Source organism: Neomonachus schauinslandi, chromosome 9 (genome assembly GCF_002201575.2).
Source record: "Neomonachus schauinslandi chromosome 9, ASM220157v2, whole genome shotgun sequence".
NCBI classification, from domain to species: domain Eukaryota; kingdom Metazoa; phylum Chordata; class Mammalia; order Carnivora; family Phocidae; genus Neomonachus; species Neomonachus schauinslandi.
In genome coordinates, this window is record NC_058411.1 from 72,487,433 (window position 1) to 72,608,732 (window position 121,300).

The 121,300-nt window shown below is 43.3% G+C and overlaps 4 protein-coding genes and 1 pseudogene across 9 annotated transcripts; 4 read left to right on the forward strand and 1 right to left on the reverse strand.

Annotated features, from left to right (window-relative positions):
* The first annotated feature begins 6,165 nt into the window (after nucleotides 1–6,165).
* Nucleotides 6,166–19,369, forward strand: LOC110585510 (annotated as a pseudogene). Its single transcript, XR_002480627.1, has 2 exons — nucleotides 6,166–6,475; nucleotides 18,541–19,369. The product of XR_002480627.1 is annotated as a bax inhibitor 1-like (transcript).
* Nucleotides 19,370–30,362: 10,993 nt separating this feature from the next.
* On the forward strand, nucleotides 30,363–45,713 carry SALL2 (spalt like transcription factor 2). 4 transcript variants are annotated; one of them, XM_021695540.1, is made up of 4 exons: nucleotides 30,580–30,652; nucleotides 41,068–41,382; nucleotides 41,788–43,918; nucleotides 44,549–45,713. In XM_021695540.1, the coding sequence occupies exons 1-4, from the start codon at nucleotides 30,580–30,582 to the stop codon at nucleotides 44,787–44,789; spliced, it is 2,760 nt and encodes a 919-aa protein (XP_021551215.1). In that variant the 3' UTR covers nucleotides 44,790–45,713. The 4 variants fall into 4 exon arrangements, with proteins under 4 accessions (XP_021551214.1, XP_021551215.1, XP_021551216.1 ...); XM_021695541.1 differs by lacking the exon at nucleotides 30,580–30,652 and adding an exon at nucleotides 40,610–40,676; XM_021695539.1 differs by lacking the exon at nucleotides 44,549–45,713 and having other exon boundaries at nucleotides 30,363–30,652; nucleotides 41,068–44,048.
* Nucleotides 45,714–53,436: 7,723 nt separating this feature from the next.
* On the forward strand, nucleotides 53,437–66,717 carry METTL3 (methyltransferase 3, N6-adenosine-methyltransferase complex catalytic subunit). Its single transcript, XM_021695789.2, has 11 exons — nucleotides 53,437–53,854; nucleotides 59,972–60,189; nucleotides 60,284–60,688; nucleotides 62,047–62,222; nucleotides 62,827–63,043; nucleotides 63,270–63,457; nucleotides 63,833–63,871; nucleotides 64,055–64,163; nucleotides 64,283–64,348; nucleotides 64,496–64,608; nucleotides 65,241–66,717. The coding sequence occupies exons 1-11, from the start codon at nucleotides 53,755–53,757 to the stop codon at nucleotides 65,350–65,352; spliced, it is 1,743 nt and encodes a 580-aa protein (XP_021551464.1). The 5' UTR covers nucleotides 53,437–53,754; the 3' UTR covers nucleotides 65,353–66,717.
* On the reverse strand, nucleotides 65,994–80,225 carry TOX4 (TOX high mobility group box family member 4). The gene is made up of 9 exons (XM_044918334.1): nucleotides 80,164–80,225; nucleotides 79,884–79,952; nucleotides 73,196–73,438; nucleotides 72,065–72,325; nucleotides 71,483–71,713; nucleotides 69,781–69,861; nucleotides 68,702–69,445; nucleotides 67,433–67,596; nucleotides 65,994–66,737 (listed from the first exon to the last, which is right to left on the reverse strand). Exons 1-9 carry the CDS (start codon nucleotides 80,167–80,169, stop codon nucleotides 66,677–66,679), a joined length of 1,860 nt encoding a protein of 619 aa, XP_044774269.1. The 5' UTR covers nucleotides 80,170–80,225; the 3' UTR covers nucleotides 65,994–66,676.
* Nucleotides 80,226–80,500: 275 nt separating this feature from the next.
* Nucleotides 80,501–98,353, forward strand: RAB2B (RAB2B, member RAS oncogene family). 2 transcript variants are annotated; one of them, XM_021695324.1, is made up of 8 exons: nucleotides 80,501–80,610; nucleotides 80,837–80,908; nucleotides 83,285–83,352; nucleotides 91,018–91,100; nucleotides 91,513–91,605; nucleotides 95,102–95,213; nucleotides 95,796–95,864; nucleotides 96,727–98,353. In XM_021695324.1, exons 1-8 carry the CDS (start codon nucleotides 80,565–80,567, stop codon nucleotides 96,832–96,834), a joined length of 651 nt encoding a protein of 216 aa, XP_021550999.1. In that variant the 5' UTR covers nucleotides 80,501–80,564; the 3' UTR covers nucleotides 96,835–98,353. The 2 variants fall into 2 exon arrangements, with proteins under 2 accessions (XP_021550999.1, XP_044773746.1); XM_044917811.1 differs by lacking the exon at nucleotides 80,837–80,908 and having other exon boundaries at nucleotides 80,520–80,610.
* The last annotated feature ends 22,947 nt before the right edge of the window (nucleotides 98,354–121,300 follow it).

A 121,300-nucleotide genomic window follows, 5' to 3' on the forward strand; every position in this document is an offset into this window, starting at 1 on the left:
TCTCCTGCTCCCAGTTTAGTAAACACTTTGATTTTAAAATTTTGGGTCTCCCTTCAGCTCTGAGAAATTTTATTTTATTTTATTATATCCTTGATAATTTGCTCCTCTCTATTTTCTTTATTCTCCTTAGAACACCTATTAATGAAATGTTGGACTGCTAAGAGTCATCCTATCTTTTTCACTATTTGTCATCTGTGACTTTTTATTCTGTCTCCTGAGCAATTTGCTTGAGTTTATCGGCCCCTTCCAATAAAATTTTCATTTCACCAATCACATGTTCATTTTTAAAAACTATTTCTTGGGGCGCCGGGGTAGCTCAGTCGGTTAAGCGTCTGCCTTCGGCTCAGGTCATGATCCCAGGGTCCTGGGATCGAGTCCCACATCAGGCTCCCTGCTCATCGGGAAGTCTGCTTCTCCCTCGCCCTTTGCCACTGCCCCCTGCTCATGCGCCTGCTCTCTCTCTCTTTCTGTCTCTTACTCACTCTCTCTCTCAAATAAATAAATAAAATCCTAAAATAAACAAAACAAAACTATTTCTTATTAGGGGCGCCTGGGTGGCTCAGTTGGTTAAGCACTGGCCTCATGGTTTCAGCTCAGGTCATGATCTTCTAGTGGTGGAATCAAGCCCCACCTTGGGCTCCACACTCAGCAAGGGGTCTGCTAGAGATTCTCTCCTTCTCCCTTTCTCTCTGCCCCTCCCCCGGCTCACACATGCTCTCTGTCTCTCTCTCTCAAAATGAATAAATAAAATCTTAAAAAAAAAGAACTATTATTCTCTGATTATTCTGTATCATCTCATACTGTCCTTGTTTTATGCATTTGTCTCTCTAAATGTATTAATTAAAGTTAAGTTGCCAGTTATTTTTCATTCTCTTCTGTTTATAGAATCTCTATTTCCTTCAGGGTCATTTTTTTCTTTTTCTTTTTTTTTTAAGATTTTATTTTTATTTATTTGAGAGAGAGAGAGAGCACAAGTGGTGGGGAGGTCAGAAGGAAAGGGAGAGGCAGACTCCCCGCTGAGCAGGGAGCCCGACCTGGGGCTCGATTCCAGGACCCTGGGATCATGACCTGAGTTGAAGGCAGACGCTTAACGACTGAGCCACCCAGGCACCCACAGGGTCATTTTTTTCTTTTTCTTTTTTTTTTAAGATTTTATTTTTATTTATTTGACAGAGAGAGAGCACAAGTGGTAGAGAGGTCAGAAGGAAAGGGAGAAGCAGACTCCCCGCTGAGCAGGAAGCCCGACCTGGGGCTCGATTCTAGGACCCTGGGATCATGACCTGAGCTGAAGGCAGACGCTTAACCAACTGAACCACCCAGGCGCCCACAGGGTCATTTTTTTCTATTTGATTTTTCTCTCTCTTTTTTCTTTTTCTTTTTTTTTTTAAAGACCTTATTTATCTATTTAAGGGAGAGAGTGAGAGAGAGCACGAGAGTGGGGTGAGGGGCAGAGGGAGAAGCAGACTCCCTGCCAAGCAGGGAGCCCAATGCGGGACTCAATCCCAGGACTCTGGGACCATGAACAAAGGCAGGCGTCCAACCTATTGAGCCACCTAGGCGCCCTCTCGTTTTTTTCTTAAGATTTTTTTTATTATTTATTTGTCAGAGAGAGAGAGAGAAAGTACAAGCAGGGGCAGGCAGAGGGGGAAGCAGGCTCCCAGCTCAGCAAGGAGTCCAAAGCAGGACTCAATCCCAGAACCCTGGGATCATGACCCAAGCAGAAAGCAGACGCTTAACCCACTGAGCCACCCAGGCGACCAATTATTCTTCCTCTGCATAACTTATTTGCCCTTCTTTACCCCTGCCAACCTTCCTTTGTTCCACACTCATGAACATATCCACCCTCTGATTTTATTTTATTTTACTCTTCTCAATGTCCCTCACATTTGTGCATATTAAATTACAAAAGTAGTACATGCTTGTGGGTGTCTGGCTGTCTCAGTCTATAAAGCATGTGACTCTTGATCTCAGGGTTGTGAGTTCAATCCCCACATTAAGTATAGAGCTAACTTAAAAATAAAATCTTAAAAAAAAAAGAAAAAGTAGTACATGCTCTTTGTAACACATTTAAAAACACAAAAGAGGTTTTTTTAAGTAAATTAATCCCCCTCTCCCCTGAGGTAACTATGGTAAAGACTGGTTGCAGCCTTTATGTTTACAGAAATGTATAGAAATACCAATAAGCATGTATAGACTTTTCTCCTTTTCAAATCTGGAATCAGACTAGCCACATTATTTTACAATTTCTTTTCCTCTTCTCCACATTACAATATATAATCTACACTCCTTCAGGTCAGTATATATAGATCCAACCCATTCTTTCTGAATAGCTGCACAATATTCTTCAGAATGGGTTTCTGTAATTTATTTAATCATTCATCTTTGGTGGATATTTAGATTGTTTTGAGTTTTGCCACTAAATACAAAGCTGAAATAAATATCCAAATGCATGTACCTTCAGATATTAGTACTTTTTAAATAAATAGATTTTAGAAGTTTGAATTTTTTAAAGATTTTTTTTTATTTATTTATTTGAGAGAGAGAGAATGAGAGACAGAGAGCATGAGAGGCAGGAGGGTCAGAGGGAGAAGCAGACTCCCTGCTGAGCAGGGAGCCCGATGCGGGACTTGATCCCGGGACTCCAGGATCATGACCTGAGCCGAAGGCAGTCGCTTAACCAACTGAGCCACCCAGGCGCCCAGAAGTTTGAATTTTTAATATCAAAAGGGACACATAGCTTTTATTTTCTTACAAATAAAATAAAATTGGACTCGACCAATAAATAAAATCTTTAAAAAAAAGATTTTATTTATTGGGGGAAAAAAGATTTTATTTATTTGAGAGAGAGAGCACGCACAAGTGGGGGGAGGGGCAGAGGGAGAGAGAATCTCAAGCGGACTCCCTGCTGAGCACAGAGCCCAATGCAGGGCTTGATCCCAGGACCCTGAGATCATGACCTGAGCTGAAGTCAGACGCTTAACTGACTGAGCCCCCAGGCACCCCCACATGTGTTTTTAAGGAGAGCTATTACATTCATTCCCTAAAGTAACTCTTGTCAAAGTAGCTTGCACAGAACACTCATATAACCATCATTAATACATATGGGTTTTGGGGGAGGCTGGGGGGGACAGGTAACTGAAATATAGTTCATATATAATGTTGTGTAAATTTTAGGTGTACAACATATTGATTTGATATATTTATATATTATATGATTGCCATTGCAGTAATAATTAGCCCCTCTATAATGTCACATAATTATCATTTATCTTTAGTGGTTAGAATAATTAAGATCTAGTCTCTTAGCAAGTTTTTACTATTATTTTTTTTTAAGATTTTATTTATTTATTTGACAGAGAGAGACACAGCGAGAGAGGGAACACAAGCAGGGGGAGTGGGAGAGGGAGAAGCAGGCTTCCCGCGGAGCAGGGAGCCCGAGGCGGGGCTCGATCCCAGGACCCTGGGATCATGACCTGAGCCGAAGGCAGACGCTTAATGACTGAGCCACCCAGGCGTCCCAGCAAGTTTTTATTATTATAATACAATATTATTATAATACAATAATACAATACTTTTAATATTAGAAGATATTAAGGTGTTACTGCCCCTCAAAGTTGTAACAATTCATGCTCCTAATTCATTGTGTTGAATAAATACAATATAATAATATATTGTATATACCAACGATATATAATATATAATGTGTGTGTTTGTGTGTATATGAATAAATGCCCATTCTCACCTATACTAGATCATATCAACTAATTTTTGCCAGTCTGTTGGGCAGCTCATTTTGTTTTAATTTCTCTGACTAATAGAGAAATTGAGTATCCTTTATTATATTTACTTACCATTCAGAATTCTTTTTCTATCATTTGTTTATATCATGTGCCTATTTTTCTATTGAGTTGTTGACTTTTTCCTATCAATTCATAAGAGATCTTTGTATATTAAAAAGTCATCTCTTCGTATGAGTACAAATATTTTCTTCCAAATGTACCATTTGTTCATGTTTATTCTGTCTTCTTTTCATTCCAAAATTTTTATTTTTGTGCAGTAATGTTTTTCTTTATGGATTCTGGGCTTCTCTGTAAGCTTATCCCAACCCCAAGATTTTCTAGTGTCCTAAATTTTCTTCTAACATTTTTATAGTTTTTTTGTTTTTTTATCTTTATTTCATCTGAAATTTATTTTTGCATATAGTGTGCAATAAGAATCTAGATTTATTTTTCCTCTTATAGAAAAGCAATTGCGGGGCGCCTGGGTGGCTCGGTTGGTTGGGCGACTGCCTTCGGCTCAGGTCATGATCCTGGAGTCCCAGGATCGAGTCCCGCATCGGGCTCCCTGCTCGGCAGGGAGTCTGCTTCTCCCTCTGACCCTCCTCCCTCTCATGCTCTCTGTCTCTCATTCTCTCTCTCTCAAATAAATAAATAAAATCTCTAAAAAAAAAAAAAAAGAAAAGCAATTGCTACTTAAAGGACAAAAGAAAGTGAGCCAAACAGCAAAGACTCTGCCCTCCTTAGGCTGAAATTTAAAAATGAACTCATGGGGGTGCTCCTGCCTGGCTCAGTAGGTGTAGTGTGCAACTCTTGAGCTCAGGGTCATGAGTTTGAGCCCCACATTGGATGTAGAGATTATTTAAAAAATAAATAAATGAATGAATAATAAAAAAAAAATGAACTCATGGGACCTAAATTTTTCCTTGCCAATTTCCTTGTGAGAACTCTAGTAACCAAAAGACCACACAATGTAGAAATGATAGGATAAACATTTTGAATGTTACACTGAGGTAGAAAGGAATTGATTCTAAAAGCTGAAAGCTCTTTAGAGGAGATAAAATACAGGGCAAACATCTTCCGTCCTCACTCACCTTTCCTGCCCCTTCCACAGTATAGTCGCCCCCATGTAGAACACGTTTCTGGCATGCTGAGGATGTTCAGTAGATGTGTTGGGTATTTTTCCTCATCCCTTTGGACCAGAGTTTAAGTATCTCAGTAGAATGGAACAACTTAGAGAATCTGTACTTTGTAAGCTTTATGCTAATTATATCCTCTGGGTTAATTTTCCTGTTCTGTTAGTAACCAGTTTGGTCTTTTCAACACTTCTTTGCATCTTCTGCTCAGCCACAAGACAGGTCTTCAAAGCAGCACAGCTTAGAGGGGCTGTGGCAGCAGGAGAGGTGTCTGAGAAGGGACCGTGCCACTTGGAGTGGGTCCATGTCGTTCCCATCTCCTGACAGAGAGACTCCTACCCACCGCTGTTTTTGACAGCTTTGGGATTTGTTTCTATAAAGGAAGGTTTCCCCAGCATCCCCTCTCTGTTACTGCCCCCTGTCCCTGCCCTCAGATGAGAAGGTTGCAGCAACCCAAACACTCAGAGCCATTCACGGTCAGTGCCCTTGAGAGTTTTATTAAAGCAGCAGGTGGGGGCGCCTGGGTGGCTCAGTCGGTTAAGCGTCTGCCTTCAGCTCAGGTCATGATCCCAGGATCCTGGGATCGAGCCCCGCATCGAGCTCCCTGCTCTGTGGGAAGCCTGCTTCTCCCTCTGCCTGCCGCACCCCTGCTTGTGTTCTCTCACTCTTTCTCTCACTCTCTCTCAAATAAATAAATAAAATCTTAAAAAAAAAAAAAAAAAGAAGAAGCAGGTGGGAAAATGGGCTCATGGGCTCAGCAGATCCTTGGGGTATAACTGCCTACACCAGGCTCACAAACCTCCCTCTGACCTTCTCTTCCGACCTAGGGAGTGAGATCTTAAGGAGAAAAGGGGCCAAACCTCAGGAAAGTATTTCGCATCAACACGCTGTCTCCAGGCAGGACAAGGCAAATTAAGACAAGCACCAATGGTCCCAAAGGGGGCTCATGACAAGCCCAGCTCCCCTCTACCCCTAACAGATATCCACAGGACAGATGGTGAAAGTAGGGGTCAGGGGCTAGGACCTAGGGAACAGTGAGGCACTCCAGGCTCTGCAGGAGGATCCAACCCAGCCAGGACTGAGTGGGAATGGGGGGAGGGGCGTGGAGCAGCACAAGCCCACACCCTTGCTGAGAGGGTACAGAGACTATTCTTCCAAGCAAATTGGCTGTTTCCCCACACAGACCATGCTCACATCCCTCCAGAAGGTAATGCCAAGGTAGTGATGGTGCGGGGGCAAACCTCTGGCTAGAGATGGCATTGAGTGGCTTAGAAGATGCTGAACGGGCACCTGTAAAAGTCAGGCTTCCTCTCACATCTCACAGTCGGGCCCTCGCAGAGGTGCCTTGTGATGGGGAACACACACTCTTACAGCTCTTCTCAGCAGGCAGCCCTGGAGCCTTCATCATTGCAACATTTGTACTTGGCAGTGAGCTTGGCTTTGAGCCTGTCAGCATGCTGACGAAGGAAGCTGTGGGCCTCAGAGAAGCCCGGCTGGTCCATCAGGAGAAGCAAGAGGAGTATCCATGTCAGAAGCACATTTTCTTTGAGAAAAAGGGAACAGGTAGCAAAAAAGAGAAACCTGTCTCCTAGCCCAGAACACCAAATCTCGTGCACTCAAAGCCTCCCCCACCCCCCCACAGCTTTACAGATGCTCTCTACTTGTCTCTGAGAACACTCCCCTGCACTCATCCCAGAAAATCATTTTAGGTGATCCTCCTTCCAATGTTCATCTTCTTTCTCTTCTCTCCGGGTCTTCCTTCCTTCATTTCCTCCTATCCCACTGCTAGGCCCAGGGCATTCTTTTTTTTTTTTTCCTTAATTATTTATTTAAATTCAATTTTGTTAATGTATACTGTATTATTAGTTTCAGGAGTAGAATTTAGTGATTCATCAGTTGCATGTAACACCCAGTGCTCATTACATCACGTGTCCTCCTTAATGCCCATCATCCAGTTACCCCAACCCCCCACCCACCTCCCCTCCAGCAATCCTCAGTTTGTTCCCTAGAGTTCAGCATCTCTTATGGTTTACCTCCCTCTCTATTTTCATCTTATTTTATTTTTCCTTCCCTTCCCCTATGTTCATTTGTTTTGTTTCTTAAATTCCACATATAAGTGAAATCATATAGTATTTCTCTTTCTCTGACTGACTTATTTCACTTAGCCTAATACCCTCTAGTTCCTTCTAGGACATTCTTAATCATCCTTCTTAAGGGGCACCTGGGTGGCTCAGTCAGTTAAGCTTCTGCCTTCAGCTTGGGTCATGATCCCAGGGTCCTGGGATTGAGCCCCACATCAGGCTCCATGCTCAGCAGAGTCTGCTTCTCCTTCTCCCCCTCCTCCTTCCCCCGGCTCGTGCTCTCTCTCTCTCACACACACACAAGCTCTCTCTCTCAAATAAATAAAAAAAATCTTTTTAAAAAAATCATCCTTCTTAACACTATACTTATTAAAGAAATTGGGGTAGAGGGATCTGTTGCTCAAAGAGGTGGGCACCTCCCACTCCCTTATGGTCTTTTATAAGAGAGCAAAATTGAACCCCAAGTGATATTTGGTTCTCCCTCAAGCAGTAAACTAATTTATAGAGTATTTTATAGTGATGCTTTTAAAAGTTTAATATGCATATAAATATCTGGGGATCTTGTTAAAATGCAGATTGTGGTTCCATATATTTGGAATGGGACCTGAAATTTTCATTTCTAACAAGCTTCTGGGTAACTTTGATGCTGTTGGTCCATAGACCAAACTTCAAATAACAAGGCTCTAGAGTTTACAAAGACCTCCCATTTATACAAGGTCATTACCCTCTCTGTGAGGTAAGGCAGTTATTTTAGTAACCCCGTTTTTAATAACTGACTTTTCAAACAGGTTAAATGAATTGCCCACAGTCATACAACATCGTGGAGCTGAACACAAACCTTAGAACTTTTGGAGCCAAGGAAAAGTCTCTGCTCAGGTTCAATTTAGTTTAATCTACTGGCCCCTATATTAGCCACAAATACGAAGCCCTTCCATTGGAAACCTACTTCATGTCTGTACAAAAGGAAAGCTTCACCAACCTCCCCTTTCTCTTGTGTTTAGTCTGCCTTACTTGTAAGAGCCTCACTTGACCCCTCCCACACTCCTATTTTCCCACTCTTCTCTCTGGAGCCAACAAATGGTCACCACAGCTGCCTCTCCCCCTCCAGTGAAACACACCACATACCCAGTCTCCACCCTATGTATGCTCCTTTACCCAGCTGTGGGCTGACCCTCCTGAAGAGTTAGGTCCTGGCGATTCTGTGCCCGGAGAGGTTTTGGAGCCTCTCTCCTCTTAGGCTGTGTTGTTACAGCACCTAGCTGTAGGGGGTTGGGGCTGGACGGGATGGGGCTGAGTAACTTGGGTACTGACCCATCACTTTCTGATGCTGCAAGATGCTGAGACTGGCCTGACATCCAAAGCAGACGTCTTTCTATGCTCCATTTAATGAAACTAAACATCAAGAGCAGAATATTCCTGCTGAATCACTATATTGTACACCTGAAACTAATGTAACACTGTATGTTAACTATCCTGGAATTAAAATTAAAACTTAATAATAAAAAAAAGAACAGATGTTTCCTGTGGATAGAAGGCCTCACACAGTCTGAAATGTGAAGAGAAGCAAAGGGAAAGAGGCTGGATGCTGGACCTCCAAAGCCACTTTGTCTCCACTCCCTGGACCTCTCTTTGCCAAAAGGTATAAAGAGAAGGGGTCCCTGTTCCCTCCACGGAAGAGCTAGGCAGCTCTGAAGGACACATTACAACTACAACAGCAAAAACCCCTCCACCAGTTTGGAGTCAGCACGAGCAACAAGACAACTTCCACTGCCTATGCTCTCTCCCAGACTCCAATCCCCCTAAGTAGCCTTGAGCTTCTCTGACCAGAGGGCCTAGTAATCAAAGGTTCTAGGGAAAATACTGTCCATAGTTTTCCAGAAAAGAGAGAACAGCAAGAAAGAAGTGAGGAGGGCCTGAGGGGCCTGTAAAGCAAAAGGGCAGGGCCTGAGCTCTGAAGGAAGAAACAGGAGGCTAGTGATGTTGGCAACTACCCTAATAGCCTCCTGGCTATTATGACTTAAGATACTGACACTCAGAGACCTCTCTTCCCTCCATCCATGGCTTTCTTTTCTGAATGTTTGCCCTGGAACCACACTCTAGAACTCTTTGCCTGACTTGGGCAACCTATGTCGTTCTCCTGGGGTGGGCCCCTGTCTTTGTTTCTCTGCTTGTTGACTATTAGCAGCCTGACCTCTAGCTCTTCTGGGCCTCCTCCTTCCATGTTCCAGAACTTCTCACGTGATACAGGGCCCACCTGATCTACCACAGGCCAATGGGCAGGGACCATTATTCCCAGACTATGGTATAGAACACTGAAGTAAAGACCTATTTACCTAGGGGTGGCTGGCTGGCTCAGTCGGTGGAGCATGCAACCCTTGATCTCAGGGTTGTGAGTTCAAACCCCACACTGGGTGTTGAGATTACTTAAAAATAAAATCTTAAAAAAAAAAAGAAAAGAGGGGCGCCTGGGTGGCTCAGTTGGTTAAGCGACTGCCTTCGGCTCAGGTCATGATCCTGGAGTCCCTGGATCGAGTCCCGCATCGGGCTCCCAGCTCGGCAGGGAGTCTGCTTCTCCCTCTGACCCTCCCCTCTCTCATGTGCTCTCTCTCATTCTCTCTCTCTCAAATAAATAAATAAAATCTTTTAAAAAAAGAAAAGAAAAGAAAAGCTATTTACCTAGAAATAAAAAGTATGTGGGGTGGTAAAGGAAAGTCAAGGCTTGAAATATACAGAATTGTGGGGCGCCTGGGTGGCTCAGTCGTTAAGCATCTGCCTTTGGCTCAGGTCATGATTCCAGGGTCCTGGGATCGAACCCCGCATCGGGCTCCCTGCTCTGTGGGAAGCCTGCTTCTCCTTCTCCCACTCCCCCTGCTTGTTGTGTTCCCTCTCTCACTGTGTCTCTCTCTGTCAAATAAATAAATAAAATCTTTTAAAAGAAATTTAAAAAAAGAAATATACAGAATTGTGTCATATAATTAAGTAATTTGCCTATTCTAGGTACCTCATGTAAGTGGAATCCTATAATTTGTCCTGAGTATTTTCCACTTAGCATAATGTCTTTAGGCTTCATCCACATTGTAGCATGTATCAGAATTCCATTCCTTTTTAAGGATTTTTAAGGTTGTATAATATTCCTTTGTGTGGTTATGCCACATTTTGTTTATCCCTTCACTGGTTGATGATGACTTCGTCTGTCTCCACTCTCTGGCTGTCATTAATAATGTTGCTCTCTCCTTAAAGGCCCTATCTCCCAAATACAGATATTGGGGTTAGGGCTTCAATGTATGAATTTGGATAGGACCCACCTCAGCCCACAACAGGCCTGTTTACCCAGATCCAGGTGGAGCCTGGTGAGTAGCCACAGCTCCTCTCTTCAGAGAGTACCTCAGAGTCTTGATCGCTGACCCCTTTCCCTTAGGCTCCAAGGCCACCCCCCTTATGTTTATGAAGTTTTTCTTCAGGCAGATGACTGTGCAATCACATAATTTAAGTCTGTTTCCTTAGTCACAGACACATGCCAGCCTGCCTCCCCTTGTTACGCCCACGTTCCATGATATATTTATCTTTTCCAAGTCTCTTCAGGCACATATTTCCAGTCTATATGGATCCACAGTTTATACTGTATTTAATTGTGTCCATAATATGAACATTTGACTAGGTTAAAATTAACCTAGCCCTTAAAAAATTTTTTTAAGATTTTATTTTTTTAAAGATTTTTTTATTTATTCATTAGAGAGAGAGCAGGAGCAGAGGGGAGGGTCAGAAGGAGAGGGAGAAGCAGGCTTCCCACTGAGCAGGGAGCCTGATACAGGACTCGATCCCAGGACTCTGGGGTCATGACCTGAGCCGAAGGCAGATGCTTAACCGACTGAACCACCCAGGTGCCCCTAGAGATTTAATTTTAAATAATCTCTACACCCAATGTGGAACTCAAATTTACAATCCCAAGATCAAGAGTCACATGCCCCAACCTAACACTTTAAAAGACAAGTGTAGGGGACTACGTAAGAGCAGATTGGGTTCTAGGACTGCTAAGATTCAAATCCCAGTTCTGCCACTGGCCACCTGTGTGACTTTAGGCAAGTTACTTAATCTCTCAGTGCCTCGGTTTACTCATTGGAAAAAATGGATGTAGATAATAACTTCTTCATAAGCAGGGCCAGGTCTAGGGTGGAGCAAGAGAAGCAGCTAGGGCACAAATGTGCACGTGTGTGACCCTGAGTCAGTGCCTCAGATGGCTCTCTTGCCTCACCCCTAGTCCCAGCCTGGCTCATAAGCTTGTTGTAAAATGTTAAATGAGCAAAAACACTTAGAATAGTGCTTGGCATAGAGTAAGGGATATAGGGGTGCCTGGGTGGCTCAGTTGGTTAAGCAACTGCCTTCGGCTCAGGTCATGATCCCAGGGTCCTGGGATCGAGCCCCCACATCTGGCTCCCTGCTCAGCGGGAAGCCTGCTTCTCCCTCTCCCACTCCCCCTGCTTGTGTTCCCTGTCTCGCTGTGTCTCTCTGTGTCAAAAAATAAAATATTAAAAAAAAAAAAAAGAAAGAAAGAAAAGAAAAGACTTCAGGGGTGCCTGGCTGGCTCAGTCAGTAGAGCATGTGCTCTTGATCGCAGGGTCATGAGTTCAAGCCCCACCTTGGGTGTGGAGCCTACTTAAAAAATATGTGGTCAGGGCTCCTGGGTGGCTCAGTCGGTTAAGCGTCTGCCTTCGGCTCAGGTCATGATCCCAGAGTCCTGGGATCAAGCCCCCCATCGGGCTCCCTGATCAGCGGGAGGCCTGCTTCTCCCTCTCCCACTCCCCCTGCTTGTGTTCCCTCTCTCGCTGTCTCTCTCTGTCAAATAAATAAATAAAATCTTAAAAAAAAAAATGAGGCCTTGGGGCACCTGGGTGGTTCAGATGGTTGAGCATCTGCCTTCGGCTCAGGTCATGATCTCCAGATCCTGGGATCGAGCCGTATGTCGGGCTGTCAGCTCAGTGAGGAGTCTGCTTCTCCCTCTCCCTCTGCCTCTGCCTCTCCCCCTGTTTGGGCTTTCTCTGTCTCTCTTTCTCTCTCTCTCAAATAAATAAATAGATCTTTAAAAAAATTTTTTTTAATTTAAAAAATTTATTAAAAATCTTTAAAAATAAAAATATAGTCCTTTAAAAATATAAAAAAATTTAAAAATATGCGGTCTGTTTTCCCTCCATTATATAAAAATACTCGTGCTGAGGAAAAAAGGTATTGAGCTTCTTCTTACTATAGCACTGTGCTAAATGCTATGAACAGTGCAAAACAAATGCAATGTGGTCTCTATGCCTGAGGAACTCCCAATGCAGTCCAAGAAACAGGTATGGGCTCCATCTTTTTTTTTTATTAACATATAATGTATTATTTGTTTCAGGGGTACAGGTCTGTGATTCGTCAGTCTTACACAATTCACAGCACTCACCATACTCACCATAGTGGGCTCCACCTTTGATAAAAGGTAAACAATAGGGGCACCTGGGTGGCTCAGTTGGTTAAGTGTTTGCCTTTGGCTCAGGATCCTGGGATCAAGCCCCACATCAGGCTTTCTGCACAGCAGGGAGTCTGTTTCTCTCTCTCTCTCTCTGCCCCTACCCACTGCTTCTGCTCTGGCTCTTTCTCTCCCTCTCTCTTAAACAAATAAAATCTTTAAAAAAAAAAGGGGGGGGTAAACTATAATAAATGGTATAATCCAGGTATAACAACATGCTGTGCCAATACAGAGAAAGGAGAGGTCAGTGGTGACTTGCCTGCAAGTAGAAAGTCTAATGGGCAAAGTGTTAATTGAGAACGTACAGTGTGTTCAACACTGTGCCCAGATAAGTGGCATTGTAGAAGGTGCAGAGAAGTCTTGACCTCCCCTCTGACTGGAATGACTAGTTAGACAAAACTAATACACATTGTAAAAAGCAGCAGAAAATGTTCCATGTTAGGGGCGCCTGGGTGGCTCAGTCAGTTACGGCGTCTGCCTTCAGCTCAGGTCATGATCCCAGGGTCCTGGGATCGAGCCCCACATCGGGCTCCCTGCTCAGTGGGGAGTCTACTTCTCCCTCTCCCGCTTCCCCTGCTTGTGTTCCCTCTCTCATTGTCTCTCTCTCTGTGTCAAATGAATAAATAAAATCTTAAAAAAACAAAACAAAACAACCCTTGTATTTAAAAAAAACGAAAAAAAAATGTTCCATGTTAGATTATGGCCAGAACACTAAAGGTACTGCAGCTTCCCACAGAGGCTGGAGGAGTCAGGGAGGGACATGAGGAGGGAGAGTTGGGAGGGAATGTGGGACCCAGGAGGAGCCTGGCCAAATTGCTGCAGAGGGAGGAACAGGCTGGGGGAGATAAGGCTATTTGGTAAGAATGAGGCATCAGGAATGAGTGAATACTACTATTGTAGTAGCAATTTGAGAGCCACTAAGATATGTGGGACAGAGGAGGGACGTGATGCAAGTGACATTTAAGATACAGTTTGTAGGATGGAAGAGGGAACCAAGGTGGTGGTGAAGGGTAATCAGAAAGTGAATAAATGGGGGTAAGTGGGTTAAAGGTGATTCTCCAGAGTCAAGTGCTAAAGATCTGGACCAGGGAGTGCCTGTGGAAATCAAAGGAATATTTCTTTTTTTTTTTTTTTTTAAGATTTTGTTTATTTACTTGAGAGAGAGAGCATAGAGGGAGAGGGAGAAGCAGACCCCCACTGAGCAGGGAGCCAGATGCGGGGCTCGACCCCAGGATGCAGGGATCATGACCCCAGCACGCAGGGATCATGACCCCAGCCAAAGGCAGATGCTTAACTGACTGAGCACCCAGGCACCCTTGTTTTTGTTTTTAAGAAAGAAAGCGAAAGTAAAGCCTGATTAATTAATAGAACAGGAGCGCCTTCTACAGGGGAGGTAAGGTTGGAGGGCAGAACTACTTTATGGAAGAAGATAATTAGGTGTGGCTTAGATCTGCTGATACATGGGTGGGAATCGCAAACCACTCTTTCAGACCAATCCCACACCCTTCCCCTCAGAGAGACTCTGAATCAAGACTTTTGTCCAGCCTGGCACCCACTGTGACTAAGAGTCAGATACTAAAGTTACAAGGTGTTTCTACAATGCCACCGCGCCCTCCCAGAAGAGTAAGAAGGCGTCATACATTTCTTGAGTCAGGATAAGGCCCAGAGCTTTGCTGAAAGGGAAATAGTGTCTCCAGCTAGACCCCAAGACCTGACCTTTATTGCCCACTGGCCTGTACTCACTGGCCTGTGTCCCACAGTTTTCCTTAAGCTCTGCTTTTCCAGCTTATCTCTTAACTCAGGCAAATGGAAACAGGAACCACGCCTCAAGTGATAACAGCTACCCTGGCAAGTCCTCCAAACTGTCCAGACCACCCAGACCAGTTTGAGCGTAACACCCAAAACTCGTGCCTATGCAGATGGACAATGGAGTGACCTCTAAGATGATCTACAACTACCTTTAGCTCATTATAATACTAAAATCTCCACCCCGTAGGAGCACAAGCCTCATTTACATAATATACAACATATGTACCGGAATGTTTCCTTAAGGGTCATGCCTGGCCTTATGCCCTCCTCTACATATGATGTCAGGGCATCCTTATCTAAATATTCACCCTAACTCTAAATAAAAGGATCCTGTTCACCCTTGCTCTGGGTGTCACTGCTTTGGAAGTTATTCCTGGTGATCTCCTTATTTGCTGCAAATAGTTTACTTGGTGTGACAACTCCACCTGGTGTATCTATGACACACCAAGGAGCAAACTCACCTGGGTTCGGTTACAATAGTATATTTTCAGTATAGATTCAGATTGTGTTGATTCAATTAATTAATAATGATTAATAAATAACCCTGAGAGATGTGTTTACTTAATAGATCAAGGTGGAGGAACCAGCAAGCCCACAGCTCTCACTGGTGAAAAACTGGATTTAAAGACTTTAGAAGGTTGGGGTACCGGGCTGGCTCAGTCGGTGGAGCATGTGGCTCTTGATCTCAGGGTTGTAAGTTTGAGCCCCACGTTGGGTGTAGAGATTACTTAAAATCTTTATAATAAAAAATAATTTTAAAAAATAAATAATTTTTAAAAACTCCAGAAGCTAGAGCCTCACTCAGTCCACTGGCAGGTCAGGAATGGAGGGGAGGACCCATGAAGATCCAAGTCTTGAGGTACTTTTCTTTGCCCAGTGAAAGGAAAAATGCAGGCTACCTAGATGTTCAATTTTTATCCCTCCACCATCATAATTTCTTTCTGAAATTGTCCTAATTTTCCAGTTAAGAACATCACAGTTCTTCTGGCATAATCATCTTGGGAAGGCTGAGGGAATCAAGAAGCAGGAGGAAAGCGATGGATCTGCCCATCCCTGTGTCCTTGCATCTCCTGAAGAGAAAGGGTGACAGCCTACTGGGAAACGAGGGTGCGGGGTATCACTAGTGGCCGCAGGAAGAATCACTGCTCTGGAAGGACCAGAGAGGATGCATCAAAGAGACAGTAGAATAAACCTCTGATTTCTTTGTGTAAGCTGTCAAAGGCTACCCTCTAGAAGGCAAAGGAAAGCAAGAGAAGAGCACCTTTCAACTCCGGGATTATGCTGAATTTGTGGTGGCAAGACATTCCAATAGGAAGTATCTACTATGGAGTCCGGAGACGAGAGACTAGACCCCATATACATATTTGGACTGGATGCAAAAACAACAACAACAACAAAAAAACCACCCTGAGTCATCACCATAAAGATGATATTTAATTATTTTTAAAATATATGTAAGAAGGAGTAAGTACAAAATGCATCACAGCTAAACACCTTCCTAGGAGTGGCGCCTGCGCGTTCGATCTTTGCAGCCTCTTGCTGTTGCAGCTACTTACTAGCCTGCATTGCAGGCTGTCCCTCATTACACTCTTCTTGGTGGTAATTTGGCACTTCTACCACCAGGTGGAGATGTCCCACCGCTTTTCACTTACTATCGGCGCGAAGAGAGGCTCTTAAGAAATTGGGGTGCGGGGGAGGGGTCAGGTTCTTTCGTTCCACTCGTTATACAAATAAGCACTTGCCTTCATGCCCAAGAGCGAAAAGAATTTGGAGGGTGAGCATAAAAGGTCAGGCAGTGGCTGCCTCTTCCTCTCTTTTTGTTTTCTCAGTCCTTTGGTTTCCATGGGGATCTGTGTTTGAGCAGCAACTCAGAATCCATTGACTGCCCCTCAAGGCTTGGGGCTGCGCCCAGAGACACGCTGTGAAGAACAGCAGGAGTTGGTACCGGTGGAAAGAAAGAGAAGATTCATTTGGTAAATTTGGACAGCAAAAGCTGAGGACAGGTAGAGGAGCAGTGATGAGGTGGGCCATAGATGAGGTGCACAGAGGAATGTGAAAGGCAGACAATTGTTTCAATTCAAATAAAATTTCGGGACATTAATATCTTTTCAAAACCTCTTCAATCAAGTGTCCTTTGTCTTCTCACCAATAGATTATCTCAGGACACACTCCCAGCCCTGGATATTACCAGGTCCTTTCCCGCCTCTATCCAAAAACATGTCTGCAGTCATGTGTCAGAACCTGCCTGGGGTTCTCCTGAGTCTGGTTCCCAAAGCTCTGGAGCTCTGGAGCAAGAGAGGAGAACTCTGGGAAAGACCATACACAGTATTCCCCAGGCAGGGCATAGCGCCTGGTGCAGAGTAAGCTCTCAGGAATATATTTGTTGAACAGGTGACTAAATAAATGAGCAATAAAAATAAGATGACCTTAACTAATCTTTCTTAGTTCTAGCTGGAAAGAAGACAAATTAAGGAGAAGAAAAATATATTGTCTTTTCTCTCATCAAAATCGTGACGATGTAAATGTCTTCATTCACGGATCGATTCATTCAAAGATTGATCGGGGTGTTTTGTTGTTGTTCTGCTTACATCACAGGTTTTTCACATTTGCATTACTAATAGTCCTTTCTAAGAGTATTTGCATTTCCGTCAGTTTGGGCCAATATTCAGTATCCATTCACAGAGAGCAGTCAATATACATATGAACAGCCTTCTACCTAGAGATTGAATCAAGTCTTCCCTTCTTATCTGGGACCCACCAGCCCCTACCCTTCCTCCTCACTTTCTCTCCCATTACCCTGTTTAATTACCACTTTCTGTAATTATCTAATTTATTTGCTTTCATTTCTATTGTTTATCACCTCCCACAGGGACCAAGAAGCTCCTTGCTGCCTTCCTCACAGAGACTTCTACTTCAGATTTAAAGTCTAAATGTTCAAGTCTTATCTTTTTTTGAAAACTCCCAATTGAATTCTTCCTGATCCTGCTTTAATCTACTCACCCTCCCACTCTCCAATTGGAAGTGACCTTTCCTTCTTCCGAAAGTGTACACGTTTGATCTGCAACTCCCATAGCACTCACCACTTGCTACCTCTACAGGACAGCATAATATTAGCCACCAGATGTACTGAGTTTGAAAGATAGGCCAGGTACTGGGACAGATGCTTTAACTGAGTTTTGTTAGATCTCCACCCCAATCTTATGAAGTAGATACAATTAACCTCATTTTTATATGAGGATCCTGAGGCTCAGAGAAGTCAACTAACCTGCCCAAAGTCATACAGTTGATAGGTGGTGAAGACAATTTAAACCCAAAAAGGCACACAGAATCCACATAGTCTTTGGAGCACAAACTTTGTTATAAGATAAATGTGTTAGAGCCTCAGTTCCATAATTCACAACTGCATGACCCTCAGCAAATGACTAACACTTCTGAACCTCAATTTCCTAACTGGTAAAATGGGGATAACTATGTCTACCTCACAAGATTACTGTTAGAGAGAATCCAAGGTAGAGAGTCCATTTAGCCTTGTCACAAAGAAGTGGCCCATGAAGAGACTATTAACATTCCATGCTTACCTGTTTCATCTCCTAGGCCAAGTTAACACTCCCTCAAGAAGGATATGTTTTTATTTTCTTTGCATTTGGAACCTCTAGCACAGTGCTTTGGATACAGTAACTAACCACAGACATTTGTTTAATGGACGGATAGATGGAGGAAGAGACAGAGGGAGGGAGGAATGGAGGAATGGATAATTTGTTGCCTGTGGACAATCAGTCCAAGTCAAGTCTCCCTTCTTCCTATGGAACTTTATGCAGGCTTCTACAAAATCTTCTCATGTTTCTTATATCTTTTTTTTTTTAAGATTTTATTTATTTATTTGACAGAGAGAGACACAGCGAGAGAGGGAACACAAGCAGGGGGAGTGGGAGAGGGAGAAGCAGGCTCCCCGCAGAGCAGGGAACCCGATGCGGGACTCGATCCCAGGACCCTGGGATCATGACCTGAGCTGAAGGCAGTCGCTTAACCAACTGAGCCACCCAGGCGCCCTTCTTATATCTTTTTGTTTAACATTGCCCCTCTTCTCAAGGAGAGGCAGGGTCCGTGTCTTACTTACCTTTCTAACCCCAGCACCTTAGGTCTCTTGTACCTCTCTTAATATGGTTGTGAGTAGAAGCACATCCGGTGTTAGAAGAGCTGTGTAGGTTCCTGGGAGGCCGAGCGGAGACTGTGTCCCACAGACTCTGGCATCGTGAACATATTTGGTCGGAAGATCAACTTGATGCACTCTTATAATTTTCCCACATAACCCCCTCGACACAGCAGCACCTGAAGAAGGTCTATGCCAGTTTCGCCCTCTGTATGTTTGTGGCGGCCGTGGGGGCCTATGTCCACGTGGTCACTCATTGCCTTCAGGCTGGCCTGCTCTCTGCCTTGGGCTCCCTGGGGTTGATGATTTGGCTGATGACAACACCTCAGAGCCATGAACCTGAGCAAAAAAGACTGGGACTTCTTGCTGGATTTGCTTTCCTTACAGGAGTTGGCCTAGGCCCTGCTCTGGAGCTGTGCGTTGCCATCAACCCCAACATTCTTCCCCCCGCCTTCATGGGCACAGCAATGATCTGCACCTGCTTCACCCTGAGCGCCCTGTATGCCAGGCGCCGGAGCTACCTCTTTCTGGGAGGTGTCTTGACGTCAGCCACGAGCCTGATGCTCTTGTCTTCCCTGGGGAACCTTTTCTTTGGCTCCATTTGGCTTTTCCAGGCAAACCTGTATGTGGGGCTGGTGGTCATGTGTGGCTTTGTCCTTTTTGATACTCAACTCATTATTGAAAAGGCTGAAAATGGAGATAAGGATTATATCTGGCACTGCGTTGACCTCTTCTTAGATTTCATTACTCTCTTCAGAAAGCTCATGATGATCCTGGCTATGAATGAGAAGGACAAGAAGAAAGAGAAGAAGTGAAATGACCATGCAGCCTTTCCCATTTTGACCTCTCTCCCTCCACCCCTCATTTCCTCTTCGCACACATTGCAGGTGGTGTGTTCTGTGATAATGAAAAGCATCAGAAAAAAATATATATATATGGTTGTGAGTATGATTCCATGTTGAGAAAAGTGTATTTTTTTATTCTACTTGCCCTTTAAATGCAGGCCCAGTGAGTGAATATGAAATGCATTTGGTAAATATTTGTAGAGAGTATAATTAATTGAAAGACCTAGCCTGGTCCTATGGCAAAAAGGAAGGAAAGGATTTCTCTGGTCTGGGCTTGTATTTATTTATTTTTTTTTTAAGATTTTATTTATTTATTTGACAGAGAGACCGCAAAAGAGGGAACACAAGCAGGGGGAGTGGGAGAGGGAGAGGCAGGCTTCCCACTGAGCAGGGAGCCCCGCAGGGAGCCCGATGTGGGCCTTGATCCCAGGACCCTGGGATCATGACCTAAGCCAAAGGCAGAAGCTTAACAACTGAGCCACCCAGGTGCCCCCTGGGCTTGGATTTAAATCCTGGGGTGATTCTGCCATCTGGAGATGCAGAATCATAAACCTGTAAGCTGCTTTGGTTTTTGACTGGACTTACTCCTGGAGGTCACAGAGATCAGCAGGTCTGAGGGCTTTTGATGGACTTTAATATTTTAAATTAACATATTAATTCAATTATAACTACATTAAGGTCTACAAAAGAAAGGGAGAAACAACAGTGTAAAGATTGCAATCATTCAAACTCTGGCAATCCATTCAATGAGCCCAAAGTGAGCCTCAGGTATCTTGTCCCTTTCTAATATAAGCATGAGTATGATCCTATATTAAAAATGCATATTTAAAAAGAAGAAACATGGGGCGCCTGGGTGGCTCAGTCCTTGGGCAGTTGCCTTTGGCTCAAGTCATGATCACAGGGTTCCTGTATCGAGCACCATGTCAGGCTCCCTGCTCAGTGAAAAGTCTGCTTCTCCTTCTTCCTCTGCCTCTCCCCCTGGCTCATGCTCTCTCTTTCAATCTCTCTCCCTCTCTCTGTGTCAAATAAGTAAATAAAATCTTAAAAAAAGAAGAAGAAGAAGAAAAAACAGTGGGGGCACCCAGGTGGCTCAGTCCAGTTGGGTGTCCAAATCTTGATTATTTCCGCTCAGGTCATGATCTCAGGGTCCTGGGATCCAGCCCCAGGTTGGGCTCTGAACTCCATGGGGAGTCAGCTGAAGATTCCCTCTCTCCCTTCCCTTCTCTGCCCCCACCCCCACCGTGCATGCTCCTGGTGCACGCTCTCTCTCTCTCAAATAAATAAATAAATCTTTTTTAAAAAAATGCAGGGACGCCTGGCTGGCTCAGTCAGTAGAGTATGCAACTCTTGATCTCGGGGTTGTGAGTTTGAGCTCCACGTTGGGCGTAGAGATTACTTAATAGATAGGTAGATAAGTAAATAGATAAATAAAAATAATTTTTAAGTGCATATTTTTTATTCTACCCACCCCCTAAATGCAGGCCACCTACATCATTTGATATTCAGCCAGAGAAACCATCATCTTTCAAACCAGTCTCTGGTGTATTCTTCCTTGGGGATTTTTCAGCTTTGACTCTAATGTGACCTTTGTCCTAAGTGATGGCTTTGGAAACAAACTCCCATTGATTTTTTTTATTGCAAAGCCGTATGTAGAAATTGTTGACACAGACACGGTTTGTTGATTGATGAAGATATTCACATATAAAACACAGAGGTTAAGGGTGCCTGGGTGGCTCAGTCGTTAAGCGTCTGCCTTCGGCTCAGGTCATGGCCCCAGGGTCCTGGGATCGAGCCCTGGATCGGGCTCCCTGCTCAGCAGGAAGCCTGCTTCTCCCTCTCCCGCTCCCCCTGCTTGTGTTCCCTCTCTCGCTGTGTCTCTCTCTGTCAAATAAATAAATAAATCTTAAAAAAAAAAAAAAACCAACAACACAGAGGTTAAAGCTAGGTGATAAAATCATCTGGCCTAACGTCACCATTGCAGATGAGGAAACTGAGGTCTAGGGAGGTAAAGACATTTTCTCAAGGTGCTTTAACTAGGAAGTAGAAGAATCTGACTAGAACCCATGGCAACGATTACTCCACTAAAAGTGCAAGTGTGTGTCATGTTAGCTTATTTTTTTGTGAAGTAGTTTTTCAATATAAGTTCCTGGAGGATAGAAAGGACACGAGGGTATGTTCACATACAGCATGCCCAACTAGCATAGAGCGGATAACCACTGGGCATCATAGAATGCTCGAACTATAATTTCATGGAGGGGCACCTGGTCACTCAGTAGAGCATGCAACTCTTGATCTCAGGGCTGCAGGTTTGAGCCCCACGTTGGGTGCAGAGATTACTTAAAAATAAAATCCTTAAAAAAATTCATATGTGTGCTTTGTATTGTGAAATTTGTACTATATATTTTAACTGCTTTTATTTTTTTAAAGATTTTATTTATTTGTGTCTTTTAAAGATTTTATTTATTTATTTGAGAAAGAGACACAGAGAGAATGTGTGAGCATGAGCAGGGGGAGGAGCAGAGGAAGAGGGAGAAGCAGACCCCCCACTGAGCAGGGAGCCCCACATGGGGCTGGATCCTGGGACTCTAGGATCATGACCTGAGCTGAAGGCAGCCACTTAATCGAATAAGCCACTCAGGCACCCCTAACTGCTTTTATTTTATTTTATTTTAAAGATTGTATTTATTTATTCGACAGAGAGAGACAAGGTGAGAGAGGGAACACAAGCAGGGGGAGTGGGAGAGGGAGAAGCAAGCTCCCCGCTGAGCAGGGAGCCTGATGCGGGACTCGATCCCAAGACCCTGGGATCATGACCCGAGCCGAAGGCAAATGCTTAATGACTGAGCTACCCAGGGGACCCTAACTGCTCTTATTTTAAATGGATCTTAAATTTAAAAGGGATTTCATAGTACCATAATGATAATGACACTTGTTTGTTTGTTTTCTAAGATTTTTAATTATGTAATGTGAGTTATTTCCTAAGGCTATTTTCAGGTATCTTGATAGGGGGAGAGGTATGTTCCTTCTTGCATTTCAAGACAAAAAGTCAATACCTGAATTTCAAGCTGACTGAATAAAGATGGACAGCTTGGAAATGGTGTGTGTGTGGAAGGATGGCGAGGTTTATAGTGCAAAGGGCGGGGAGCAGATGATGGAAGAAATAACCCCTTGAGTAACAGGCCTATTTCTCCCAGTTTCCCGCTTTACCCTCTTTTTTTTTTTTAAAGATTTTTTTTTAATTTATTTATTTGAGAGAGAGAGAATGAGAGACAGAGAGCAGGAGAGGGAGGAGGGTCAGAGGGAGAAGCAGACTCCCCGCCGAGCAGGGAGCCCGATGCGGGACTCGATCCCGGGACTCCAGGATCATGACCTGAGCCGAAAGCAGTCGCCCAACCAACTGAGCCACCCAGGCGCCCCCTTTTTTTTTTTTTAAGATTTATTTATTTGGGGCACCTGGGTGGCTCAGTCATTAAGCCTCTGCCTTCAGCTCAGGTCATGATTTCAGGGTCCTGGGATCGAGCCCCGAGTCGGGCTCCCTGCTCCGCGGGAAGCCTGCTTCCCCCTCTCCCACTCCCCTGCTTGTGTTCCTGCTCTCGCTGTCTCTCTCTCTAATAAATAAATAAAATATTTTTAAAATTTTTATTTATTTATTTTAGATAGAGCGACGGGGGGGAGGGGCAGAGTGAAAGCGAGAGAAAGAATCTCAAGCAGACTCCTGCTGAGCACAGAGCCTGACCTCAGGCTTGATCTCAGGACCGGGAGATCATGACTGAGCCAAAACCAAGAGTCCAGTGCTCAACCTACAGAGCCACCCAGGCGCCCCTATAATGCACTTTAGAATGGACAAAAAATATGGGCGCCTGGGTGGCTCAGTCAGTTAAGCGGCTGCCTTCGGCTCAGGTCATGATCTCAGGGTCCTGGGATCAAGCCCCACGTCCTCAGGGGGGAGTCTGCTTCTCCCTCTCCCTCTCCCTCTCCCTCTGCCGCTCCCCCCTGCACTCTCTCTGTCAAATAAATATAAAATCTAAATAACTAAATAAATAGTATGGACACAAAATAATGAGTCAAACAGCATATGATTATTAAATAACATAAGTACTATATTGCTATCCATTCTCATAGATGCTCGGTTGTAGGGCGGCACGGAATTCTCTACAACATACACCATAGCCCTTACAATGCATCTTTAACCTCCATATTAAAGGTAAGCCAGTTGCCATTCACCTCAAATCCCCAAGTCCAGTAAAGTCAATATTCACAGCAATCCTTCCAATTCTTTTTTTTTTTTAAGATGCTATTTATTTATTTGACAGAGAGAGCACAAGCAGGGAGAGCAACAGGTAGACGGAGAGGGAGAAGCAGGCTTCCCGCTGAGCAGGGAGCCCGATGTGGGGCTCGATCCCAGGACCCTGGGATCATGACCTGAGCTGAAGGCAGCCGCTTAACCAGCTGAGCCACCCAGGCGTCCCCTCCTTTTTTTTTATTTTTATTTTTTTTAAGTAGGCTTCACACCCAACATGGGGCTTGAACTCATGGCCCTGAGATCAAGCGTCACATGCTCTGCCGACTGAGTCAGGCAGGTGTCCCAATCCTTCCAACTCTTAATTTATCTCTCTGTTAACTCATTTGCTATCCTATTCCAGCCCCTATGGACTTGGCAGGCTGTCTGTGGAATCTTCAGCTCCTCCTAGTTATCCTCAAGGATTCTGGCTTTGATTTGGCTGGTCAGCAATCCTTACTTTGAACTATCTTCTATAGTAAACTTACTCTAATCAACTCCGTGGGAACCATGTGTCCTGGCTTATTTTGAGGCCATGAGAGTAGTTCCATGACAGATGAGGAGACACATCAGAAAATCCTCAAGAATCCTGGCATAAATTGCCCCAATTATAAATAAGAAATAAAACAGTGGTGTAATCTAGAAATGGAAATAACGTAAAAAATAACAAAGAGATATCACCAAATAATTTAAGTCCAATTACAAAACCGCTGCATAACAATAAACTGAATAGTCTTTGTTTTATTTACTAGGTACTTAGCACATAGTAGGTGCTTTAAAAATACTTGTTGACTGTCAATAAATAAACTCTACCAAGGGCAGATTTAAAGGATTTGTACTTAAGATATATTACAAATCAATTAGACATCATCAAAAATTTTCTCAGTACTTAAATTAGTCACTGAAGGATCCCTTCCCTGGGAATAGCCTACAAAGCGGGGAAGGATTATTATCTGACTGAAATAACGTAAAGTATGAAGTTATCAGAATGGAATTAGGTCCTAAAATTACCCAAGTCCCCACAAGAAAGAAAAAGTACATAATTTCTAAAGAGGATGGAGAAATTAAAATCTATCTTTTAAACATTTCACTTGTGCTTGGCTTCCCATACATTCTTGCCTCTTTTCTTCTCCGGCTCCCTGGCACTGTGGAAAGGGCACTTCCTTGAGCTAAGATCTGGTCTGGGGAACCTCTTGAAAAGTCACTTAACCTCCCTTGGTCTTAGTTTCCTTATCTGAAAAGTGAAAGATTTGGAGATGATCCCTCTGGCCCCTGGAATTCCAGCCCCCAAAGTCCTTGCTAGTCTACTTGTTGCTCTTCTTCAAGGTTCTTCCTGAAGGTTCTGACCATGTTTCTATCATAGGTGGTCAGTTAGCTCTATTGTCTGATGTACTTCAATCCCTGCTGCCTATTCCTCCAAACACTTGCCTCTACAACTTAACTCTTTCTTTCCCATCACTCTGATTTCTTTTCCTTTTTAGTGGCCTGGGATGATAATATATTTTTTTTGCCTTTCTCATCATGCTTCCCTCTCACCGTACTGTTTTTACCAGACCTCCACCCTTTGTTGATTTTCTTTCAAATGACCAACCTGAGGATCTCCAGAACTTTAGAAAATTGTTCCTATAATTTCTCCCTGGAAAACACAGGCACTCACATGTTCTTCCCTGCCCCCACCCCAGCCTTCTTCCACAGTTAGAGGCTCATGGCCCTTCCCCCACAACCTCCCTTTTCTGTTCCACTACCTTGGACTCTTCACAAACTCCATTTCTCCTCTATTTAACATGGGTAACATGGAGAAATGAAGGAGAGCAAAAAGAATAAATTCTATCCTTCCTCTTACGAATGTTTAAATTCCTGCCATCCATTGCAGAATGAACTCTGAAAAGGAACACCAGACAAGCCTCAGTCTGAATGACCCTCCTTGATCTTCACTCCCTCCCTTTGCCCCTAAAACACCATGGCAACTGCCACCTGAAAGAGGCCAGGCGGAAATCATCTAATAAGACCAGAGACTGTTTGCCGATGCTTTCTTATTTAGCCAATTTTTGCAAAGGGTGTTTTTCCCTTACTCTTTATTGCCTTACTCCCTGAATGCTAGCAAGACAAAGAACATGTGGTAGTATATGGAGTTTCGGGAACTATAATTTGTTGTAGATATTTACTTGTAGGTCTTGAAATTTTGTTTAGAAGTTAGACGTTTAAGTCATCCCCCAGGTTTGCAGCCAGAAAGTGAAATCTGTAACAGAGGCAGAGATCAGTGTCATTGTGAGCAAAACACAGGCAATGCCAATCAGGCATTGCTGGAGGAAATTTCAACCTGCCATTTATCAGCTAATTATGAACTAAGCCTCAGTTTTCTCATTTGTAAATGGCGTGTTCTGCATGTCTAAGATGATAATTATATAATGTTTCTTTATAAAGTGCTTCTACGGGTTGCGGTGCCTGGGTGGTGTGGTCGGGTAAGAGTCAGACTCTTGGTTTCAGCTCAGGTTGTTATCTCAGGGTCATGGGATCAACTGCGCTGCGCGCCCTCCCCTCCAGCTCCGCACTCAGTGGGAAGTCGGCTTGGGCTTCTCTCTACCTCTCCCTCTACCCCTCCTCACATGCTCTCACACACACATTCTCTCTCTCTCAAATAAATAATTTTTAAAGTTATTTTAAGGGTTAAATGAGATTATGTATTCAAAGGGTGTGGCACACAGAATGCATTTAAACTATGATTATTGTTATCAAGAGAAATGTTACGTGCCTTTCAGGGCACCTGGGTGGCTCAGTTGGTTAAGTGTCCGACTCTTGATTTCAGCTCAGGTCTTGATCTCAGGGTCATGAGTTCAAGCCCTGAAAAATAAAAAAATAATAAAAATAGGGGTACCTGGGTGGCACAGTCGGTTAAGTGTCTGACTCTTGGTTTCTACTCACGTTGTGATTGAGGGTTTGTAAGATTGAGCCCCACATCCAGCTCTACACTGAGCACAGAGTCTGCTTAAGATTCTCTCCCTCTCCCTCTGCCGCTCCCCTCCTCTAAAATGAATAAATAAATAAATCTTTTAAAAAATAAAGAAAAAAGAATGTTACGTTCCTTACTAGATTCCGAGTTTAGTTCTCTTGCAATTAAAATCAAATTCCTCATAGGATTCTAATTCTTTGGAAGATAGAGGATCTGCCTCTACAACACCTGCTCTTCTACAAACTAGAAAAAAGGAGGAATGCTTAGAGCAGTGTATAGAAGAGGCCTTGAATAAAATGCCAAAAGTTTGCTAGGCCCCCCACATGACTATAGTTTTTAGGACAAAAGCCACTATGAGTTTAGAAACGCTTTTGACTTAAAAGTATATTAATCCCAACAACATCAACAAACATTTGGCCAGCAGGAGTATACACTTTTGAGACATGTTATATATTCTGGCCACAGGCTGGGCTCCCGTCATGAGTAACATGGAGTCCCGGCAACACCGCAGTTCCCTAGGAATCTAGAGCCCCTGGTTTAGAAACCACCAGTCAAGCACAAATGTCTAAAGCTTGACTCTGCAAAAGAACCATTTAAGAGTTTATTAAAAATCTTAGGCCCCACCCCCCAGAGATTTGGATTGAGTAAATCAGGGATAGAGACCAGGAATATGAATTTTCCATAACTCCCCAAGTGATGACAGTGAGTCCAGTGGAGCGTGTGCTGCTCTAGGAATTAGCATTCCTGACTGGCTCCTCCTCTCTCTTCTGAGGATCTCATTCCAATCACCTTTTCTTTGTTCCTCACAGTTCAGGGCTTCTTCCCCCCATACCCTCACCCCCCCTTACAAGAGAAGGATTTATTTGCTTCTAAAACTAGGACTTCTTTAACTGGAGTGTTGTGCTGACATCACAAAACAATGTGTAGGAAAATCTCTGAGAGTCAAACAGAATGACTAACTTTCTTTAAAGAGCAACAACATATCTTTGCTTTTTGAGGACTTAATTTTGACACTAAAAATACCTTTACATCCATTTTAACTAATTCAGAGGCAACCTGTGTTCACAAATGAAGGATACAGAGATTATACTCAAGTGGTCTGGCTTGAAAATCGGCTCTGTGATGTAAACACCTCAATAGTACTTTAAGCTATTCCTAAAGAGAGAAAAAAATTATTAGGCTAATAGCCAACAGAAAAGCCAACATAGAAAATGTTGATAAAATTAGAAAATAGCATAAGAAGGAACCACAAAGCTAGAGGAAAGAGCCCATCTTCACCACCAGCTCGCCCCAACCAGAATATTCCCCCAGAGCCTCCCAGGCTCCTACACATTGGAAGGAACTGAGGGTAGGGTGCCAGGATAAGTCCCTTTTCCTATCCTTTATTATCTTCAGTGCCCTCAAGTGCCTCTTCAATTCCTTGGGAACCTAAGCGCTCAGTTTACAAGGTCAAAAGATCATGGAACATTTTCCAAAAATTAAATCATCAATTGAAGAATGAAAAGTGTAGTTTTAATATTCTCTTCTGCTATTAAGTCAGTCACTCTCTCTCTCTTTCTCTCTCTCATTTCTCTCTCCTCCTTTCATTTTCTCGCTCTTTCTCTCCCTCTCTCTCTCCTTCCCCTCCCCTCTCCACTTCACCACACACAGAAACCCCTTTTCAAAGGGGCTTTTTTCCAACTCAGTGAAGTAAAGTCTTTGCCCCTTTGTGGGGAAGGCTCATTAACATTCCCACAGCAGCATCTCTTCAAGGATTTTACTTTTGTAACTCTGTGGGGAGGTCAAGAGGCCACAGTGGAGAGGTAAAAGGAAAAAATGGTAAATGGGGGAGGGCGGAAGAAAGGAGAGGAGGGGAAAGAGCCCTTCCTTTCACAATAAGGCCAGCAAGAAGAAGGGAGGGAGAAAAAATAGGAAAAGACAAGACAGACAAGACCCAGGAAGGACATGAATTTTGGACTCCCAAATCTGCCCTCGGACATCAGAGACTCCTGAGAAAAGCAGAAAGCTATATTCTTTCTCTTGTTTCTTTTCCTCAAAAAGGAAGTAAATGATGGAAACACTGGGCTGAGAGAGACAGGACCCAGTCTATTCCACTGAGAAATTAGAAGCTTCCCTGGCTTCAGTGTTCTCATTTCCCCACAACAGCGTGGTGATAACTGCGCCTGTCTGGCACAGAGAAGTTAACAGGATGAATCAGACAATGTCAGCAAGAGTTCCAAGGGTGGAACACGAGGGAGCCACCCAGGGTCCTGACCCCGAAGGATGGGGAAAATAATGGAGATTCAGTGAACTCCAAAGCAAAGATCAGAGTGCTTCCCAAACCCCTTCAGATGTGGGTACCTGCCTTGTTTCTCACCAGCAACCCTCTGACCATCTGTTGTCTCTCTCTCCCTTTCTTAATATTGTCACACCAGCCTGGATCCGGGTCAGGGAAGAAACCAAGGGAACTTCCAGTTTGCACCGAACGCTGTGAGTGAACTTTGTTTTATTCTTCGCCGAAGACGCAGCCATCAGATATTTACAGGCCTGAGCTCCAAAAAGGAAAAGAATTTCCACTTTCCTAACTGATGGTGTCTCAGATGCTCTCTCATCTCAGCCAGGAGAGTAAAAGGTAAATAAGTCCAGGAGAAGAGGACTCGTGCATCATAGTGAGGAGATAGGGCACATCTGGTTATTCTACGCCCAGGAGCGCAGTATGGCCAGAAGTTAAAGAACAATAAATGAATCACCCTTAATGTGCAGGCTGAGCAGGAGAGAACTGGTTTGTGGCCAAATGATGTATTTTAGAGATGGAGACATTTTTAAAGGTCAAATATGATATCCACAAGGAAATTATTTCCACAAAATCCCTGACATTTGTTTTCAGCCTCTGCGAGAACTTACCACAGAGAGCTCACCCATTCACCCGAGAGACCATGACACTGTTAGAAAGTTCCTTCATATTGAGCTGGAAGTGCCTCCTTGTAGCTTCCAGTCTGAAGTCCCACAGAATCATCTACATCATCTTCCCAGAGCTGGCATACCTTCAGCCCCAGGAGCTGGACAGGAGCAGGAGAAACAGAAAAGCCAGGAACTCTGTTGCTATTTTAACTGGGATTCCTTAAGATCAATCACTTTTTTTTTCTTCATGCTAGGAGCCTGGTGGCATACTGTACCTTTAATAATATAGAGGGGAAAAAATGTTAGCCTGCTGTCAGATGGACCTGTCTGTATTACATCAGAGCTGTGCAACCTTGGATAGGTTACTTAACCTCACTGATCCTTTTGCTTACCTATAAAGAGAATCATCTATAAATAGGAGCAGTCAAACCTGCTGTGCTAATCTTAGAGTTGTAATGCTCAAAATATGTCACGTACATGAAAATATCCTATATGTTATGAAGAGCTCTTTATATATTAAGTTTTACTGTAATGACTGTCCATCTTCATCTTTTTGGCAGCCTTTCATATCCCCATTTTCGACTGGCGGTAGCTGACTTCTTGGCCTTATAATCAGGATATACGGGAAAGTTCTTATTTCAGCTTTATACCCCAGACACAGTCGCATCATCAAACAAGGTGGCATAGAATCGTGAGAGAACCAAAAAGCACTGTGAGGACCTTGGATGAAGAGTTAGAGAGATAAGCAGGGACATTTTCTGAACAGACAGCACAGGGAGAGGCCGGAGCCCTGGCAGTGAGGAGAGGGTTAAATCCTTCCCCTCTGCAGTACAAAAGAAAAGAGTGTGCGGAAAGATTAGGATTTTTGCTTTTACAATGGGAGCTGCAGAAGCGTAGGGAAGAAGCTGAAGAAAAAAAAGGGGGCGTCTCCCCTTTAAAGACTTGCAGAGATTGAGAGAGAAAGAGAGAGAGAGAGTCAGTCAGGGACAGAGAATCGGAGAGAGCGCGGGCCAGTCTGTCTGTCTGTCTCTGGGAAGGGAGAACGTCTCTGCTTCACAGTGATTAGCACTGGGGGAGAGGCATCCGTTGGCTTCAGACCCAAGGAGAGACCAGACCAGGTCACCCCGGTTAGGACTCAGTGAGCTTTGCCCCTCCCTACCCCACCTCCACCCGGGAATGTCTCGGCGAAAGCAGCGGAAACCCCAACAGTTAATCTCGGACTGCGAAGGTCCCAGCGCGTCTGAGAACGGTGGGTGCCTGGGGAGGGGTGCGGGAGCCCTGAGTCCCAGCCCGTGTGGGTCAGGCCAGGGCAAGGGAGGGCACCCGGGCCACGGGTGAAGCCAGGGGAGGGCTTGGTCACTGGGGGTGTGAAGGAATTGGAGGCAGGGAGCAAGTAGTAAGGCGTTGACCGGTGCTGGGGAGAAGCCCCCGCTTGGCTTTTCGCAGGATTGATTCTGTTTGTGTTCTCCTTGTTTTTCTCCGAATGAAATGGAGTTTTCAAACTGGCTCTGTCTCCCCACGCACGAGTTTTCTCCCCGGGCCCCCCTTTGCGAACTGGTCTTTGTGCCGTTGCTAAGTAACCTCCTCAGACCTGGGGGCCGGCTCTTAGGGGTGGGATTCCCCCCCTTTTCTTTCCGGAGAGTTGGGTTGCAGGAGGATGAATTGGATAAACGTGAAGGTTGCCCTGAGGGAGAAGAGAAAAAAGTTTCTCATTGTTGGGCTGAGCGGAGAACAGATCAGAGCTCCCAGAGGGAGAGAGCTAATGTCGGTCAGATGCAGCCTGGTTTGGGGTGCGGAGCCATGTCACCTGGGGTAGAGACCGGAGGGCTTAGGTTTGTGCTTCAAGGGAGGCCAAGCTAAAAAAACAAACAAACAAACACAAAAAACAAGTATGAGTCAACATACTTGGACCTGGTTTTTTTTTTTAAGATTTTATTTATTTATTTATTTATTTGAGAGAGAGCACATGAGCGGGGGGAGGGTCAGAGGGAGAAGCAGACTCCCCGCCGAGCAGGGAGCCCGATGCGGGACTCGATCCCGGGACTCCAGGATCATGACCTGAGCCGAAGGCAGTCGCTTAACCGACTGAGCCACCCAGGCGCCCCCTTGCATCTGTTTTTAAAGTAACAGATTTTCTGGGGCCCCTGGCTGGCTCAGTCTAAAGAGCATGCAACGCTTGCTCTTGAGGTCGTGAGTTTGAGTCCCGCATTGAGTGTAGCAATTACTTAAAAAGAATTAAATAAACTTAAAAAAAAAATAAAGGAACAGGTTTTCTCTATGAAGGGGGGAGGGTATTTCCTGTGTTCTTAGAGCAGTCCAGGACGTACGTGGTGGATAGTGGAGCAACGAGGGTATTGAAAAGTGACATTGCCCAAAGTCTCAGAAACAGTGAGAGGCACTGTCAGGACCCAAACCTAGGATTCCTGAGGCTCAGGGCTGGTGGTGCCCACTCTGCTACATTAGGGTTTTTCAAACTTGCTTGATTGTAGATTCAGGCTAGAGTCTGGGAATCTCTACCTTTGCAAGGGATCAGGTAGTTCTAGGATCAGGCAAGTTTTGGACATACTGCTATGGCTATATACATTCATGCCGTGAAAGTCTGGAAGTCCTGCCTCAGGGATAAGCTATTTAGCAAACAGTTGATCCACCTGACAGTGTAGTGTAGTACTAGGAACAAGGGTTCTGAAGCCAGACTTCCAGCATTCAAATCCTGGTTCCACCACTTGGTTAGCTGCGCAACCTTGGTTTACTTTGCCTCTCTGTGCTGTTTCCTCATCTGTAAAACACTAGCTACCTCCTTAGGTTATTGTGAAAATCGGAGTGAGTTAATAATATGTGTAAAGCACTTGGAAAAATAAATAGCATAAATAAGTGTGGTATGGTAGTCCCTAACAGAAATAAGTACTTAAGACGTGTGAGTATTGTTATTACATATGAGGACATTGGCACTTCCTGCAAGGGCTGAAATATGTCCAAAGCTCAGGAACCTCTTGGCGAACTTTAGTATTTCTCTAGGAGACGTGTGCTATGGAAAGCTCTAGCTAGGATACTGTATTTGTAGTGACTAAAATGAAGTTATGGATTCAACTTACCTTTCCACCTGTCGTAAAAAAAAAAAAAAAAATGACCTGAGATTAAATCAGTGCTCCATGTGCTAAGGAACAGCCTTAACAGACATATTGTGTTTTGGATAGAACACATTCTCCTCAAGTCACTGCCTTGCTGGGATCCCACTGTGCCCATATTTAGAGGTTCATGGTGGTGGCATCCTTCCCTCCTGGGATACATTCGCCCTCCTTAATGCTGCTGCAGGCCGGATGTTTCCTCCTCAGGCTCTACAGGAGACTTCCCGTTGCCTCACAGTCCTGCTCCCCTGCTGGCTGGATTGTGGAACAATGCCGAAACACCCCCTGCCTCCAACCGCCCCCCCCAAAAACAACCTCTCCTCTCCTCTTCTCTCCCCACACCTCCCAAGTCTGCTCACCCACAGCCCACACCACTGCTGATGAAGAGCCTGTGAGGGAGTCAAAAGAAACTTTTCACCACTACCCTGAGTGGATTCTCAAGCCCCTTGAGCTGTAGCTCCCACTTGGGGCGGCGAACACTCCGGGGCATGGGGATGCTGCTACAGAGTTGTCCCCGTAGAAACAGTGCAGGCTCTAATCCAATGGCGGCAACACATTTGAGCTGGAATTTTGCCTTTGAGCCATAAAAGTCAGAAACATAAATGAGAGGAGCAAGAAGGCAGCAGTAACCTCTTAAGGTCTGCTTTAAGAAAGCTGAAGGATTTCCTGATCAGAATTCTCCTGAGAGAATTATGAGAGAAAGATCCTGGGCTACTTGCATGACCCGGAGTGTCACTGGGTCACATCTGGAGATGAGGTGGCTGTCTCTGATCAAATCTAAAATTCCTTCCTGCTCTTACAAGATAGATAGATTTTCTACTCCCTCCTTTTCCATTGGTAGAGTTCTTATTTGCTTACGTGAGTTCTTATTTGCTTATTTGCTTACGTGATCTTCAGACCCCTGACTTTTCTTTCTACCCCAGAAGACATTTTCTTGTTCTGCATGTGCCCAAATTAGGTGGTGGTGGTGGGGGGGACTCTATGTTCATCCTCTGGTGTCCCTGTGAAACTATCCCTCAGGAATATCAGCAGACATTTATTTAGCAGGTGAGGGTGTCTCCAAGCTTTTCAGGAGCCCTTGCCTTCTTTTAAGCAATGTTTACCATATGTGACAAGCAAATGCTGAGCCTTTATTGCACATTTATAAGCCTCATCTCTGCGGTGACCTAAGATGTCGCCAAGAAACAGTCTGAAAAGACCTGTTTTCTAGCCCTGTTTTTGTTCAGCTTCCCTGACCAGAACACCAAAAACCTAACAGAATAGTTATTGCACATAAGTGATGAGAAGGAAATAGTCTATTTACTTAAAAACTCTGGAGAGAAAAAAAATTTTCTCTCCCCCTACAGAGTCTAGAAATCTGGATTAGAGAACATAAGGGATGTGACTAGGGAAAATGTAAACTCGTACATCTGGGAAATAAAGGAAACGATCAGAAACCCAGATATTTAGTGAGAAGGAGAAATCAGGACAACAGCCAAACAGATCTAGAGGGAGAAATGGAAGCTGGCAGACATCAAGAGCAGCAAAAGGAGAAGGAAGGCAAAAAGAGAGTTTTGAGGGTTCTGTTCGTCTTCATATCTGGAAGTAGAGAACATAATCCCTCAGGGTATGGAGCCCAAGCTTTTCAGCCCTTAGTAACCCTGGGTCAAAAAGAAAACATCTCTGTGTAGATAGAAAGTAACTCAGCTGGGGTGCTATATAGAGCACTGGATCAGGAAGCAGAAAAGCTGGGTTTTATTTTTATTTATTTATTTATTTTTATTTTTTTTTAAAGATTTTATTTATTTATTTGAGAGAGAGAGAATGAGAGAGAGCACATGAGAGGGGGGAGGGTCAGAGGGAGAAGCAGACTCCCTGCCGAGCAGGGAGCCCGATGCGGGACTCGATCCCGGGACTCCAGGATCATGACCTGAGCCAAAGGCAGTCACTTAACCAACTGAGCCACCCAGGCGCCCTATTTATTTATTTTTAAAGATTTTATTTATTTGACATGGAGAGACACAGCAAGAGAGGGAACACAAGCAGGGGGAGGGGGAGAGGGAGAAGCAGGCTTCCCGTGGAGCAAGGAGCCTGATGCGGGGCTCGATCCCAGGACCCCGGGATCATGACCTGAGCTGAAGGCAGACGCTTAAGGACTGAGCCACCCAGGTGCCCCGAAAACCTGGTTTTTAATCCAGCTTGGACTTTGAAGCTAGGTGACCTTGGGTGGGGCCATTCTTCTTCCAGGGCTTCAGTGTTTGGCCTTTATTTTTTTTATTTTTATTTTTATTTATTTATTTATTTTTAAAGATTTTATTCATTCATTTGACAGGGAGAGAGAGAGAGAGAGCACAAGCAGAGGGAGAGGGAGCAGGCTCCCCGCTGAGTAGAGAACCCAATGTGGGGCTAGATTCCAGGACCCCAGGATCACAACCTGAGCCACCCAGGTGCCCCTATTTTTTTATTTTTAAAAGATTTTATTTATTGGGGCGCCTGGGTAGCTCAGTCGTTAAGAGTCTGCCTTCAGCTCAGGTCATGATCCCAGCGTCCTAGGATCCAACCCTGCATCGGGCTCCCTGCTCAGTGGGGAGCCTGCTTCTCCCTCTCCCACTCCCCTGCTTGTGTTCCCTCTCTCGCTGTGTCTCTCCCTGTCAAATAAATAAATAAAATCTTAAAAAAAAAGATTTTATTTATTTATTTATTTGAGAGAGCGAGCATGAGCAGGGTGAGGGGCAGAGGGAGAAGAAGAAGCAGACTCCCCACTGAACAGGGAGCCTGAGGCGGGGCTCAGTCCCAGGACCCCGAGATCATGACCTGAGCTCAAGTCAGACACTTAATCGACTGAGCCCCCCAGGTGCCCCAGCATTTGGCCTTTAAATAATACACTCCTCGGTAATATTTGTGGAGCATTTACTATCTGTCAGGTACTATGCTAGGCCCTGTATGCATTTCCTCTTGTTTATTCCTCCCAACTCCACTATTATTACCTCCATTAAAATTTTTTTTAAGATTTTATTTATTGGGGTGCCTGAGTGGCTCAGTCGTTGGGTGTCTGCCTTAGGCTCAGGTCATGATCTCAGGGTCCTGGGATCGAGCCCTGCATCGGGCTCCCTGCTCGGCGGGGAAGCCTGCCTCTCCCTCTCCCACTCCCCCTGCTTGTGTTCCTGCTCTCGCTATCTCTCTCTCTCTGTCAAATAAATAAATAAAATCTTTAAAAAAAGACTTTATTTATTTGTCAGAGAAAGCGAGCGCAAGAGCGCACAAGCAGGGGGAGCAGCAGAAGGAGAGGGAGAAGCAGACTCCCCGCTGAGCAAAGAGCCCAATGTGGGCCTAGATCCCAGAACCCTGGGACCATGACCTGAGCCGAAGGCAGATGCTTAACCGACTGAGTCACCCAGGCATCCCCCCATTTACTACACATTTTTGAATGTGTAGTAAAACATACATAACAAAATTTACCATTTTAACCATCTGTAAGCATATAACTCAGTGACATTCAGTATATTCACAGTGTTATGTAACCATTACCAATATCCATCTCTAGAACTCTTTCATCCTGCAAAACTGCAACCCTATACCCGTTAAACAATAACTCCCCATCCCCCTCTCTCTGCAGTGCCTAGCAATCACCATTCTATTTTCTGTCACTATGAAGTTACCAATTCTAGATACCTCATGTAAAGGAATCATACACTTTGTCCTTTTGTGTCTGGCTTGTTGCACTTAGCATGTTTTCAAGGTTCCTCCATGTTGTAGCCTGTCTAAGAATTTCATTCCCTTTTGAAGCTATACCCTCATTTTAAAGAGAAACCCAAGCCTTAGAGAAATAGAGAAACTTTCCCAAGATCACAAAGATTAGAAAGTGCTGGGAGGAGAACTCGGGCCTGTTTGCTTCAGAGCTGGTAATCTTAATCACTTTGCTCAGAGGGTCAGATCTCAGTCCCTTCCAGCAGCAAAAGCGTATGCATTCCTGGCTAAATGCTGAGTCTTTCAATGTCAGAAAAATGTCTCTTTAAAAACCTTTTCGGTGTTTGATCTAAGATATTCCTGTTCTGGAAACAAATATATTTTTCTCACTTAGCACCCCATGTAAATATACCTCAGCACGCCTGTTTGCCTACAATGTTGCATAGGCCATGGGTGCATTACTAGGTGTGGGTAGCAAAGGAGTGAGTATGTGTATGTATTTAGGAGAGAGGCATGATGCAGAGAACATGGGACATTTCCCCCTTAGAAGTAGTCTATAGCAACAGTAGCAGCAGTTACAGAATCGACTCATAATTATGGAAACTATTAGTGGACCAACACTAACAGTAAGTTTAAGCAGGTGCTTACATAGTGTGCTTTGTTTCTTCAATAGCTGGACGATGCTCGAACTCTGCGTGGAACAAACCTTTATCTTAAAATTAGAAGCATGGCTCAAGATGCACGTATTCTGGGAAAGGCAATACAGTCGCTTAAATTCACAGTCAGGTCTAAATCATATCAAATTCTGGCAGACAGTCTGTCCTTTGCTGTCCTGCCCACCGCTCCCTTGCGGTGTATTCAATAAACTTCTATCTCCTTTCAAAAAAAAAATTCTGTCCATGGAAGCTGGACACAAGAGAGCTAACCTGTGGCTGCGGGCAGAGGAGAGAGGGAGCCTGACAGGAAGATCTGGCATTGAGCAGCTGGTTTCGCCACTGTCTAAATTTTGGCCAGGTTGAGGGCAGGTAAGATGTGAGCAGCAGGATAGAAGAGCAGTTGCCCGAAAGCTACTGTGGTTCTCATCCTTGGCTGGACATTGGGATCACCTGAGGAATTTTATAAACATACTGATACCTGGATGCCACCCTCAGGGATTCTAAATTCATTGATCTAGGGTGTGGCCTGGATATCGGGGTTTTTAAAGGCTCTACTGGTAATTTTTTAAAAGATTTTATTTATTTATTTGACAGAGAGAGACACAGCGAGAGAGGGAACACAAGCAGCGGGAGTGGGAGAGGGAGAAGCAGACTCCCCGCTGAGCAGGGAGCCCAACGGGACGCCGGGGTGGCTCAGTCGGTTAAGTGTCTGCCTTCATCTCAGGTCATGATCTTGGGGTCCTGGGATCGAGTCCTGCCAGTAATTTTGATGGGCAGCACAGTTTGAGAACCACTTGTTCAACTACTATCCTGCTGTGCACTCCCTACCCATTTTTCTCTTTGTTCTCCCTAGCCACACGCTCCCAAGCCTAGAGCAGCAGTTTAGAGAGCTACCTGGTTTCCTTTTTCCTTGTCATTTCCGCTCTTTATAAATTTAAACAAGCATGTCCAGGTCTTAGTCTCCACGTCCATCCCAGACTTTGTGTGTGACCCAGGATAGCTTACCTCACCTTATCTGCTATCTAGGGACACCGTTACCAGCTTAGTTTATTCCTGTGTTTATGACTTCATTCCTGTCTGCCTAAGAATCCTGCCCCCCTTTTCAGGAGAGGCAGTGAGTGCAAAGTGCTGAGAAAGAGAGGGTTCCTCTTACAGGTGGCTGTTGATCCGTCACCTTTCAGCAGGGGCTAAATTTACCTTAAAGAAGAGTGCAGATCGAATTACACATCAGAAAGCAAGTTTCATTAAAGAGCAAGAAAGGGGACAGTGTTTCCCAGGAGAAGATGAAAAGAAAAGGATTTCTTTTCTTGTCGGAAGAGTTGACAAAACAGCAACTTGATATCAAATGTTCAATGCTAATTAACAAATGCTCAGTAGAAAGCCTCCATCTCATTCCCTCTCCCTTGCTGAGGCCAGAGAGCAAATGGCAGGTGGGAGCTACACAGGGCTCTTTCTCTAGCATTAGAGAAGCCTTACAATGTTGATGTGCTTGAGAAAGCACTGGACAGCAGTCGAAATTCCAAATGTTTGCCTCACTGAATTACAGTGTGAACTTGAAAAAGTCACTTCATGTCTCCAAGCTTCAATTTCCGTATGTGTAAAAATAAACAATACCACACTAACCCGTCACCTTCCATAATTGAAATAGATTCCCCTCTCCCTCACCGTAAGGGTCAGGCCTGAAAGCACGGAGCTCATCTGTTTCAGAGCCATCCTTTATAACGTTACGATCCTCATGATTATTTGAAGTTTCTAAATATAATTCAGTAAAATGTTCTCATTTTAAAAAGATGGCAAGGGGCGCCTGGGTGGCTCAGTCATTAAGCGTCTGCCTTCAGCTCAGGTCATGATCCCGGGGTCCTGGGATCGAGCCCCGCATCGTGCTCCCTGCTCTGTGGGGAGTCTGCTTCTCCCTCTCCCACTCCCCCTGCTTGTGTTCCCTCTCTCGCTGTTTCTCTCTCTGTCAGAAAATAAATAAAATCTTTAAAAGAAAAAGAAAGATGGCAAAATTTGCATTCAAAAGTGAAGTGGATGTTGCCAGTATTAGGTAGTTTTATCTCCATCCAAAAAAGGCTCCTTAATGTTGGCATATGCCAATGATATTAACCAACGTCTTACCTCAGAAATTAATAAGCAGGTTAATAAGCAACATGAAACACTGATCTAATTTTAGTATACACATATTTTAGGTTATTTTGACTGTTTTGCCATTGACAATGTCAATTCTCTAATCCATAATATTTAAAGTCCCGTATGTTCATATTAACATGATTTGTCAAGTTTTTCAAGTTTTTGTCACCACAGTATTTCTCTGAGAAAGATAACATAGCTACAATATTACCACTTTACAAAAAGGAAAATGGTTGCATGATTGACCACTGTCAGGCAAGGACAGAACTGGGATTAGCACAAGGTGGGTTTACTGATGCCCAAGCGAACCACAAAACTAAGTGACTGGGGGTCAATTCCTGTAAGTAAGATAAACTCCTTCAGGAAGTGGAAAACCTATGAAGACACATTTCAAGGTAGAAAGGGACTGCAGGGTATCTGGTCTAAGAGACATCTCACCCCTACTTATCTTCTCTGAAGGGGAGGTGGCCTCTGTGGCGGTGAGCTGGTGTTAAGTCATTTCTAGGCATTCAAACCAGATTGGGGCTGAAAGGGCTTTTGGCACTGAGAGGCTGTCTGGTAGCTCCCACTGCATTTTTCCCATTGTTTCAGGAATTCCCCTCCCCCCAGGTTAGAGCTAGGTGGGCCTCTAGGCCCCTGCAGGCCGGCATCTCCCCAACCTCCACAGTCCTTAATAGTGACAGTGTGCAGTGTTGTTGCAAGAGAAGGGCAATGGAGGAAGAAGACGGGCAGGGAAGAGAGTACTAAAGAGGAGATGGCTCCTTGAATAAGCACGAGCTCCATAAATCAGGTGTGGGCCGGGTGATCTGGGGGGTAACTTGCATTCGGCTATTCTGCGGGAGGAGGGGCGGGGAGTAAAGGGGCTCAGTGTTCCGTAGAGAGGGGTCCTGAAAAGACTTCCTTGGAAATTCTACCTTGCAGCCTCCCACCCTGAGAAACGTCTTTTGTGGAGAGGGATGGGGGTAGGGTGGGAATAAAGGTGAGGAAGACTAGACAAAACTTGGGGTATTTGGGGGTGCGTGTTTTGATGAGGGATGAATGTTCCGGGCTCCCTCAGACTTCTGAGATCAGACCATCCTCTCTGGAGTCCACGTTTTCCAGGCTCAGTAGATCTTTTATCCAAAGAAAAATAAGAGAAGCCTCTCGCTTTGCTCTATTGAGCAGGGCTGTGTTTCCCACTGTGTCCCCATGAGCCTGAGGGGGGTGGGGGCAGGTCTGGGCAAAGACATCTGGAGAAGGGGGGAGCTGGCAGAGTGCAAGGGAAGGTGGACCCCCACCACGCCCCACAAGCACCTGTCACTGAGCCTCCGGGAACCTGCTAGGCTCTGGGCTCCGGCCCCACACACCCACCTCCCACTCCCCGCTCCCGCCCGGCTCCCGAGCAGCTCCTCCCCCATCTCCCCTCTCCCAGCTTTCTCGCTCCAGCTCCTCCCCTCCTCCGTGCCTCCCCGCTCCCCTCCCCCTCCTCCGCGGCTCCCTGCCCCCGCCGCCGCTGCCGCCGATCTCCATCTCCGCAGTCTGGGCCGCTGGGCGCAGAGGCTGCCGCAGCCCCAGCGGCCACCGCCGCCTCCCCCAATCCCGCTACCTATTGTCTCCCACTCTACCCGGCCCTCCACCTCCCCCACAACCATGGCGCACGAAACCGGGAGGAGCTCTCGTCTCGGGGGGCCCTGCGGGGAGCCGGCGGAGCTTGGAGGTGCGGTAGGGCCCTGCCCCGGCAGGGGTGGGGGCGGAGGGGACGCGCGCGGGGTAAGGGACTTTCGGCGGACGGGATGAAATGCACGATTCTCTGCCTAGGACCCCCTCCTCACGCCTGTTCCTTGCGCCCGCGGTGGCCCGGGGTTGGGGGGGGTGGGGGACGGACTAGGGAAGGCAGAAGCTTGAGCTTGCCTGCCCCTCCCCACCCCCCTACCCTGGGGTGTTTCGCGTCCGGGCCGGTCAAGACTGAGCTCTATGCTTCTGCGTGGCCTGATGGTGAGCTCATCTCCCCGCCCCCCACAAGCGGTTACTGGGCTCGTTGTTAATTAGAGCCTTCGCAGGCCCATCCCAACCGCACCACCCACGCTCTCTCCTTGTCTTCTCCCTAGGTGATGCTAGCGAGGAGGACCACCCCCAAGTCTGTGCCAAGTGCTGCGCACAATTCACTGACCCAACTGAATTCCTCGCCCACCAGAATGCATGTTCTACTGACCCCCCTGTAATGGTGATAATTGGGGGCCAGGAGAACCCCCACAACTCTTCGACCTCTTCTGAATCCCGGGCGGAGGGCCAAAATAGTTCCCAGGTCATGGAGGCAGAGCACAGCAACCCCCCGGATTCTGGGTCTTCAGTGCCCACAGATCCCTCCTGGGGCCCAGAGCGGAGAGTAGAGGAGTCTGCGGGGCACTTTCTGGTCGCTGCCACAGGTACAGCAGCTGGGGGAGGCGGGGGCCTGATCTTGGCGAGTCCCAAGCTGGGCGCAACCCCATTACCTCCAGAATCTACCCCTGCACCGCCCCCTCCTCCTCCTCCACCCCCGCCCCCAGGGGTAGGCAGCGGCCACTTGAACATCCCTCTGATCTTGGAAGAGCTCCGGGTGTTGCAGCAGCGCCAGATCCACCAGATGCAGATGACTGAGCAAATCTGCCGCCAGGTGCTGCTGCTTGGCTCCTTAGGCCAGACAGTGGGCACCCCTGCCAGTCCCTCAGAGTTACCTGGGATGGGGACTGCCTCCTCCACCAAGCCCCTGCTTCCCCTCTTCAGCCCCATCAAGCCGGTCCAAACCAGCAAGACGCTGGCACCTTCCTCCTCCTCTTCTTCATCCTCCTCGGGGGCAGAAACGCCCAAGCAGGCTTTCTTTCATCTTTACCATCCACTGGGGTCACAGCACCCTTTCTCTGCCGGAGGGGTTGGGCGAAGCCACAAACCCACCCCTGCCCCCTCCCCAGCCCTGCCTGGCAGCACAGATCAGCTGATGGCCTCACCTCATCTGGCATTCCCAGGCACCACGGGACTATTGGCAGCACAGTGTCTTGGGGCAGCTCGAGGCCTTGAGGCCACTGCCTCCCCAGGGCTCCTGAAGCCAAAGAATGGAAGTGGTGAGCTAGGCTACGGGGAAGTGATGGGTCCCTTGGAGAAGCCCGGTGGACGGCACAAGTGCCGCTTCTGTGCCAAAGTATTTGGCAGTGACAGTGCCCTGCAGATCCACCTGCGTTCCCACACGGGTGAGAGGCCCTATAAGTGTAACGTCTGTGGCAACCGCTTTACCACCCGCGGCAACCTCAAAGTGCATTTTCACCGGCATCGCGAGAAGTACCCGCACGTGCAGATGAACCCTCACCCGGTGCCCGAGCACCTAGACTACGTCATCACCAGCAGCGGCCTGCCCTATGGTATGTCCGTGCCGCCAGAAAAGGCCGAGGAGGAGGTGGCCGTGCCGGGTGGAGGTGTGGAACGCAAGCCTCTGGTGGCCTCCACCGCAGCACTCAGCGCCACCGAGAGCCTCACGCTGCTGTCCACCGGCGCGGGCGCAGCCGCGGCTCCTGCGCTGCCTGCTTTCAACAAGTTTGTGCTCATGAAGGCAGTAGAGCCAAAGAGTAAAGCTGATGAAAATACCCCTCCGGGGAGTGAGGGCTCAGCCATCACTGGGGTGGCAGAAGGTGGCACAGCAGCCCGAATGCAGCTGAGTAAGCTGGTGACTTCGCTCCCCAGCTGGGCGCTGCTTACCAACCACTTTAAGTCCACAGGGAGCTTCCCCTTCCCCTACGTGCTGGAGCCCCTGGGGGCCTCACCCTCCGAGACCTCGAAGCTGCAGCAACTGGTAGAAAAGATTGACCGGCAAGGAGCTGTGGCAGTGGCCTCTAGCGCCTCGGGAGCCCCCACCACCTCGGCGCCCGCCACCTCGTCCGCCGCCTCGTCGGGACCTAACCAGTGTGTCATCTGCCTCCGGGTGCTGAGCTGTCCTCGCGCGCTGCGCCTGCACTATGGGCAACACGGAGGTGAGCGGCCCTTCAAATGCAAAGTGTGTGGCCGAGCTTTCTCCACCCGGGGCAACCTGCGTGCACATTTTGTGGGCCACAAGGCCAGCCCAGCCGCCCGGGCCCAGAACTCGTGCCCCATCTGCCAGAAGAAGTTCACCAACGCTGTCACTCTGCAGCAGCACGTTCGGATGCACCTGGGGGGCCAGATCCCCAACGGTGGTACCACGCTCTCCGAAGGCGGGGGAGCTGCCCCGGAAAATGGCGCTGAGCAGCCCACAGTCTCAGGCCCGGGGAGCTTCCCCCAGCAGCCGTCCCAGCAGCCGTCCCCGGAAGAGGAGTTGTCTGAAGAGGAGGAGGAGGACGAGGAAGAGGAGGAAGATGTGACTGATGAAGATTCCCTGGCAGGGAGAGGCTCAGAGAGTGGAGGCGAGAAGGCAATATCCGTGCGAGGTGACTCAGAAGAGGCTTCGGGGGCGGAGGAGGAAGTGGGGACCGTGGGGACCGTGGCGATGGCGGCGGTGGCAGGAGCCACCGCTGGGAAGGAGATGGAAAGCAATGAGAAAGTGATTCAACAGCCTTCCCTGCCGCCCCCGCCGCCGCCGCCTCCACCGCCGGCTGACAGCCTGGATCAAACACAGCCCATGGAGCAGGGAGGCGGTGATGTCGCCGGAGGCATGGAAGCGGGGGCCAGAGTGGAGAGGAGCTCGAGCCCAACGGCAGCACTCAGCCGGGAAGGGGAAGGCAGCGGCAGCGCCTCGGTGGAGCTGAGCATGCAGGAGGCCATGAGAAAGGAGCCGGGCGAGAGCAGTAGCAGAAAGGCCTGCGAGGTGTGTGGTCAGAGCTTTGCCACGCAGGCAGCCCTGGAGGAGCATCAGAAGACCCACCCCAAGGAGGGGCCGCTCTTCACTTGTGTTTTCTGCAAGCAGAGCTTTCTCGAGCGGGCTATCCTCAAGAAGCATATGCTGCTGGCTCACCACCAGGTACAACCCTTTGCCCCCCACGGCCCTCAGAATATTGCTGCTCTTTCCTTGGTCCCAGGCTGCTCACCTTCCATCACTTCCCCGGGGCTCTCCCCCTTTCCCCGAAAAGATGACCCCACGATCCCATGAGCCTGTTTTTCTGTACCTGCTGCCCCTTGACCCAGGGAGCAGAAACCGAGAGCTCTGTAGAAGGACCTCTAAGATGTATGAGCCCTTATTTGTCTTTTTCTCTGAGTCCTTCTGTGATACCTCCCTAGTGGCTTTTTTCTAGTCCCCGAGCTTGGAAATAGTTGTGCTCACAGGGGGATGGCCCCCTGATGAATTTTTCTTCCCTCTTCACTCGTTGTACCTGAGGAAAATAGATTCTCTACAGCTTTCACCTTCCCAAGGGGAACCCTCTCTAGCTTCCCTGGGGTGACCCTTCTCCCCTCTCCTTTCTTCCTCTCCCTTTCCCTTTGGCAGGTGCACCTGAGCACCCACATTTGGAATTGCAGCCCAGCCCGAAGGGGCCGGCAGCTGTCTCTGGAGGGCCCAGTGCCACTCCTCTCTGGTGACCAGGTCAACCTGCAGGACTTCCTATCCCAGGACATTCCTGTCCAACTGGTGAGGGTAGGTCCCCTGTCTTTCTGGAACCAGTACACAGCTTTCCTGTCAAGTGACCTGCCCACCAAGCCCCGGAGTTCCGGCTCCGCCTCCACTACCACTTTAGGCCTGGCGCCATCAGTGCTGTTTGGCCCGGGAATTGTGGCTGGGAACGTGCCTCCAGCAATGGGATCCAGAGAGGCCAAGGAGAAGAGAGCCCCCCTCTTCCTATTTCGGTCTCCTGCATCCAGGGCAGTGCCTAAGAAGCCCACCATAGAAGAAAAGTAGCAAACTGTATATTCCTTCTTTTCCCTGCTCCAGAAGGTGCCAGCAGTGAAGACACAACAATATCTGTATCTGGCGGCCCGGCTCTACGGGGTAGGGGGAAATGAAGGGCGTATAGGACATTCTTCCCGGTACATTCCCGTTCAGGCGAAGGTGTTGGCTGGTCAATATGCCAAGACACCTCCAGCTTCTCCTATTCCTTCATCATGGCCTCTCAAAGTTAGGAAACAAGCAGATGTCTTGCCAACAGGTCTCCCGTGGGATATTTTGGGAACTGCGAAGTTCATATCTTTAAGAAGCATTATTGGTGAGGGGGGGTTGAAAGAGTAATGATGGAGAGTTGAAAAGTGTTGCTAAAGCATAGGGCTTGCTGGGAACCTATGAGATTAAGAAAAGGGCATGGTGTGAGGGAGGGGACCTCCAATTCTTGACTGGATGGGTCTCATGAATGTTCTTTTGGACTATTAGTGACTTGCTGTGCAGCACTGCACCACAGGTCATAGGGGATTTCCTAGCACTAGTGTGCTTCTAGTTTTAGATAACTCCCTCCTTTATTCCCTGGCCCCTTGGATTTTCCTTGTCTTCCTTTCTCAAGGCCTATTTCCTACCCCATTTTGCCTGTCTATGGACCAGGGCTTATGTCTTTGCCACTGTCTGGGTCTTAGAGTCCCAGACTTTGGGAGACGAGCTCTAGGTGGTGTCCTCCCTGCCTCCGTCTTGTAATGAGATGTAGTATTTACTCTTAACATAGGATCATTTGGAACAGGAGTTCTGAGGAGGAGAGAGTGAGAGTTCTGCTACTGACTGACTTGAATGATGGTTTCTCCTCCAAAGGTATATAGGCTCCAGAGCTTCCTAACATAGTAAAATGGGAAGAGCAGACAAGGGACATACTAGTGTCTTTCCCTTTTCATTAAAAGTGTTTTAACCAAATATTTGTGTGTTTTTCTTTATTTCGTGATTAAATAGCCAGCTGGGGTGTGATATGGGCATTCCCTAACATTGAGATTCCCTTCCCACCTACATCTCCTGCCAAAGCTGAACATATGGTGTTGAAATATTTAATTTATTCAGCCTTGTTCTAAAACAACCTCCAGTGAATGTGATTTCCCTGTGGAAATGGAGTTTATGTTCTCAAAAAGTAAAGGATTTGTCCATTGTGTGCATTCATTGTCTAGATTTTTTTCTTTGCCTAGAACTTTCCACCACCAGGCTTTTGTGGCGTCTTTTTTTGTTTGTTTTGTTTGGAGGTTGGAAGCTGTTTCTTTGTCTTTCCTGAACCCCAGGCTAGCCTACCTGATCTGCAGAACCAAGATGAATTAATCTTTATGATCCTTGAGATCTGATGTTATAAACAGGAAAAAAAAGTAATTCAACACTAATAATTTCTACCAGCAGGATAATTTAAAGGAAGATTCTTAGCAGAGGAAGTACGTGTGGAGTGGGGGTGTGAAATGAAACATAGACATTTTTTACCTTGTCTCTCCACGACTTGGTGAGGTTTAGATTTGACTCTAAGACCTTGTTTTTTTAGAGAACAGTCCCCAGAATTTTTTTATAATATCACTGAATCTTAGTGCTACATGGATGGGGCTGGTAAAATGGTTTGCCCAAAGTCACTCAGCCAATTAGTGGTGGATTAAGGAACCCAGTGATCAGGGACAGTGCTTGTTTCCTGCTACACCATTTAAGATTCCTGATGTGAGACTGGCTGGAAGACCGAAAGGAGGAGGTGAGTAAACCTATTCTTGGCTCAATCCAAAGTAAAGAACCAACGTTTGATTCTAGTTGCCCCCACTAGGGCAGTACAGGTCCCCTTTAAAAGGTCCTGGTGAATAGGAATACAGGGGAATCTTGTGAAGTCAACTGGGGAAGAAACAGCTTCTGCCTCTTTAATTCCTAGCAAAGCTTTGTAAATCTTTTTCTCCTTTCAGCCTACGGAAGGAGGTAGGTCACCAATCCTATTCCATTTACCTCCCTTACCCCCACTGGACATGGATAATGCCATTTAACTAATTAAAGTAGACTTGCCCTCTCTTTATATGCCAGTTCCCATTATGGTAACAGCTATTGGTAAGGCTTTGACTCATGGATACTTCTTTGGGCAGGTCCGCACTGCGCCTGACTCCCCACACCCCTTCTTCATTGCTCTACTTTATTTTCCCTTCTGTCTCCTTTTTATTCTTTTTATTCTCCTGTCCTGCTTTTTCTTCTTTGTTGACCTCTCTTATCTGACAGCTTTAATTTTTTTTTCTTTTCTCTCATCACCTTTATTCTGTCTCTTAGAGCCTTTAGTTTCTTCCGTCTATAGCCCCTCCAATCCTCACCCTCAGCCTCCCATTTCTCACTCTCAATCACTTTTCATTTGATCATCTTTTCAGAAGGTGAATTAACTCTAACTTGCTGGAACAAGAATGTAAATAAATGTGGCTTGCAAAACATACATATAGTGGATCCAGTTCAAACTGGATGGATGCAAAGCATCACTATTATAAGGCAGATTTGCTCATTCATTCAGTTAATTTCTGAGGATTTATTTTGTTTCAGAGACCAAGTGTTGGGCGGGTCCAAAAGTAAGTAAGACACTTCTGCCCCTATGGGAGCTCAGTCTAGGATGAAGAAAAATATAAACATTTTTATATGGTGGTGGTAGTAAATAGTATGATAGATGCAAACAATGGCCTGCAGGTTCCCAGAGAGGGAAATAACTCATAATGCAAAGATGGAGAAGGGGGAGAGGGTGTACAATTCTCTTGAATTCAGTTTTCATAATAACCACTCAAATATATTAATAATCCATTCAACAACCTCAGGACCAATGCAGTTATCATTTAAGAACCTATGTAAGATATGCCAAGTCCCCTTTGGCAGATACAGAGGTGTGCTGCTTTAGAGGTTCCCCTTTAAGGAAGAACTGGCTACCCAGCTCCAAGAAGCCTGATACACTGACATCCTTCAACCGCTCCACTCTTCAGCCTCTGGCCAAAGACTGAGCAAGATGGTGAGTGGTACAGGAGCTTAGGCATTTCCATGAAACATGGCACTCTAATGACCGTTTTTACTCGAATTCCCCATTGGACTGGCAGAGATGGTCAGGTCTGCCTCATAGTCTGACAGTTCTTCCTGCCCCAAACTGCTTTTACCCCCTTTTCCTTTTATAGGTGTTACTCCCCATTACAACTTTTGGAATCCTAATTCTGCCTTCCCATCTGCTTCTCGGAGTTTTCAACCTGTATTACTCGCGAAAAAGGCCTAGATTCTATTGGCACATTTTCATCTTTCACAAACTCCTACTCCTGAGGCTCTGGTTACCATTACTGGAACTTGTTAGTAAATCAAGGAGTGTGTGTCTCCTGACCCGCAAGACAGACTTCACTAGTATTACTCTCAATTAGACCCAACTTTGACTTTTCTTTTCCTTGTTTTTTTCTAATGTTTAACTTTTTTTTTTTTTTTAAGATTTTCTTTATTTATCTGACAGAGACACAGCGAGAGAGGGAACACAAGCAGGGGGAGTGGGAGAGGGAGAAGCAGCTTCCTGCGGAGCAGAGAACCGGATGCGGGGCTTGGTCCCAGGACCCTGGGATCATGACCTGAGCCAAAGGCAGACGCTTAACGACTGAGCCACCCAGGTGCCCCAGTTTAACTTTTTTTTTTAAGATTTATTTATTTAGGGGTGCCTGGGTGGCTCAGTTGTTAAGCATCTGCCTTTGGCTCAAGTCATGATCTCAGGGTCCTGGGATCAAGCCCCACATTGGGCTCCCTGCTCGGCGGGAAGCCTGCTTCTCCCTCTCCCATTCCCCCTGCTTGTGTTCCTGCTCTTGCTATCTCTCTCTCTGTCAAATAAATAAATCAAATCTTTTTTTAAAAAGGTTTATTTATTTATTTGAGAAAGAGAGCATGAGCAGGGGGGAAGGGCAGAGGGCGAGGGAAACAAGCAGACTACTCGCTGATCAGAGAGCCTGACTCTGGCTCGATCCCAGGACTCTGAGATCATGACCTGAGCCAAAATTAAGTGCCAGATGCCCAACTGACTGAGCCACCCAGGCACCTCGAACTTTTATTTTTTTGAGTTTTTTTTAAACTAATCTCTACATCCAACGTGGGGCTCGAACTCATATCCCTGAGATCAAGAGTCGCATGTTCTTCTGACTGAGCCAGCCAGGCGCCCCTCTAATGCTTAATTTAATAACAGATTGACTAACCCCAGTGGACATTTTGCTTTTGATCGTATAATAAAAATTGGGTAAGAAAAAAACTTAAAGGGGCGCCTGGGTGGCTCAGTCATTAAGCGTCTGCCTTCGGCTCGGGTCATGATCCCAGCATCCCAGGATCGAGCCCTGCATCGGGCTCTCTGCTCCGCGGGAAGCCTGCTTCTCCCTCTCCCTCTCCCCCTCCCCCTGCTTGTGTTCCTGCTCTCGCTATCTCTCTGTCAAATAAATAAAATCTTTAAAAAAAAAGAAAAAGAAAAAAAGGAAAAAACCATTTGACTAAAGAACAAGTAAGAAGTACAGTAGTATTTGGTCAGTATTGTGGATGTTTCAGTAATCCATTTGTTATGCAACAAACCATCCCAATACTTAGTATCTTAAACAATAATTATATAATTGCCTATGATTCCATGAATTGTCTAGGCAGGCCTCAGATAGGATGTCTTGTCTATGTTCCGTGTAGTGAGGGTTGAGCTCACTTGGGCAACTCTGATTTGGGCTGGAGGATCCAAGATGGCTTCATTCACTTTTGGCCCTTCAGCTGAGTGGCTGGAATGTTGGGGCCTCTTTCTTTATTGTCTTTTCATCCTGAGGGCCCCTTTCCCTTTCAAGTCTTTCAATCTCTAGGATATCTCTTTCTCTCTCTCAGGGTAAATGGGCTCTCATGATGGCCCAGGTCTCCAAGAAGGTAAAAGCAGTGCAAGCTGCAAGGCTCTTAAGGCCTAGACTCTGAAACTCAAAGAATATCACTTCTGCCACATTCTGTTGGCCGAACTAGTCAAAATGCCTGCTCAGATCCAAGAGGAGAGAAAATAAGCTTTACCTCTTAAAAGGAAGAGTGGCAAAGTCACCCTGCATAAAGGCATATGGGATGGGAAGCATTGTGACTAACTCTAGAAACAGTCTACCACAGCAGATATGAAGAAAAGTTAAGAAATGTAGTGCATGCAGCACTCATCTGCTCACAACTAGGCTTGCACTATGTCTTGACTAGAAGAGGTCTGGCTAAGGTTCCTTTCCCTATGCACTGCTCAGGATTGTATGCAGACTGGCTAAGAGTGGGCAGAAAACTGGTCATGAGGAGTCTAGAAAGAATCCCCCTAGGGCGCCTGGGTGGCTCAGTCGTTAAGCGTCTGCCTTTGACTCAGGTCAGGATCCCAGGGTCCTGGAATCAAGTCCCGCATCGGGCTCCCTGCTCCACGGGAAGCCTGCTTCTCCCTCTCCCACTCCCCCTGCTTGTGTTCCGTCTCTTGCTGTCTCTCTCTGTCAAATAAATAAATAAAATCTTTAAAAAAAAAAAAAAGAATCCCCCTATAAGCAGAGCATGCTGAGTGGCCCTCCTGTGCTCCTAAAATTTGCCTGATTTACTAATGTAATAATTTACCCAAAGTGAATGTGAAAGCAAAGACTTCTGGAAGCTGCCCTTGATTTGGCTGACTTTCAGGAATATCTGTGCTACTTCTTTGGCTTCTTCTGTAGGTAAGGGGAGGCAATACAGGCCTTAGATATCTTGAATTCTACCAGAGACTGAATCTCTTCCACTAGAAAATCCTTCCTTTCCTAGACAAAAATGCTTATATTGTTTAGGAGTTAACCTATGGAATTCCATCTTCAAGATGAATCAACTCCTTTCTTCTACAAGGCTATGTCCAATACTCTTTTCTCCCCCGAGACTATTTAACTTAACTGCTATATGATTTCTATATATTTTATTTCTATATGTTAAGGATCTTGAAAGAAAGTGATCTTGTAACAAGTGAGGGATTCAGATTTGTGAACAATGAACGCTTAACAATTTTTTTAAAATGGATTTTAGGTTTTTGGATTTTTTTTAAAAAGTATTTTATTTATTTATTTGAGAGAGAGCACAGAGGGAGAGTGAGAGGGAGAAGCAGACTCCCCACTGGGTAGGGAGCCCAATGTGGGCCGAATCCCAGGACCTTGAGACCACGACCCGAGCCGAAGGCAGACGCGTAACTGAGCCACCCAGGCGCCCCTTAACAATTCTACAATATAGGTGTGCCTGGGTGGCTCAGTCAGTTAAGTGTGTGCCTTCAGCTCAGGTCATGATCCCAGGGTCCTGGGATTGAGCCCCAGGTTGGGCTCCCTGCTTAGCGGGAAGCCTGCTTCTTTCCCTCCCTCTGCTTATGCTCTCTCTCTGTCTCTCTCTCTGTCAGATAAAAAAAAAAAATCTGTAATATAGCATTAATGGTATTATCTTACTTCAGGAATGATACATGTGTCTAAACATAGGGCCACACAGGATACATCCCAAACGAAAGTACAAAAGCATCCCTTGTCCACTTTCTTGGCAGTTGCTAGACCCAGGTCTTTAAAGGAAGCCAAAACCCTTAGGTAGAGCAGTCCCCTTCAGTAGTCTTCCATGATCTCATATCAGCCAACTTTTCCAAGAGTATTTCAGCTGAGGAAGATAGCATTTTCCTTTGAATTAAGTACAGTCCTGAGAATTAAATGTCCAGAGATACTCATGTGAGCCCATATACATTTCTGTGTCCTCTGCTCGAAGGCTCACATATAAAGTCATGCATCTCAAACAAACAAACAAACAAACAAACACACAAAGTTACACGTCTCAAAAGATGGTGTAAATTGCCTAGTAAGTATATTAAATTGAGAAAAAAGGTTGGAAATGAATATTTTGATCACTACTAAATCTTTGCTGAATAAATGGATGAAACTGCTACATTCCAATACACATACATCTTTCTTCTCAATAGCTCCCACTTCTCATATTCACCCATTCCTTTCCATTACTATCCATAACCAGCTTCTGAGTTAATTAAAGGCCCTATCACCAAACACGGCTGAAATAAGCTACTAACTGGGGTACTTTGCAGGCTCCACTGGTAGAGCGTGTGACCCTTTAATAGTTTTTTTTTTTTTTAAGATTTTATTTATTTATTTGACAGAGAGAGAGATCACAAGTAGGCAGGCAAGCAGGCAGAGGGAGAGGGAGAAGCAGGCTCCCCGCTGAGCATGGATCCCCATGCAGGAAGGCGGAAGCTCTATCCCAGGACACTGGGATCATGACCTGAGCCACCCAGGCACCCCAAGGGGTTTTGGGTTCAAGCCCCACCTTGGGCATAGAGCCTACTTTAAAAAAAAAAGGCTACTATTTTCCCTGTCTCTAAACTCTCCTTCCTCCCCATCTCAATCCAACTAGAACACTAGATTAATCTTTAAAGAGCTGCCTATTCACAAACCCTAAAGTGTTCCCTGCTGTATTCTGAATAAATTGTAACTTCTTTACTAAGGTAACATGTACCGTTTTCCATCCGGCCTCACATATGGAAACATAAATTACCTCCTAAATTCTCTAATGTAATTCTCTTTGTTCTAGCAAACCAATCTGGATTGGCAGGATATACAACATGATTTCCTAACTCTAGATCTTTTCTTTTTATCATGTCCTCAGCCTGGAATTTTCTCCTATAGCTTCATCTGTTGAAGCCATAGCTGTCATTTCAATCCTGAACCTTTTTTATTTTAAGTAAGCTTGATCCCTTGATCCCAGGACCCGGCTGGGGAGGCAGATGCTCAACCGACTGAGTCTCCCAGGTGTCCCCAAATAAAATCTTAACAACAACAAAAAAGATATCTGCACCATCAGTCCTCCTCTTTTTCTTTTTTAAATAAATGTGGTTTTTAAAAAAAATTGAGAGAGGGGCAGATGGCGGAGAGTGGGGGGAGGCAGAGAGAGAGGGGAGGGGAGAAGCAGACACCCTGTTGAACAGGGACCCAGCCATGTGGCTAGACACCAGGACCCTGGCATCATGACCTGAACCTAAGGCAGATGCTTAACCAATTGAGCTACCCAGAAGCCCCAGTCCTCCTTCTCTTTCAAAGGAGGGCACCTCCAGGCACACACCTATAGACTGTAAACCAATGTAATAGCTGTATCTTTTTTTTTTTTTTTAAGATTTTATTTATTTGACACAGAGAGAGACAGCGAGAGAAGGAACACAAGCAGGGGGAGCGGGAGAGGGAGAAGCAGGCTTCCCGCAGAGCAGGGATCCCCACGCAGGGCTGGATCCCAGTGCCCTGGGATCACGACCTGAGCTGAAGGCAGAAACTTAACGACTGAGCCACCCAGGCGCCGCCTAATAGCTGTATCTTTATAAATGAATGCATAAAAACATAAAACGGCAACACCCACAGCAGAAAAGGTATGTTAGTATCTAACTGTCAAAAGGAATTAGTTGTCCTTCATTTTAAAAATCTGTACCACTGGGGCACCTGACTGGCTCAGTCAGTGGAGCACACAACTCTTGATCTCCATGTGGTGAGTTCAAGCCCCATATGGGGTGTAGAGATTACTTAAAAATAAAATCTTTAAAAAATAAATAAAAATCTGTACTACACTTGCTGCTCTATTAGTGCTGTCTTAACACCTTGGGTCAACTCCTTACATCAACAAGGCCGCGTGCACCTCTTTAAGCAACATGGCTGTTCTGCCAGGCACTAATATGGAAACCACAGCTTCACGGCGCCCGGAAGAACGGGGGAGCTCCTATTAAAAATATTTCCGCCATCCTGCCAACACCTAAGGTGGCTCTCATTTGAGCTTCAAAGCGAGCGGGAAACGGAAAATGACTTCCCGGCTAGCGCATTACCCGGAACTCTTTCCAGTTAGCCTGGGGGTGTCCGCGGGAGAATTGGAGATTTCCTGCGGCTGGGGCTGGGAGGTGCTAGTCCACCGCGCCTGATTCGAGACGTGTCCCGGCTGAGAGACTAGGATGTCGGACACGTGGAGTTCTATCCAGGCCCACAAAAAGCAGCTGGACTCGCTGCGAGAGAGGCTGCAGCGGAGGCGGAAGCAGGACTCGGGGCACTTGGGTGAGGCGCGGGGCTGTCCGGGCCGAGGTTTAGCCAGGGAGGGCGGGAGGGAACCCTGGAGAAAAAGAGCTTCCAAGCCAGCACCCTTTCCCAAGCGGCCATTTCTTTAATACCTGGTACATCAGTACTCTCCTCTTCACCCTCAGCACACAGACGTTTCGTCCTCCTGTGCGTAGTCGCAGTTCCGTTCCACCCCGGGCCTTGGTTCACTCCTCCAGTTCACTTTCTTGGGACAGAAGCCTGGTCCCCACCACCCCCCCCCCCCCCCCCCCCCTTTGCAGACCCCCCTTTAGTCGCCGGGACGTTTCCCTTCTTGGGCCCCCCGCCCCCCCCCCCCTTGAAACCTTTAAGCCCCCCCCCCTTTTTTTTTTTGCTCCTATGGCGCTTTGTTCTTCCGTTATAGCGACTGCTTTGTAGAGGTCGTTTCTTTGCCACTGTAGCCACCATGAGAACACGGACCGAAACTTTATATCCACAGTGACCAGCTCAGGGACCCTCACAGAGTTGCTAAATGAGTAGAAGAAATGGTATTGTCTTAGCCATCTGCGTCCCAACCAGAAACCTGAAAATATTTGTTTTATGTTTTTAAACTTTTTCTCCCCTCCCGTTGCCCCCTGTGTCACAAAACTTGAAGGAACCTCAAATGATTGTCCAATTTTATCTACCCCTATCCCCAGCACAAGCCCTGGGTTATTTAAGGCAAATCAGTTACAAAGATCTACAAGGATAGTGAATCCATACCATCCTTGTGGTAGTTTGTTCCAATGTTTATTAGTATACTAGAGTCCATCTCTAAATCTTGTCTTGGTACATATCAGGTCCATGTGCTCATGTTCTGGCCCCTGGAACCCAGAAGATGTTCTGTCAGGACTTTGACACCATAATAAACAAACATCTGTTAAGTATTTACAGTATGCCTAACAAAAAATGGACAAAGATAAGTAACATATTGTCTCTGCTCTCAGGGAGTTTAAAATTTAGGGGGGATAAAGGATTGATGCTTATAAAAAAAATTCAGATGCTTATAAAAAATCCAGAACTATGATATGATATATGTAAAATGCTGAATGAATGAATCCAAAATAAGTATAGACAGGGAAGGGAAAAGTAACAAGAGTTGGCTTTATTTGCAAAGGCAACATGAGTTAGTTAGCACTTGTGATTTGATCTTGATGGCTACATAGGACTTAGATAATTAAAGAGAAGTTAAGAGGGCAGGGCAAGTAGAGGAAGAAGAAGTACAAGTCCTATGATCGGAGTTCAATTAGTAGTCGATTTTAAGTTCCATTTCACTTTTCCATGGTAATAACCACACTTTGGTATTAACCAAACTTCGTCCCATGTGCAAACCTAACTATTAGAGTGTCGATACTTCAGTTTCTTGCTAAGCGTGTTTAATAATTTTGACAACAAGATTGTATTCTCCCTTGAATGTAAATATTCTTTTTTTCCCTTTTTTTGGATATAAATATCTCTTGACTTAATCTCTTGACCCACTTAATATATGGTTAAGATTCCTAGTACATCTGCCTAAAGAATATGGTTAAGACTTACATAAAAATATTTTTAAGGTTGTGCTTAAACATGTATTGTCTTCTGGCCCAGAGCTTTGGCTCGCCCATCTGGTACTGTGGGAGTAGATAGAGATAAAACACAAAATAAACCAGCCTATCACTCTTCTTTCTTTGAATTATTTTGGTTATTCCAAAGAACCTATTTCTTTGAGCATTAGGATTCTTAGGAAAACATGAGACATACTCTATTAGTTTATTAATCAAGTTTCCATGTAAGAATAACCAAAGGCTTGCTAATAATTTAGATCATTCCATTCTTTTCTCACAGGAAATAAAAATTTTCTTACTACCTCTTGGTTTTTATAGCATTACTGAAATCTGATACTTAATTGTTTACTACAAAGCTCAGTGAGAAAAGACAAGGATATTAAGTGAACTAAAATGTATCCATATCGTTAATGAATGCAAATACCATGGACAAAGAATCATTGGGAGACTTTCCTTAGTTTGGCATTTTTAAAGTACATTTTTTTTTTTCCAGTAGGTTTATGGCCTTCATGGTAGTGATGGTTTCATGGTGTGTAACCTTATTTCCAAACTCATCAAGTTATATCTGTTAAGTATATTCAGCTTTTTACATGTCAGTCATACCTTAAAGTGGTTTGTTTGTTTGTTTATTTAATTAATTAATATATTTTCCCTTAAGGTGGTTTAAAAAAAAAAAAAGGTGTAGTAGGTATTATCTATAGGGAGCATAGGCCTTTTAAAATTTTTATTTAGATATTTTTTATTATTACTTTTTTAGGTCTTTATTTTTTTAAAGATGTATTTAGAGAGAGAGGGCCTGCCAACGAGTGGGGGGAGAGGCAAAAGGAGAGAATCTTCTAGCAGACTCCCCGCTGAGCACGTGGCCTGATATGGGGCTTGATCTGATGACCCATGAGATCATGACCTGAGCCAAAACCAAGGGTTGGATGCTTAATCTACTGAGCCACCCTGGTGCCATAGCCGTTTTTTAATAAACAAAATAAAGCTCATATTAATGGCAGCAGGATATGTAAGGTACCTGGCACAAAGTTTGAACATGAATTAAGGTTCCCTCCCCCTTAATGGATTATATATTATATATATTATAACGGATAATTTATGGCTTACCTAAAATATTAAAAATTTCAGAGCTGCATAACAAAGGACCTGTATCCTGGGTATTGACTTAAAACTTACCCACATCTTCCTTTAGCCCCATTTTCTGTTAACAGTGTCTTTGGTTTAGTAGCTAATATGATTTACTCCCTTTGGCATACTGTAGGAGTTAAAGATATATAATGAGTTATATCAGTATATAATGTATAAAACAAATAAATATATGTATAATGAGTTATATCAGTGTATAATAATGAGCTACATCAGTATATAATATAGAGAACAATTTGTGGGGGGCGCCTGGGCGGCTCAGTTGTTAGGCGTCTGCCTTCGGCTTAGGTCATGATCCCAGGGTTCTGGGATCGAGCCCCACATCGGGCTCCCTGCTCAGCTGGAAGGCTCCTTCTCCCTCTCCCTCTGCAGCTCCCCCTGCTTGTGCTCGCTCTCTCTGTCAAATAAATAAATTAAAAAAAAAACAAAACAATTTGTGGGTGTAATGCCTGAAATCCTAATTTTAAAGATTTTATTTATTTATTTGAGAGAGAGAGAGCATGTGCGCAGGTGCATGAGAGCATGAGCGGGGAGGGGCAGATGGAGAGGGAGAAGCACTCCCTGCTGAGCAGGGAGACTGAGGTGGGGCTCCATCCCAGGACCCTGAGATCATGACCTGAGCCGACGGCAGATGCTTAACTGACTGAGCCACCCAGGCCCCCCCTGAAATCCTGAAATCCTAATCTTTTTTTTTTTTTTTTAAGATTTCATTTATTTATTTGTCAGAGAAAGAGAGCACTTGCACGCACACAAGCGGGGGGGAGCACAAGCAGGGGGAGACGCAGGCAGAGGGAGAAGCAGGCTTCCCACCGAGCAAGGAGCCTGATGCAGGACTCAATCTCAGGACCCTGGGATCATGACCAGAGCCAAAGGTAGGCACTTAACCGACTGAGCCACCCAGGCATCCCTGAAATCCTAATTTTATTTTATTTTTTTAAAAGATATTTATTTATTTGAGAGAGAGAGACAGGGATAGCGACAGATATAGCACAAGCAGGAGAGGGAGAAGCAGGGTCTCCACTGAGCAGGGAGCTCAACGTGGGGCTTGATCCCAGGATCCTGAGATCATGGCCTGATCCGAAGGCAGGCTCTTAACCAACTGAGCCACCAGGCGCCCTTGAAATCCTAATTTTAGAATACCTTGTTTCTTCTGCCTTAAAAATGATACTTATTGATTGTGCTTCAGTTGCTTAATGAAAGAAGTTTTTGGTTACTTCAAAATATTTTAAAACTTGACTGATTAAAAAAAAAAGTTCAGAGTTTTATCTCAGTGTAAATTGTAATTGGGGTATTTTAGCTCAAGTTTATTAGACTCCTAGAATCTCTGAGTTGCAAGGACTTCAGTAGTCATCATTCAATCCTGTTCAGTGCAGAAATTTTGCCTGTAGTCTTCCAAGTAAGCTAAATAATAACTGTCACTTATATTTCTTACATATTTTTAGCTTGGGTCCGTTGCTCTTGAATTCTTTTTCGTCCCGACGTTGAAAGTGCTTCAGGGATCTCCATGTATACAGTACCTCTTTGCCAAACAAAACAAGGAACTTGTATGAGTTCATCTGGCAAATGTTCTACTCTAAGATTCAGCAGAACATAAAGGAATCATAAGCAAAGTGAACAAAGTTCTGTCAGTTATTTTTTTTTTAAAGATTTTATTTATTTACTTGACAGAGAGAGCGAGAGAGGGAACACAAGCAGGGGGAGGGGGAGAGGGAGAAGCAGGCTTCCCACTGAGCAGGGAGCCCGATGCGGGGCTCGATCCCAGGACCTGGGATCATGACCTGAGCTGAAGGCAGACGCTTAACGACTGAGCCGCCCAGGCACCCCAGTTCTGTCAGTTATTTAACATTTCCAGCTAGTATGGTATTGTGGAGTCTGTTTTCCAAATAGGGTGTAACTTATTTTCATAAAATGTAACTGTTCCAGCAAGGTGTTTGATATAGTTCAGCTCCGTTTTCCTTGGAATTTGTGAGTCAAATTTTACTAAAGTCAATTCCATTAGAGTAAAAATGTTTAAGTAACCAAAATATTTCTAAATGTAAACTAATGACCTACTCATATCTTAAAATATTTAACAGAATTCTGATACAAGTCCTGAGTTAAATATTTCTTTTTTTTTTTTTTTTAAGATTTATTTATTTATTTATTTATTTGACACAGAGAGAGAAACAGGGAGAGAGGGAACACAAGCAGGGGGAGTGGGAGAGGGAGAAGCAGGCTTCCCGCTGAGCAGAAGCCCTATTCGGGGCTCGATCCCAGGACCCTGGGATCATGACCTGAGCCGAAGGCAGACGCTTAACGACTGAGCCACCCAGGCGCCCCTGTATTTTATCTTTTTAAGATTTTATTTATTTGTGAGAGAGAGAGCGAGAGCGAGCACAAGTGGGGGGAGGAGCAGAGGAAGAAGCAGACTCCCCACTAAGCAGGGAGCCAGACGAGGGGCTCAGTCCCAGGACCCTGGGACCATGACCCAAGCCGAAGGCAGACGCTTAACTGACTGAGCTACCCAGGTGCCCTTCTGCAGAATTTTATAAAATTTTTGTGTTTTGAGTGTTAGAGGTCACATTCTAGGGACACCTGGCTGGCTCAGGCAATAGAGCGCACAACTCTTGATCTTGGGCTTGTAAGTTTGAGCCCTATGTTGGGTGTAGAGATTACTTAAAAACAAAATCTTTAAAAATAAAGGAAAAGGTCCTATTCTAATCCTCAATACTGTCATTTTACATATCCTCTGATGTCCAGTGGCCTTGATTCTTTAAAATTCAAACTCCATTCCTCAGAAGAGCTGATCACAGCTTAGGTTGTTGAAAATATCTCTGGCTTTAAAATTTGGGTTGATTATTATTTAAAAGATTTTTTTAAAGGTTTATTTATTTATTAGAGAGAGAGCACGTATGTGCAAGCAAGCTGGGGGAGGGGCAGAGGGAGAGAGAAACTCTTTAGCAGATTCCCCGCTGAGCTCAGAGCCCACCATGGGGCTCAAACTCAGGATCTTGAGATCATGACCTGAGGTGAAATGAAGAGTTGGGATGCTTAACCACCCAGGCGCCCCTAAATTTGGGTTATTTCGGTTGTCATTTAGAGTGACTGAAGGGAGGTGGTACGGACATTTAAATCTACCATGCTGCTAATTTCCTTTGAACCACAGCAGGGACTGGAATTAGGAAAATACCTCTTACTCAGTAGAGAAAAGGTAAGTGGTTCCCAGAAAATCCAGGATTATCTTGGCAAAGCAGTGAATGCTTGAGTATGATTGAGGAAAGGTGATCTAGTGCTAAATTTGGTCAGAGAATTCTCTGCATGAAATGAAAGTACATGCTGTGAATGTTGGAGAATTTGACTCCTGAGGAGTGTCTAGACAGACCTACAGTGGTTGCCCTTTATCATTTTCTTCACTTTTCTTCACTCCTAGATCTACGAAATCCAGAGGCAGCACTGTCTCCCACCTTCCGCAGTGACAGCCCAGTGCCTACTGCACCCACTTCTGGTGGCCCTAAGCCCAGCACAGCTTCAGCAGTTCCTGAACTAGCTACAGACCCCGAGTTAGAGAAGAAATTGTTACACCACCTCTCTGATCTGGCCTTAACATTGCCCACTGATGCTGTGTCCATCCGTCTTGCCATCTCCACGGTAATGATCTGATAAGACAGGGTTGGGATATACCACTTCTTCGCTTCAGTTCATGGTCAGTGTCTTATTGCCTTTCCCTCCCCTCCTTCCCTAGCCAGATGCCCCTGCCACTCAAGATGGGGTAGAAAGCCTCCTACAGAAGTTTGCAGCTCAGGAGTTGATTGAGGTAAAACGAGGTCTCTTACAAGATGACGCACATCCCACTCTTGTGACTTATGCTGATCATTCCAAGCTCTCTGCTATGATGGGTGCTGTGGCAGAAAAGAAGGGCCCTGGGGAGGTAACAGGGACTATCACAGGGCAGAAGCGGCGTGCAGAGCAGGACTCAACCACAGTAGCTGCCTTTGCTAGCTCTTTGGCCTCTGGCCTGGCCTCTACAGCATCAGAAGCAGCCAAGGAGCCAACCAAGAAATCAAGGAAACATGCTGCCTCAGATGTTGATCTGGAGATAGAGAGCCTTCTGAACCAACAGTCTACTAAGGAACAACAGAGTAAGAAGGTAGGGGTAGATGGAAATGCTTTCACACATATACTTTGTTTCTTTGTTTTTTTTTAAGATTTTATTTTTTTAATATTTTTTATTTTTTTTTATTTTTAGATTTTATTTATTTGACAGAGAGACACAGCGAGAGAGGGAACACAAGCAGAGGGAGTGGGAGAGGGAGAAGCAAGCTTCCCGCTGAGCAGGGGAGCCCGACGCGGGGCTCGATCCTAGGACCCTGGGATCATGACCTGAGCTGAAGGCAGACGCTTAACGACTGAGCCACCCAGGCGCCCCTTACAGATTTTATTTTTAATAATCTCTACACCCATTGTGGGGCTCAGACTTACAACCCCAAGATCAAGAGTTGAATGCTCTACCAACTGAGCCAACCCGGCACTCCTCACATACACACTTTGAATTACAGCTTTGGTTGGGAGGGATTTACCCCTAGGGCAAGGAGCAGTTCTTAGGGTTGAGGGTTTAGAATAGTGGTTGTCAACTGGGGATTATTTCTCCCCACTTCCTTCCCCCAGAGAACATTTAGCAGTGTCTGAAGACATTGTGGTTGTCGCAACACAGGGTCGTGCTACAGGCATCTACTGGGTAGAGGCAAGCGATACTGTTAAGCATCCTACAATCATAGTAGGATAATCCCCACACGACAAAGAATTACTTCCCCCAAATGTCAGTAATGCCAATGTTGAGAAACTCCGATTTTGAGAATGTCTGTCATTGGAAGAATCATCAGGTAAAAGGAAGAGGAACCCAAATATAGGAATAGAGGGAGATGAATGGAGATGAATACTGGAAGGTAGTTACCATGGACCATTAATTAGGGAAACTGATAATTAACCAATGTGAATTGGCAGTTAACTGTGGTTCTGAATATAAATAATGGACTCACATGAATTCTTACCTATTTGCTACTTCTAGATGTGTAAATATGAACAAGTTAAATTTAACTTCTCTTGAGCCTTAGTCTTCTCATCTCTAAAGTGAGGATAACCAGAGTACCCTCCCTTACAGAACTGTTGCATAGACTCAGCTAAACAGTAAAGTGCTTAGTTCTTACTGTGTCTTGGTTATGTAAATATAAGTGGTTTTGGTGGGAAGGATTGCTTTCCTGGGGAGGGGAGGTTAACTTAATGCTCAGCAGTAGGAACCAGGCTTCTTATATTTTAATTCCATCCCAAATGCAGATCTGTAAGAGAGGACTGAACCCATGATAAATCTCCTAGAACTCCCAATTTTCCCGTATTAGGTTAGCTCATTCACCTCTTACAACAGGACATTGTCAAGTAGAATTTAGGGAGGTGGTTTAGGGCTCATTTTATCTGCAAACCCTTTTAAGTCTAAGGCTTCTTTTGTCACAGGTCAGTCAGGAGATCCTAGAGCTATTAAATACAACAACAGCCAAGGAACAGTCCATTGTTGAAAAGTTTCGCTCACGAGGTCGGGCCCAAGTACAAGAGTTCTGTGACTATGGAACCAAGGAGGAGTGTATGAAAGCCAGTGATGCTGACCGGCCCTGCCGCAAGCTGCACTTCAGGTGTCTTGGGAGGGAGAGAGGTGGGGTGGGGCTCCCAGACGCACTCATTCCTTTTCAGCACATTTCTTCTAGTCACTGGGGTTCTGTCTTTGATCCTGTCATTAAATGGTTTTAATGATTTGTCTTAGACCTCCAGATTCTGAAGGTGTACTTTCAGAAGTAGTGTTCTGTGGGAGAGAATACAGACTGCACTCCCAAACAGATGTGAGATTTTTTTAAATAATGTCCCTTTCTTCTTGCATTAGCAAGGCATCTCTGTCTCTGAGGCCCAGTAAAAGTTAAAGTTCTCTGGAAGGATGATCTTAGGAGAAGTAGGAACTTGGGCTCTAAGGCCAGTGTTTTATTCAGCTCTAACCAGCAAGCCCTTTTTCCTGTCCTAAGAAAGTTGTCTTTGCTCAGAGAGGAATTAAATTCTTCTTTAGTGTGAATTATGGATTTCCATGTTACCTGCTTCCTTTCTCTGAAAACTCTTGGAGGAAGCTTTAAAGATAAAATTAGGAGAGGGTAATAAAAGACAAAATTTTGAAACAGTTTGGAACTTGAACTATAGGATCTGACTCTGGAACACCATCTTGATTCTCATTCTCCCTTTTTATTTTCCCAGACGAATCATCAATAAACACACTGATGAGTCATTAGGTGACTGCTCTTTCCTTAACACATGTTTCCACATGGATACCTGCAAATATGTTCACTATGAAATTGATGCTTGCATGGATTCTGAGGCTCCTGGGAGCAAAGACCATACACCTAGCCAGGAGCTTGCTCTTACACAGAGTGTTGGAGGTGACTCCAGTGCAGATCGACTCTTCCCTCCTCAGGTACCTGTCCGCTCAGAAAACTTATTTCAGCTTAGAAACTTATATCTGAGTAGGGCAGCCATACATATAGGAAAGCAGGCATAATCAGCAATCTATCTTACGGATTGGGAATGGTGTGGGATATACATATTTATAATGGAATAGGAAAATCAAATGGAAAAGAGGGACTGGGGCCATGAATCTGAGAGTGAAGGAAGGGAAGATGACCAAATACCACCTCATGCAGTGGATCTGTTGTGATATCCGCTACCTGGACGTCAGTATCTTGGGCAAGTTTGCAGTTGTGATGGCTGACCCACCCTGGGATATTCACATGGAGCTGCCCTATGGGACCCTGACAGATGATGAGATGCGCAGGCTCAACATACCAGTACTGCAGGATGATGGCTTTCTCTTCCTCTGGGTCACAGGCAGGTAATGCAGTTCAAAGATATGTAGGTATGGGCAGATATAGTACAGAGTGAGTACTGGGTGGGAATAAAATCCTGGGTTTTCCTAGCCCTGCTATTAATTGTATGACTATGTCAGCCTTTTTTGCTACTGAGACCTACTGCCTGTATATAACACAAATGATACTTGAATTCTATTTAACTTTACATCTGTTCCTTATGAAAGGTAAGGCCATTGAGAATAGATACTGTTTTATGTTTTCATTCTTAGATCCATCCTGTTGCCCTAACGGTGTCTTGCATGTAAATGTTCACTGAATGTCTACTGAAAACATTTCGGTATCTTGAAGGGATAAAAAATACAGACGTGAAAGCAGCTGTTTAACCCTTTTCTTTTTAGGGCCATGGAGTTGGGCAGAGAATGTCTGAACCTCTGGGGGTAAGTAGTGATCATTGTGTTGCTTTCTACTGAAGGAAATAGAAATGTAATTGCTGTAGTTGAGATGTGTTCTCTTCTCCCAGAGTATTCCCTGTGAGTCCTTTCCTCTGTAGAGTAGATGGTACTACCCCTAAACTGTGAAAGCCGGATTAAAGCTCTAGTTCTCTTTTTTATGTCCCACAGTTATGAACGGGTAGATGAAATTATCTGGGTGAAGACAAATCAACTGCAGCGCATCATTCGGACAGGCCGTACAGGTCACTGGTTGAACCACGGGAAGGAACACTGCTTGGTGAGCAACACTGGGGCCCAGTTCAATAGGTGGAGCAGAAAGAGGAATTGTTGGACTTATTGAGAAAAAGTTCAAATGCTGGGGGTTCCATAAGGTAATCTGTTCTCTGTGGTGAGCAGGTTGGTGTCAAAGGAAATCCCCAAGGCTTCAACCAGGGTCTGGATTGCGATGTGATCGTAGCTGAGGTATGTGCTTCCCCAGGCATCCAAACCTTCCACATTATTCAAGTCAGGTGTGTTCCAGGTTCTCTCATTTGATCATAAATATAAATGGAAAGGGCTAGACTTCCAATCTTTGGTAACTTAAAAGTAACTAGAGCCTTGCTTTCCTAGGTTCGTTCTACCAGTCATAAACCAGATGAAATCTATGGCATGATTGAGAGACTATCCCCTGGCACTCGCAAGATTGAGTTATTTGGACGACCACACAATGTGCAGCCCAACTGGTAAGGCGAACATAGTAGCCCTCCTGTTTATGGTCAAGGATGGCTGTTAGTAGAGCTTTACCTCATATTTCAGTAGTTTAAAAATGGGCTTCAGAGGATTCAGAAGCCACCCAAGCTTGTATTTAAACTGTTTTATGGGGCTTTGCAACATTCACTGGAGACCCAACAGGTTTTAAGACCCAAATCACTGCTCTCTAAAGGGTATCTACTAAAGATTTTCCTCAGTTATTCTATGGGATGTATTGAAATCTGCCCCCTGGTGGTTAAGAATCCATTTACTGTCAACAGTTTCAGTATCTTTCATACTGTTAGAGCTTTGGAAGACATGTTGCTAGCATTTTTTTATCTAAAGAATACTCATTGGCAGCAACTTTGTGAAGTACGCCTGGTTAGCTCTCTGTTATTAACCCTTAAGTAATACAGAGCCAGCCTGTTTTAACACCAAAATCTACCCAATTCCTAACCAGTCATACTACCAAATACTATTCTAATATTAAGGTCTTCTTAAAAGAATTGGCATGAATATTAGATGAGATGATAGGCAGCCTTAATAAAAGGTAAGCATCTTTTAACAATATTAAGCCTTTTAATTCCAGGATTTTTGGTTTGCCCCTTCTTTATCTTTACTTCAGGATCACCCTTGGAAACCAACTGGATGGGATCCACCTACTAGACCCAGATGTGGTTGCCCGGTTCAAGCAAAGGTATCCAGATGGTATCATCTCTAAACCTAAAAATCTGTAGAAGCACTTCCTTACAGAGCTAAGCACCTACAGCCATGGCTCTGTAGGCTGCACCTGAAGAGTAATATTTGTACAATAGTTTTTCTTCCTTATTTAAATAAAAGTTTGTATTGTAGTTGGGATTTCAAGGTCAAAATCTGGCTCTGCCACTTAACATTGTGTGATCTCGTGCACCTTATCTCTCAGTAGGATTTCTTACATGTAAGCTGGGAATATGCTACCTACCTCACTGGGTTGTTGTAAGGTTCAAACTAAATGAGTGCATGGAAAGCATTAAAATGTTGATTATAATATATAGGATCAAAGTGATTAGCAGTTAGTACTACATGAATGTCGTAATCAAGAAGGGGGTTCTCTGGGACAGCTATTTTTCAAGGTAAGATTTGATTTCACTTAAGGTTATCATCATTAGGGCTAACATGCTCTAAATATTTGTTTACCCTTTCACAACTATGTGGCTTTGCTTGTCTTTTTTTTTTTTTTTTAGCTTATTTGCAAGAAAAATGAGATAAGCACATCTTAGATTAAATTTAAATGAATCCCTAGGGTGTACAGAGAATTAGCCTATATATTATGTAAGTGAAAACACCTCTAGCCTATCTTTTAAAAGATATTTCATCAAACACAAGTGAACACAACTTCTTTAGACTTTGGTAAAACCTCTTATATTAAGGATATAGACTTCTGCCTTTTACACTCATAAACTGTGGTAAGTGCAAGAGGGAGGATCAAGGATTACAGAAATAACATTATTTGTAAAGAGAAATAAATAAGAAACTCCCAGGTGATAGTATTTTCCCTACAGCCCAGGGTGCCTGCTCTGTTGAAAACTTTTGTTCTCCAAGCAATGTATAGGTGTGACAGCAATCGTTCCTGTTTAAGAGATAACCTTTAATGCAACTTTTTATCCCCTTTAAAATGGATGCACACAGTGTTTTAGCCTAGGCTCAAAGCTGAGTATTCTCCCATCATTTTAATAATTGTTTAGGCATGTCCTATGACAATTATACCGAGTTTCCTCAAACAACCCCCCACCATCACCACCCCTATGTTCTGCTTGTTCATATTCCCTTTACCCTTCTCTGCTATTATCACTGGTATCTCTGCTTGTACTTGAAAGTAAAAAGCAATTCCAGATTACAGCCAACTCAATGGCCTTGCTCCATAGTATGGCCCCTGATGAAGAGACAGAAAAGGGGAGAAGCACAAAGGACCATCATGGGTTGAGATCAGGCACTACCAGAAGCCCAACTTGTTTTTTAAAAAGAGGCTCTTAGACATGTTCCCAGCAGATAAGTCTTGACTGGCTTGGAGAACAGGAAGGACTACTTCACAAACACCACAGTGTTTGAATTTCTAGAGGCCACCCAGGCCAAGAAGACATCCCTAAGAGAGAAGAGATACACATAAACTTAGAATTACAGCCTAGATACAGCCTTTTTGAACTCTGTCTTAAATAGCTTCATTAAGATGAAACGATATCACCCAATATGAATCTAAGGGCAGTGGGCCTTATTTAAGTTTAGACAATCCTGATTTGCTGAAGCAGATCTGACTTAGGAAAATACCAATACTTTCATAGATAGAGGTAAATCCCAGGAAAACTGGGGAGATGGGCAAAATCTTCAGAACTTCTCTCGCCCCTACCACCCACCCCTTCTGCCACACTTAGCACCTTCTTCTTATGCTACTTACCACTTAGCATAATGGTCCACCTCAAATTCTAATTCCCTGAGTAGCTGGATTTGCAGTAAGGAGAGAAGCTAAGCTAATATCCATAGTCACTAACAGCTTAAGGTGTTACAATTTTTTAAAAGACCATATGTAACTGAATGTTAAAGAGCACATGTAACTGAATATAATGTAACCAAAAAGCAAAAACTGCTAATTATATCATCTTTGTCTACGTGGGAAATGTAAGCTCTTTTTAAGCAGGGGAAGCTTTTCTAGTAGCCTCTATATAATCAGACATACATATAGCAATCTAGTCTACCTAAGGTCAGGTGATGCTCAGGGTTACCCGTTTTCCAACAGTTAACTTCGCAATATCTGAATTATAAGAAGGGAAACTATAAGCTCACCTGCAGTGCTTCACCACACATTCATTGCTGCAGTACTCATTGTCCCAGTCCTTACTCACAACAGGAGGGTTCTCACAACCGGATCTCACACATCGAGGCTGGGGTGAGAGTGTCACGGGAGACCCACTCACCAATTCAACATCCATTTGAGAAGGAGACTCAACCTATGAGAGGAAGAGAGTACAAAAGATTAATTAGATTGCTACTTACTTAACTAGCCAGCTAGTCAAACTAACTCTGGGAACCAATGGAGCTGCCCCCATATGGGGGCAGAGTCCTAAAAGAGTTCTTGGTCTCCCCCTCTATACGCAGCTTGAGACTGACATGAAGATTCTTCCAATTGGCGGAATGCTGGCTACTCCTCTTTAATTTTAATTGTATCTATCACTGACTTTATTCCATACTTGACTACTACTCCTCTGGAAATCTCAAAAGTACAGTGTGAGTAGAGTGGTTTATGCCATTAGAAAAAGGGAAAGACCTCGGAGATTCATAGTTTCCTGCTGATGGGGGGTTATTTTTCTTTAAATGATTGCTTCAGTAATTGTGGACCTGGAGTCTCAAAACATTTTTTTTTTTAAGATTTTATTAATTTGACAGAAAGGCACACAGCGAGAGAGAGAACACAAGCAGGGGGAATGGGAGAGGGAGAAGCAGGCTCCCCGCTGAGCAGGGAGCCCAACGCGGGGCTCCATCCCAGGACACTGGGATCACAACCTGAGCCGAAGGCAGATGCTTAACGACTGAGCCACCCAGGCACCCCAAAACCTATTTTATTTTAAATGACTGTTAGTGATGTACAAATTTATTAAAACTATGGTAATTGGCATCTATTTATGTCTCTTTGGAAAGACTCAATAATATGAACCAATTTTTTTCAAGCTATCCATCCCCCACTTAAAACACATCAAGCCAAGCAGCAGAGATGTAGGAGATGGAAGAACTTGTATCTCCAAAGTTTAGGATCCTTGGATAGATACCTCTGAAAAATAACTCCACGCTTACTTAGGCTTTATCCTCTCTCGCAGAACTGCAGTATGACTTTTGCTTAGTTAAGGGGTGGTCTGGGACAGAACACCCTCCTAAATGTTTCTTACCAAGAACAATACAGATTATCATGGGTAGGACAAGTCACAGTTGCAGGGAACTCCTACAGGAACTCCTGGTTGCCAGACATTAAATGCCAGCAGCAACCTCCACTTTTACTGGGTCAACCAAAATAATTCTACCTTTCCACTGGTCTGGAGAAAGACTTGAAAACAGGCTCACCTCAGGAACTACATCTGTGATCATCTCACAGATGGTCTCAGGAGAGGTTTCCTCCACTGTGTGGGCCTCGGGGCTGTTGTTCACAGGCCGCTCAGGACTACTTTCCACAGCTGGTGGGACTAAGGGTGTCTGCATTTTCAGAGTGGGTGGAGGCACAATCTTGATCTGCAGAGGAGGTGGCTGTTGCTGTAAATTGATTCGAACTTTCTGAGGTGGAGGCTGTTGCATGGCCTGCAGTGGGGGAGGCTGCTGCAGAATGGTCACTTGCTGCTGAGTGGGGGGCTGAGGCATCTGTTGCAGTGGAGGGGGTTGTAGTCGGGGTGGAGGCAGTTGCATAGAAGCAGCAGCTGCTGCCGCTGCCTGCAACACTGAGCGAGTGACAATTTGGGCTTGTTGACTGGGCTGGATAGTGGCTGTACTGGTTTGGCCTAGTTGGATCCCCCGGGAGGTCACCACTGTGGCTGGGATAACAGTAACCATCCCTCCTTGAGACATAGTAATAGAAGAGGGCAACATCTGTTTGGTAATAATCAACTTGGTGATATTGGGCTGACCCCCAGCCCCAGAAGATGCCTGGTTTGCCACATAGGAGGAAAGAGTGGAGTTAACAACAATGGAAGGGGACAGGGCAGGGGGCTCTGTTGAGGCTGGTGCTGGAGATGCTGGGTCAACAGTAGCCATAGGAGGTGGAGAAGGAGTCTGTGACGGTGGCACTGGATCCAATTCTACTGTTTCCACAGTGGCCTAAAAGACCCAAAAAAAGGAAAGAAAGAAAGTCATTGGGAAATTTACTCTCTTCCCCAGAACATATTCACTCTAATCATCTCCCAAGAAAAGATACATCACAGAGTGGAAGAAAGAAAGAAAAGAGCTGTGAGAGTAAATAATGGAGATAAACTCAGAAAGACAGACTGTGGCAAGGTTTATGATGGAAACAATAGGAAACCTGTTATATACTTTTAAGCTTTTAATACAACATAGTATTAACAGGTCCTACAGGTTTTTGGTGGTATTTACTTCTTTTAACTGCTAATAAACAGCTCCAAAAATCTTCTTATTGCTTTAAGTAACCCTCTTACCTGACACTCTTGATTGTCTTTATATGCAGCCAGAGCCTTCAGATACTCTTTCTTGGCAGCTTCAGTTTTCCTCTTATACACCTACAGGAAAGGCAGAGACTGTTTAAAGTCCCCATACTCCTAGAAAAAACTAATAATTCTATATTATTTATCAACGAATGACAATTCATCTCAGTTAAATATTGACAACTCTTTTTAGTGAATATACTTCTGGCTAGTAATCAAGATAGCCTCCATGGCAGACTTTCCAGTGACCATGCATCTGAAAGTCAGCCAATCAGCAAGTCCTGCCAGGACAACTACACTTCTATAGCTAACACCATGCCCACTTTCATAACAAAAAGAAAAAAGAAAAAATCCAGATCCAAACATTGTGTAAGATTAATAGTCTGCTTAGCCTGGGATTGTGTCTAATGGGTATATTCTCCCTTAAGGAATCTGGCAAGTTATTTGCAATGATGGCCACGAGAATTCCTCCCATCTTGCATACTTTTTCTTCCATTGAGGGCTGAAGCCTATTTCCCCTTCCTTTGAATCTGGGATAGTTCTATGAATTGCTTTGACCATAAGAAGGTGCCTTCCTTCGAATCTGGGATAGCTCTATGAATTGCTTTGACCATGCAATTCTGCCTGAAGTGACAGAGAGACCTTGCTCTAAGTCAGCCATACTGTAAGGAAGCCAGTCTAGACTTTTGAAGGATGAGAGGCCATGTGTGGGAATCTAAGCCAAGTAGCACCAAATGTCAGACATGAGAGCAAGGTCACCTTGGCCAGCCATACCAGCTATCATTTGACAAACCACAAGAATGAGCCCAGGCAAAAACATCAGAAAAACCATCTAACCAATTCATATTATCATGAGAAATAATAAACTGCCACTATTTAAAGCTATTAAATTTGTGGTTTGTTGAGCAGCAATAGATAACTGCTATAAGTTATAAGTTTCAGCTTTTTGTTTCAAATATTAAGTAGCAGACTCACTTTGACAGAAGACCTGGGGAGTCTAGGGCAATGATAATTATAGCCATCTTCAGTATTAATTGTATTGTATATTTACATAGTATCATAATTTTCATTTATTTATTTACTTTTTGAGAGCAAGGGAGAGAGGAGTGGGGGAGGACTGGGGGGGAGAGGGGGAGAGAGAGAGAGAGAGAGAGAGAATGAATCTTAAGCAGGCTCCACAACCCAGTGTGGGGCCCACCGTGGGACTCAATCTCACGATCCTGAGATCATGACCTGAGATGAAACCAAGATTTGGATGCTTAGCCAACTGAGCCATCCAGGTGCCCCTATTTTTTAAATCCATATTAAATTTAGAGAGATTAACTATAGTTTTCAAGTTTATACTAGGCCAATGAAAAAACCATAAACTAAACTCTAAATTCAAACTTAAGGCTAGTGGATTTTAGAGATGCTATTTACCAAGGAATGGCCTAATTTTACAGATGGAAAAAAAAACGGGGTTTAAATTAGATTCAGTGTTTTTACAAACATTATTAATAGTTTTTGATGTACATTCTGGATTCAGTGGATGGCTGTAACTTTAAGACAAAGTATGATCTGTGAATGTGCTGTTAACAAAGAGTTGATATTAAATAAGAACAACTTAAAAAGTTAAAAGAAAACTTAGTTTTTTATCCCCTTACTTAAAAATTTCTAGGACATTCACTACCCACTACTCCCTCCATGTTTTGTTCACCTGTTTTTGCTCCTCTCCAAGACTATCCCACATGGAGGCCACAATTTTTGAAACTTCTCCAAAAGTGGCATTGGGATTCTGTCCCTTAATGGCAGCCTGTGTATCACGAAAGAATAAAGCATATGCTGAAACTGGCTTCTGAGGTTCATTAGGATCTTTCTTTTTTCTCTTCTTTGGGGCCTTCTGCTTTTTTCCTGCTTCCACCACAACTGTCTTCTGGCTGGGAAGTTGCTGCAGGGGAGAAAAGAGAGAATTACAAAAGGGAAGAAGGAAGTATCGTGTCTGGAGAACTGTAAGAAAAGGACTTTAATATGGGGGAACTAACTAGGCACATGGATGGAATTTTCAGAAATGCTAAAAAGAGGCAATAGGATTAAGACATTAGTAAAGTAGGTGAGGACCAATTAGAATGGGGATTGGGAAAAGCATTATAAACTGTAGATTGAGAGGCAGGACCCCATACCCAGAAAAGAGCAGAGGAGATGGCAGGGCAGGAGCAAATAATACTGAGTAGGCTCTGTATGCCAGGAGTTTTATCCCAGAATATCATGGCAGATTTGATTTTGGCAGGGAATGCCTCACCCTCCGGAAATCCTCAACACCATCCTCATGAAGTGAACTAGTAGGTGAAGGGGTGGTTGAAAGACGATCCTCAGGTGACTGGGCAGGTGGCAGGATGGTGCCACCCCCTAAGCTCAAACCAAGTTGAGAACTCAGTTCTGACTGATCAATGGTGGTCAACTGGCTATGCCCCATCAAGCCAGATGTCATGTCTGTCATTGGTACATCAATTGTAACAGGTGGGTTGGCACTATACTGAGTTCCTATAGAATGGTCCAAGTCCTGAGAGAAGCAGAAGGACTAATTAAACACTAAATATAAAAAAACACCACTCTTTCCCCCCACTGAATTCAGGACAGTTTATAACCCTTGCTTACCCAGATTGTATCATCATTTAAAGACTAAACATCAAATAATTTATCTATATTAAGCTTTTTAATAAAGTACAGAAATTATTAAAGTCACTTCTTTGTACTCAAAAGCCTGTTCCAAAATAATGAAAAATAACCAGAGAAGTCTTAATTTTGGACAAGTTAGTTTAAAAAACAAATAAATTATTCAGTAATCTGGAGGTAGTGATGACACATAGGGTAAAGAAAAACTTCCTGTACTCTCCTACAATAATGGTTTTTAAAGTTGCAACATACAGGCAATCAAGAGTAAATAAGGCCAATGTTAGAGATGTTTGGCATCAAATATACTGTGAAGATGTGCTACTGAAGAAATGTGCTGAAGTCCAATACACCAATTTATAACAAAGTAATCCACAATACATTGGTTCAGACTGGTTTTGAATAAATCTCTCAACGTGCCAGCTGTCACACTCACATTTTTTTTTTTCACACTCACATTTTAATCCTAGGATGTGATGGCAATTATAGATGGGGAAAAAAACACACACCCCCATCCCAATCATTTTCATATCCGGGTGAACGCTGTACATTTTATAATTTTAAATCATTTTTCAAGTAAAATTAATTCAAATGATAAATTTCCTTCAGGGGAAATTAAGTCTTTGTTGGTGAGCCTTTAAACACAGAATGAGAACCAAGTAATACCCAAGTGTAGTAGGGAAGAGAGAGTCACTTTTATCTTCCATACCACTACCAAGCCCATGAGCTTGGGTAAGCTTGATAATGTCTTGCCCCTTACCATGGTCAAGCCCCCACTCAGGAGCCCCCCGCCCTGCTCCATCAAGCCATGGGTCATGCCCACAGGCATGTCCAATGTCTGGACCCCATATTGGGCTGAAAAGCTGCCATCCTGAGAGGAGGAGGGGTCTGCCAGGTCATCAAAGTGGCCAACCACATCTGAGACAGCCAGTGAGGGATCAGAATCCAAGGAGATAGGTGGGATTTCAAATTCCTCATCTCCCAAGCTTGGTGTATGGAATGTCTGTAGGGGGAAAAAGGGAAAAAAAGTTAGTGGGAAGAGGAGGAACCGCATACTGCTAAGTGAAGAACATGGCTGGGCACTGGAGTTTCTTAGTGTACCTCTTTTCAGCCTGGATCCTGTTTTTGTTATCAATTTCTTAGGACCTATTTAATTTTACAAACAAACCTCTGCTCTCCCAAATACCCTTGGTCATATGGCATATACGAGGCTGCCAAAATCAATCACAGTTTTCAGTTTTTTATCTTTGCCATCTGTTATCCTATCATGCTTATTGTTCTCATGAGTGCTCAGCTATTAGTAAGGATCCAGTCTTTATAAAATTGTTTTGCCTACGATGCTTAAAAACTCTCAAAAGATTCTAATAGACACCAGTTATTTTGCAATTATACACCTGAACTATCAGACCACAGAAATTCATTTTCAACCAGACAATTATACTTTTGACTACTGTTTTTAGGTTCCTTTGAAGCAAATCCTAAAAGGTACTGTCACGGAACGATACCTCTTCTAAAATATCTACACTTAAGAGTTCCATCTTAGTAATCACGATGTTAACAACAAGTAAGATTTATTTTTGGAAAACCCAACGATGTCAAAATAAGGTTAATATACTGAGGAGAAAAACCTTCATAAGAGCTACAGCCAAAAGGCAAACTGGTTCTCTAACATTCCTAGTCTTGCTCTGACAGAGCCTTTTCTGTAAGAGAGGAAGCAGAAGATTACTCCAGCTAGCTATAAAACCCAATTCCTTCCTCTGAATTCAACTACAGTAATAGACTCTTTCTATACTGAATGGGTCCACCATTCGTAGAGCTAACAGACCAATGTCTGAACTAAGATACATTAAATGCTATGGTTCCTTTTTGACAGTAAAAAACTAAAATGGCGACATCTGCAGTAAGAGCATTATAAATACTTGCAAGAGACTCTGGTGTCAGAGAGGTCTGGGTTCAAGTTCCAGCTCTGCCACTTACTAAAGGACTCTGAAGGGGTTTTCCTCATCTATAAAATGAGAGTTGTAACAGTACTCTCCGTATATTGTTATTTTGTTTAATAACTATTAATCATTGCTATTAATGATAACATTAATATCCTAATTATTATTAACTTGCAACCTGCTAATCAGTTATAGATAATTGGAATTTAGAAACTTTAAATTCAATCAACCTATCACATGGCATAGTAAATATCAACTGACTCAGATCAAATTCCATAGGTACCCACACTTTTTCCTCATGATTAAACAATACATTCTTTAAGAGTTCCTCAAGGTTATTACTGGCCCAGAAAGGGTTTCACTAATATCACCATTTTTTATTTTATTTTTTAAGTTTTATTTATGTAATCTCTACACCCAACGTGGGGCTTGAACTCACAACCCTGAGGTCAACAGTCACTTGCTCTTCTGACTGAGCCAGCCAAGTGCCCCACCATTTTTTTTTTTTTTTAATGAAGACATTGCTAAAAAGGAATTTCCAGCTAGTAGAAACTAGGGAGAACAAAAATATGTCTGTGAAATGCCTAATCTCTCTGAATCACACTGGCAAACTGAAAAAAGTTTCCTACAAGACAAACAAGATATATATATAGCTTCATTTCTACATTTTCCTTCTCTAAAATCCTTACTATTTTACTTAACATGGTAAAAATTTGGTAGTTGTCTGAGATGAAACATGAGAGTTGTACAAGTAACATAGGAGCAAGCAGTTCTTGATGGGAAAAACTAAAAATCTCCGCAACAGCTGAACTCTTCTCAGTACACAGCTCATGATTCTTGCGTGAAAGTTAGGAACTTCAGGTCCATGACTCTCTCTGAAATTTCAGTTTAGGTTCATGTGAGATTTTTCAAGAAGAGAGTACAAAGATTTCTACCAAATTTTCATGTGAACAAAGTTATGGGGATGGGAAAAAGGATCGGGGAAACATTTACTGTACTAGATTAATAGTTGTATGATAGTAGTTTTCAATTTTTACAAGAAACGGAATGTTTTGAAAAGCAAAAAATGCCTATCTTTTTTTGGCTTTCAAAAGTCAACTCTGCAAAGATATGAAAATGATACTATTTGTTAAAGAGAACAAAAAAAAAAAGTAAAAATTCATATCCCAAACAAGAGACCAGTGTTCCGCAAAGGACTACCCCACATAAACCATCTGGAGTGCTCTCAAGAACTACACTAAAAAACCAGACATGCAGAGATTCCATTGTATCGAATTAACAAGGCATTCTTTCTATGCACCACCCCCTGGAATGTGGAACAAGCTTTGTTATTCAGTATCCATAGCTTTAATGTTGTTTTTTGGGGGGTTTTGTTTTGCTTATTTGCTTGTTTCTTCCCTAAGTAAAAGAAGTAAAAAAAATAGCAATGATCAAGAATACAGAGGGTAAACTATAGACTAGAATAAACACAAGAGATTCACTCTAAAGCTCTTTTACTACCATAAATGATCTATAACATTATGGGGAAAAGCCAATAATGAATATCTAGTTATTTTATTTTTTTTAAAGATTTTATTTATTTGACAGAGAGAGACATAGCGAGAGAGGGAACACAAGCAGGGGGAGTGGGAGAGGGAGAAGCAGGCTTCCCACCAAGCAGGGAGCCCGATGCGGGGCTCGACCCCAGGATCCCGGGATCATGACCTGAGCGGAAGGCAGACGCTTAACAACTAAGCCACCAGGTGCCCCTCTAGTTATTTTATTTTAGTGGATCTACTATATAACTAGATCATACTCTACCACATATAAAACAAAGATAAAACTGTAGCAAATATTCAGGTAAAAATAAGTGATTTTGACCCAGGAGGAGAAAACAGGAACATGATATAGCTACCCTCTCATTCAGCCTTCTTTTCCTTCTCTGTTAAATTCGTGGGCCTTTTTGAGGGAGGAAACAATTTGGGAATTACAGTTTATAAACAAGGATGCTCAGCTATTTAGAGAACCAAAAAAAAAAAAAATTATTTCCCTCTTTTCCTATTTCCCCATGCTAAAACATACAATCCAGTATTTCTTTAAATACTTTGTATAGGGGCGCCTGAGTGGCTCAGCCGGTTAAGCGGTTAAGCATCTGCCTTCGGCGCAGGTCATGATCCCAGGGTCCTGGGATCAAGCCCCGCATCGGGCTCCCTGCTCGGCGGAAAGCCTGCTTCTCCCTCTCCCACTCCCCCTGCTTGTGTTCCCTCTCTCGCTGTGTCTCTCTCTGTCAAATAAATAAATAAAATCTTTAAAAAAAAAATACTTTGTGTAGATTACTCATTTTAAAGAAATTTATTTTAATCCAACACCTGTTTACTCATAGTACACTGGTACAATGGGTCATTAAGATAATTCACTGTTCTTAAAAAAATGCTGTAGTAGTGAAAATTTTAACTATTCAGCCTGAAATAATTAACCGGTTCTAATATTGTAAGTACTTTTCCTAATTAAAAATAGGAATCTTTATATTATTTTCCAAACGTGCTCAAAGCACAGTATCATTGTGTAAGAGCCAACGAGAATGAGGAAAACAGATTAAACTCCCTTCAGATAGAACTTTCCTGTCTCAAGCAATGCTATAACACATCCTAAGCCTTCCTCTCTGGATACTTACTTACTCCTTAGAAATTTTTAGTATTCTTATTTAGGTATAACTTAAGTATACAAATTTAAAGTACATAGCTCAAGGAATTTTTACATTATGGAAACATCCAATTAGCCATCACCCAGATCAAAGATACGGAACATTTCTATCACTGTAAAAGATTTTGTCATACTCCTTCCTAGTCAATACTCTCTCCTTTTCCTAACAGGTACCACTATTCTGATTTCTATTACCATAGTTTCACATTGTCTATTCCTTATACTCATTTAAAAAAAAGTGAACTTATATAGTGTCTACTCTTTTATGTCAGGCTTTTTACTCAACAATATATTTTCGAGATCACCCAAGGTACATTTATTAGTAGTTGATGTCCTTTTTTATTGCTGTGTAGTATCCCTTTTTACTAGTACCAGTTTATAGACATTTGAGTTGTATCCAAGTGCTTAGCTATTATGAGGAAAGTTGCTGTGAACATATATGTTTTTGGTGAATACATGGACTCATTTCTCTCATGTATACATCAAGGAGTAGAAATTCTGGGTCACAGGGTGGGTATATGTTCATTTTTAGCAGATACTGCCCGTTTTCCAAAGTGACTGAATCAATTTACACTTTAATCCACAATGATTAAGAGTTATCTACTTCCTTGCAAAATCTTTTGTCAGTGTTTTTAATTTTAACCACTCTAGTGGGTATACAGTCATGCTCGTTATAGTTTTAACTGGCATTCCCCTGATGGGTGATGATGACACTCTTTCATATGCCTAATGGCAATCTGGATACCCTCTTTTGTGAAGTGTGTGTTCAAATCTTTTGCCTGTTTTTAAAGATTTTTTATTTATTTATTTGACAGAGAGAGACACAGCGAGAGAGAGGGAACACAAGCAGGGGGAGTGGGAGAGGGAGAAGCAGGCTTCCCGCTGAGCAGGGAGCCCAATGCAGGGCTCGATTCCGGGACCCTGGGATCATGACCTGAGCTGAAGGCAGACGCCCAACAACTGAGCCACCCAGGTGCCCCTTTTGCCCGTTTTTAAATTGGATTCTTTTACTCTACATTAAGTATTTGATATATCCTGAATATGTGTAAGGTATGTATATTAAAATATCTTCTTCCAGTCTGTGGTGTACCTATTTAATTTCTTAATGATGTCTTTTGATGGAAAGAGATTCCTAATTTCAGTGAAGTCCAATTTTTCAATTTTTTTTTTATGGTTAGTATTTTTTGGATATCTATCTTTTTTCATGCAAGAAAACTCTAAATATCACTCTTTTTCTAAAAGAAAAACTTAATATCACCTTTACCTAGTTCTAAGTTATATTGGGGGTGGTTCACAATAAGACCAGGTACAACAAAAACCAAAAAACAAATAAAAAAAAAAAAAAAAAAAAAAGGGGGGGGGGGGAAGGAAGGGTGAAGTTGTAATGAGAAGAACTGTTAGCAACGACAAAGACCTAAGCTAAAGGAAGACACTGAAATTTAATTGTGAGCTTCTTGGCAAAATAGTTGTGTTGTTAAATTTCTTAAAGTCATAAAAACAGAAAAAGGATAGACTCAAACCTGGAAAGTTTCTTGATGAGGCCAGTGTGAAATTTACCACACTCTAAGTTTAAATCTGATTCAGAAGAAATTGGCAATGATGCATGTTCATGTGGGTAAGGCCAATGTGAGATTTACAACACTCCAAATAATGAAATTAAACCATGGAGATATCATTCAGAAAAAAACGGCAATGAGACTGGAAAGCATCAAAGAGATTTAGTTTTATATCATTTCTAAATTTGTCCTTCATTTGAGCTACACTTTCCCCTCCTTAAGAGAATAACAATAACCAATAATGGCAATAAAGAAATCAAACTAGCAACTGTCCCTTTTCAATCTAATTCTCATCCATAGAAATATTAAGGTTTAATTCAGGAAAAGCCTACTCAACAGCAACTGAGAATTCTTAGGACAAAAAAACAAAAAAACAAAAAAAAACAACAAAAACTGATGCAAGTGGTTCTCATCACTTTTGGGGGGGAAAAAAGTACTAAAATTCTCAAAAACAAAACAAAACCCAAATCCTAGAAAGCTCAAGACTAATCAAAGACAGGGAAATTTACTTTTTCTATTCCAAATCTTACTATTTTGCCCTGTCTAAACAAGTGATACGTATCTGTATCATGACAGTATTTTAAGCAAAACTTTTTCACAGATACTAAAGCACCTCATCATAATCATTACTTCTACTTCACAACATCATAAAAAACTATTATTACAGCCATTTGACAGCTACGGAATCTGTGACATATAAAGGTGAAGTAACCTGCCCAAACTCTGAGTCACTGGCAAACAGAAACACATGTACTCAACTCCATGTTTTCTGACAACTATTTCCTTTCATTTTGTCACTGGCGAAACAAGCTTGTAGGTAAACATAACTACTTTTTTTTTTTTTTTTTTGAGTAGAGGTTTAAGAGAAACAAAGACCCTACAACAGAGATAGTTCCAAGAATGAACACATGTTCACAGTTAACCCCTTAAGTAGACTCCTCCCTTACCCCAATTTCTTCCCGCTGTGATCCCCCTAATTGTACTTATTTCTCCCCAATGAAAGGAAACAATTCCACCCTGTCTTCCAATCCAGAATCACTCTGAAATGGGTTAGCTCTTTTCAAAGTCTTGCTTTTCTGATGACAGCAGCTTCCCGGGCCTTCCCCATAGTCTTCATAGGCTCGGGAAGCAGCTGCCACTGTTCTCTGAACACCAATCTCGGCCCCTGGTTCCCAGCCCCCGGGCCCCGGCGTCCGCGCTCTCCTCCCCACCGCCCTACCCCACCGCTGCCTCAGGCCCTCCCCCCACAGCGTCGGCAGCTCGTGCTCACCTCAGCCCCTGACAGGAAGGGGTGCGAGGGCCCTGTGATCGTCAGGTAATTGTCATTTCCTCCGGGAAACTGGAAACCAAAAGAAAGCGGCGGGGATAAGTTAGGGGGAGTAGAGAGTTAGCATGAAGCGACGGATTCTGTCCCCGACATTCTGACAACACTCCCAAACCCGGCTTTCTTCTCCCCTCCCGTCAGCCGCCTTTCCGCCCGGCTTCCCGCCTCTGCTTCGACTCGGTCGGCCGCGCTCTCTCTCCAGCCTTCTTAACGCTCAGGTTCCTACCTCCATCTTCACACAACGGCTACCACCGTCTCAGTTCCCTCATCGCTCCCACCGCCCCCACCGGACTCGAACTGCCGTCACTTCCGCAAGGACGCGCGTCGCTCTCCGCTGATTGGATGGAGAGCCGTGGGGCTGTTGCCGGGATGGCCGAGGGGACGGAAAGGGTAGCTACCGCCCCCTGTGGCTTGGTGGGATAATGGCAAATAGAAGTATTGGAAGCGTTCCTGGAGGTGCTGTCAGGGTATTACAGTCGCTCCGATCGAGAGAGGATTTCAGGGGAGAGCAATAGAGACGTGATCTGGGCTAGAGGGGCCAGAGATTGGTAGATTGTGCGGCTAGAGAGGCCGGAGGTAAGTGGCTGTGGAAGTCGGGCGGACCCGGAATCCAGAGGAAACGGGACCATGACTTATGCTTATCTCTTCAAGTACATCATCATCGGGGACACAGGTAACCTGCGGGCGACTGCCCTCACGGCTGGGGTGGGGATCCGAAGTTCACAAATCGGGGCGTGGGGCGGGGCTCATTTAGTGGGCTGGGCGATTAAGTGAAGAGCGGGCGGGGGCGGGGCGGCCGGGGGCGGGGCTCGGGGCTCCCCTTCCCCAGCCCTGGACGCCCGGACTCGAGATTGTTCTTGGGCCGCGTGACTCCTAGAATGTGCGTCTTCCTCTTTTAGGTGTGGGGAAGTCATGTCTCCTCCTACAGTTTACGGACAAGCGGTTCCAGCCTGTCCACGACCTCACAATAGGTAAGTCCATCTGCCTGTCCCAGAAGAGGTAACGAAACCTGACTAGCTGAAATGGAAAGTTAGCAGGCTTCGGTATTCGAAGTAAAAAGTTACCTTTTTCTATTTTTAAGCTAGTCCAAAGTTATGGTAAATAAAGAGTGACTAACCAAATGCTGATAAATGGGGAGTGGTGTAAAGGGGAGTAAATCATTGAAAGGCAACTTCAGAGATGGGCGTGAGATATGGGTTCATTGCCGTGTTGTTTTTTTTTTTTTTCCTAAATATAATTTGTGTGTTTATGGAAAATTCCACGAAAGCTTAACTGCTTTATTAAAAAACTCACCTTGTTTTGTGGTAAGTTAGTGCAAACGTCACGTATGTTTTTCAAAGTGATCACTAACATGCAGATTTTTGTGTGTGTTGGAGAGGAAGAAGTAAATTTGAAGAGCCCTCACAGACTTAGAAGGTAGATGAAACAGATGACCTTTAAAGAAAAGAGTGTAGTAGAATAACAAAATCACACTTGTGATCATGGAAGGCATAAACATTTGCTGCACATTTGTGTTAAGGTGGGAGCCTTCTGGACTTTAACAACCCCTTCCCCATAATCTCCATAACCCCACTCTAAATGAATAATGTATATGAAACTAGCCTTCTTGCCATGCAGGTGCAGTTTCTGGGTAAAATCCCTAACTCCCATCCTTACCGTTATGGCTACTTTCAGATCCCACCTTATTGAAATCTGAAGCTACTTCTCCCAAACACCTTATTCAGAGCCAAATAACTAATGGGGTTAGAAAAAGATTTAGAGGATAACATCTAGAGGAAAATATCTTTGTAAGTTAATATGAAGTGAGCACAGTGTAATAGGTGCTAATGATACATAGTGCCTAACCAGGCAGACACTGTGCCTGTCCTTAAGTAATTTATAGTCTTCCAATGTAGGAGGTGGGGCTGGATCAGATACTAAGTAAATTCCTATGGTAAAAGGGGAGGAGAGGCTGCGACCTCTATCTGAAAAGGCTGAAAATGGAATGAACAGGAGTTAGCCAGGCACAGGGGTTGTAGAGATGGAAAAGTGGTCAGGGCAAGAGGGAATAATATTTGCAAATGCTCAGGAATGTCAGATCAGACTACCTTTGGAAAACAAAGTAATTTAATATGGCTGGAGCATGAAATTTCAAGTGAAGAGTGGCAAGAAAATAAAGCTAGAGAATAAATTAGGGACCAAATTCTAAAACAGCTGAAGGTAATGAGCAAATGACAAATTTTAAAGTGGAGGAATGAATTGATCAAGTTTTTGCCAGAGTCCCGTATAGGCTCTGTTTCTTTTTGAATTCAGACTTATATACCAAGATAAGACAGTTGGATAGAAAATATGTGCCAAATATAAGGATCTCTGAGTGCATAACTGCGGGAAGTTGCATAAAAGACAAATTTTATTTTTTAATTCGCTACTGAAATTCCATTTCTATTGTCCAGAAAGGGGGGGGGAAAAATCTAGTGACTTTTTTTCAGTAGCTATCACTTTTACAGCTACAGTGATAGCTGTAAAAGAATGTACTGTAAAAGAATTTTTTACATCGTATTAACTGCAGCATCTTAGAGTTGAGAGAGAGAGTCCTGATAATATTGTGTGGGGGGCCACCTATCAGCCCTTTAGCAGAAGCTAAATTAGTGCTCTTTCTTACTTGGAAATCAGAATTCCTCTAGTAAAATATATAAACATAGAGCATAGGACAAATTGACTTATGATCAAGTATTTTCAGTTTGAGCGACCTTCAATTTTAAGTTTTGTCCTAACATTACTTGAAAGAGGATGAATGCCAGGTAAACCAAAACCTTTATTCAGACTGTCAGTTTCCATACTCCTATGAGGAAGGCTATTTTCTGATGAACTGTGGGAATTAGTTAGAGATCTGAAATGTATCATTCTTGGGAACCTATTTCTTAGGCTCTTTTCTCAAACAAAAAATTATGGAGTTGCAAAAAAATACTGGATTAGAGAGTGACTTTGAGAAAATGTTAGGAAATATTTCAAAATTTTTAGATTTTTTTTTTAGAAAGTTACAAATTAAACATTAATTACCTAATGAAATTTAAGTGTTAACATTACTAAAAATTCATTCACCTTTTCTACTTCTTACTTTCATCTCCATATCTGCTTTTTGGTTACATTGCTGGGGTCATTATCACCTAGATTACAATTTTTTAATTCTAGAAGGAAAATGAAAGTTTAAGAAACACAAAATTAATTGTAGCAAATAGCAGTAATGGGCTTAGTGGTACTGAGTGCAGACAGAGAAGGAGTCAGTTGGCACATTGGGGAAAAACAGACCTCTCAACATGGGTGATGTTCATGAGAATCACATCCTTTCTTTTGCTCTTCACTGACAGGTGTGGAGTTTGGGGCCCGTATGGTCAACATTGATGGAAAACAAATCAAACTGCAAATCTGGGATACGGTGAGAGAGAACAGGATAACTTAGTCCCTGACCAAGATCCAAACAGAACAGTAAAGGCTGATGCGGGGGCAAGGGGCCATGAGGGTGGGGCTGATGGTGAAGATGAGAGTAGAGGAAGAGTTTTCACTTTCATCTGTTACAGTTAAAATTCTGAATGCCGTGTCTTTGTATTTTTATTTTAAATTACCCAAGTAATGTATGAATTTGTCCTAGTAAAAATAAAAGCAAACGATATAAGTGTATAGAGTAAAATGTGAATGTCCCCTTTCACACACATCAATCTCTTCCTTCCATTCCTGGTTTCTGCCTAATCAGTGTGAATGTTTCAGCACTTATACTTTCAGATTTCTTTGTGTTCAGATACATACTCATGTACAAATATATGGTAGTGGTTTTGTTCTTGTTAGTTTTACATGCATAGAATCATGGCCGAGTAGACCTAGCTATGTTAATTAGTTTTTTTGTTTAATAATTTCTATGTTTTGGATACTTCTGTGTTGATACATATATCTCTACCTCATTCCTTTTAACAACTATATAAACTCATAAAAAGTCTGTACCATCATTTGTTTAACTGTACTCCCAGTGACGGAAATTCAGGTTTCCAGTTTTCACCTTTGCAAATTTTCACTGAATGTCCTTGATTACTACATCTTTATGCAAATAGTTTGAGAATTTCTGTGGAATGCCTGCCCAGAAATGGAAATTCTGGGTCAGAGGTTATGCGTGTTTTAAAATTTGACAAATGTAGTACTGCTAAAATTTAGCTTGACTTAGTATAATTTTGTTTTATCCCCATAAACTGATTTTACGTGTATTATCTCATTTGATTTGTATCTTTCTTTTCTCTAAGGAAAATAATATCTCTATCTTTATTTAAAGTTAAAGGAAGAAAGCACAAAGTTCTTAATATTCAGCTAAAATCTGTTTTTGTTTACTTATTATTTCATTCTGTTTTTTTTTTCAAAACTCAAGAGCTGAAGCCCTTATAGCTATAAGCAGTACAGTGATTTTTCCTTTTTTTCCTCCCTTTCCCCTCCTCCCATCCTCCATCTCCCTATGCATGCAGGTGTCTGTCTTAAAAGTACAATTGATCCTTGAACAATATGTGTTTGAATTGCGCAGGTCCATTCATATGCAAATTTTCCAATAAATGTCCTATGGTACTGTAAATGTATTTTCTTAACATTTTTATTCATTAGTTTATTTTACTGTAAAAATATAGTATTTAATAGAAATAACATACAAAACATGTTGATCGACATATGTTATGGGTAAGGCTTCTGGTCAGTGGTAGGTTATTGGTAGTTAAGGCTTGGAGGGGTCGAAGTTATATGAGGAATTTCTCCTACATGGTGGCCAGCCTCCCTAACTCCCCTCTTGTTCCCAAGTCAACTGGTTAACTTGCTGCTCTAAGCCCTTTTTGTAGAATCTTTTTCTGGTGGCCTCCAAGGTTGTTACCACCTTTGGTTGCACTGATTTATGAGGTGCTTTTAACTAGGATCATATTCTTTTGTACATTATTGGGTCATATTTGCAAGTATTTTAATAACTTTTGCCCTTCTTTTTTTTTTTTAAGATTTTATTTATTTATTTGAGAGAGAGAGCACATGAGAGGGGGGAGGGTCAGAGGGAGAAGCAGACTCCCTGCCGAGCAGGGAGCCCGATGCGGGGATCCAGGGACTCCAGGATCATGACCTGAGCCGAAGGCAGTCGCTTAACCAACTGAGCCACCCAGGCGCCCACCTTTTGCCCTTCTGAACAGACTTTACATCTTTAATAGTGGAAGCACTAGCCACATACCTCTGAATCTTCCAAACTTGTTCTTTTGACTAGTTTTGTCTCTAGCCTTTTCCTCCCAGCTTAACCCAAGAGATACACTCTATGTTTGTTGCCAAGGTTAAGTTCATATATTTCTTAAACAGCTGTCACTCATCATCACTCATTCCTTTCTCCTTTCATTGTTTGGGCCCAGGGGTTCTTTGTCACTATTAACCCAAGTATGTATCTTGCAACTCTCCTTTTATTATCTTCTAATTTTTATATTTTCCGCAAAGATATATTTGCCCCCCTAAAGAGGCCATAGGACAAATTCTGAGCAGGTGACAGAGTGAAACCTATATATGTCAAGACTGGTAGTAGCTAGTTCTGCCTTTTTAATTTAAATCTCTACCATTTCTGAAAATGGATGTTTTCATGCCAGGAGACCCAATAGCTTCCAGTTAGTGCTATGGTCACAGTTATGAGAGTGTCTTAGTGTTGGTTTGCTGGCTTTTGTGTTGTTGTTTTTTTTTTTTTCTCCTTACATGGTAACATGAGACACAGTGGATCATAAAATAAGAAAGTTGAGAGCCACTGCTCTGTTGACAGGATCCTCAAGGACCATATGGCCTGGTAGTCACTTGTAATACAACTGGCCTGGTTGTTTTCTATTCTCTTTTTAATAATTGTTTTGAGATTAGACTAATATTTGTTGAACCATAAAAGAGATCAGGTTTCAGAATACTAGGTTTTCGGGGCACCTGGGTGGCTCAGTTGGTTAAGCGACTGCCTTCAGCTCAGGTCATGATCCTGGAGTCCCAGGATCGAGTCCCGCATCGGGCTCCCTGCTCAGATGCAAGTCTGCTTCTCCCTTGCACCCTTCCCCCTCTCATGCTCTCTCTTTCTCTCTTATCCTGTCTTTCAAATAAATAAAATCTTAAAAAAAAAAAATACTAGGTTTTCTACTTGAAATTTTTAAGAGATTCCTGCCTATGATGTAGGGTGTTTCTTGTCTGCACTCTTCTGGGTAAGCCTGATCTTTTTTCCCTTGTCAGCCCTGATCTACTCATTGCTTATCCACCTTGGTTTCCCATTTTGTTGACCCCATTCTCTCACATATTCCCAAAGTCATCTTACGTGAAAATATTTAGGGATTACCATGAGGGAATTTTCAGCTTACCCGAAGTTTTTTGTTGTCACTGTTCTGGTTATTGATAAGGATTTAGAGAGCTGTATTACTTTTTTTTTTCTTTTTGGTAGGCTCCGTGCCCAATGTGGGGCTTGAACTCATGACCCTGAGGTCAAGAGTCATATGTTCCACCAACTAAGCCAGCCACATGCCCCTAGAGAGCCATATTATTCTTTGTCTCTTTTCATTCTGTACATACAATTGCCCAAATAACCCATGCTAAACAAAGAGGTGTTATACTCTAGTTAATATAAAATACTGGTCAATCCCAAATTCATTTTTATTTTATTTCAGAATACATTTTGATTCTTAGGAAATGAGCCTTTCTGACTTTGTAGGAATTGATACTTAAAACGATAGTTGACTCTTAAAACAAAGTTGGGGTTAGGGACATCGACCCCTGTACAGTCAAAAATCTGCATATGACGTTTGACTCCCCAAAAACTTAACTACTTTTTAAAAAAATTTTATTCATTTATTTTAAGTAATCTCTACATGCAACGTGGGGCTTGGGCTTGAACTCATGACCCTGAGATCAAGGGTTGCATGCTCTTCTGACTAACCTAGCAAGGCATCCCCAAAAACTTAACTGCTAATAACCTACTGTTGACCAGAAGGCTTACCCATAACATAAAAAATCGATTAACATATATTTTGTATGTTATATGTATTATATACTATATTCTTATGATAAAGTAAGCTAGAGAAAAGAAACTGTTATTAAGGAAACCATAAGGGAGCAGTGCTTGGGTGGCTCAGTGGGTTAAGTGTCTGCCTTTGGCTCAGGTCATGATCCCAGGGTTCTGGGATTGAGCCCCTCATTGGGCTCTCTGCTTGGCAGGGAGCCTGCTTCTCCCTCTCCCTGCCACTCCCCCTGCTTGTGTGTGCTCTCTTTCTCTCTCTCTCAAATAAATGAATGAAAATCTTCAAAAAAAAAAAAAAACCCACAAAAAACCATAAGGGAGAGGGGTGCCTGAATGGCTCAGTTGGTTAAGCATCTGACTCTTGATCTCAGCTCAGGTCTTGATCTCAGGGTTGTGAGTTCAAACCCCGCATTGGGGCTTAAAAAAAAATAAAAAAATAAAAATAAGGGGTGCCTGGGTGGCTCAGTCGTTAAGCGTCTACCTTTGGCTCAGCTCATGATCTCAGGGTCCTGGGATCAAGCCCTGCATCGGGCTCCCTGCTCTGTGGGAAGCCTGCTTCTCCCTCTCCCACTCCCCCTGCTTGTGTTCCCTCTCTCGCTGTGTCTTTCTTTATGAAATAAATAAAATCTTTAAAAAACAACAAAAAAAAGTGATGGCTAGATCTTTAAAAAAAATAAAAAATAAAATCGTAAGGGAGAGAAAATGCATTTACAGTGCCGTGCTATAAAAAAATCTGTGTGTAAGAGGATCTGAGATATTCAAACCCGTGTTATGCAAGGGTTAATTGTATGTATCTTGAAACCATAATATGATTCTTCCACTTGTAGAAAATTCAAAAGGTGTTAATTCTCTTTATCATGCCTTGTATCATACCTCCATCTTAATTCTTTGCTGCTTCAGATTTATTTAATGGGGTTGGACAAAGATACTTCAAACCAACACAGACCAGCCCAAATTGAACCACTCATCTCTTTCTAGGTTATTGGTTCAACAGAAGTTCATGAACTCGGGCGCCTGGGTGGCTCAGTTGGTTGAGCGGCTGCCTTCGGCTCAGGTCATGATCCTGGAGTCCCGGGATCGAGTCCCGCATCGGGCTCCCTGCTCAGCGGGGAGTCTGCTTCTCCCTCTGACCCTCCCCCCTCTCATGCTCTCTCTCTCTATCTCATTCTCTCTCTCAGATAAATAAATAAAATCTTTAAAAAAAAAAAAAAAAGAAGTTCATGAACTGGACTCAGATGAAGAATAAAGGGATTTGATTTTTGTTTTTTAATTTTTAACTTAAAAAAATTTATTTATTTTGAGAGAGAGAAAATGAGTAGGGGTGGGGCAGAGGGAGAGGGAGAAGCCGACTCCCTGCGAGGCAGGGAGCCTAATATGGGGTTCAATCCCAGGACTTTGGGATCATGAACTGAGCCTAAGGCAGATGTTTACCCGACTGAGCCACCCAGGCACCCCAGGGATTTTTAAAAAAATATTTATTTATTTATGTTAGAGAACACAAGCACATGCGTGCAAGCAGGGGGAGGGGGCAGAGGGAGAAGGAGAAAAGTAGACTCCCCGCTCAGCGGGGAGCCCAACATGGGCTTGATCCCATGACCGTGAGATCATGATGTGAGCTGAAATCAAGAGTCGGACACTGAATTGACTGAGCCACCACCCAGGCACTCAAGGGATTTGGTTTTAAGAGGCATTTTCTGATGAGCCTCTGGAAGTATTTTTAGCTGCTAAAGTTAAATGCTGCCATGTGTTTCAACAATCACATAGGCCTCCCTCAAGATTTCCCTTTAGTTCCTAGAAGGCCACAGGGAGGGAGGGGCCTTTCAACATAGCAGAAGAGGAGAAAAAGTAAGGTAAAAGCAAAATGGTAATCAAATAATTTAAGACCTAAAACTATTAGGGTCTAAATAAAACGTTAAGTGAGCTCTTAAAGGGGAAAAATATGTTTTAAGTCTTAAAGTATTGTTAATATTACCAACAAAGTTCTGTAGAATTATTTTTGATTTTGGTGTTCTAAGAGGTACACAACTCACTAAAACATTTGTATGATTCTTGTAGAAAGAGCTCTCATGTTGTTGGAAAAATAACCTTAGAATTAATGTACTGGAACTCTCTTCTCACCTTCAAACCCAGGTTTAGATTATATGATGTAATGGCTAATAGAATAAATCTTTGTGCTAGGATGCACTAAGATCCTAAGTTTAATTATGGATTCAGCATTTATAAATTTTATAACTTTTGGCCAGTTACCCCTTTGAACTTCAATTTTCCCATTTGTGTTAGTATTCACTGTTACTGTTTTTATACTATGAGAAGGCCATTTTTTCCCCATCTTTAAAATATGAATAGTTTTCCTTCCTAACCTTTATGTAGGGATATGAGAATAAATGATTTCAAGAAGGTAAAAACTTGGGGTGCCTGGGTGGCTCAGTTGATTAAGTGCCTGCCTTCAGATCAGGCCATGATCTCAGGGTCCTGGGATCGAGTCCCGCATTGGGCTCCCTGCTCAACGGGGAGTCAGCTTTTCCCTCCCTCTCTGCCGCTCCCCGTTTGTGCTCTGTGGGCGTGTGTGTCAAATAAAATCTTTAAAAAAAAAAAAAAAAAGAATGTGAAAACTTTTTTCTTTTTTTTTTTTTTTTTGAGATTTATTATTTGAACAATCTCTACACCCAATGTGGAGCACGTACTCACGACCCCGAGACCAATAGTCAGATGCTCCACCTACTAAGCCAGTACAAGAATGTGAAAACTTTTCTAATAGGACAGATTCAGTGCCTAGGATATTATTAATAATAATATGCTATTATTATTTAAAAGATGCTTTTGCTGCCTGTAAGGAGGAAAAGTAACCCACAACTATTCCATCAAGAAAGCAAAAGTACCCAATATATGGGGGCATTAATAAATTGCTCAGTTACAAATATCGTGGTCCCATTTGGAAATGAGATTAGAGTGTGAATATTGTTTTGTTTTGTTTTTTAAAGAATTTATTTGACAAAAAGAGATAGCGAGAGCAGGAACACAAGCAGGGGGAGTGGGAGAGGGAGAAGCAGGCTTCCCGCCAAGCAGGGAGCCCGATGCGGGGCTCGATCCCAAGACCCTGGGATCGTGACCTGAGCCAAAGGCAGATGCTTAACAACTGAGCCACCCAGGCGCCCCATGAATATTGGGTTTTTAAAGGAAAACTCTGTCCCGGGCCCTGGGCTTCTTTCCCTGTTCCTTATTCTTATTTGCTATGACAAGATCCCTTGGTAGTCCCACCTTTAGTAGTGGAACACTAAATGTCAATTAGCATATGCCCAATTTAAGTGCTTTGTATCTGACTACTTTTCTACATTGACCCATTGGAATGAAACTTCCAATAGACAAGGAATTAGCATTCTAAGATAAGTTTCCTTTTTACAGATAAAAGAATATAAATAGGTTAATGTGATGTGTTCAGCATCACGTGGGGATTGAAATGCTCTTGAGTTTCTAGTCCTATTTCCAGTTGTTCTCTCCTAGGAGATACTGGAAAATATATGGGAATGTCTTCGATTGTCACACTGACAGTGGGGTGCTACTGGCATTTAGTGACTGGGAGCCAGGGATGCTAAACACTCAGCAGTTTGATGGACAGTCTCACAGGAACAATTGTCCCACCCCCAATGTCAACTGTGCTTCCATTGAAAAATGTTAATTTCCCACCTGGACATCTCCTTGGGCAGTCCGTTTCCTTCCTCTAATTCTCTTTTCTTTTCTTTTCTTTTTTTTTTAAAGATTTATTTATTTGACAGAGAGACAGACAGTGAGAGAGGGAACACAAGCAGGGGTAGTAGGAGAGGGAGAAGCAGGCTTCCCACTGAGCAGGGAGCCCGATGCGGGGCTCGATCCCAGGACCCCGGGACCATGACCCGAGCCAAAGGCAGACGCTTAATGACTGAGCCACCCAGGCGCCCCTCTAATTCTCTTTTCTTAATAGAAGTTCTTTTTTAAAGTTAAGTCCTTCGTGTTAGAGTGGAATGTGATCAAGTCCCTGCTCTGGAAATAATCTGGTTTTGTTGGGATTTCTTTGTTGCCATGTTGGTGGGCAAGGCTGGGCAAGAATCCTTCCGCTCTATCACCCGTTCCTACTACAGGGGAGCTGCTGGAGCACTGCTGGTGTACGACATCACAAGGTCAGTCATATCAGCTGGGCCGGAGGGAGCCTTTTCCCCATGTTCTCAAAATCTTTTTTTTTTTAAGATTTTATTTATTTATTAGAGAGAGAGAGAGAAACAGCATGAGAGGGGAGAGGGTCAGAGGGAGAAGCAGGTTCCCCGCTGAGCTGGGAGCCCGATGTGGGACTCAATCCCAGGACTCCAGGATCATGACCTGAGCCGAAGGCAGTTGCTTAACCAACTGAGCCACCCAGGCGCCCTCAAAATCTTTTTCTTTTCTGTGTTCTGGTTCTGGTGAGAAGCTAAAGAAGAAAGGCTTCTCTAATATTTTCTTTTAGACATGTAGCTTTCCCCCTTTTCCCATGTGTTTGGAATTACTTTGGCATTTTGAAATAGACCTCTGACCCACTTTTAAACTTTTCTGCTGTAGGCGTGAAACCTTCAACCACCTGACTTCCTGGTTAGAGGATGCCCGGCAACACTCCAGCTCCAACATGGTTATCATGCTGATTGGGAATAAGAGGTAAAATTTTATTTGTAGAAATAATAAGGACCGGAAGTCATGTAAGTGCTCTATGGACATTGAATCACTTGGTCCCTAAACTTTTTTAGTTTACGGTGCTCTTAGTAAATAAATAAATAAATAAATAAATGTGAAATATGCATAAGGTAGAATTTTCCATTTTAACCATTTTTTTAAAGATTTTATTTACTTTGAGAGAAAATGCACGCTTGGGGGTTGCAGGAGGAGAGAGAGAAACAGAGAGACAGAGAGAGCACAAGCAAGGGTAGCGGCAGGCAGAGGGAGAAGGACAAGCAGACTCCTCACTGAGCAGGGAGCCCATGTGGGGCTCGATCCCAGGACCCTGAGATCGTGACCAGAGCCAAAGTCAGACTCTTAACAGACTGAGCCACCATGCTCCCCAAAGAGAAACGTTCTTTTTTTTTTTTAAGATTTTATTTCTTTGACAGAGACACAGTAAGAGAGAGGGAACACAAGCAGGGGGAGTGGGAGAGGGAGAAGCAGGCTTCCCGCGGAGCAGGGAGCCTGATGTGGGGCTCGATCCCAGGACCCTGGGATCATGACCTGAGCTGAAGGCAGATGCTTAACGACCGAGCCACCCAGGCACCCCCCAAAGAGAAACTTTTAATTGCTTTAGATTTACATTTTAAAAAATTCTTAAATTTACTGAGGTAATATATAAAAAAAAAAACAGATTCAAAGTGTTAAGGGATAAATTTTATAATTAACAGGTCTACTACTCTGCCCGCAATGCCGGTTCTGCCTGAGAGGGCAGCTCACTCTACTCCTACCTACAACTAAAGAATGAAATAAAATAGGTAAACACTAAATCTCGTACCAATCGTTACAAGAAGCATTAAAAAAAAATTTAGGGTCGGGGGTGCCTGGGTGGCTCAGTTGGTTAATTAAGTGTCTGCCTTCGGCTCAGGTCATGATCCCAGGGTCCTGGGATCCAGCCCCGCATCAGGCTCCTTGCTCAGCGGGGAGTCTGCTTCTCCCTCTGCCATTCCCCCTGCTTGTGCTCTCTGGCTCTCTCTCTCTCTCTGTCAAATAAATAAACAATCTTAAAAAAAATAAAATAAATTTAGGGTGGAAAAGTCATCTGTTAATATCTTACACAAGTTCACTCCGTCCTTCTAGAGTAAAGAGTGAATCCAAGGCTGAGCTTTTAAAAATGTGCTCATCTGCCTCTCTCCCCACAATTTCTCCCTCCAGGAACACTCAGAACTAACAGTTCCCTGTTGCAAGTTTCCGGCAGCAGCCACATGGCAGGGCTCCTTGGGCAGTCCCTGCGCCCCGGAAAACAAAGGGGATTCCCAGCCATTGTCCTCCATGGTGCTGAGCATCACCAGCACTAGAGAGTGAGAATCTTAAAGAGGCTCCACGCTGGGTGTGGAGCTCAATCTCACGACCCTGAGATCATGACCTGAGCCAAAATCAAGAGTTGGACGCTTAACTGACTGAGCCACCCAGGCGCCCCAGTTTTGTACTTGCTTTTTATCACAGCAACTGCCAGAAATTCAGGTTACACAAACATATGCAAATATTGAGCAGGATCTATTTTGATCTGATAGTGACCTTGCTAACTGTCTTAAGCTTATAATTCATGTGGTGTTCTGATGTTGAGTGTTAGCTGTGTTTCCCTTGAAAATTTATCCTGGGGCAAAAAAAAAGAAAAAAAAGTACCCTGTGGTACTCTTGTGAGTTGGTAGTAGTGCCTAGAGTGCACCGTTTGAGAACTGTGGCCACAGACTTACTGTACTCATTTATTTGAACTGTGTTCTAAATGTCTGTTTGCCAGACCCTGAGTGTATGAGGCGAGAAAGACTCATACCCCTGCTTCTATAGAGCTTATAGTTTATTGGAGACATAAATATTAAATATAAAAGGATTTATGTCTTATTACAAACTGTGATAAATGCAGTGAAGGAAAGAAAGGTACTATAAAAGAGAGTAACAGGGTACTATTTTTAATTAAGGGTGATAGTTAAGCTGGAATCTGAAGGATAGGTAAGAGTTCAGTGAGCACAGTTTGAAAAAGAGAAAAGTATCAGATGGGGGAGCAAACTGAAAGCCTTGAACTGGGAAGAACCTTGGCAAGGTCATGATATTGAAAGAAATCAGTGTGGTTGGGCTGAATCAAGGGGGAATGGTACAAGTTGAGGTTGGGAAGGTAGGCAGGTACCAGAACTCCTAGCACTTTCAGGCCTTAGGAAGAAATGTGGATTTTATTCTAAATATAGTAGGAAGTTTTTAAGAGCTTTAAGCAGAGATGTGGCTTGATTAGATTTTAAAAGATCACCCTGGAGGGGAGCAGGGGTTGAAGTGGGATGTTCATTTCAGTAGTCTAAATGTGAATGGTGGCATGGACTCGGGTGATGACACCAGAGAGAGGGAAAATGATGGTGTTAAGGTGCATTTTGGAAGTACCTCGCTTTGGGATGAATTGGGTGTTTGGAGTGAAGAAGGAAAAGCTGTTAAAATTATGTTATCCTGGATTTAGCTTCTGTCCTATATGGAGATGTGGAAGCCTGGGGCAGAAGTAGTTTGGGGGAAAAGATGAAGTTCTGTTTTGATGTATGTGTCAGGTGCCTTTTACACATCAGACTGGAAATGAAGAACAGACAAATGGACAAGAGATCTGGAGCTTAGAGGAGCAGCTGGGCTAGAGGTAGACATTTAGATGGGTAGTTCTTCCCTGGTCTTCACACAGCTGGTGAATGATAAATATATATTTTATAGATTTGTTGTTCTTCAGTGAGCTTACTCTTTGATTTTTTTTCATGGTTGGAAAACTGGAAATCTCTGAAATGCAAATTTCCAGTTAGAAAAATGAAAATCAGACAGTCCATCCTTACCTTCATCTGTAGCCTTTTATCCTGTCTTGTCATAAAGTCTTTCCATGCCACCTGATTCTCTTTCTCAGTCTGTGGCTTTATCTTTTTTCTCCTCATACCACCTAACTTTATAAATTTTTGTCCTAAGTCTTTCATTTCCCTGGTGGCAAGCTGCTATTATTGTATATGTTAATAATGAGACTAGTGAGAGTTAAGGCAGCTGTGTTCTCCTTACTCCTGGCATTCTCTATTCTTGGGTTGATTCCAGTAAAAGAGGAAGATGGAGCGTCTATGACTTTTCTGCTTTCTAACAACTGGAATTTCCCTTTCATCTTCTTTCTTGGCTCTTACTGGATCTCATTCCAGCATGGGCCACAGTAAGCCTTGAGTAACTATGGGGCTTGCCTAACTATAAACCTTTTTCTCTATAAGAGAGTAAGGTATTATCCTCAACCATGCAGCAACTGTCATGAATTTGAAGAACCATTTTCCAAGAAGCTACAGAAATCAGTAACCCTGTATTAAGAGAAAATCGTGTAGCATCTACATTCTTCGTGTATTATCTGCTGGTTGAAACAACCATGGGAATCTTTCAGAATAAGAGTTTCTTCTTTCACTTGGATCTTTTTTTAGTTATCTCCCCAATTAATCTCTTGCAGTGACTTAGAGTCCCGTAGGGATGTGAAGAGAGAAGAAGGAGAGGCCTTTGCCCGGGAGCATGGACTTATCTTTATGGAAACGTCAGCCAAAACAGCCTGCAATGTTGAAGAGGTACTACTTGGGAAAAAGTAGGGAAAGCTTTTGAGAGATGACCCCATATCTTTATTCTTTTATTCAGAATTTTCTTCTATAAGACCATAGCTAAGGAAACGATGTCTTGTGGTCACATTGACCATGTTTCCCTTTAAGGGAATTGTCCTTTTTTTTTGTTTTGCCTTGATTCCTACAGTGGAGTTTTACTTTTGCCTTGTGTAACATTAATTGGTAAGTGTGGATTAGACACCAGTGTTGCTTGTAAATATTTTAGTTGGAGGATCTCATGGGTTCTACTGTAGTCATTCTGAAGCCTGCTATTGACTGTATCTTCAGTAATTAATTGAAAACAGCATGTTTGTTTTATTTGGAGAAGGTGCCAATCTAGGGAACATCTTTGGTATCAAAATACCATATACTCCCTTTTTTCTTTTTGAAACAGAGACTTGGGCAGGGGGCAGGTGCTTCTGTATTTTTACTCTGGTCTCAATGGTTCCTAATTCATACCTTAGAAATCCAGGTACGAATAATATTTGTATTACCTTTTCCTGTTAGATTTCTTAAACTTGAGCCTAATAATATGATTTATGTCTCCTTTAGGCCTTCATTAACACAGCCAAAGAAATATATAGGAAGATCCAGCAAGGTTTATTTGATGTCCACAATGAGGTGAGAAGGGGGGGGGGGCTGACAGTTAACTTTGCTTTGTGTTAAAGAGGACAAGAAATCCTCTAGAATGTAAGCATTTCCTTTCTAACATCATGCAATTTTGAAACTATGCCAATTCATACTTGATTTTTTTTATGTAGGGAGAGAGAAATCTGTCATTTTCTGTTTTTTCTCAAGTCTGGGCCCCAGAATGCTTAAAGAGATAATTAGTTGGTATCTAAAATGTTTATACAGTATGGGAGGTTTTCTTTACACTATCCCAGTGTTTAGGGGTGACGTAATTCCTAATTGCTCAACAGGGCCATTTCTATAAAGCAGATTCTGTGGCAAAACAAAGAATTATATGCTGACATCTACTCTTTCGCCTCCTCCTGCTCTTAACCTCATCTCATCCTGATTCTGCACATAGCTATGAAACCTAAATATGACTCTTACCTTAAAAATGGGCACAAGACAGGTGCCTGGGTAGCTCAGTTGGTTAAGCATCCGACTGTTGATTTCGGCTCAGGTCAGGATCTCAGGGGTTGTGAGGTCAAGCCCTATGTTGGGCTCCGCACTGGGCTTGGAGACTGCTTAAAGATCCTCTCTCTCCCTCTCCCTCTGCCCCTTCGCCTCCACCCTCACTTAAAAAAAAAATGGGCATAAGAGTCACTTGTCATCTATAATACTTATATCTGAGCTGGTCATCTCATCTTTATTGTTGAAGATTATTGTTCTGCATCAGTTGGGCGGGCACATGGTTACCTGCCAAAGCCATATCTGCTTCTAAAAAATGTAATTTCTGATTTCTCTTTTTATCCCCGTCTTTTATTCCAATTACTTTAGCACCGAGGTGGGAACTCTTGCCTCTTTTCTTTTACAGGCAAATGGCATCAAGATTGGTCCTCAGCAGTGTATTTCAACATCAGTAGGACCCAGCGCGTCCCAGCGGAACTCTAGTGAAATAGGGTCCAACTCCGGCTGCTGCTGAATATCTGGCCTGGACTCTTTTTTCCTTCCTGGAACAGCTTCAGATCAATAGGCTTAAAGAAAGAGGTCTTACTTGCTTTGGCTGAGAAAAGCCTCTTTTCAAGGTGTGATGTTTTGCCTTTCCACTTAAAGACCAAGGAAGAATTTGAGCCCTTATTGACCTGTCCTCCTTCAGGGACGTGAGCATTCCCTATAGATTAGGGCTCTTCTCATCCTCCTATTTTAATTTCTAAAATGTTAGGATCAAAGTTGATTGTCGTGGTAGCTCAAAAATAAATTCTTTTATAAGCATACACAATTGGCTCCCCACCAAGAATTAGTAACAAGGGTCTAGGACATTCTGCTTGAGCACTTGATTTTACTGGGATCTAGCTGGCTGGCCTTTGGATGGTGGATCCTATATCTAGGAATTTCATTGATTGTTTTCACTTGCCATTTTGTAAGAGTTCTCGCAGAAGGCAGTTCCTTCTACTTGAACTGCTCAAGGATGCTGAATAATTTTCTACCATCCTATTGCTAATTTATTTGTCTCAGAGTAACCATAAAACTTTTGAGAGCAGTGGAGTTGCTCCTGGCCCTATGGCTACTTATCATCATTACCTAAAGAAAACCTCCTTCCCTGTTTGTTTTAGGGATCAGACCTAACACTGCAGTGTCTTTCACCAAATTAACCCCCTACTGTTTCATCACACTTCTCAACGAGACCTATTTAGACTTTCTACTCTAATCAAGCTAATCTGCTTACTGGACATGACATATTTACTTCCACTTCTATGCCTTTGCATATGCCCTACTCTCTGCTAACATACTCAGTCCCCAGATTTTTCCTTCAGAAAACCTTCTTTGACCTAGGGACTTCTAAATAATTATTGACCCAGTACCCCTTAGGCTTTCATATGTTGTTTATTCATATGTATATTTATTTATATTTATGTTACTTTGTAAATTTGTGCGTGGAATCTGTCTCCCATATAGGCTGTAAGCTCCTTGAGAGCAGGAACCGTGTTATCCCTTTACTTTTGTAAACCACTCCCTCCACTATTCCTTCACAGTGCCTAGTGCTACTCATTTTGTGATCATTGGACTTGACTGACATACTTAAACATTTGGAACAGGTTTATTGTAGACTGCAGAGGAAACAAAAGGCCTTAGAGTCATCTCTTTGTAACTCTCAGTCTCTTCCATCTGCTTACCCTGGATTCCATATTGCTCTTACCCCTCGCCCCTCTTTCCCTTCCCTGGCTCTTTGCCTCCATTCCATGCAGCATACAGTAAGGCTGTCAGCTTCCAAGCAGTCAGATAAGTGGGTACCTCTCCAAGCATTTTTATTTTCAAGGGCATATACTACTATGCTAAGCAAATTTGCCTTTGCTTCACTCATCAGGCAGCCTTCTGGGTCAGTTTTTGTATCTTTTGCCTTGATGTCCTATTCTCTTCCACAGCATTGAGGTTTCATGAATTTTTCTAATTTTTTTGTTGTTGATGAATTGTTTCATTATTAAATATATGCATGTATCCAAGCTGCTCATATTCCATGTGTTCTTTCTGATTTTATCCCAAACATATGTAGATACTCTCCTTCTAGGAAATTGTATCAAAGGTATTATTGGAAAAAGGCTCCTTGAGATACACTCATTTTTTTTTTTTAAGTTTCATTTTATACTAAGTTTTGCCCCCTGTTAGTAGTAGTAATAAACACTACACCACAGGAAGTTGGAGGACTTTTTTTTAAAGATTTTATTTATTTATTTGACAGAGAGACAGTGAGAGAGGGAACACAAGCAGGGGGAGTGGGAGAGGGAGAAGCAGGCCTCCCGCTGAGCTGGGAGCCCGATGCGGGGCTTGATCCCAGGACCCTGGGATCATGACCTGAGCCGAAGGCAGACGCTTAACGACTGAGCCACCCAGGCGCCCCGAAGTTGGAGGACTTTTTGGGGTAGTGCTTTGATTATGCTTTTTAAAAAAATCCTTCCTCATTCCAAAAAGGATTTGAGGCTGTTGAATTTGGGGTTAGCCTGTCCCCTCACACCTGGGACAAAACTAAATATAACTTTGTAGTTTCTGTACAGAAACTCCCAACCCCCAAGGATTCTGTCATTGGTTTAAAATTATGGAAAGTGAGGGGTACCTGGCTGGCTCAGTTGGAAGAGCATGGGACTTGATCGCGAGATTGTGAGTTCGATCTCCATGTTGGGTGTCGAGATTACTAAAAAAATTAAATTTAGGGGTGCCTGAGTGGCTCAGTTGTTAAGGGTCTGCCTTCAGCTCAGGTCATGATCCCAGGGTCCTGGGATCGAGCCCCACATCGGGCTCCCTGATCAGTGGGAAGCCTGCTTCTCCTCCCACTCCCCCTGCGTGTGTTCCCTCTCTCACTGTGTCTCTCTTGTCAAATAAAATCTTTAAAAAAGAAACTTAAAAAAAAAATCCAAAACACTCATAACATTCTATACTTGGGTATTTCACCAATGTAAGGGAAGCATGAGAAAACTACTTAGGCAAATTCATGACCTGTATTGATCATTGCTGATACTGGGAGTGAAATGGTCATGAAAAATTACAGGAAGTAAATTCTCCCACCTCCATATGAAGAATGGTAATTATGAAGTAATGGGGGTGTTTGGCTTTTAAAGGCCAGCACCAGGGGTACCTTTCTGGCTCAGTTGATAGAGGGACTGTTGATCTTTGGGTCCTGAGTTCAAGCCCCATCTTGGGAGTAGAGCCTACTTAAAAAGGGGGGGGGCAGGACCACTGGAAATCCTATTTATAGCAAGTAGTCTAAATACTACTACTTACAGATCATTGCAGATAGTAGAAATTAGTAGAGCAGGCCACAGCCTTTCCCTTTTCCATAAATGCCTGCAACTGGTTCCTTTGATAGGTTTATTTTGTACCAAATAAGCAAAAAGAACCTATTGGTTTTCATTCCAGAAACATAAGATCATTGCTGTATATGCATCTACAGACAAACACCAAAGGCACAGCTGGTAAATTGTTTTGGTAAATTCTAATACTAACCTCAAATTGATAACGATGATAGCAGTAGCCAGGGGGAAATTTGGCCAACGGATTTTGCTCGATATACAGGGAAATGTATATGACCAAGTCTTACCACTTCTGTGATAAAGTATTGATTCCTATGATTCCTTACCGTCTCTGAGTTCCTATTATGTGTGACTGCAAATATGTTATTCCTTGAGAAATACCTTTAGTGATCTGAAAGGACTCCCTTCACTCACAGGTTCAAAAAGCAAAATCTTCCTGTAGCAAGTTTGTAATAGCAGTAGAAATTTATACTAGGAAATACAGGGAAGTGTCATTGAGCACAAGAGAATTTCACCGACACTAAAAATTTTTTTAAAGATCTTACTTAGGGGCTTCTGGGTGGCTCAGTCGTTAAGCGTCTGCCTTTGGCTCAGGTCACGATCCCAGCGTCCTGGGATCGAGCCCCCCATCGGGCTCGCTGCTCGGCGGGAAGCCTGCTTCTCCGTCTCCCACTCCCTCTGCTTGTGTTCCCTCTCTCACTGTGTCTCTCTCTGTCAAATAAATAAGGGGGGGGGTGATAGACTGGGAGAGTGAGAAGCAGGCTCCCCGCTGAGCAGGGAGCCTGACATGGGGATGGATCCCAGGACCCTGGAATCATTACCTGAGCTGAAGGCAGACCTTAGCCGACTGAGCCACCCAGGCGCCCCTCACCTACAATAAAATTAGTTCCTTTCTGGTTTAAATGCTGTTACCAGGAAATTATTCTCTGCAGACTGTTTCTAAGGCTGTCCCCTGATGTCCCTCTTCACATATAATCTCTCCTCGGAGGCTTCTATCATGTGCTCTATCGGTAGTCACACATAATTTGGATCTATTGGTGAACTTGGGGTCTTTTAAAAAAAAATTCTTCCCTAAATCCTGTTCATTTATATGAGACTCTCAGTCGTCTGTACCGCCAAACCCAATGCTGGAAAACTTGAACTGAAGCATTAGGATTAGAAGCACCTAGAATAGATACATAACCTACGTTGGTCTTATGCTGATATTCTGAGGGGTGAGGTGTCTATAAAGGATTATCCTAGGACTGTGAAAACCCACTCTCATTCCAAAATACTGATTTTTGTTGCTGCTTTGATTTGGTAAGTGATTTCTTCACTCATATGGGGGGGTAGTTGCCTGTAACCACATTAAGCCCTGTTCCTGACCATCGTGATTGGGGACATTCTGATTACATAAAGTATGTTGAGGCTGGACCCTACGTAGTTCGACAGAACTCGGAAAAGGGCTTCAAATTCCTTAAATACTCCTTCCTCTTCCCCGTCCCCACGGCAGGGGCCGGATCCAAGATGGCTTCCCTAAACAGGTAACTAAATGTTTTAGTTTAGAGCGCCCCCACCGGCGGGGGTCAAAAAAAAAAAAAAAAAAAAAAGATGCCGAGAGGCCTGAACGCCTGTGAACTGAGCAGTCAAAGGCAAGCTGCTGCCAGATTTTATTTTCAATCAGGCATATCTGTGGTTGCCTACGTACCCTTCTCAGCCTTTTAGGACCTCCCACCCTGGAGAGCCTTCCTGGATGGCACTCACACTACCTTGCTGGAAGAGGCCGGGCGTCAGCCCTGCCATTGGTGGGTGGCCGCGTAGGTGGGCGGAGCCGAGGGAGAATGGACTACCAGCAAGCTAGATTGAGGCGAGGGCTGGCCATGCTCCGCCGGAAGGCGCCTTGTTCTCCGAAAGGGTGAGTTGAAACGCTGGCTGGAAAGGAAGCACCAGGACTTGTTCAGGTAGGCTTCCCTCTCACGCCTGCTCATCAGTGCTCGTCCAAGAGTCTTTGCAAAACTAAAGCTCTTAGGATTGGTTTCAGTAACTCATCCTCCTCCTCGCTCCCCCGCTTCTTACCCGTCCCCCAGTTGTGAGGGATCAGGTGCTGGGTGATGCTCTGGACTGAACCATTCTCCTTTGTGAAAGGCCGGGGGAGAGGGCGGCTGCTGGGCCGCGGGGCCCGAGTTGGGCCAAGCCGCGAAGGGGGCTGCCCCGCCGCTGTGGGATTTTTAGGGCTTGTCATTGCATTATTGGGCGTGGTGTAGATTTGAGGCAGCTCCTTGTTCTCCTTGCCCCTTCAGCGGAGAGAAAACTCCCCGGCTCCGTTTGGTTACTCCATACTTTGGTTTCAGAAGTGGGATGTTAGGGGTTTTTTTCTCTTTTTCTTTTTCTTTTTTTTTTTTTTAATAATAAAGGTGGGTAGGAAAGCTTGGGGTGAGGGTGTGTACATTGTTATGCATTATTAGGTGTAATTTCTGTGGGTCTTTGGGGGGGAAGATCAGGCTTTTGGAGAGTGTTTAGAGATGGTGGGAAGAGAGGAGCTCAAGCTTTGCATCTCCATTGACAGGTCTGCAGAGCTTACTGGTTTTCTGTTGCATTATGTAAACTCTTCACTAGCAGAAAATCCCTCCCCCTGCCTCGGAGCGAATGCAATTTATTTATTTACCTGTGTCTAGTGTCGCAGGAAATTTTCCAGCCATTGCAGCAGCTGTGCAAATGCAGCAGCTCCTGCCCTTAAGGGGCAGTCCTAAAGTGATTAACAGGTCTTCAAAGAAGTGTATAGTGGAGGTGTATGGGCGTATAGATGTTTAGCGGACCAATCTTTTTTAAGTGACTAAGAATAGTGAGCTGGGAGTCGAAGACTTAAGAACTCGTTGTCCTAATGGAATTGCCCCAAATTCAAGCCAGAGGAGCTGCGTTATCAATGGCTATTGCATCCTACTCTCATACCAGAATCCAGAAGTTAATTACTCTTCGTGTTGTTCTGATCCTCTCAGTTCAGTCAGGGATTCTCTGACTGGGTTATCCTTAAGAGTCGGCTGAGGTCCTATCTGGTGTGGGACACTTTAGATGCTAGAAGGTGAGTTTGGGATTTGAATAAGGTCCTCTGTTACTTAATTAATGTCTTCTGCTTAGGAATTTCTTTTTTAGTGCTCATCAAACAGGCTTCAGAACAAATTGTGGTATTTTGGACTTATCCACTCCAAGAGAGTTATAAGGAAAACATTTTCTATTTAAGAATACCTGGGTTGCAAGAGACACATGCCAGTGGGTCTGCAAGGCATAATGAAGGACATTGGCCAAAGAGAGGGTAGGCGTGGGTGAAGAGACAGGCCTGGGGGAAAGGTCTAAAACTGAAGTAGCGAAGGAGTAATGGATTGGGATCAGGGATTTGATAGAGCAGTGTATGGATACTTGCACAGTTCACACCTTCCCAGTGTTTGATCTATCCTGTGTATCTGACCTTTTGATTTTGTCAGTTCCCAAATTGATAAAATCCATTTATTTAGACATGGGTAGAAAACGATAGAAATAGGGACGCCTGGGTGGCTCAGTCGGTTAAGCGTCTGCCTTCAGCTCAGGTCATGATCCCACGGTCCGGGAATTGAGTCCCACATCAGGCTCCTTGCTCGGTGGGTAGCCTGCTTCTCTTCTGCCTGCCGCTCTCCCGCTTGCACTCTCTCTCTCTGGACAAATAAATAAATAAAATCTTTAAAACAAATAAATGAAAATTTAAAAAAAAGAAAATGATAGAAATAGATAGAAATCTACTGAACTGGTTGTGAATCACCAGGAAATACAGATCTTGTATTTTCTGGGACGGTCTCTGCAGCACCACCAGGTGATGGGGTGGAAGAATCTTGGCATTGTGGTCACCACTACTGCAGAGTTTTGGTTATAAGAGGAAAAAAATCTGACATTTTATATGAAGGCTCTGATAGGTAAGATGGAGTTTCCCATAGGTAAGGTAGGATGGTGAAGGGGAATTAGTCTTTAAAAGAAACCATGGGGCATCTGGGTGACTCAGTTGGTTAAGCGACTGCCTTCGGCTCAGGTCGCGATCTCGGGATCCTGGGATCGAGCACCATGTCCGGCTCCTTGCTCAGCGGGGAGCCTGCTTCTCCCTCTCCTTCTGCCTGCCGCTCCCCCTGCTTGTGCTCTCTGTCTCATGAATAAATAAAATCTTTAAAAAAAATAAAGAAAAATAAAAGAAACCATTGTACCCATCTCCTTTGAAAAGGGTGAGTTTTTTTTAAAGCTAAACTACCACTTAAGATTAATTTGTGGGTGCCAAGAACTGTACTTGCTTACTGAAAGAATGAGATTTGATATTGTCATCTGGGGAAGGACTGTAACATTTTTAGAGCATTGAGATGAATGTTAATGCTTTGAAGATACTGTTTGTCCACTGCCCTGCAAGAGTTGTCTTCTGAGCCTACATTGAGCCTGATATCTGGGGGATAAACAAATATTTTCTGGCCCCTCATCTTTACCCCTAAAAGTCACTCCACTTCTGGAGTTGCATTTGGGCAAGTCCCTGATCTGCAGGTCTTTGCATGACCTACCTTGCACTACTGTGACCAACCTAGTATTTACTGTTTTACCATTAGCAGTCGATTCATTGATACAGTATTGTTTCATATTTTAAAAAACTTTTTATGTCTCCTCTTCAATTAATTTTTTATTCTTTTTCTCACAAAGTTGGTGGTCTTCCCTTCAAACTTCTGTTACAGTTTTGTTCACTTTGCTTTTTGTTTTAATTCACTGATACTGTGCCTTTCTTGCTTCTGTCTTGTTGAGGCCTTTTAAGAGAGGCAAAGAGACTCTAGTTTTCAAGATGTGTTCTTTTGGTATCTGGTACTCAAGTGACAGTTGTATTTTTATATAACAAAGCTGTTGTATCAACCATTTACTATTGCCTTTTATCCTGGATAACCTTTCCCCACCTTAACCTCTGTTTTGTTTTGTGTGTACAAGTGTGTCAAGTTTTAATTGAGCTCTTTTTTGTGTTTTCTCACTCTTTCATATTGCCTTTAAGATTTTCATTGTATTTGTGTTGCAAAATAAGTCTGCCTCTTTGTAGTTGCCTGGATGTTTTCGATTTAAACTACAAAGTGTGTTAGTCTCCGAGATTTCTCATGAAGCTGTTCTGTAGCTAACATTTCTTTTGCCCCCTTTATTATCATTACTTTCTATCCTTCACTAGGTTCTTGGTTGTTTAATGTCACATGAAGGAAAATGGTCAACTTTAAAATATCTTTTTTTAGACTGATAATTCTATGCCTTTTCAGTTTTTTATTTTTTATTATTATTTTTTAAAAAGATTTTATTTATTTATTTGACAGAGAGAGACACAGCGAGAGGGGGAACACAAGCAGGGGGAGTGGGAGAGGGAGAAGCAGGCTTCCCGCAGAGCAGGGAGCCTGATGCAGGGCTTGATCCCAGGACCCCGGGATCTTGACCTGAGCCTAAGGCAGACGCTTAACGATTGAGCCACCCAGGCACCCCCCCTTTTCAATTTTTTTAGACTAATTTTAAAATATCTTAATTCTTGTCTTCAGATTGCAGTAGGAGCTTTTAAAAATAAAGCAATTAATTTCTACCTACCAATGTATGTTACGATATAATAAAAAAAATCCAGCAGACATAAACAGAAAGTAGACTGGCATAGATAATTGCTCTACATTTGTCTTCAGCAGGGATAGATATATTGGAATATATTCCAAGCAGTAGAGTGGCATAAGGCAATCTAGATAATGTTCTAACCCCTTCAAATTCAGACTATCCAAGTATATTCTCATTAATTTGATAAGAGTTTCCAGAAGATCAGACTCACTCATAATCAAATAAAAGTTGCACCGAGTGGGGCTCCGTGCTCAGCAGGGAATTTGCTTGAGGATTCTCTCCCTCTACCCCTTCCCCTGCATGCTCTCTTTCTGAAATAAATAAATAAATCTTTAAAAAAAAAAAAAAAATGAAACATCCCTGAATTATCCCCTCTGTACATTTCCAGAGAAATTTATTGTGTATAGTTGCATTTCATTTGGTATTTTCAATGTTTATTTCATTTTAAAAAGGTAATTAAATGACATACTACTGAAATTACTAGGTAATAAGGGGACTGTGCTTTTTTTTCTCCTCTGTATGTCAGCAGCTTAAATGTAATAGTTATAATCCTTTTGGTAATGTCCCAATATTCTAGTAATTTGTCATTCTGTAATAACATCTTTTTGTTTTGAGAGTCTGTAATTTTCCTAAACCTATGTCAGTATCTTCCTGAGAAAGGTTATATATTAACTGAATTCTTAATTTCATCCGGGAGGAAGGACATTCAGGAGCTATAAAGTCTTACAGGTTTCTCAAATTGTCTCTCATGGTCATTATAGAAACCTTTGGGGGCGCCTGGGTGGCTCAGTTGGTTAAGCGACTGCCTTCGGCTCAGGTCGTGATCCTGGAGTCCCGGGATCGAGTCCCGCATCGGGCTCCCTGCTCAGCGAGGAGCCTGCTTCTCCCTCTGACCCTCCCCGCTCTCATGGACTCTCTCTCATTCTCACTCTCTCTAATAAATAAATAAATCTTTAAAAAAAAAGAAACCTTTGGAATATCCTGCTTTCATTTTTTCTTCCATTACCTACTTTGGGAATACACTGTGTCTTTGGGGATTATTCCTTTGGGACATATTCAGAGGTACAGTGTCCCAACAGTGACATGGGAATTTCATTTTGGTTGGTTCTAGAAGAAACCAGTGATTTCAGTAATTGAGCTACATATTTAGAGCCCAAATCATAACAGAATTTCTTAATAGAACATAATTTTCATTTTCTATTATAGATAACAGATATATAGCAGTAAAACATCTACTTAAGTAAACTGAATGGGAAGATTTTTCTAGATTTTTAAACAGGGGCTACCATGTTCCATTAGCATGGACCTTTCACTCAGTGTTTTCTTCTTCATTGCTTCTACTCAGTATTTAGTTATTCTTTTTTTCCTTTGTCTGGGGAGTGGAGCACATTAGTCAGCTCTTTGTTTATTTACATATCAATTCGCCTATAAAATGTAGTGCCTTTGTCTGTTTTTCAGGTATGCTTCCTGTTGGGGGTAGGGGGGCACCTTCTTCATGAGGCCTTAAATAGATAATGGTTGCTTCCATTCACGGCTGTCCTGAAAGTCATGGAAGTCAAGAGTCGAGGCAGTTTGATCTGGGCATGTGAACTATCAAGGGGCAGCCTAGTCAGTTGGAGACCTGTATGTTCCCACAGTAGGCATTGTGAAGTAAATGGAGTACTGTGAGATAGACACTGGCTTCATTCCTACAAACACAAAAAATGATTAATTGAATTACCTGGATGTTGCCCTAGACACCAGGGCTGGTTGAAGTCTTCTCCATGGTTTTAAGGTTAAAGGGCTGTACTGCTTTCTCAGAGTCTTTTCATCGTGCCCAGCAGTCCTGCTATTCTAATTGTGGAACTTTTACATCTATTTCAGTATCCCACCACTCTGCTTAGCAGACCAGCACAGCTAAGTCTCTAAGGAGTGATTTGCTTTGAAAGAGACCTTTAATGGTATACTTTGAAATTATTGGATAGGGAATAATAAACTCCTTTTTCATTTGCCTACTATGTGCCAGACATTGTACATTATCTTTTAATCTTCAGAGTAAACCCTGAAATGTATGTGATTTTAGCTTCATTTTACAGAAGAGAAAAAATAAGACTTAGTGAGGTTAGGTAACTTAGCCAGGAGTAGGACTCTGGTCTGTCCGACTTCAAAACCCCATTCATGATCCAGCCTTCCCCCATTGAAAAGTTCAGTGCTGATCCCTGTGGGAGAACTGTCTTTGACCACACGAGACAAGTAGGCATTCGGTAGCCTGTTAAAGCTGTACCTTTCTCAGTTGAAGAACCTTGAGAAAGTAAAATTTATTTTTGTCTTTGTATTTCTGTTAAAAGGAAAGAAAAAGAATAATAGTTTGTTTCCTTTATTTAACTTATTTTGAAGATAAGATTATGTGAAATACTTTAAGCTCTACAGAGGAAATTCACTTGGTCAGTCTTGCAGATAACTATTTTTTAGCCAATGCAAGTCAAACTAGTCCACTAAATTTAAATTTTCATCAGTCCCATGTCACTGGGGTAATTTTTTTTGCCTGGAGGCAGGGGTGTGATAATAACAGTGCTTTATAATATTTCTCCTCCCTTCACCACATATACTTTTTTAACACAGATGTTGCAATGAAACAGTACCTCATAAATAATTAAGTAAATATTTACATTTTTCTGTTAGGCTGAACAAATGTACATATACTTGGCCCAGTTAAAATGGGGCATGCAAGAGTGCTGTGTGTGTGTGGTGGGGGACCATAAGGAGAACGGGACTTTGTTACCTAAATTTATATATATTGTTACTTATGCTGGATGCCCACAAGTAGCATCATACAAGGTGGATATATTGATCCAGTTAGATATTCCTCAGCTGGAACCCAGAATATTATTTTCACCTTGGTGACCATGTGCCAGTGAAGAAGAACTTTTCCAGCTAATTCAGCCTAAGGGCAGTGATCCTTAAAGGTTAGGCTCCTATTTTCTGTCTTCAGACTTAGGCCAAAACTCTCGAGTTTTACTGGAAAAAAATCTACAATGAAACTGACTTGAAAATGAATCCACGCCCTATTTTGGGGTCATATGGGTATAGTGTCATCTGTTTGTCTGTTGCCACAGCTTTAAATTGGCCACCACTGAGGCTTTATGGTCCCAAGCCTAAAGGAAATCACTAAAGTTTCATTACTTTTAACAGTAATTATCATACTATGGAAAATAGTCTTATGTATATTGCATGTAGCCCAGGTTCTAAAAAGTGAAGATGCTTATGATTTTAAAATGCCTCTTCTGAATGTTTCTGGTAGGAAACATGCCTCTGCCCATTTACTATCTCTACAGTCGGAGAGAAGCCCTTGCTGTTGCTCAGAAACCTCTCCATTACCTCTCCACAGCCCCACTCCCACACACCTTTGGCTGGATGTTGAAAATACACTCCCAAGAAAAGTACATTAAATGCCCACCTGATAAGTGAAGGGAATATTGTAATGAACAAGTCATACACAGTTCTTGCCTTTGTGGAACTTACATTCTAATGGGGGGGATCAAACAATTAATTATATAATGAGTTATTCAATCTCTACTATAAAAAGTTATAGATATTACAGGGGAATTTATAATAGGGGCATATAACCTAAAGCATAGTATAGTAAAGTATTTAAGAAGGTGAGTTCTGAAGCCACACTGCCTAAATTTGAATCTGGAACCACTTTTTTTTTTTTTTTTAAGATTTTATTTATTTTTTGACAGAGAGAGAGACAGCGAGAGAGGGAACACAAGCCGGGGGAGCGGAAGAGGGAGAAGCAGACTTCCCGCAGAGTGGGGAGCCCGATGTGGGGCTCGATCCCAGGACCCTGGGATCATGACCCGAGCCGAAGGCAGACATTTAACGACTGAGCCACCCAGGCGCCCCTGGAACCACTTTTCACTAGCTGTGGGATATTGGGCAAATTACTTAATCTCTTGGTGCCTCAGTTTTCTTACCTGTAAAAAAAAGTTATTTCAGGCTTAATAAAATTAAATATGTTAATGCATTTTCATTGTTTAGAACAGTGCTGGGCATGTAATATATACTCAGTAAATTTGGCTTTTTATCTGCACCATCAGGGAAAGCTTTTTTTTTGAAATGATGATGTTGAAATGAACTTTGAAGGTATGTAAGAATTAAATAGACTGGAGGAACCAGTTAGAAGGCACTTGCAATACCTCAGAGAAGTGAGGATGATAAATTGATCCAGAATGGCAGTAGAGACAGAAGTGGATGCATTTGAGAGATATTTAGGACGTAAAGGTAGGATTTTAAAATAATGGATATGGGTCATGAGGAAGAGGTTTCCTGGTCTCTGCAGCCATGACTGAATGGGAGATGCTGGAGAATGATTACCCTCCTTGTGTATGTGCATGTGTGGTGGTGGGGATGAAGGAGACTAGACAGACTACCAAGGAATCAGTCTCCTTGAGGTAATAAGCCTGTTATAGGGTCAGTTAAGCATCGGACTCTTGGTTTCACCTCAGATCATGATCTCAGGGTTGTGAGCTCAAGCCCCGCGCGCAGTGCTGAGTTTGCTTGAGATTCTCCTTCTCCCTCAGCCCTTCCCCCAACTCACGCAAGTGTGCTTTCTCTCTCTCTCTCTCTCTCAAATATATAAATAAATCTTTTTTTAAAAAGTAAGCCTGTTAAAGGAAGAGTTGGACAGGTGAGTCAGCTAAGGAGACTGGAGACACTACCAAGAAAAGCCTTGGAGCAAGTAGGTGTACAGGTCGGGGATTCAGGGTTGACATCTTGCGGAGAGATATAAACATATAGATAATTTGTTGAAGGAAATAGTAATAGTTGAGGCCATGTATGTAAATTAGACATTCTTGAAAAAAAGTGTAGCATGAGAATTAAAGAGGGCCTAGGATCAAACCTTTGTGAACTTCAACAATGAAAACCTGGAGAGAAGAGTAGCAAAGCAGAAGTGGCCAGGGAAGTAGAAGGAAAACCAGAAAAGTCATCCTGATGTCCTGGAAGTAATCTGAAAAAAGTATTTGAGAGCGGGAGTGGTTTTTCTAAAATCTTTGTGACCTTTCTTTGGATCCCTGAGAGCATTTAGGTCTCTTACCCCTCAAGGGTGAATACTCTGACTTAGAACATCTATCTAGGGCGCCTGGGTGGCTCAGTTGGTTAAGCGACTGCCTTCGGCTCAGGTCATGATCCTGGAGTCCCGGGATCGAGTCCCACATCGGGCTCCCTGCTCAGCGGGGGGTCTGCTTCTCCCTCTGACCCTCTCCCCTCTCATGGTCTCTATCTCTCATTCTCTCTCTCAAATAAATAAATAAAATCTTTAAAAAAAAAAAAGAACATCTATCTATAGCAGGTTTAGGCTGACTGAAACCAGTTAGTTGAACATAATCTTCAGACTTTAGAATCTAAAGTGTAGTTATTCCTGTTTGCCTTAGATTAGATTTAATATAGAGAAAGAGAGCCTGAGTGCACATTCAAGTACATAGATATTAGCCTGCTGAAATTAACAAATTATTTTGGTGATCCTCTCGAAGGCTGACTAGCATCTCCTAAGTAGGGGGAGACACTGGCAAAACCAAATTTTTTCCGGGCGCCTGGGTGGCTCAGTTGGTTAAGCAACTGCCTTCGGCTCAGGTCATGATCCTGGAGTCCCGGGATCGAGTCCCGCATCGGGCTCCCTGCTCGGCAGGGAGTCTGCTTCTCCCTCTGACCCTCCTCCCTGTCATGCTCTCTGTCTCTCATTCTCTCTGTATCAAATAAATAAATAAAATCTTTAAAAAAAAAAAACAAAAAACAAATTTTTTCCCCAACGATCTATCCAGCAACATTTGTTGACTATCTCCTAGGACATAGTGCTTATATGCCAAATATTGTGTTAGGTGTTTCATCAGTCTTCATTAATGGCTCTGTAACTTGATTCCCCTTTGTACAGAAGAATGAACTAGACTCAGAAAGGTTAATTTACTTGGTGGGGCAGAAATTTGAACCCAGGCCCCTCTGATTTCAAAGCTCATTATATTTTCATGTACAAGTATAACTGAAATATAAAGTAGAAGATACTTATCCTAAAAGAGTACTTAACAAAATGGTGTGAAAGCTCAAAAGGAACTGATTACTTTGGGCTTGACAATGAAAAGTAGGGATCAGAAGGCTTTCAATTATTACATCCAGTGGACATTTTAAATTATATTGTCAGACATTTTTGCTTTTGTTTGATATAATGGATCACTCTTTCCCCCCGCAATTCTCTACTCTGTTTGCTTCTGTGACATTGCACTGTTTGCCTCTCTAGCTTTTCCTTCTCTACCTACTTAGGTGTAGCTTATTCTGATTCTTTTTTTTTTTTTAACTTTTTAAAGTTTTTATTTGAATTCCAGTTAGTTAGCATGCAGTATAATATTAGTTGCAGGTGTACAATTTGGTGATTCAACACTTCCATACAACACCTGGTGCTCATCACTGCAAGTGTACTCCTTAATCTCCATCACCTATTTTACCCGCCCCCCCCTTAAGTAGGCTCCATGCCGAACTTGGAGCTTGAACTCACAACCCTGAGATCAAGAGTTGCATGCTCTACTGACTGAGCCAGCCCAGTGCCCCACTTACTCAGATTCTCAAATCCTATTTATTTATTTATATATATGTGTACGTATGTATGTATGTATGTAATCTCAGCCCCCAACGTGGGGTTCAAACTTACGACCCCAAGATCAAGAGTTGCTTGCTCTGGGGTGCCTGGGTGTCTCACTCAGTTAAGCATCTGACTCTTGATTTCCATTCAGGTCATGATCTTAGGGTGATGAGTTCAAGCCCTGCATCAGGTTCTGTGCTGCACATGGAGCCTGCTTAAGGATTCTTTCTCTCCCCCTCTCTCTGCCCCAGCCCCCAAAAAGAGCCTCACACTCTTCCGACTGAACCAGCCAGGTGCCCCTGATTCTTAAATCCTGATGTTTTCCTGGGTTCCTCCTTAACTTTCTCACTCTACCTCAAAAATCTCAACACTTGGGTTTCCAGCTAAGTGTTTTGTTTAGCCTGCAGAGTGTTCAAAATGTTGGTTTTTTTTTTTTAATTAGTTGTATGCATTTAAAACCTAGATTTACATAAAACTCTATTTCTGGCATTTGAAAAATCTGAAGTTCTCGCTCAACCTTGGACGTGCATTTCCATATGGCAACACTTAACTAGAGCTGACTAGCAGCTACTCACTTTGGAATGGTCATGGATTTTTCAGTCCTTCATAGACACCAACATTCCCTGTTGTCTCCCCAACAGTATCGGTGCAGTTTTTTGTATACTTGCTCTGTTCTACATACTCCCTGGGTAAGCTCCACTGTTAAAACTACTGTTTAGATATTGAGAATTCTAAATTCTCACCAAGCCAACTTTTAGATTTATACATCCAATCTCCTATCAAATATCACTACTTAGCCTGCTCTAGGCAACTCAGATTCAACATGGCTGGACTCAACATGGCTGAAGTCATCTTTCTCTCTAAACTCTAGGTTCTTTGCATTTTTATCCCTTAAATATTTGTTACTCAGCTCTGTCCTTACTTATCATTACCTTTTGACCCACATTGCTGTGATTCAGGCACTGATCGCCTTGTTAGGGTTCTTGGTTACAAACAACAGAAATCATCTTTTGGCTAACTTAAGCAGAAAGGTGATTTATTGGAAAGATATTGTGTGGCGCTCACAAAATCACTATGAATGCTAGACAATCTGGTTTAGAAAATGATCTGAAACTAAGGGAGGTTAGAGACAGAGAACATGTCCAAGGTCATACCCCTGAATAGTCTATTTAGGATGCTGTAGTAGAACTGTAGTGTCTGCCACTGCTGAGTATTATTTAATTGGTTGGTTCTGGATCTTTGTATTACCTCTGCAAAGTCAAATTTCTCTGAACGACTGTCCACTTAAGCTAGTCTAGGTCACGTGTGTACTTTGTCTTTGCCAGGAAGAGGAAGTGGGACCCCTCCCTCCAGCCCCCACTCTGATTTCCCATCTCTAACAGTCTACAGTGAGAGGTAAGATCCAGCCTTCCATTGAGAGTTCTACTTGAGCTATTCCCCCAATATAGGAAAGGGGCTTTTGTTGCTGAGTAGAAAAAAAAATGACATTTCTACTATACAGTTCTTTTCTGGACTACCACAGCAGCCTCCTGACTGCTTCTATGTCCTCTGACCCTTCATTTCCCAAATGTATTCTCTATTCAATAGCCAGACTTAGCTAACCAAAACGCAGTTCTGATCTTGTCATTCTATGTTTCAGTGGCTCCTCATCCACCTATCAGGAAATGCTTTAGCATGGTGTTCGAGGGAAGGGTCTGGCCTTACCTTATCCTTTCAAGCTCATCTAATTTCTTTTTGTGATTTACACTTGGGCAAGACTGAACTAGAGTTCCTTAGAGTTTCCTCTACAAGTCTCATGCTGTTTGCCGTTGCTGTGCTTTGTTTTGACTTTGCTCTTATTATCCCTACTGTCTGAATACTCCTTTCTTGTAGCCCACTTTACCTTCCTTAGTTAACTCCTCCTCATCTTTTAAGAAATGACTTTTTTTTTTTTTTTTAAGATTTTATCTATTTGACAGAGAGAGCACAAGGGGGAGCTGCAGGCAGAGGGAGAGGGAGAAGTGGGCTCCCCATGGAGCAGGGAGCCCAATGCGGGGCCCGATCCCAGGACTCTGGGATCATGACCTGAGCTGAAGGCAGTTATTTAACCAACTGAACCACCCAGGCGCCCAAGAAATGACTTTCTTGATAACCTTTTCCTTCTAAGTTAATAAGTGCCTTTCATCTGTATTCCTGTAATAGCCCCCTGCTTATTTCATTGCACTTATCATCTTGTATTATGATTGTTTACATTTGTCACTATTGTCGTATTCTCTATTTTCCAACCTCTCCCCACTTATATACCCAAATATACTCCTATGTGTTGTGAGTTCTTTGAGGGTAGAGATTATGTCTTATTCACCTTTGGTTCTCTAATGTTTCCACATTAGTTAGTATATTATATGCTCAATAAATGTAGACACAATGAAGAGGCATTTGATGTAGATCTTAGGAGGTAAGATTTTGATGAGGCAAAGAAATGAAATAAGGATGGAGTATAATTTGAAGATAGTAGCATTAGCTAGGCTATAAGAAAAATATATGACAATAGGAAGTTGGGTTTTTTTGTTTTTTGGCTAGCCTATCAGTGTATATGTAGAAGGATAGTGGGAAATGAGATTGGAAAGGCAAGATGTAGTTTTAAGATTTATATCTTAAGTAACAGGGAACCTTTGGAAGTTTTTAAGGAGGAGACTGATTTGAACTCACTGTGTTTTAGGAAATTAATCTGGTAGCAGAATGGATTTGTAGGGGAAGGGATCAGTTATGAGGTTTCTTTTCTTTTTTTTTTTTTTTTAACATAAATAACTGCATAAATAAAGAGGTGGCAGCAGAAATAGGAGAGTCAGATAGATGAACCTAACTTTCCTCTTAGTTTCATAGTTGAATCACTCATCTCTCTAAGCCTCAGTTTTCTCATCTGTACAAGAGGGTTGACTTGATACGATTACCAAAGTCCTTGCCAGCTCCAAAATCTGTCTATGACATATTTCGGGAGAGTCCGTGGGACTTGGCAAATGATTGGATGGTGGATACAGGAGGAGGTTTCAGAGATGCCTTTGAGGTTTTGAGTCTGAGTGAATGAGATAACAGTATTGTTGTTTATTATTATTTTTTTTTAAAGTTTTTTTTTTTTTTAAAGATTTTATTTATTTATTTGAGAGAGAGAGAGAATGAGAGAGAGCACATGAGAGTGGGGAGGGTCAGAGGGAGAAGCGGACTCCCTGCCGAGCAGGGAGCCCGATGCGGGACTCGATCCCGGGACTCCAGGATCATGACCCGAGCCGAAGGCAGTCGCCCAACCAACTGAGCCACCCAGGCGCCCCAACAGTATTGTTGTTTAAAGGAGTGGTATTGGTGTTCCTAATAATAGTGGTAATGCTAGGATCTTTAAAAATAGGAGAGCTAAGGCCAAGTTGACCTTTCTCAGTTATGTCCTAGAGTACAGAAAACAGGATTTCATTATTGAGACTGGTTTCATTTCAGGGGAAACTAGTAGTCAGGAGGTAAGCAGCTGATTTTAGCGGTTGTGTACTTTGAGGGATTTAAGCTTGGGTACCATCATTCTGGGGTTGACTAGTATCATTGGGAATTAGAGTGGTCTCAAGTGGCATTGCAAAGTGGATACCGGCCAGTATGTCAAACAGGCTGTTTCAAGAGAAGTGATGTGAGGGTCAGAGATCAGGTTTAGGGGTGAGGAGTGGATGTGTGTTTTGGAGGGGAGGGGTCTGGGAATTGCTAGAGGGCACCTGGGATTACTTTCTAGAAAGTGATACTGCTGCCCAAAGGTTGGAGTATCAAGAATACAAACCAGCATTATGGTTGTGGCAGAAAGAGTGTTTATCTTTTAAGAGTAGAAGGCCCCATATAACAGCAACTGGGCTGACTCACTCCCATGATGGAGGGAAGATTTGTCCCCTTTTAATGGGGAGTAGAATCTGGTATAGTCACTACAGGAGAAGGGATAGACAGGTCTGCTAGAAGGTAGGGGATTCATTGGGAGGCGGAGTTAGCATAGTGTGGAACCCTCCCTCCCGGGTTTACGCTCTTTAGTGTGCAGAATACAGTGTAGGTGGTAAGGAATTTAATCCCCAGTACTAGTTTCCCACAGCAGGAGACAGTGCTTCTGGCCAGGCCCCTTTTTTTCAAGCAAGCTGCAGGCTTCGCCTCGGCCCTAGAAACCGGATAGGCCTCTCCGTGCGCTCTCAACCTAACCTGTGGTGGCGGGGGAGGGGAAGCTCTCTCTAGTTAGTCCCACCGTTTGCGCTGTTTTGCGTCCTTGCGCCTCTGGTGAGTGGCAGTAGAGTTTAGCCAATGATGATGCGGGGCGGGCGGGAGCATCAAGTTAGGTTGCGCAGGAGGAGGGGGGAACTGGTGCTGGAGAGACAGCGAGAGGGGCGAACCGGCCCCCCACGGCCGCTGCAGGTAAAGGCACCTCTCTTAGCCCGCTGGGGTGAGGCACAGCTCCTTTTCTCCTTCAGGTTTTTGTCGGGCCTTCCAGCCTGTAGCTTCCGCCCTAACATTGCTCCCACCCGGGCATCCACCCCCCCCCCCCCGCCCCGCATCTTCCCGTCTTGGCCATCCCCACCCTGGAGGGCACCCCGCTAGCTCCTTCGGTCAAGTGCATGTACCTCATTTCCATTTTGGGGACGCCAGTTGTCTGAAATCTCCCCCCTCTGCTGTATGGGCCTTACTGGCAACAACCCCGGCAGTATGAGCAGGTAATGTACCCGGGTCCCCGCCACCCCCACCCCCAGTAGCGTTTCCCTCTTAGTCAACCCCTCACTTCCTTACCTTTCCCCTTCTCTTCTTTCATATGAGTACATAATTTCTGTAGTTTCCCCTTTGGACCCTGAATATATATACATGGTTTTAGCTTTCATAGTTGCCTTTTTACTTTCTCTGTTTGTTCAGAAAGGCTCACTTTACCAGCCATGTTTGCCCCCAAATGTCCATACCCCTGATTGAGGTGTGAGTGCTTTTTCCTTAAGTAATTGGGAAAACAAAAACAGAGTAGCCACATATTTGGCAATGAGAATGGTGAAGATAGAGAAAATGGCCTAGGATCTTGATCTTCTTGAGGAAATCTCTTGAGTGGTTCCAAGTTAATAGCTCCATTTCTTATGCTCTGTGTCCTTCCATCCTGATCCCTTGCTGACCCTAAATTGTGATTACATTCACCTTGGATGTTTATTTCCTGTTTCTTTATTAGATTTGAGACTCTCTGGGTCTTACAGTGTCTCCATGGTAGTTTTTAAATTCTTCTTTTTAAAAATTATGTTGGTGATTTTCATTTTAGGCCTTCTGTTTATTTTATTTTCAAGGGATTTCTCATTTAGATTAAGCTGCTTCTAACCATCTTGTGTTTCAATAACGTGTGTTTATGTCTGTCTTCAGCTGAGCCTCTTGAAAGGATACAGTTTCCAATAACAAGATTTATACTTTGAAGTAAAATAGTTTGTTCTTTTCCGAATCTTTGAGCAGTTAGAGGTTAAGTGGGCATGGGTGGTACTTTCTGGAAGTGTATATTACCAGAAAAGGTCAGTATTTGTCAATATGGCATTGGTTCATTATCTTCTAAGAGGATGAGCAGTACAGAGAAGTCTGGAAAATGGATGTCTGTAGTTCAGTTTATATAATTTCATCTATTGGAGAGCTGGACTAACCTCTGTTGCAGTGTTTCTTGTCCATCATAAACAATAAACTATGATAAACTCCCTTTTGAGAGACCACCATAGAGATGTTGATAACTCTTCCAATCCAGGCATGCTTCTCCACCCCCTGCCCCCAGTTGTCTTACAGATCCTCACTGGCCAAGAAGATTTTGTTTAGTTTTACTGAATATAAATACACTAAACAATGAGATGTGTCTTCCTTTTCCATTTGATAAATGTAAAATTGTGTCATTGAGTATGCACTTTCAAACTACACATACCTTTCATCCCCTGATCGAGAATCACTGCTTTGTTGAAAGGTATGGGGAGATTGCAATGGAAAATATAGAGTAGAATGAAAACACAGTCCTTTATGATCAGACGGACATGTTATTGAAATAGGCAAGGGAAAGGAGACTGGTAAAATAGGAGAGTTGGGATTTTATAGATTCCTTTAAGAAAAAAAAAAAAGGAAGTATATCAAAGGTGGTAAATCTGCAGAAGAACATCAGTTTTTACTTCCTTCATGGAGAAGGAGTAGTTCCCCCTTTGAAAGAAGGTGAGATGAAAGGCTGTTATATAAATTATTTAGCATTAACTGGCTTGTTATATGGAGATTATAGATAGGTGTCCTCGTATTCTAACTTAACTGGCTGGTATGTTTCATTTTTCCCCAACTCCCCCCAAGGTTTCTGTCATTAGTTTAAAATTATAGGACGTGAATAAGTGCAATCATCAAACTCTTTCTCTCCTTTTGAGCCTATACATGTATTTCTCTTTGAGGCAGTGGTAGGCCATGACTGGCTTTTCATTCTCAATATGAAAGAAGTCTAGTATGACTTCTTTAGGCAACGGTTTGACTTAGGGATATCTAAGTGCCTCATATATTTGAAAGCTTAACATCTATTTATTTTTTAAGATTTTATTTATTTGAGAGAGAGAGAGAGCACAAGCCGGGGTGGGGTATGAGGGGAGGGTAGAGGGAGAGAAAGCAGCAGACTCCCCACTGAGCAGGGAGCTGGACGTGGACTTGACCCCAGGACCCCAAGATCATGACCTGAGCTGAAGGCAGACACTTAACCGACTGAGCTACCCAGGCACCCCTTAACATCTGTTTATTGTTACTACCAGTATTTGAACCATAGAAAGATAATTCATGGGATAGATGAGCTTGGTAGAATAGGCCAGATGTGGATATAGCCAGGATGACCCAGAAAGTAGGAATGGAAGGAGGGTTGAAGAAAGTTAGAGGTATGATGGGAGAAGGTTTCATCTTTGAGAGTCAAGGACAACTTAAACATGGGAGTTAGAAAAGAATCAGGCGACTAGGATTAAAAAATATGTACAAAATGAATTAGATCAGTAGAGGTGAGTTGATGCAAGGGGACTGAGAAGTGGTGAAACTTGGTGTGGCATTAAGCCACTGGTGATGTTTTTAAATTATCAGGCCCAGACTGAACCGGGGAAGTAGAAATTTGGCCCAAAAATTGGGAAGGGACATAAATGATATGTACATTGATTGACCTTTAAAAACTTAACTCTTGAGTTGTATGAGGGTAAGGAAATATTTCAGAAACTGTTAGCCTTGTTTCTCCCATGAAAAAAATGAAATTTCTCTCTGAGATCAGGCTGCTTTGGAGGAAAGGAATAAGTAGCAAGGAATAGTGGAAAGGACAAAATCCCGCATGGAAGAAGACGCAGGTTATAAACTATTATCAGCATAAACTTCTAATTAGTGAAAAATTTTATTGTAGTTTTTTTTTTTTTAAGATTTTATTTATTTATTTAACAGAGAGAGACACAGTGAGAGAGGGAACACAAGCAGGGGGAGAGGGAGAAGCAGGCTTCCTAGCAGGGAACCCGTTGTGGGGCTTGATCCCAGAACCTTGGGATCATGACCTGAGCCAAAGGCAGACACTTAACGACTGAGCCAGCCAGGTGCCCCTGTGGTTTTTGTATGACACCTAATTAGATCTATTTAATGTAACTTCTGTGGCAGTGAATAGGAGATGAAAGATAATAGGTAGCCAAGTAGGGCATAGCTAGAAAAAAGCTGATGGTAGTGTTGAGGAAATTCATAAAATTTTTTAGTAGTTTTTTGTTAAATCAAGAAATACATATAACTTTTCTCATTGTCATTTGGAGCAACTTTGGGGCAGGTATTAGGAGAGGCTGGAATGAGCTGGTGGAATAGTTTAGCCAAAAGTGGGAAGCGATATGGATCCTGCGGAGATATGAAGGGTATACAATTACTGAAGCAAGGAAGATCTTGTTTAACATTGGTGGAGATGCCATGTGTACTTTGTAATTTTGTTGTGCCAACTACTGATCAGTCTGTTCTTTTTATATCTGAGTTTCTGCGCTACTTAACCACATTTTATTGTTTCATAAGGATAACGAATAAGTTGAGGAAGGGACAAAGTAGTTTGTGGGTTGTATGGAAAAGTTTTCAGTGAAGTCTGTACTCTGTCACTGACAAATTTCTTCTCTGGTGTCTTCTAAAAGTTAAGAGAAAAGGTCTTATCAAGCAAGGCTTTCCTGAATTGTCAAGTATAGATATTATATACAAAGAACTTTCATATTTTCATATAGTTTAGTTATATTGTGGTGTACTCAAAATTCCTTGTTTTAGTTTTTCCTTTTTCCAACATTTTCATGAACTTAAATCCTTAGATGTGGATTTAGTAAACATGCTTTCAGTTCTTTGTAGGACAGTTTTTCTTTTTCTTTTTTTTTTACATTTTTTATTTTATTTATGTGACAGAGAGAGACACAGCGAGAGAGGGAACACAAGCAGGGGGAGTGGGAGAGGGAGAAGCAGGCTTCCCGCCGAGCAGGGAGCCTGATACCGGGCTGGATCCCAGGACCCTGGGACCGTGACCTGAGCTGAAGGCGCTTAACGACTGAGCCACCCAGGCGCCCCTGTAGGACAGTTTTTCAAGATGGGAAACTACTGTCTCATCTTAAAATCAGGGAATACCATTTAGTTTTTATAAGGATTGAATGGTTCATTCCATATACTGCAAGCAAATATATTAATTCATTAAGTATTTTTTTGAGTAGCTACTGTGTATGTGATATCTTCCTGTTTCTTTAGGGATCCATGACTAAGACATGGTTCCTACCATCCAGGAACTTTTTGTCTCTTGGGGAAAGAGCAGCTGGGCCACCATGCAGGGTTGTGCAGAGTGTGCATTGCACATATTCATTATCATCATTGATAATATGTTTAGTATGACAATTTTCCAGCAGATGGCAGACAAGCATCTTAAGGAGCAGGCAGCTTTTAATACTTTGCACAAAGGAACCATTTGGGCCTTCAGAGAATATGGGCAAGAGACTGGTCATTTTAGTAAAATATTAAGTATAAGTGCTTTAAATAAGGTGCAGACAACACTGTGAATATTTAAGGAAGGTGAAAGGACCAAGTCATCACAAATTGCTTTGCTGTGAAAGGGGCAGAGGTTCGGACCTCACCTTTTGGAATAGAAGGAAGACCTTTGAAAGGGTAGGAAAGATTTCAGCTGGGAGAGATGCTTGGGAGTGGAGGAGGATGTGTTCTAGGCAGAAGCTACAGCATAATAGGCAAAGATGCAGATGGGAATCACATAGGGGAACTGTGTAGTCTAGTTGGCCTGGAATGTAGGGTATATATAGGAAATGATGAGAGAGAAAGTTGGGACTATAAGTGGAACTAAAGGGGCACCTGGGTGGCTCAGTCGTTAAGCGTCTGCCTTCAGCTCAGGTCATGATCCCAGGGTCCTGGGATTGAGCCCCGCATCGGGCTCCCTGCTCTGT

Bases quoted from the DNA above. Each gene is read 5' to 3' on its own strand.
- SALL2 (XM_021695539.1), top strand. From the start codon at position 30,580: ATGTCTCGGCGAAAGCAGCGGAAACCCCAACAGTTAATCTCGGACTGC. The intron at 30,653-41,067 runs GTGGGTGCCTGG...TCTTCTCCCTAG, and splicing joins TCCCAGCGCGTCTGAGAACG to GTGATGCTAGCGAGGAGGAC.
- METTL3 (XM_021695789.2), top strand. From the start codon at position 53,755: ATGTCGGACACGTGGAGTTCTATCCAGGCCCACAAAAAGCAGCTGGAC. The intron at 60,689-62,046 runs GTAGGGGTAGAT...CTTTTGTCACAG, and splicing joins AGGAACAACAGAGTAAGAAG to GTCAGTCAGGAGATCCTAGA. The intron at 63,872-64,054 runs GTAAGTAGTGAT...TATGTCCCACAG, and splicing joins GAATGTCTGAACCTCTGGGG to TTATGAACGGGTAGATGAAA.
- TOX4 (XM_044918334.1), bottom strand. The intron at 69,446-69,780 runs GTAAGAGGGTTA...TGGGTCTTTTAG, and splicing joins AAGACAATCAAGAGTGTCAG to GCCACTGTGGAAACAGTAGA. The intron at 67,597-68,701 runs GTGAGCCTGTTT...TTCCTCTCATAG, and splicing joins TCACAGATGTAGTTCCTGAG to GTTGAGTCTCCTTCTCAAAT.
- RAB2B (XM_021695324.1), top strand. From the start codon at position 80,565: ATGACTTATGCTTATCTCTTCAAGTACATCATCATCGGGGACACAG. The intron at 80,611-80,836 runs GTAACCTGCGGG...TTCCTCTTTTAG, and splicing joins CATCATCATCGGGGACACAG to GTGTGGGGAAGTCATGTCTC. The intron at 95,865-96,726 runs GTGAGAAGGGGG...TTTCTTTTACAG, and splicing joins TATTTGATGTCCACAATGAG to GCAAATGGCATCAAGATTGG.